Genomic DNA, 121,896 nt, shown 5'->3' on the forward strand with positions numbered 1-121,896 from the left:
AACAAGCAGGACCCCACAAGGGAGACCCCACACCCCATGGGCTCTGCACCACATCAGGATGCTCAGCCCATTGCAGGGGCCTAGGGACAGAGGGACCCATTCTTCCCTGAGAGCGGGATGGGGCCAGGATGGCTCTGCTGGGCTCTCAGGGAACCACAGAGGGAAGTTAGCACCCAGCCAGATTGCAGCCCCTTTCCTCCCAGGCTGGGAGTGATGTTGACCTTCCTGGCCCCACAAGGGACACAACCTGCCTCAGACCTTGGGAGTTATGGCCCCTTTTCCACTCCCACTCTGAGCCTTGGAAGCACCTGATGTTGGGGGTAGGAGCAGCGGAGCCGAGGCTCATGTGAGTGGAGAGTCCATGCACAAACACACCCAGCAGCATCCCCTCTCCAGGGCATGGGCATGGGCCACTGTCCCACTCACTAGCTGGGTGGCCTTATACAAGACACCACTGCCCTCAGTCTTCTGAAGTGTAAAGTAGGCTGGGCTCAGGTACAAGGCACTCAACCTACGTTGACTAGTGAAATTAGTGTTCTTATTGGTTATTGCTATTCCCTCAGAAGGAGGTGGTACTGTGATGCCCTTTGGAGGCCTCCCCCTCCCCACCCACCCTCCTCCTGGACTGTCTCCATAGCCCCACTCCTAGACCCCTCAGTCCGGCGCCAGCTCGCAGGGGTAGAGGTGGTTGGCATGGGCAGTGGCATAGGCATGGCTGAATTCCTAGAAGCGGGGTACACAGCCAAGCCAGGCCTCACCAAAATGGCTCCAGCCCATGAAGAGGAAAGTGCCAGGGTCAGGGCGGATACCACAGCGCAGCAGGGTGCGAATGGAGGCCTGTATCCGGCCCCCAAAGCCCCCCACCTAGAACAGGGGCAGTTTCTGGCAGAGGACACGGGCAGCTGCCACAGTGATAACAGGCTCCTGCAGCTCTGTGCTGTGGGCAATTCTGTGGATGGTCCCATGGTTCACCCCAGGGAGACACATTGGCCAGTGGCTGGCATATAGGGCAGAGGAAGCCCCAGGCTTCCCCTCCTCCCCCAACCGGCATGGCAGGGACTCTCCCAAAGTCGCTAGTGCACAAGGACAGGAGGAACTTGGTGTCACTACAGGGCTTGCAGACACCTGGCATGCAGGGGAGATGGTAAGTGTAGGCCCTGCCTTCTTCTGGACCACCCAAGGCCTCCCCTCATCAGCCAGAGGCAGGAGGGAGAGAGCAAAGTGACCAGACACCTGCTCAGGGCCATTAGACAGTTGGGGTCCCAGGGAGCACGTGTGTACAAACCCTGAAGACCCCCTGCATTTGGGATGATGCTTGCAGGCTCATGCATGCACCCCACACACATGCATACACGTGCCTGAGGGTTGTGCCCAGCACACCCCACCTGCATATGCAGTAACCCCTGTGGCCTCCCAGAGCTGCCTCCTGGGCCCAGAGACACCAGCCAGGGGGAAGGGGGCAGCAGGATGGTATAGTGGGCTCTGGAGTCTCTGGCAGGAGCCAGGAGGCAGAACAGAGACCCTCCACCCACTATGGGGTCAAGCTCTAAGCTCCAGGAAAGCAAAGAGCTAAGCCTGCTGCCCTGCAGGGAGGTGGGGCATCTCCATGGGGACCGGCTCACACTGGACTTTTGTTTTATTGGACTGGGGGAGGGGAGGGAGGTCGCCGCTGAGCCAGAAGAGGCCTGGACAGCTTTGGCGGGAGGTTTTGATCGCGTTCCCGTCATCCCCAGCCCCTTAGGGGCCAGGGACCTGGGCTGCTCCGCCAGGCCTCCCCCTTCCCCCCATCCTGCCCCCTGCAGGCTCTCTCGGATGGGTCATTGCCCGCCCCCCTCTGACTCGCTCTGGCGCTGCTCTAGCTGTGTGGCCTCTGAAAGCGCCTGTTTCTCCCTGTGTGGTGGGGACCGCAGGAATCTCCCACCCCGCGCGGTCGGGTGCGATTTCGCGGACTCCCACCCAGACCCGCACTCACCGTCCGCGCCCAGGCTGTGGGCCTGCGGGGGCAGCTCTGGGCGCGTCCTCGCGCAGCTCGAGGCGGAAGGAGGCCACGCGGCGTCTGACCACGCGGTGTGGAGGGGCCTGCAGGAAGAGGCCCCCAGCGCACGCACCGGCCCGGCTCCCGGGCCCTCAGCCCGCAGCAGCTCAGCGAGGACCCGCACGCCCGCGAAGGGGCTCACGGGCCGCCGGCGGGCGAGGCGGGGCGCGCGCCGCAGCCGGAGCCGCGCAGGGTGAGGCGCAGCGCTGCGGGCGGGCATAGCCACCCGATCCCGCCCCCGCACGGGCCGGGGCCGGCTCCCGCACGCCGCCCGGCTCCTCGGTCAGGCCGCTGAGGACGGACGCGCGGGACTGAGACGAGCGCCCCGCGCCCCCGCCCAGCGCAGCCCCTCCCGCAGCCACGCAGCTGCGTCCACTCTGTGCGGAAGGAAACTGAGGCCTGGAGGCCTCTGCACTCCGAAGGGAGGGCAGGGATTCATCGCGGGGAAGGAGCGCCCCCGCCCCAAACACAAAGGGGGGCTATGCCCTCCCGCAGGCCCCTCCTAGGAAGAGCACAGCCCCGGAGGGCTCCCCACGGGGGTCGCACCTGCCCCTCCAGCCGCAGCGGTGCTGCAAGAAGCCGGCGGGGCCGCAGCAGAGCCCGCAGAGCAGCGCAGGGGTCGGCGTGACGCGGGCACGGGGCGGCCGGAGCAGCCGGGGTCACCGGCCGCTGCCGAGCGCCCCCCCCCCCCCCCGCGCCCGCCCCATACACACAGCCCTACGCGCTTTGCCGCCAGGGCCCTGCGGGGGCCCGAGTTGCGGGAGGCGGGCGGCCGGTCTCCGCGCGGTCCTGGAACTTTCCGCCAATCACAACACACTCACGGGGACGAGAGAACAATCCCGCTGCCTGCGGCACAGGGGGAGTGGGCTCCTAGCTCTGCGAGCTCTGTGTCGCCCCCTCGAGGTTCCCCCGCCCCCGGGCTTTGTTCACGCCGTCGGGGTTGGCCTGCTCTCTTCTGAGCCCTTGCCAGGGTGGGGGTGGGTTTGGTGCCCACTGGAACCGGAGGAGGGCGAGGCTCATCACCGGCAGCCCTTTCCAAGATTGAGACCTGGGCTCTAAGCCCCCATCCGGACCCAACCTGGCCCAACCAACCTCAGGAGGCTGCAAATACCCAAGAGAGGTGCAGCCTGGTGCTTGGACTGCGGGCACCTATTGCAGGAGCCAAGAAGTAATCCTGAGCCACAGAATCAGGCCCCAGGAGGTCCTGACATGGGACCCTGAAATGAGGCCCACTCTTCAAAATGAAATGAGCTGAGTGGGGGCCTGGGGCACAGAGATTTCCCACAGCCAGGATTTCCCCTAAGGGGAGGGTCTGGGGGAGTTGCTGGCCAGTTGGGACTTGAGAGATTCCAGGCCTGGGCAACGGCCCTGATGTGGGGGCCAAGTGGACAGGGCTCTCAAAAGCCGGGACCCCCCCCCCCATCAGCTCAGAGAGGCCTTGAGGACATTATGCTCAGTGAAATAAAGCAGTCACAAAAGGACAAATACTGTATGGCTCCGCATCTGGGAAGCTCCTAATTCATAGAAACAAAGTAGAATGGTGGGAGCCAGGGCTTAGAGAAAGGGGGTGGGGAGTTAGTGCCTAACAGGGACAGAGTTTTAGTTTGGGAAGATGAAACATCCTGGAGATGGATGGTGGTGATGGCTCCATTACAAATATGAATGTACTTAAACACAACTGAACTGTACACCTAAAAATGCTTAAGATGGTTAAGTTTTATGTTATGTGTATTTTACATAATTAAAAATAAAAAGGGGTAGTCAGGGCATGGGGCTGGGCACTATAAGGCAGAAGAGGTGCTGTAGAAGGAAGGGAGAGGGCACCAAGTCAGCTTCTACGGCTCCCTTGCCAGGGCCATGGGTCCACTTAGGGCTGGTCCCTAAGGCATTGGCCAGTCCTGCCCAGGCCTCTGAGGCAGAGAGTGTGCTAGAGGTGCCCTCTGGTGGCAGTATGAAGAAACAGGCTCAGGCCCACCCCAGCCAGCCTAGGGCCCCTGACTCCCCACCCCAACCCTCCTCCCAGACAATGGGTCGGTATCTGTGGGTTCCGGGGAGGGGTTCCTGACAGGCAACCTAGTCCAGAAGGGGTACACACCTAGCCCTGAGCCTTATCTTCACCAGGCTTCCCCTGCCCCTGCTTCTGCCCCAGTCTCTTCTTTGGAGGGCCAGGTGATGATGTAACCCACAGACGACCTGGACAGGAGCCACCCGTCTCACAGCTCCTGGCCCCACCCGGGAAAGCATTTGGGTGTTGTTCGCCATGGGAGATCTGCTTCCCATGGGACTGGGAACCCAGAGGCATGTCTGGCCTTGATTGCCTGTGCGTGCAGGACCAAACTCACCGCAGGTGCTCAATAAACACCTGGAGAAGGAGTGTGCGCACCAATGAGTGAAAGAGTGAGTGAATGGATGAATGATATCCCAAACCTCAGGCAAATCCCCTGATATCTATGCTCAGTTTGGGGCCTCCTTTGCATCACCCAGCCCTGAATCTCCAAAAACGGTCTTTCTCCATTCCCAAGTAAAACCTAGGTCTTGGTAACAGGCTGGAGCTGATGCTGGGACAAGGAGCAGTGTCTGAGGTGAGCCCTGCCCCGAACAGTGCCTGGAAAAGATGGCACTGACCTCCAGCAGGGGAGGCAACCCCACAGGGTGAAGGGCACTGCCAAGAAGCCTGCAGTGCTAGGAACACAGGCAAGGAGCAAGGCAGGGTCTGGTCTGGTTGGGGGCTTGGGTGAGCAATACGAAAGCCAGAGAAGAGGATCCCAAGTCCAGGGAACAGAGGGCAAGGGTCCCAAGGCCAGGATAGAGCTCAAAGCAAACTAGGAACCAGGAAGGTGGCCAGTGGGAGGCAGGCAGGGCCAGCCCCAAGCCCATCAGCCAGGGGAGAGTTTGGGGACAGTGAACAGAGCCCTGTGGAAATGGTGAGGAAGCCCAGGGAGAGGGGTCAAGCTTTCCACTTGCCCAAGACCTCCCACCTGGGCTCCCACTTCTGCAAAAGCAGGGAAGAGGGAGAGATGTTGGCCTAGCAGAGGCCAGCCCTACCCATGTCACCAGCTGAACGTATGGCCACCCAGACCCCTGCAGCCAGAACCACCTGCACTCCTGGGGACAGCAGGGACAGTTTCCACAGCTGAGGGCCAGGGGGTACCAGGAGCCTGCCAGAACCTGAGCCACTCAGTGATGTGCTCTGATGGTGCCATGAACTCGGGCCCAGATCACCCCTGCCCAGCCTGAACTAGGGAGCCCCACAGGGTGCTGAACTGACCAGCCCTCCCAGAGACCCCATCAGGGATATGGTCATATCTGCTAACTCTTCCAAGCAGCCTGTGAAACCTCTGGCTCCCCTTCACCTGCACCCCACTTCCCCATCCCCACCTCAGACAGAACCTGGCCTTGCCATCTATGATGAGCCTGCACCTTGGGACATGAGGCAAGTTTCCTGTAGCTGGAATATTTTCCTTCCTTTGACAAGAAATACACACACACACACCTTGCATCTTCTCCAGGAGCCAAAAATGCAATTGCGACTGATTTGCAGCTGAGCTAAAAATAACTGCCAGATTCCAGCCAGGACTGGGAAAATATCCCATTGCTAGGAAACGACAGTTACCAGGAGACTGCCATTGCTAGGCGACAGGGTTGCCTTGGAGACAGCTAGGCCCTGAGTCATCCTCAGCCCTGGTTACTGCCCCCCCCTCCCCGCTTCTGATAGGTGGGGCCTGGGTCCCAGGAGGAGAGAAGGCAGGGAGTAGAAACTAGAAGGCAGCAGAGAGACCCACCACCTGCGGTTGTCCACCCATGGCCACCATGGCCACTCCAGGCTGAGAGGTTCTCATTCCTGTGGGTTTCCATTCTGGCTATAGAGTGTCAAGGACAACCAAACACACCCATGGCCTACCCGTCCTACAAGGACCCCTGCCTCTGGGTGAGACCTGAGGTAGTGAGGGGCACAGTGTCCATCTCATAGCTCCATAGCAGGAGGCTTCAGAGCCAGCTTAATCACTATCGGGCATGAGGCACTCACTGCCTATGCTCTGCTAGGACCTTCAGGGTAACCTCTGGGACCCCAGACCCATTTCCCAGGAGGGGAAGTACTTGCCTCAGGCCCCACTCAGGGAGGGAGTATTTGGTCTAGGCAGATGGCTTCAGGGCACACATACCACTCCAGAGCCCCCCAAGGAAAAGCCTGATGACCTCCTGTGAGGAGCCTCAAGGTGTTTCAGAGCCACTGCCCCAGGCCTTGAGAGCCACAAGGGGTGATCCCATTGTAGGCATCCCCATTCCCTGATGTGACAGTGGCTCTCTCTCTCTGAGCCCCAAGGTCTCAGGGCAGGATGTGCCCACAGCCTTTGGTCTTCAATCCCCTTAACTCCAGAGCTGGAATCCCCCAGCAGCCTGGACTGGGGACATTCCTTTGTGCCCAGGCATCAAGATAGGGGAGGGATGCTCCAGGTGAAAGGTGCTCCAGGTTAGGGGTGCACCAAGTGAGGTGAGGCTCTGGGTGAGGAGTACTCCAGGTGAGGTGATACTCCAGGTGAGGGACTTAGTACCCTCCTGGCCCTGGAGAAAGGCCAATGTAGCAGAAGCTCCAAGAATAAGGGGTAAGGCTGTGGGCTGGCAGTCCTGGAGTCTCAGGGCTTCGTAGGCTGCAGGGAAGAGCCCTGGGTGGATGGGGACCATATTTGCACTAAAAAGCAATCCCTCTGCACCATAGGGAGAACAGGTGGAGGGCAGCAGGGTTAGACCAGTGAGGAGGTAGGTGCCATCAGCCATGGAGGAGAGAGACACCTGGCACAGGGAGGGGTGACAGAGGTAGAGAGGCAAGCCGTCCACAGGTGTTCAGGAGGCAGGCCTTCCACAGCAGTATTTCATATCCCTCTAAGAAACTGCTCTTCACTGAGATTCTTCCAAGGCAGGCAGACTTCTCCCCTTTGAAGGCACAGCTTGCTCTCTGCCTGACTCCCTGACGCCTTCTGAGGGGCATGAGATGAAACCCTATCTGCCAGTAAGGACATCCACATTGGGGTCCACGCCAGCCTGAGCCTGTGCACACGGGGTGGAGGCTAAGCTGGAAGACCAGCCTGCCAGACTTGAACGCCGTAGGTGACTGGATGGGTTGGACAACTCTTTTTTTAGTCACTCAAAATGTCTTCACGCATCCCATCCTGCCCACGCCAAGCCTCCTCCTCCGATTCATGTCAGCACAGGGACAAGACTGAGTCTTCAGTCCCTGTCACACCAGAGAGGTGCCTTCACCCAAGCCAGTGTCCCACACACACCAAGAATAGCACCTGCCCTCAAACCAGCCAGGGTCCAGCCAGCCTGGCTCCTCCTCCTGCCGCCCCTTTCTTCACTAGGTCCTGCTTTCAGTCATAACGCTGCAAACACGAAACAGCAGCTGGCTTCATTTCTGTGAAGACACTCTCTCAGGGAGCCTCCCTCCCAGCCCTGAGGCTCTTTTCCTGACCAAAGACCCTACTCTGTTCTTGCCACACCTGGTCCCTCCACTGGCTCTGCTCCCAGGAGACTTCAGGATAGACGCTATTAGCCTTTGTCATCCTCCCGGACCCTGCTGGGAGGACTAGCATCTCCAGTGGCCCAGACAGCCCTCCACACCTACCTGCCACATCACACCTCCTCCACCCTCTCCCCCAACCTGGTCCCTACAAAGCAGCCACCATCCAGCTTCCAGTCTACTCCAGAGGGAACTTGCCAGGCTCCTTAAGACCTTAGAACCTTTGCAAACCTGTTCCTGGACCACGTCACCATCTCACCCTTGGAGTCTCAGCTCGAGCGCCATGTCCTCAGGAGCCCTGCCACCACCATCCTGGAGGGGTCACCATCACGTGGCCCTCTTCAACTTTCATTGCACTCAGATGGGTACTCTCTGAAATGATCTGTTGATCACTTGTTCCTGAGCCCTGAGGGGATGTGAGGAGCAGTCCTGGGCCAGACACCCAGCAGGTGCGCAGGAGATGTGAGGGCCTTGAAGGGGAACTGGCTGACAGCTCCGCCGAAGGTGCGAGAAGGGTGAGGGTGGGACCGTCCTTGCCCCCGCAGGTGGCAGGCAAGGCCTAGGACGCACGGGGCCGGCCCCGAGCCCCATAGGACCGACCAAGCTTCCTTGGGCTAACCGCCAGCGCCTAAGTCTACTTCGCACCGCAGGATTTGGGGTCCCCACCGCTCGGAGCAGGCACAGCTAGCTCCAGGCCCGCTCTCCGGCCTCGTGCCCTGCCCTCCCCCTCCTCCCCCCCTTGCCCTCCCCCTCCTCCCTCCCTTGCCCTCCTCTTGCCCTTCCCTCCGGTCCCCGCGCAGTCGCGCGCTCGGGGTTGTTATTGTGAGGGCGCCCGCGGCGAAGGTGGGGGCGGGGGGCGGGCCGGAACTGGCGCGTGCCCGTGGGCGCCGGGGCGGGAGCGCGCGGGGCCGCGGCGGGACGGGGCGGGGCCCGGCATCCTCGGCGCTCCTGCGCGGGCTCCCCAACCGGGATTGGCTCCCAGCGCCGGGAGCGCGCGAGCGCGCGGAGCGTAGGGCCGGGCGGGGGGGGGGGGGGCGCGCGCCGCTGGCGACCGCGGAGGCGCGTAGGGAGGAGGGGGGAGGAGGAGCGCGGGGAGGAGGGCGAGGGGAGGGAGAAGGCGCCCGCCTGGCTCCCTGCAAAGCGGCCTTATTTATCTGGGCACAGCCTCAGCCTCCCCGGTGGGAGGCTTGGGGCCGCCGATCCTCTCCCACCGGGGAGCCCCTCTCGGGGTGCGGCCGAGGTGGCCAGCCAGGCCGGGGCACCGGGCGCGGGGTGCGGCCGGGCCCTGCCGGCCAGGCCAGCACCTCCGCCGCCTTCCCGCTTCGCCGGCGCTTATGCCGGGCTCCCCATGACTGGAGGAAGCCCGGCCAGCAGCGTGGCATGAGCCAGGAGCCCGGGCCGAGGTAAGGTGTGTGCTCCCGGACAGGCTGCGGGGTGGGGGCTGGGGGGCAGGCTACGCCACCGAGGCGACCACAATGAGAGGGCGGGGAGGGGGCTTGAGACGGTGCCTCTGCCACCCCTGAGGGCTTATGTAACCGCAGCCCCTTCCCTGGCCTTGGCCGCTGGGCGTCCGGCCCTGTCAGGCCTTCCCACAGCCCCTTAGCCCAATGGAGGGCCTGATCGAGGCCCACTCTCCATGGCACCTGGACCAAGACTGTGGGTCGGTGCCACCTGACGATGTCCCCGTGGAAGCGGAGTTGCAGGCCCCCAGCTTGCCTGACTGGGTGAGGTTCTGGACAGCTGCTGAGCTCTGTGTACCAGGAGCCCCTTGGCCTCTGAGAGAGGTGTTAGATACAGTTACACTCCAGGTGGAGCCGTGTGGATGCCTAGCCTGAGGGCATGTCTGCCCCTGGACACCTTCTGCCCGTGTCTGTATGGACTGCCACAGTGAGAAAGGAGGAGACAGGAGGAGACTGGGCACATGCCTGGTTCTGGAGGAAGGGTCAGGTCTCTGCCAAAGCTGGAGAGCCTCAGAAGGGAAAATGGGTACCCTGAGACTTGCTGGGGAGGGGTCCTGCACGCCTGGAGTTCGAGTGGGTGGGGAGAATCAAACACCAATCACCCCAGAAGGAGAGAAGTCCTGGCTATTGGAGCTTTAGGGAGCCCACGGCCCAGTGGCCACTCCTCCAGCCCCTCCCTTTCTCTAAACAGGAAGCCTTCCCTCCATGGAGAGAGCAGATGGTGGATGCCACCTCACCTGCTCCTTCCATCAGGCCACTCCCCACACCCCACACCTCCTAGGGCCCAGTGACCAGATTCAGCTCAGGCCTCCCTGGTGCCAGGCAGGCACAGGGCTCCTTCTTCCACCAGACTCCTTTGAAGGCTGCTGGACAGCAGCCTGGGCGCAGTAGGCCTGATCTGGTTTGGGCCCTTGAAAAGTTTGGGGTCCCACAGGCCAGGGCAGAAGCCTGATGGAGACTCATTGATTCAGCAGGAGGTGGCCACAGGGCTGGGCCAGAGCTGTCTGGAGAGGAGAAAAAGTCATGTCCCAGTCATAAACACGGCCAGTGCAGGGCTAGTTGTGCAGGCCCGACAGGACCCCAGACTCCACTGCCCCCGTGCTTGCTGCCTCCACTATCTGGCTCCCTCCACCTCAACAACCACCCCTCACCTTGGGCCAAGCCTATGAGCACCTCTAATGCTGCAGAGGTTCATGGGACATTCACCACCCTCTGGCTCACACCCACTTCCTGGGCACTTGAGCGAGCCTTATCTCCCACTGATGAGAAGAAAACAAGTGAACCTGAGGTTGGGGGACCTGGAGCCCTCCAGACAGCTGGCCCAAGGCCCAGGAAGGCCTGCATTGGTGAAAGCCAGGGAGACATCTCACCCAGAGGCAGAAGAAGCTTCTTGGCTGGCCTACTCTGGTGTCTGTATTTTGTGATGTGTATCAGAGGCTGGCATGGGGAAGAGTGGAGGTGGCAGTGAAGGAAGGTCTGTGGGGTCAGTGGGTGGCTCAGAATCTTCCCTACCCGTGGACTAGAGGAGCTTCAACCAAAACAGCCAAAGAGGGTGGGCTTGGGCCACCTTCCCCCATTTGGCAGGAAAGAGGGGAGGAATCAAGGCAGCTGCCCAAAGCAGCAGGCACTAAACACCCCAGGCCTAGGCCCTGGGATGCTCAGGTCCTTCAGAGTAGAGGGGCTTAGATGAGGCCTGGAACCCAGTGTCCACTCCCCAAGGAACCCAGTCTCACATGGCTGAGCTGCCCAGAGCTGGCCAAAAGACTGTTGGAGCGTGAACTCCAGTCTCTCTTGAGGCCACGTGCTCCCTCCTCAGAGCCCCTGGTGCATGGGTGGGGCAGCCTGCACCCCAGAAGCATCTCCAAGCTGGGGGCGGAGGAGAGTGCTGCTGCTAGGACATGTGCAAAGTGGCAGGGATATGAATGTGCCTGAGTCACGGGGTTTGTCATGGAATGTGTCAGCCTGCACCATACCCCCAATCCCGAGCTGCTTTGGTTGTCACCCAGCCCCTGGCGTTACCACCACAGATCGATCTATGTGAGTTTTTCTGGCTACCCATACCCTGCCCAGCTTTGTGGCCCTCAGCAGGCAGGGAGAACTAGTCGGTGCAGGTTTTACTGGGGGCAGGCCTCTCAGTATCCAGGGCAGGCTGTGTCAGATGGGGGCATTAGAGATGGAGGAAGAGTCCTCTAAGGTGAGGGTCATGAGGGGTGGAGAATTTCCTGGGAATGAACAATCCAAAAGGACAGTGTCCCAGTGGTGGACATGCAGCTTGCAGCCTCTGGAAGGAGAGCAAGGGTGTGACAGGGACAATGGTGGGAGAGACCACAGGCCCAGGGTTCCAAGTTGGGAGGGCACAGATATGGAAGCAGAACAGGGAGAGGCCACAGGAGGTGTACCTGGCCAGTGACAGGCTGGTTGGGGGCCCTGGGTTGCCCTCTGAACCACTGTGCCTGGTGGGCTTGGGAGTCAGACAGATGGGGATCTTGGGGTCAAGTCCCAGCTTTGTGCAACTTCTAAAAATTTACTCTCTGAGCCCTGCTTTCCCCGCTATGGTTAAGCAGTGTGTGAAGGGCTCAGACCAGCAGTGAGGGGCATGGTGCTGGGAAGAGCAGGACCACTAGCTTCCCTCACTCCTGATGGTGCCTGTCCCCTTCTCCTTGAGTTTGGCCAGATTATGGGGGACAGGCATCCAGCTTCCTTAACCTTGAAGCTTCCAAGGGGAGTCTCAGCCAAAAAGGAGACATGAGTCATATTTTTCCCAAGGGTCTGAATAACTGCAAGGCCCACCCCAAGCCCCAGGGTTTTGGGGGTCTTCTCAGAGGCTGGCACCAACCCAACCCCAGTGGCCTTCCTCCTCTGTGGGCACTCACCTCTGTCACAACCAGGATTAATGAATTGAGTTGCAGCTCCCCCACCGACTGCCCTCCTCTTAACCTAACCCACCCTTCGTCAAGCCTCATGGGCTCCAGGCAGCCACACCCTTTCCTGCATGACCCTGCTAACTGGACTCCCATTCCTCATTTGTTTATTCATTCGGCAAGCAAGCACCGAAAGGCCCCTAAGCCATGGAGCCATCTGTCCTCAAGGAGCCCCCAGCCAAAGGGAGAGGCCAACAGGTAGACAGTGATGATAACCCAGCTGATGACTGAGACCCTGGAGATGCTTTCTCGGTGCTGGGGATCCCTCCAAGGGAGGCAGGGGTGGTGCTTACACCAAAGAGTGGAGGAGAAACAGCTTGCAGGGTTAAGGGGAACAGAGGCCTACTGAGTAAGCAGAGGACCAGCATGTGCCCAGGAAGAGATGGGGAGGTGTCAGGTGAGGCTGCAAAGTAGACTTCCTGGGTCTCAGTGCCTAGTGACGACCTATAAAAGAGCAGCTCCTTATGAAGCCCCAGCAGGGCTATCTGCAGACTGTCAGCTTGGAAGTCACAAAGTTCTAGAGTCCTCCCAGGAGTCCCCAGGACCCCACCATGCTCCTTAAGTCCACTCTGGCCACCATGCTTCACCATGAGCCTGCTGGGGAAACACAGGCTCTCCCAAGTAACATCCTGATCCAGTTCTGGCTCAGGCTGATGAGGACAAGATAACCAAAGTAGTGACCACCATCTCCCTCCTTTCCTTGGGGTGACCCCAGGAGCCTCAAGCCATGGGGACTTCCCCTGGAATTCTACTTCACACTGAGGAACAACCCACTAGGGCTGAGGCTAATAATAATACAAGTGTGGCCATCTTTTTGAAAAGCCTCTTTTCCCAGAATTAGCTTCTGTTATTTATCTCTATATGGGGAGACAGCCCCCAGCAGACTGGCAGCTGCCCCTACCCACTCCTGGTAGGAAACTCCAAGCCCCACTGGGTGCAGTCACAAGTACCAGGAAGGTAGGGGCTCTGTAACTCATCTGGCTGGGTTGATGGGGCTTGGGCCAGGCAAAGAGGCCCTTGTCCTAGCCCCCCAGAGACCTAACTGGCATGAAAACCCATCTCTGACCATGAACTCACCTTTCTCCCAAAGCCCTGACCCCTGGGCCAAAGTATGGCTCTTTCTAATTTTGAGCTACAGAGGGGGGGGTTCTCAGGCTGGGTCACTGAGGCTGGAGTGTGAGGAGCAGCTGGAACCCAGCAGGACCATGGACAAAGTTGAAAAGAAGCAGGGGCACCTCTGTAGGGAGGCAGCATCAATCCAGGACATGGGGGTAAGGGGTTGGGAGGGCTGACTGACAGGCAGGACAGTACCCTCTGGCCAGGGATGGGGGTGTGGGATGAGGGGCAGTTAGGCTTCAGGCACCCACCCACCCCTGGCTGCTGAGGATCATCCTAGACCTAGCCATTCCTTCCCAGATGCTCTCACCCAGGGGCAAGTTTGTTTTCACCAGCTTGGCCCTGAGGTCCCCGGGGTGGGGATGGGACTGTGGACCTCTGCCAATGTGAGCTCCAGTCGGGGACAGGAAGGGAGCCTCACAGTTGCCCGGGGTATCCACGTGCATCCCCCAACTCAGGCACTCCACGTGCACACCCCTGGCTGGGAGCATTTTCAACCTAAATCTGCTCTTGAGTTTTCTCCTCTGGTGCCGCCTCCGCCGCCTCCTTGGGATCTTAGACGAACCGGGCGGCGTCTTTCCATTCCCTTTCCTGCACCCCCTCCCCGCCTCCAGGGCCCCTCCCTGCTAAGCTGGGTTTGCGGGATCCATCCCCCTCACACCACCAGCCGCTGTCCGCGGTGCGGCGGCCGGGCATCGCCTCCGAGCACGCGCATAGCGGCTGCAGGGCGCTGTCCATGGTGCTGCGCGCCGAGGGCCGAGCCGGCCGCGCCTCATCCGTGGGAAGCAGCCAAGGCCGGGTGGGCGGCGCGCCCTGAGCGATGAAATCATGGAGCCCTGCTCCGGGGACACAGAAGGTATTCACGCTGGTGCTGCCTCTATGCACCCAGCAGCCCAAAGGAGGGAATTACCAGGACATCAGCTCCCTTGGATCGAGGAGTGGGGGCCACTTGTGGGCTTCATCCTCTAACTCCATGAAGCACTGCTGGCCACAATGGTCCCCTCCTCCTGTACTGACATTAAGAGCAGCCCTCATGTTAGATCACCTCCGCCACTGTGGGCAAACTGTAACTCTTTGGGGCCTCAGGTTCCCAATCTGATCCCCCAGAGCTGCTGTAAGGTTGAAATCCATGATTATCCCAGTGGGTAATCGGCAGATGTTATGGATGTCATGTATCAGCCTGTGTGAAGTTATGAGCTACCTGGTCATGAGCTACAGTAAGGGGCCAGCCAAGGTGTGGGAGCCTCTTCGGGGGAGGGAGGGCCCAGGGTGACTCCAGCCTAGAGGCCCATGGCTGCCAGGTGAGGAAGGCTTCTGGGCCCAAAGCTGGGTTGGCAGTCATGAGGGCCATGTGTCCCAGGTCTGTGCACCCTCTCCATACATGGAATGCTGGCAAGGGTTGTCCTGCCCAGGGCTTGAAAGCATTGGAGGCTGTGGTACTGGAAAGAGCAGGGTTGGACTGCCCACTTACCTCCCTTATTCCCAGTGGCTCCTGTCCCCTTCCACTTGAGCAATCCATGGGGTTCAGAAGCAATTTCCATGTCACATTCCCAGTGCTCATTGTAAGCCATTCACTGTGCTTAGCCCTTTGCACATGCTATCCATTGGCTGAGGTATTGTCACCTCCCAGGCTTCTAAGTGAAGGAGGCTTGGAGAAGGGAAAGCCTTGCCCAGGCCACAGTCTAGAGTATGTGACTATATGGGTGAACACAGTGTACAGCCTCCTCACTGGATGTCCGGTGTAGGGCAGGCAGGATATCTGGAATGTGGAGCAGAGGGTACCACTGCGAGAGCCCCGCTGCTCCTTCTCTCAAGGGCCATCTATGGCCTGTGCCCTTTGCCACCCATTCACAGACTTGGATGCTGAAGTAGGGGAGCCAGGGTGGTCTCAGCCCCAACCTGGAGGGAGCTCCCTTCACATAGCCTTTCATAGCCAGCTCTGGTTCAAGCCTCTGCTTCACCATGGGCTATGACCTTGTGCAAGCAATTTACACTGCCTCAGCGTGGTTTCCTCATCTGATCAATGGCTACAGTCACCACAGCATCATACTCAGTGAACTAGATGAAGGATTAAAGAGAGTATTATCTAGGGCTCACTGTGTTGGCATCACAGTAAATTCTGGGAAGACAACTGCCCTTTCTTTGGGTAGATTCTGAGCCACAGAACCTCCTGTAGCCACTGAGATTCTCAGAGGCTGGTGTGTGAATCTCAGAGTACTAGAACTACTCCAGCGAGCCATGCTGGCCCCCCGCAGTGGAGGGACCAGAGGCTGCCCTAATCCCCTTCCTCAGTTATGCAGCCCCTGAGCAGCGGAGGCAGGCCTGGCAGACACTGATGGTGAGCATTCAGAGTAGCAAAGGTGAAGGGAACAGCCACTGGCAAGCGTCTTGTCTCTCTCCACCTCTGTTCTCTCATTTGTAAAATGAGAACCATTGTACCTAGATGTTGAAAGCTCTGCAAGTGGGTGCAGGTTGAGCTTAGTACACACAATAGCCCTCAGGGACTGGCCCTGTCCTGTTGCTGCTCTGTCAAGGAGGGAGGCTTGCACTTAGATTCTTTCTGTTGAGTGATTCTAGGAGTGTTGCGGGAAGGGATGCCCAGGGACAGGAAGGGGCCCAGCTCTGCCCTGCCCTCCAAGAGAGAGCATGGAACTCACTCCTCACTCCGGGCCCCTATCTGCAGAGCGACGGAGGAAGATGTCCAGCCCCGGAGTCGACGGCGACCCCAAGCCCCCATGCTTGCCTCGAAATGGCCTGGTGAAGTTACCAGGCCAGCCCAACGGTCTGGGTGCAGCCAGTATCACCAAGGGCACACCCGCTGCCAGGAACCGCCCCTGCCAACCACTGCCCCCACCCACTCTTCCACCACCCAGCCTGGCTGCCCCGCTGCCCCGGGCTGCCCTGGCTGGGGGCCTGTGCCCCCCAGCAGGGATCCCCCTTGGTGGACCAGCCTCAGCCCCAGCACCTGGGCCCCCAGTGGAGCGGCCACCACTGGCCACAGATGAAAAAATCCTCAATGGCCTCTTCTGGTACTTCTCGGCCTGCGAGAAGTGTGTGCTGGCCCAGGTGTGCAAGGCCTGGCGACGTGTGCTCTACCAGCCAAAGTTCTGGGCGGGCCTCACACCTGTGCTGCACGCCAAGGAGCTCTACAACGTGCTGCCTGGTGGTGAGAAGGAGTTCGTGAACCTGCAGGGCTTTGCTGCTCGAGGCTTTGAAGGCTTCTGCCTAGTCGGAGTCTCAGACCTGGATATCTGTGAGTTCATCGATAACTACGCCCTGTCGAAGAAGGGCGTCAAGGCCATGAGCCTCAAGCGTTCCACCATCACTGATGCTGGCCTGGAGGTGTGTCCTGCTGCTGGCTGGCTGGCTCAGAAGGGACAGGGAGGGGGGCAGGGCCAGGCAGCAGCAACAGAGCAGGTGTGAGGGTGAGGAGAAGTAGGTGTGGGCCCAGAGGAAGCTCAGGCACACAAGAAGCAATGTAGCTGAGGGCTGAGCCAATGCCCTGAGGGGGATCATGTTTCTAGGATAGGGAAAAGCAGGACTAGTTACATAATTTGAGCAACCCAGTCCAAAATGAAAATGCAGGTCCAGTGTTTAAAGATGATTAAGAATTTCATGACAGCGACGAAAAAGCAGTTAAGTGTAAGGCCCTTCTGAGCCCAGGCCCTGCATGCCAGTAGGGAGGATTCTGGAGGTAATGGGGGGAGTGGGGCAAAGAGCAGAGGTGCAGGTGGCCCCTTCCCTGGTACCTGAACTCTAATCATCAAATGATTAACTCCAACTGCTCCAACAGGCCTGGGGCTCCCAGTTCCCCTGTACCCTGCCTTTTTTTTTTTATCATCACCCAAGGATATTTTTTCCATTGCTTTTTAGAGAGAGTGGAAGGGAGAGAGTAACATCAATGTGAGAGAGACACATCAATTGGTTGCCTCCCTCACCCACCCCCACCCAGGCCGGAGATTGAGCCTGCAACCAAGGTATGTACCAGAATCAAACTCAGGACCCTTCAGTCTGTGGGCCACTGCTTGAAACACTGAGCCAAACCGGCTAGGGCTGCCCTGCCTCTTTTAGTGTGGTTGAGGTGTAACAGACATACTATAAGAGCACAATTTTCCAAGAGCACAATTCCATGTATGTTAACACAAAGGGTTCCTTCTACCCATGCCCTGAGGGGAGGGACACACCTGGGGAACCTAGGTGAGTTTTAAGGTCACGCCTCCTGACTCAAACCTGCTGATCTACAGGTGATGCTGGAGCAGATGCAGGGTGTGGTCCGCCTTGAGCTCTCTGGCTGCAACGACTTCACTGAGGCAGGGCTGTGGTCCAGCCTGAGTGCGCGCATCACGTCACTGAGCGTGAGTGACTGCATCAATGTGGCAGATGACGCCATCGCAGCCATCTCGCAGCTGCTGCCCAACCTGGCTGAGCTGAGCTTGCAGGCCTACCATGTGACGGACACGGCCCTGGCCTACTTCACAGCACGCCAGGGCCACAGCACCCACACCCTGCGCCTGCTCTCCTGCTGGGAGATCACCAACCATGGTGTGGTCAATGTGGTGCACAGCCTGCCCAACCTCACTGCGCTCAGCCTCTCCGGCTGCTCTAAGGTCACTGATGACGGTGTAGAGCTCGTGGCTGAGAACCTGCGCAAGCTGCGCAGCCTCGACCTCTCTTGGTGCCCGCGCATCACTGACATGGCGCTGGAGTATGTGGCCTGCGACCTGCACCGCCTGGAGGAGCTGGTGCTGGACAGGTGTGTGCACCCCCCACCCCCGGGACGTGGAGGGGGGTGGGTCAGACGAGGCCAGCTGAACCGTTTCTGCAGGCAGCCTAGAGTAGTGAATAGGTCTGTAAATAGAGTGGGGCTGCAGCAAGGGTGGGGAGCAGGTTGAGGGGCAGGGCCCTCAAGACGCAGGCGTAGCGTGGGCGAGGTGGGGCTATGGAAAGGAAGGAACTACTATGAGTGGGGCAGGGAGTGAGTTCATGCCAGGGGAGTCCAGGAAAGGAGTAAGGGATAGGAGCTGAGGGGCAAGGAAAGATATTTTGAAGGCGAGTAGTCCCGCTCTGTTGCAACCACAGGTGTGTACGCATCACGGACACTGGCCTCAGCTATTTATCCACCATGTCGTCCCTCCGCAGCCTCTACCTGCGATGGTGCTGCCAGGTACCGGCCCTCCATGCCTCCGGAGACTGGGAAGTAGGCAGGGGAGGTGGGGTCTCGGGGATTGCCCCCGCCCAGACAGCCCTCTGATCTGCTCCCGGCCCACTCAGATCCTGTAAGGAAGTCTGGGATCCCTCCACACCCAGCGGCCGACGGAGCGTGCGGAGCCCCGGGGCCCTCAACGACATTCCCCAGCTGCCTCCTGGCTCCGTGGGGAGCTGAGAAACCCCCGTTTTGAACCCCGCTCCCTGCCCCTCCAGCAGCTCCAGGCCAGCGGCCTGACCCCAGGAGTGGGGCTCCTACCGGGCGCGAGCGGAAATAGTTAACTCGCTCCGCCCTCCCGCCCAGGTGCAGGACTTCGGGCTGAAGCACCTCCTGGCCATGAGGAGTTTGCGTCTCCTGTCTCTGGCAGGTGAGGCTACCCCCGACCGCCCTTCTGGACGGTGATCGCCGCGCCCCCACCCCACCCGACACACCCGCACGCCTTGGCCCAACTCCGCCAAGCCTGTGGGGTCCCTCGTGTGGGTCCACACCTGGGGCCGCCTCGCTGCGACCCCGCGATGCCCCGCAGGCTCTAGCCCCGCCCACCTCGGGCTGGCCCCGCCTCCCACGAATCGCCCCCTCCCCGGGCCCCGGCCACTCAGCCGCCACCCGGTGCCCCGCAGGATGCCCGCTGCTGACCACCACCGGGCTGTCGGGCCTGGTGCAGCTGCAGGAGCTGGAGGAGCTGGAGCTGACTAACTGCCCCGGGGCCACCCCCGAACTCTTCAAGTACTTCTCGCAGCACCTGCCCCGCTGCCTCGTCATCGAGTAGCGCGGGGTCTCCTCGCCCCCGTCGCGGGAACCCTCCGGGCTCTGGGCGGGGACCCGAGGGCGCCGCTCAGCCCCACTCTCCCCGCACCTCCTCGGCCGGCGGCGGAGGCGGAGCGGACGGAGGGAAAGCCCCGCCCTGCGGCCCCGCCGCTCCGCTCCTGGCCCCGCCCAGGCAGGGGAGGGGCGGGGGCGGGGCCCGCCCCACGCACGCACGCACGCTCGGGGATTTGTGCATGCCCCTCGTGCCCGCCCTGCACGCCCGCCCCCGCCCGCCGCAGCCACTTCCCATCAATAGCTCGCACGCCCGCTGGGGGGTGGGGGAGCAGGCCTGCTCCTGGGGGCGCTTTAAGCTCCTCAGCCGGCCGTCCTTACCGCCTTTCCCACCACACCCTGCTCTGTCTCTCGGCTGTCCCCCGTCTCGGGCAGGGCCCAGGGGGATTTAGGGGGACTGGGTCTCCCAGGACACAGGGGCCCAGAAGAGCCCCATGGGCTGCCTGCATCTTCCACCGCACCGCACCTGGAGTCCTCCAGGGGGTACGAGGGGAAACAGGCCGCCGCCTAAGCCATGGCCCGCCAAGGAGCCCAAGTCCCACCCACCCTTCCCCCACCCCATGCCAGCCTGACCCAAGCCACCTCCCCTCTTCTTTGGCACTGTGTGAGACAGTCCCCTGCTTGCCCCATTCCTACAAGTCCTTAGGCCCTGGCCAGACTGGGGCTGAATTAGGTTGGGAGAGGGGGCAGAATGGGTGACAGTGACCTTGGCACAATCAACATTAGCCCAGCCGGCTCCTGTCCATCTCAACCCAGAGGTAGTTGTACCTTGAGTGACCCCAAGCTGGAGCAATCCTCAGGCCCACAGGCCTTGGGAGCGGTCCTGGGTGGATTCTACACTGCAGCCCCTGTAGGCAGCTGGGCCCAGGCCCCTGGGCAGATCTCTAGCCAGTAGAAGCTGGAAAAGTGGGCCCCAATCAAGGCTCAGGGTCAGCAGCAGCCAGTGACCCTGATCTTCCAGTGGCCAGCACACCCTTAGCACCCAGAGGAGGGAGGGCTCCTTTCTAGCTGCCTCCCACCCCTCCCCAGCTTCCCAAACTTCTGCCTGCCCTAATGGTTTCTGACCATGTTCTGTCAGATCCCAAGATTTGGAAGTCGTAGGGGATGCTGGCACATCTTGGCAATTGCTGAGGAGGGGGCTGGGACCCCTTTCCAACCCAACCTTGAACCCCAGGAGATACAGTGCCCACACCTAATCTTGGGACATTCCCTGCCCCCATCTGGTTGGAACAGAGTAACCAGTTTCTAGAAAGAGAGAGGGCTCGAGAGAGAGAAAGAGTGAACCAATGAGAGATGCTATTGAAGCAGAGACACAGTTCAACAGCCCAAAGATCTCTCTGCCCCTGGAGTGCCCACAAGAGGCTCCTGGGCTGAAGTGGTCAGGAGCCAGTTTCTTCAGCTCCTTAGTAGGAGGTGGCAGCTGTCCATTTGTCCAAAGTATTAATGCAACTGAAGCTGTGATATTTCCAACGACTGTAGGAGGAAAAATTAAGGGGAGAGAGGAAAACAAAACCAACCAATCCCTGAAATCATTTTCTTATTGTACATAATGACCTCATTCTCCTGTATATGCGGAAGATATAACCTTATATTTGGTAAGTGTTTCTTGTGCTATTTTATCACGTGACCTGTTTATAAAAATATATATTAAAAAAGTTGTAAAAACCTGTGTCTGAGTTGTTTTTAGGTCATCAGACTATGGCAGGGGAGGTATATCTGCTCTGAGGGGCCTAAGTCTCTGGATTCTTGTGCACCTCTCAACTTACTAAACTTGTTGGTTCTTTCAACAAACATACAGGGGCTGAGTGTCATGGTGCCAGACTGAAAACCCAGTACTGACCAGCAGAGAAGGTCCCCAAGCTTTCCGCTTCAGGGGGAAGAGACAGGCACTGAATTCATTACACCTAATATTCCCTCCAAAATACCTGGGATCTAGCCCATCCTTTCAGAAGGGCAAAAATGAGCCCTGTTTCATGCACAGGGTAAATGGGGTCCTAAAAGATCATCATGCAGCAAGTACAGACCAGAACTCACACTGAGGGGAGAATGGGAGGCTCACAGAAGGTCATTTGAATAGGAGTGTGGTGACCAGGACAGCCGTAATCCCAGGCTGGTGGAGCTCACATTCGTATGCAATGGACAATAACCAGTAAACAAAGAAACGGGTTGTGACAAATGAAGGTGATAGTGATTGGAGAGGCCACGTTAGCTGAGGTGGCCAGAGAAGGCCTCTGAGAACGGGACACTTAAGCTGAATCCTCAAGGGTGGGGAGAAGCTCGTTCTGGAGAGGAGTGAGCCTAGCATGAGTGGCGGCAAGGCAGGAAAGAGCTTGGCAGGCTGGGAGAAAGAATGGAAGCAGCTGTGGCTGGAGGTACCCTGGGAGAGGAGGAGGCCAGGGGGTTGGGATTTATTCATGACGTGGTGGGGAGCTCTGGGGCGCCTTAGTCCGGAGAGTGGTTTGTGGCTGCTGTGCGGAGTTCAGATCACGGGGAACGGGCCCGGGAAATCCTTTAGGAAAACCTGCTCCTGGGGTTCAGGGGAAAATGAGGAAGGAGGAATTCGGGACTCGTTTAGGGATAATGCATAGACTTGTTCACGGACCATGGGGAAAAGATGAGCACTAGTAATAAATGCTGAGATAAAAAAGAAAAAGACCAACCACGAAGGGGGAACTAAGAGAGCCCCTCTACCTCAGTCCTAGACCAAACCTCCCGCCTCCACCGGTGCAGGTCCCTGATCCGGAACTTTTGTGAGGCGGGAGCCCGCTTCCCACGAGGAGCTGACATGAACGGGAGCACTTCCGACGAGGGGCGGGAAAGAGACGGGCTAGTTCCTGTGCGTCGCTTCCGGCCCGCCGGGCAGTTTTACTAAATGGTTCGGGCACTCGCGGAGGAAGAGGCTTCTTCAGTTCCTCTGGCTCTGTTCCCGCTGCCTCCGCTCCCCCACGCCACCGCAACCTCCAAGCTGCCGTCTCTTGCCTCCCGTCCCGCCAGACCCCTCAGGCTCCTTAAACAGCTCGGTCTTGAAGTCCCTCTGGGTCCCCCGCGCCTCTGCCTTCTCGGCCCCCTGTAGCCCTTCTGCTTCGTCCCGGAGGCCCCGGAGCCGACTGTGTGGATGGTGGTAACCACCTCACTTCTCTGTAGGGATTTACTGACTGAAAGTCCAGTGACCGCGTAGATCTGACTACTGAGGGGATGGAAAGGTGGCCTGGGCTGGGACTGACCAGGTAGGGTCCTTCCCACAAGTCAGACATGGGACTGACCAGCTTCAGAGCAGCTATGGCACCTTCTGAGCACCCAGCCAGGGTGGAACTTGCCTATCAGACTGACTAATGGTGGACTGCCCTGGATTGGCTAACCAAGACTGATTAGCCCAGGTCTAAGCAGTTTTGGGGGACCCAACTAGGGTGAAGGGTTTGAACAGACAGATCCCCTCCCCTTACGGTGACCAGGCCAGCCAGTTTCACTGACCTCCTGTCTCATCTCCACTACCTGTGCAGCCATGGAGAAGATGTCCCGTGTGACCACAGCCCTGAGTGGCAGTGCACTGACAGGCCATACTATGCATTGCCACCTGGATGCTCCAGCCAATGCCATCAGTGTGTGCCGTGATGCGGCCCAGGTGGTTGTGGCAGGCCGCAGCATCTTCAAGATCTATGCCATTGAGGAGGAGCAGTTTGTGGAGAAGCTGAACCTGCGTGTGGGCCGCAAGCCTTCGCTCAACCTGAGCTGTGCTGATGTTGTCTGGCACCAGATGGACGAGAACCTGCTGGCCACAGCGGCCACCAATGGTGTGGTAGTCACATGGAACTTGGGCCGGCCATCCCGCAACAAACAGGACCAGCTGTTCACAGAGCATAAGCGCACGGTGAATAAAGTCTGCTTCCACCCCTCTGAGGCCCACGTGCTGCTCAGTGGTTCCCAGGATGGCTTCATGAAGTGCTTCGACCTCCGAAGGAAGGACTCTGTCAGCACCTTCTCAGGTGAGACCCTCAGAGGTGGGTTGGGCAGGTGTGCATCTTTGCAGGTGGCTGACCTGTCCAGGCAGGTTAAGACATGCTGCATGGAGCCCTCGTCAGGTGGCTCAGTTGGTTAGAGTGTCTTCCGGAACACCAAAAGGTTGCAGGTTCAATTCCTGATCAGGGCACATACCTAGGTTGTGGGTTTGATCCCCCATAGGGCCTTGATTGGTGGTTCCAGATCCCAGGAGGCAACTGATTGGTGTTTCTCTCTCTCTTTCTCCCCATTCCTCTCTCTCTAAAATCAATAAAAACATGTCCTCGGGTGAGGATTAAAAGGGAAAAAAAAGAAGTCCTGCATATATCAAAGGCCTTCAGATATGCTCCCAGAGGGCTTCCTGGGGGAGGGGCCAGCTTAGCTGAGACTGAAGGAGTAGGTGGGGGTCAGAAGGGGAGGGACAGGGGCAGGCCAGTTTGAAGTATGAGGAGTAGCTGGAGTGTGGCTGCAGCATGGTGCACCTGAAAGGCCAGCAGGAGGGTAGGCTGGGTATTGGATGAGGGAGAGGGCAGAGCTTGAGCAGGCCCACAGTCAGCCTCTGGTTGAGCAGATGGTTGTTTTGCTGCCTCTTCCCTTGCCTCAGAGCTGCAGGCTGCCTCACTGCAGGAAGTCCACTGGGACCTGCAGGGCCATCAGCCAGGGATGCAGAGGAGGTGGGGTGCACTGCCTGGTCCCACCATGGTTCTATTCCTCGCAGGCCCAGCACCCTGACAGTGGTCTTGAGACAGTTCTCCCTTGTCCACCTAAATGAAACCAAGTGAAGCACAGGGCAGAGGCCTTGGAGAATTGAGGGTGGGGGTCTCTTAAGACAGACCCTGAGATACCTGCGCTGGGGTAAACTGGACACTGCCCTCAAAGGCGCTTGATGTGGCAGTTTATGGTGGTGGACATGGACCGTCAAAGCCTTCAGTTCTCTGGAGTTGTCCTGGAGCTACAGCTCAAGGTGAAGGGACTGGACAGAGGCTGGGGTACCCTCATCCGTGTCTCCTTGGACCTCCTTTGGGGGCCTTAGAACTCCTTGGGTAGTGTGGATAGGCACCCCAATGAGGCTCCTGTTCACCCAGTGCTCTGATACCTAGTCCTGAAGCTGGACCACAGCTTTGTATAAGGACTGACATCAGAGGAAGAATCCAGGGAAAAGCGAGGTCCAGTGATTTATGTCAGAAACCACCTGATGCCTGGTGTCCTGCTCCCCAGCCCAGGTGTCTGTGAGGCCTCTCCTCTTCCTGTCTACTCTAGGCAGGACTCCGAAGGTCCACAGCCACTCCAAGGGCTCCCTTCTTGGCCACTCTCCCTTCTGGAGTCCCCTGTGGGCTGCTCCCCTCGCCTTCTCCCTCCATTGATGTCCTACCCACAGGCCAGTCTGAGAGTGTGCGGGACGTCCAGTTCAGCATCCGGGACTATTTCACATTTGCCTCCACCTTTGAGAACGGCAATGTGCAGCTCTGGGACATTCGGCGGCCTGACCGTTGTGAGAGGATGTTCACAGCCCACAACGGGCCTGTCTTTTGCTGTGACTGGCACCCCGAGGACAGGTATAGGGCAGGCTGGGGGCAAGGGCAGCAGGGTGGGATGGGTGGCCCTCATGGAAGGGCTCTCTCACTGCCTCAAGTCCTGCGAGTCAGAGAGTGGGGAATCCTCCCACTCCAGGAGAGGAAACTGAGGGCTTCATGGGCCTTCCATAGGGGCTGGCTGGCCACAGGTGGGCGTGACAAGATGGTGAAGGTCTGGGATATGACCACGCAACGTGCCAAGGAGGTGCACTGTGTGCAAACCATTGCCTCAGTGGCCAGAGTCAAGTGGCGACCCGAGTGCCGCCACCACCTGGCTACATGCTCCATGATGGTGGACCACAACATCTACGTGTGGGATGTGCGCAGGCCCTTTGTACCAGCAGCCATGTTTGAGGAGCACCGCGACGTCACAACAGGCATTGCCTGGCGCCATCCTCATGACCCCTCCTTCCTGCTCTCTGGCTCCAAGGACAGCACACTGTGCCAGCACCTGTTCCGTGATGCTAGCCAGCCTGTTGAGCGTGCCAATCCCGAGGGCCTCTGCTATGGTCTCTTTGGGGACCTGGCCTTTGCCGCCAAGGAGAGCCTAGTGGCCACTGAGTCAGGGCGCAAACCTTATGCTGGTGATCGGCGCCACCCCATCTTCTTCAAGCGCAAGCTGGACCCTGCTGAGCCCTTCGCAGGGCTCGCCTCCAGTGCCCTCAGTGTCTTTGAAATGGAGCCTGGCAGTGGCAGCATGAGCTGGTTTGTGGATACCGCTGAGCGTTATGCCCTGGCTGGCCGGCCACTGGCTGAGCTCTGTGACCACAATTCAAAAGTGGCTCGGGAGCTTGGACGAAACCAGGTAGGTGGGGCTAGGCTGAGGGGGGCCCAGGGACCATGACCTTGGGGCAAGGTCAGGGGACTCCTCCAACTGCTGCACCCAGACCCTGCTGAATTCAGTCCACCAACCCTTGCCCGCCCCAATAACTGAGGGTCTCAGGACCCCAGAGCAGGGCAAATACCAGTGCCATCCTGGGGGTACAGTTTTGGGGAATCATGGGGCTTAAGCCCCATATTCTATCTCATTTTTGCTTCAGACTTCCTAAGGTGCCTGGCTCTGCAGAGGTCCACACTGCCTCTCATCATCTCCCTGGAACCCCAGGCTCATTTCCACGTTGGCCACCTCCTACATCTGCTTGCTTCTGTGCCCTGCAGGATGGGGGCTGGGATTTTTTTATCTTTACCATGGGCCTAGGTGTCCCTACCTGAGGTGGGCCAGGACATTGGGTCTCTGGGCAGCTGAATGCTGAGGGTTTGTAGCAAAGGAGGGGCCTGCATAGGCCACCAGGGACCCAGAACCCTGTGAGTGACTGGTGCCCACCCCTAGGTGGCGCAGACATGGACCATGCTACGGATCATCTACTGTAGCCCTGGCCTGGTGCCCACTACCAATCTCAACCACAGTGTGGGCAAGGGCAGCTCCTGTGGCCTGCCACTCATGAACAGGTAGATCCCTGGCAGCGGCTCTCTCAGAGGGTGGGACTGCTGGAGCCTACCCACCTATCAGCCCTCCCTGCCCCCAGTTTCAACCTGAAGGATATGGCCCAAGGACTAGGCAGTGAGACCCGGCTGGACCGCAGCAAGGGTGACACACGGAGCGACACGGTGCTGCTCGACTCTGCCACACTCGTCACCAATGAGGGTAGGCTGGAGGGCAGCACAGGACATTGCTGGGAGGGGGGCTGGGACATCCCAAAGCAAGCCAGCAGTGGAAATCCTTCCCTCCCTCCCTCCCTGGTGGGCAGATAACGAGGAGACGGAGGGCAGTGATGTGCCTGCTGACTACCTGCTGGGTGATGTAGAGGGCGAGGAAGATGAGTTGTACCTGCTGGATCCAGATCATGCACACAGTGAGTGGGGGCTGGGAGGGGCACAGTTGGGGGGCAGGGCCAGAGGCTCAAATCTTGCCTTCCCCGCCCCTGCCTCACAGCCGAGGAGCCTGAGTATGTGCTGCCCCAGGAGGCCTTCCCACTGCGCCATGAGATTGTGGACACACCACCGGGCCCTGAAAACCTACAGGACAAGGCTGACTCACCCCATGTGAGCGGCAGTGAGGCAGATGTGGCCTCACTGGCACCCATGGACTCCTCCTTCTCGCTCATCTCTGTCTCACACGCACTCTATGACAGTCGCCTGCCACCCGACTTCTTCAGCGCCCTGGTGTGTGATATGCTACGCTTTTATGCTGAGCAGGGCGATGTGCAGATGGCCGTATCTGTACTCATTGTGTTGGGTGACCGTGTGCGCAAGGACATCGATGAGCAGACCCAGGTTGGTGAGCAGGCTGGGGGAAGGGCCTCCCTGCACACCAGCATGCTGGGGTGAAACCCCTCAGTGTGCCCGTGACCCTTCTCCCCCTGCACCACCAGGAGCACTGGTACACATCCTACATCGACCTGCTGCAGCGTTTCTGTCTCTGGAACGTGTCCAACCAGGTGGTCAAGCTCAGCACCAGCCGCGCTATTAGCTGCCTCAACCAGGCCTCCACTACCCTGCACGTCAACTGTAGCCACTGCAAGCGGCCTATGAGCAGCCGTGGCTGGGTCTGCGACAGGTGCCACCGCTGCGCCAGCATGTGTGCAGTTTGCCACCACGTGGTCAAGGGTTTGTTCGTGTGGTGCCAGGGCTGCAGTCACGGGGGCCACCTGCAGCACATTATGAAGTGGCTGGAGGGCAGCTCCCACTGTCCTGCTGGCTGCGGCCATCTGTGCGAGTACTCCTAACCTGGGGGCGGGGGCTGGAGCTTGTGAATCAAATAAAGGAAATGGAGCCACAGTATGAGGCTGCCCTGTTCTCTCTCATTGGGCGACTCTGGTGGGCGGGTGGCAATGTCCCCATGTTAAGTGGCAGAAGTCCCTAGCAGCTCTGTCGTCTTCGATCTGCTTCCCGGAAGCTCCACCCCTTCTGGGGCGGGCCAAAGAAGGCCGCTTCCGGGAACTCTCCCTACGCCTGAGCTGTTGCCACAACGACGGAGCTCCCGTCGTGCTTCGCGGCGGGGGGTTCATGGCGCCGAGGTTGCATCTGTTGCTGCTTGTGCTCGGGACGCTGACGGCTCCCGCTAGGCCCAGTCCCGGAGAAGGGGGCGACGGAGGGTGGTGAGTGGCGCCGGGCGGCAGGGGAGGGGCGCAGTGCGGGGTGGTTCGGGTCGCTGACCGGCTTGCCCACAGGCAGCGGCGCGGCCCTGGGGCGCCGGTGGCCATAGCGGAAGAAGAGCACTGCACCGTGGAGCGCCGGGTCGACCTCAGTTACGCCGAGTTCATTCAGCAGTACGTGCGCCCTCCCATACTGCCACACCTCCCACGCCCGAAAACCTGTCCAGAAGCTCCGTCACCCTGGGTCGATGTTGTCACGTCGTTGTTTGCCTGCAGCGCACTGGGACCTCCAAAGGCCGCCTCCCCCTGAGCATCTCCTCCAGCGAATGGGAAGGGGAGGGGAGGGGAGGCATGGGTCAGACTCAACCGTGACTCTGCCCTTCCTTCCAGATACGCCTTCTCCAGACCTGTCATTCTGCAAGGGCTCACAGACAACTCAGTGAGTGCGGGCTCCCCTCCTGGCCATCTTTCGCCTGTGCGGGGCCGGAGCCCTTAAGTCCTTTCTCCACCCCCACCCCCCCTCCGCAGAGGTTCCGGGCTCTGTGCTCCCGCAAAAGGCTTCTGGCATCTTTTGGGGACAATGTGGTTCGGCTGAGCACTGCTAACACCTACTCCTACCAGAAAGGTGAGCTGCTCCGCCTCACAGCCCAGTCTGCTTGCTGGCATCCTGGAGGCAGCATCAACCAGTCCTGACCGATCCTTTCCTTACAGTGGACCTACTCTTCCAGGAGTATGTGGAGCAGCTGCTGCACCCCCAGAACCCCACCTCCCTGGGCAATGGTGAGCAGTTGGGCTGGCAGCAGCGGGTAGGGGAGGTGGCACTTGGGAGTGCCCAGGTCCCAGGATCCTTGCACCCTCCTGTGTTCTTTGCTGGCAGACACCCTGTACTTTTTTGGGGACAACAACTTCACTGAATGGGCATCACTTTTTCGGCATTACATTCCACCTCCATTTGGTCTACTGGGTACCACTCCTGCTTACAGCTTTGGGATTGCAGGTAGGTGCCTTATAGGACTAGGGGATCTGGGGAGTGAGTAGTGCAAACTGAGTTTGGTCACCAGCTGCTCATAACCCCATAGGAACTGGCTCTGGGGTGCCCTTCCACTGGCACGGGCCCGGGTTCTCAGAAGTGATCTACGGACGAAAGGTCAGCACAGGGTCATGACTGTGACTTGTGGCTCACTCACCACAACACAAAGAGTGACCTTGCTGCTCCCACCCGCAGCGCTGGTTCCTGTATCCCCCTGAGAAGACACCCGAGTTCCACCCCAATAAGACCACTCTGGCCTGGCTCCAGGACACCTACCCAGCCCTGACACCATCTACACGACCCTTGGAGTGTACAATCCAGGCTGGTGAGGTCAGTGCCTAGTAGGAAGGGGTCAGGCTTGGCTGGACTGAGGGCCCCCACTAATCCCTGTGCCCCACCCAATCCAGGTTCTTTATTTCCCTGACCGATGGTGGCATGCCACACTCAACCTCGACACCAGCGTTTTCATCTCTACCTTCCTCAGCTAGCCAGAACGGGCAGCTGGCGAGCCCAGTCGCACACCAGCACACATCCCTATACTGCTCACAGGTTTTATTACAAGGACAGTGGCAGCAGCAGCCTCAGCCCAAACCACCATAGCCTGCTGTTCCAGGCCCAGAAGGGGAAAGGGGGGATGGGGAGGGCTCATGGCCTACCAGCAGAACTGATAGGTGGGATGGGTATACCAGAGCAGAGATCCAGGGACACAAACTATATACAGGGGCTGGGGGCTACTCCCCAAGGCCCTCCTGGGCCAGGGTGCCAGGCAAGGTGAGGCGAGTGGCCCTCCCACTTGCTGTGCCTCAGTAGTCCTCCACCCAGCCATTCTCAGAGATGAATGCATCGATGACCTCTTTCATGGCCAGGTTGGGGATGAGCTGTTCCTGGGTCAGAGGGCTCCGGGTCACAGGGTCAAAGTGGCCCACACGCTGCAGTGACAACAGAGTCAGAAGATGTTTGGTGAGCTAGGGCCCTGCCCCCAGCACCCATGGGCCCTCACCTGCAGGTGCTCCTCAATGTCCTTACGGTCATAGGTGATGCCACTAGGTGTGATGCACGGCTCCCGCATCAGCTCAAAGCTGATTTTGCCACACAGGTAATCAGGGATGTCTCGCTTCTGCTTCACACAGGGTAAGGTTAGGAATCAGGAAGGGAACACTACTACAGCTCCTGCTACCCACAGGCCCTAGAGAGTAGCCAACTCACCTTTCTCTTCTCATCCACCTGGGAGAAGAGCTCATCCATGTCTGCTAAGTACTTGTCCTGCAAAGAACCAAGCAGCCATGCGTGGGCCAGACATCCCTTCTCCCTTCCCAGACACAGGCACACACAGACCCAACAGGAGCCAGGGGCACCCTCACATCACAAGCACGCAAACACAGGACCCACACATGGGCCGGGGCACCCTCACGTGCTTGGCCTCGATGCAGGCCTGCTGGGCCCGGATGTGACCATCATCCTCGTCACCCTCATGGTTCCGCTGACACTCTTCCAGCTCCCTGGGGGTTGACCAGGAGCTGGTCAGAGACAGGTCTGACCAGGAAAAGTCAGACTCCACCCCAACCTCAGGCTTGTTCAGGCCTTGTTCCCCTCTATCTCCTGTTCACCAGGGCTGGCTTTCAATAAACACTTGTGTTCATGACTTAAAGTGGTGACTTGTGGGGGCAGGGGGTGACAGAGTGGGTCCTAGAGTGTCCTCACAGCCCACCTCTCACGCTCAGCCACAATGAGTCGCGTGAGATAGGAGTGCAGCTCATTCTCCTGGTGGATGCGCCGCTCCTCGATGCTATTCCAGCGCTTCTTCTTGGCGATGCGCAAAGCACTGGGGATATCATCCCCAAAGTTAAGCCGCTGCTCCTTAGCCAGGTTGTAGGCTGGAGAAACAGAGGCTTCAGGTCACCCTCTAGCCAGTCCACCCGCCTGGCCGAGTACCCCCATAACCAGCCAGCCTGTAGGCCCACCTCGCTGCAGGTTGGCAATCGCCTCATCGTAGCTCTCCATCTCCAACTGGCATTGCCCCAGGAAAAAGTGTGCCTTCACAGACTGCCCATCCAGCTCCAGGGCGCGCCGGCAGTCAGCCAGCGCCTGCTCATGCTGCTGCATCTTCAGGTAGCACAGTGCCCGGTTGGTGTAATACACTGCCACCAAGGGATTCCGAGTCTGAGGACAGGGGGAGGCCAGTCAGCATGAGGGAGTGAACTCTGCCTGCTCCATGTCCCAGGGCCTGTCCTGGCTTGGGGTCCATGGTTGGAATAAAGACACTAGAGGTTTTACAGCTTCAAAGCCTTTGAGCCCCGAGGATGGGTGGAGGATGATGTCCTGGCTGAGGCCTGCCTGAGCCTTCTTGACTCCAGTAGGTTTTCTAAAAGTTAGTTTCTCAGACCTGTGGAGATCTCCAGCTTTGGACCTGGCTGGAGTCTCTGGGTCTGCCGGTCTCAAGTGCCCTGAAGCTCCCACCCGCCATAGTTCTCCAGCAACCAGCACAGGGTTCAAGAATCGTGAGGCCTTGGCATCTTGGGAACGAAATCGAGACCTCAGAGCCCAAGTGCCCCTCCCCCGTGGGAACCAAGACCTTCCTAAGGTCCGAAGGGGGCGGCCTGGCAGGTCCCACCCCCTCCCCTGGTCAGGATACCGGTCCCCTCTCCCGACGCGGGTGCACTCACGATGGCGCGGCCATAGCAGGCCGCCGCCTCCGGATACTTGCGGCCCACGAAGAGCCGGTTGCCCTGCTCCTTGAGTTCCTGCGCGCTCGGGCTCTTCTCCGGGCTTCCGCCAGCTGCGCCCAGCCGCGCGCCGCCCTCCTTCTCCTCCTTGCCCTTCATGGCGCCGCGCGGCACGGCCTGGGCTCTGCGCCCGGCTCCCCCAAGCCCGCAGCCCAAGCCCGCAGCCCGAGCCCACGAACCGCTCGGGCTCGGTCCGCCGATCCGCCACCGGAACTTCCGGCCGCGTGGGGCGGAGTGAGCGGGACGGACGCTGCGACTTGGAAGGGCGGGGCTGCGCGTGCGCTCGAAGTCCTGTGGGGGCGGGGCTGACGGACTCGAGGGCGGGGGCAACGCAAGTCGCGACGTCGGAAATGTGAGGCGCCCAGGTTTGCACCGGAGAGCTCCGCCCCTCGCGTTCAGGTGCTGTCCCTGCAGAAGTCGGCCCCGCCCACGCCCATCCGAGGCCCGGCCCGGCGCTCGAACTTCGCGGTCCCCCGCGGGCTGTGGGGCTGAGGGAACTCGAGCCTTCCGGCCGCCACCCTGGCGCGCCACGGGGAGGTGGTGGGGCCTCGAGCGGGTCCCCAGGGGCGACTTGAAGCCCTGGACCGATGGTAGAGCGGTGGGGGCATCGGTAGGCCGGGCAACCCCTTTACCCAGACTCCTGTCACCGCCCTTCCCCAGGTATCGAGAGCATTTGCCTGCGGTACTCCGCGGAGCAGGGAAGCATGTGACACGAGACGAGCTGGAGCGGCTGCTGGCATGGAAGCTGGCGGTGAGGGGCTTCCACGTGGGTGGTGGAACCTCAGCGGGCGGGCCCGCCTTCTGGTATTGAGCTTCCTCTCGGCGGCGACCCCTTGCGCCATGGGGCGGGGCTTCCTCCTGGGGGTGGGTCCTCGCGCTTTGGGCAGTTCCCCCCTGTCGCGGTCCACCACCAGTGAGCACTCCACCTAACCCAACTGTGCTGCAGAGGGGCCGGTTGCCTCTCTGCAGCAGCTGGTGACTCCCGGAGCTGGTGGTGCAGCGTTCGGCCACACAGGCCGCACATGCGCCACGGCCTCGGGTTAGTGGGGAGAGCTGGTCATACGGGCAGATCGCAGGCGGGACCAGTTAATGTCTTTATACTAACCGACAGTCACGTCCATGACACGGAGCGTCTTTGAGAATGGCAGCCCCCACTGAGGTGGTTCTGACCCTAGCGGGGTCTGAGTGCTGGCCCTTCCCTTCCCCCAGCAGTCTTGGCTGTTGGAGCTCCTAAGGTGGCAGCCTTCATGTCCCATGAGTCAGTGGCCACAGTACCTGGCTTGCCAGCCCTGCAGTATACTCTCGGGTACTACCAGCTGTAACGGGCCAGGTGCGGGAGCATGCCACAGCCCTGAGCTGAGGTAAGGGGACTGTTGGTGGGCTAGGAGAGCATCCAGGACTCCTGGTCAGGATGAAGTGTGTAGAGCTGCCCAGACTCCCTGTGCACCTCCCTAGGCAGTGCCTTAGGGTTGTAGACTCCTCATCATGTGGAAACAGCACTATGGACCTGGGCTGTGGAGTAGAAGCTATGCCCCATCCTGCTCCCTGACCTCAGCCCTAGTCCAGCCACCCTTGAGGATACCAGGCCGACCAAGACGTGCAGGATCCAGGCCAACTGAATTTGGCTGTGATCTGCTCACCTGCTGTGTGACTGTAGGAGCTCAATAAATGCTTGCTAAACTCACTCCTGACCATGAGGTCCACAGCCCTCCCCAAGCTCCCACCTCCCACACAGACATACCTCATACACGTGCAAAGGAGCAAGGGGGTGGGGGATCCAGGCTGCCCACATGGAGGGAAGAGCCCTCATAGTCTGCTCAGTGAGTCCGGGGGAGGCTAGACCAGCCCCCAGGGCCCCGGTACAGCTACCTGGTGCTGTGTAAAATATTTATTTATTCTCCAAAAAGGCTCAGACTGCAAGTCCTGCAGGGAGACTGAAGGATAGGCTCTCCTCTAGGGCCACCCTTGGGTCCTCCACCATCCAGCCTGGCCCAGCAGTCCTAACCCCCCCAGGCCTGGGAGGGAGGCCAGAGCTAGTGTAAGGCTTGGCCTGGACTCAACAGGCCACAGGGGCCACCTTCCCTCACGGGAGAAACAGCCTTGAGACATATATTCACAGAAGGTGGACATGCAGGCCACACCCTAGCCCATGTGGCCCCTAGGAGCCCCTCAGGGCGGTGGGGGGATGTGGGCACCCAGCAGGTCATAAGCGAAGATGTTCCAGAAGATGGCGAAGAGCAGGAAGGTGCCGTAGGCAAGCAGCACCACCCACCAGCCGCACTGGTCCCGAAGGCGCTCTTCATAGCTGCGGAGGATGGTCAGGCCCATGCTGACCCCCACCACTGCACCAGCCAGGTGTGCCATGAAGCTTGGCTGTGGGCCCGAGGCAGGCAGTGGTGGAGAGAAGCGCAGCCACACAGCCCGGCCCACCTCGGAGCTCACTGTAGAGAGAGTTGGCACATGGGAGGTTCCCTGGCCCTGGGCTCAGTTCCCCACCCCCTCCAGCACCCTTCATCGCTACTTACTGCACACCAGGGCCAACACCATTCTCAGCAGCTTGTAGGGACACCTCATCCCAGCCCAGTTCTAATGAGGCATGAGACAGGCCGTGAGGCAAGCCTTATGGGCCCCTCCCACACCCACCCAGGCTGTTTCATTACCATGACGACATTGGCCAGGTGTGCAGAGCACAGGGCGTAGACTCCGCCAGAGCCCCCCACCACAGGGGCCCGCATGTCAGTAATGGAGACAGTCAGGGAGCCTGTGTGAAGCAAGGGGACAGCTATGAGGGTGAGGCCTGCCAGTGAGGTGGCCAGGGGCTACATGCCTGCCTCACCTGCCAGCACGCCAGCCAGGTAGAGCAGGCTGATGCGGAGCAGGCCATGCACCATCTCCAGGGGCACCCCAATCATCAGCTGGAGGAGTGCGTTGAACCCCAGCTGTTCCAGCCTGGTCATGTAGGGGCAAATGGGTATGAGGAGTGCGATCAGTCATCAGACCCCCAGCCACTTTGAAGTTAGGGGTGCAAGAAGTGGGCCCTCACTTACCCAACGTGCATGAACATGTAGGTAAGGAAGCGCCAGGCTCGAGCTCGGTGCCCGGGGTGGTATACAAGAGGGCTCTTCATGTACTCTGGGTGGTAGGTCTGCAGCACCCATTTGTTGAGGCGGGCCCCGTAGCACAGGAACACGATGATCTAGGAGAGAAGGGCATTAGGACTGGGCCAGACCAGGGATGTGGGTGGTAGACAGGTGGGCAGGCTCACCTGGGCCAGAGTGACCGAGGCCATAAACACAGGGGGTGGGCAGCTTCGGTGCCGGTAGAAGTACCAGTGGCGGTCCACCTCTCGGGGCAAGATCTCGTAGGCCACGTAGCGAACAAACCGCTTATAGACACCCAGGCCTGGTTCGTCTAGCAGCCCATCCTGGGGCAGTGCCCGCTGTCCATTGGCGATGGCCCGCTTAAAGCTGCTTGAGCGCTTGCTGCTGATCTGGGGGAGCGGGGCCTAAGCATGGGACATCATACTACTCCCATGACCTCCATGCCCACCTGGTCTGTCCAGCTCCTCACAGGGTCTGAGGCCCTTGCCCCAGTGGGAAGGCAAGGAAAGAGGGGCCACCTGCCCACCCAACTCCAGCCAGGGCACTATGCTGGCCAAGGCCTGGGCCCCCACCCCTGCTGCCCACCCACTGTAGCACTGACCAGGTCCACCAGCTCCTGGTAGCAGACCTGGCCCCGATCGTTGCTCTGGGCCAGGGCCACCAGCATGTCCAGCTTGGCTGGATCCAGGGGTAGCTCATGGCTGTGCACCAAGCCCGTGAAGGTATCTGCACCGATGAAGCCTGTGTTCTCAGGGTCCAGCTGCTGGGGTGGGAGGTGGAGGAGGTGGCGCTGGCAGAGGCCTGAGGGCGGACCAGGCCCACAGACCAAAGGGCTGCACCAGGCCAGCTGGAAGAGGCAGTCTCCCAACACCCTAGGGCTAGATCCCTGTGCCCACATGGTCTCAGGAGCTGCCAGGGAACAGGTTCCTGAGTCCCAAGCCTCCAGGGGTCTCCCCACTTCATTTTGGCCCTGCCCATCCTGGAAGGGTAGGACTACGGTCTGAGGACAGTCACCCTCCCTCTTGCCCCTCCCCAGGAGCCCTGGTCTGGCTCGCCCTTCCCTGGGGTCTCAGGCAGCGGGCCAAGGTCGTGCCGGAGGGGGTTTGGGGAGTGGACTTGAGGGGGGGCTGGGCTGAGGCTCTGCGAGTTCCATTTCCCCAGCCCAACCCAACAGTGGAGAGCCGCGGTGGGGGTGATGCCGGCGCCCCTCTCCCCCAACGCACCTGCTCCTGGATAAGCTGCAACAGTGAGCTCCTGTCCATAGAGCCGGGCCGGGGGCCGGGGGCCGGGGTCGACGGCCGCGGCCGGGAGGGGCTGCTCTGCGGATGACTCCGCTCCGCCCCGGCCCCGTGCGCTCCGCCCGCTCCGCCTGGCGACGCGTCACCAAGCCGCCCGCCCCCGCCGCACGCGTGGCCGGAACACGCGCGTGCCCTGCACGCGGACGCGCTCTGGGATGGTGACGGCGGTCCAGCGCCCGGTCCCCTCGCCCGTTCGCTGAGGTTCCCCCAACCTCGCCCGCGCGCCCTGGCAGAGCTCTCTGCTTATGAGGCTGCGGCTGCTCCCCCTAAGATAGCAGCTGGGAAACTGAGCCACAGGCAGCAGCCAAGCCCCTCCTGCGCACGCCCCTTCTGGGTTGGGGCCTCAGCGCCCACACCACCTCCTAGGGGAAGCCTCCCCGGACCACCCCACCGCCTGTGAATCCCCAGGCCAGGGCTCCCGGAAAGCTCCTGCCTGTCAGACATGCTGGTCCATCCGCAGTTGTGCAGCAAAACGCAACCAGGGCCCCACCAATGGGCGCCGAGGCTAACGGCAATTAGCCAAGGCTGGAGGAGGCTCCTGCAGGCTCTTTCCACACCAACCCCAGCACACACCTTGGGCTGGAGGCCCCTGATGGCCCCTGCAGCCACAGGGGGGCGGGGAGGGGGGGAGGAAAACCCGAGGATATTGGGGCAGAGTCTGCAAAGGACAAAGCTGCAGCTGAGATAGGAAGGGGCCCTATTTCCTGGGGAGGGCAGGTAGACCCCTTCAACAACAAAGGTTACAGACTGGGGATGTTACCACAGTAAGCCCCTTAAAGGACCACTCAGAAACCCAATGCCATGGAGCCATCAATCCTGACAGCTTGGCCTCAGGATAGAGGCCCAACAAACAAGAACCACACCTCAGCAGCTGGGAGGGTAGCAGGACGGCGGAGTCTGACCCCAGGCCGTTGTGGGTCAGGCCTGAGCATCCCTGCAGGGTAGGTAGCTCCCCCCATTTCCTAGGAACAGCACTTCAGTGTGCTGGGAGAGACCCTGGTATGGAAGGGGGTGTATTGCACGGAATGACTAACGGCAGGTGGGGCACCTGTCTGGGTAACTAGGGTCTTCCATCCAGTCCCACCCTGGGCTGTCTCTGCTCTAGGTCCCAAAACACTGGCCAAGTACCTGGGACAGAAGGTATTGAAAAATAACAAGTACAGCCCCCTCTTCACCTTAGGCTGGGGTCTCTTGCTGTCCCCCACCTAGTGAGAGTGAGAAGCCTCTGGTCAGGGTGTGAGAACAGGGCAGCTCCCCACACCAGGAGGGCATTTTGGCACACCCAGTCCCACCTCAGAGTCCTAGATCTTCCCTACAGCTCAAGCAGGCTGCCAGGATGGAGGCTGAGGTTTGGAGAGGAGGTAGGCCCCTCAGGAAAGCATGCACCTCAATGTAGAGGCTCCCAGGCTGCAGGCCACAGCTGGACCTCACACGGGCCTGTGTGAGGTCTCAGGCCTGCAGGGGAGGTGTGAGAAGTCAGGAGTGAAGCTGCCAGTCCACACTGAGAAAAGGGACACAATTCAAGAAAAGCCACCTTCAGAAAGTTGGGTCCAAGATGGAAAAGACACTGAAGTTTAATCAGGAAAACAAGCCTCACATCTTCCATGAAGAGTGCAGCCCTGGACCAGTCTCCCAACAGTGGAGGGGGGGGACGGGACAGCACAATGGTCCCACCACTTTCTGCCCTAGCCCCCTTCCTTTGGCCCAAAGCTCTGCCCTCTGGTTCCCCTCATGCCCACTGGCTGCCCGGGACCAGGAAGGGGTGGAGCCCTGAAAATTCAGGTCTAGGATTACTGGCTTCCTCGCCAATACCCCATAGTCTCTCCAACACGATTCCCACAAAGGTGGGTGATGCTGGGCAGGACACAGGCTCGCAGGACCTGGGGGCCCACCCTTGGGGTTGGACAGTGGATATGCTGTCCTCAGAAGCGAAGTTTAGACAGAAGGAAGCTCCACCAAGTGGGTGGTCCAACACCAGCACCCTGGGGCCCTGAGATAAGACTGCAGGGCACAAAGGCCTCATCGGCTCTTCACCAGGACCCTGTAGAGTGAGAAGCTGAGGACAGCAGCAACAGCAGCCCCAACAGCCCCCAGTGTCACCCGGAGCCAGAAGGAGGTGGTGTGCAGCTCCCCATGGACCAGGTACCTGCAGAAGGAGCCAGATGGAGACACCCTTAGGGTACTGCCCAGATGCTTGCTGCTGTAACCCCCTTACCCCTCATCTCCTGGAAACTCAGAGCTCCACAGAGCTGCTACCTGTCAGTGTCCAGCACAGCAGAACTCCCAGACCACAGGGCAACTGGTGAGACCAGGCCCCAGAGGACGCTGCCAGGGCATCAGCACCTGACCAAGGACAACCCTGCAACCCTGACTGACTCCAGTCCTGACACCACAGCTGTTCCACTCTCCTGGCAACAGGGACCATCACTACCCCGGGACAGGGACAGGCCTCCAACCACAGGGGCTGTGGTGCTGGTACCCACGGGAAGGCGGCCATGGTAGCAAGCCGGGTGAAGACAGCTGTGCTGGGTTCTCCTGGGCCAGCGCAGGAAAATGGGATAGGGGCGGGCAGCCGGTGCCTGCGGCAGAACTCAGCTGGAGACAAGCCAGGCAGTGAGACACCTTCAGACAGGTCAGCCTTGGAGGAGACGAAGAGGCAGGGGGTCTGCCCATCCATGTAATGGCGCTGAGGGGAAAGGGGCCACATGAAGCACAGTCCCAGAGCAGGCAAGGTGAGGGTGCTGGGGGACCCCACCCATAGTCGTGCTGCCCACAGAACGCCAGGATAGATGGGGGCTTGCCTTGTAGACGCTGATGCAGAGGGCAAAGGACTGGGGATCACTGCCATCAAACATCAAGCAGGCGACATCACAGGCAGCATCAGGCATGGTGGACAGCAGGCTGTCTGCATCCACCTCACATAGCTGGACAGAGGGTGGCCTCAGGGAGAGGCAGGGAGCTCAATTCCCCAGGCCACATCGGGACAGCACTGCTCTGGGATCTACTGCAGGGATCCCCCTACCCCAACACTCACTATCAGGTACTTCTCCTGCCCGTTGACCTGCACTGTGTTGATGGCATAGATGGCAGGTATCTTGTGAAGCTCCCCGGTGTCCTGATGCTGAGAAGAAAAGTACCTGAAGCTTGCTGGCCCTGACGCTCGCCAAAGCCCCTACCCGAGGCCCCAGATGGGAGCTCACCCAGCACACGACGATGCTTACCCCTAGGCCACGGCCGAGGAAGGCCTGTAGGAAGGCAGACTTGCCCACTCCACGCGCCCCCACCACCTTGCACAGAAGGACATTCCTTTGTGTTTGTCCCTTCTCTTGATCCAGCCTCTTCTCACGGGTGACTGTGAGAGGATGCAAAGGACAAACGAGAGTGAGCGGCTGCCAGGGAGGTGCTGGGTCAGGCTGTTTTGAGGGCGGGCGCCCACCTGTGATGGCATGGGTCTGGGAGTCCTGCTTGCAGAGGGTGGGGTAGCCCAGGTAGCCAAGGTGCTCCAGACAGCGCCGGACATCCAGGTAAGTCACCAGGCTGGGGCATAAACGGGGGGAAGCAGCATCACGTTGGGGCAGCATTGTTTGGCGAGTGGGGGCAGTTGAGGGCTGCGCTTACGTCCACTGGCAGAGGTACCCATGCAAGGGCAGCCGGCCTGCTTCGGTTCGGACCTCTTGCAGGAGCTGAGGGCCCCAGGGGGGCGCTGGGAACACACTAAACAGGTCCTGCAGCTCTGCCAGCGAGAGGGCACCATCATGGTCCTGCAGGCAGAGAGACTGTGGTCACAGTGGCTAGGGACCAGGATAGGAAACCAGGACAGGCAGCCCAGCAGCGTGACAGTGCCCTCACCTGGTCATGCTTCTCAAACACCTTCTGCACAAACTGGTAGCCAAAGTGGTTGAGCTCTGTGCTGCAGCCAGGTGGCACGTGGAGCCTGTGGGGTTGCAATCCATTTCCCACCATGCTCAGCACACCTTCCATCTGTGCAGTAGTACCCTCCCTACAAGTCTGACTGAATCCCAGAGGTTCCTCCACCTCTCTCCATGACTGAGCACCAAAGCAGAGAAACAGCAATGTGGCTGTGGCCAGGGGCCACCTGCTTGGCATAAGTCCCAGTCTGCCTGCACACAGCAGGGCACATCCTACACAGACCATCCTCTGCCTGAGCAAGGGCTCCAACCCCACCCTGGCACCATCTGACATTGGGAGCCCCATCCACCACTCACGGAGGGAAGAGGTAGTCGGTAGACAGCTCGAGTGTGTCGCCATAGCCGAAGCGCCTTAGGATGGTCCACGTGGTCTCATGGCGGCCGCGCTGGATGAAAAGCATGTTCAGGAAGAGGAAGCCTGTTCAGAAAGGGGCAGAGTCGGTGGTACTGGGTATTACATGAGCCCCTCCTCACACAAGGACAGGCAGGGTGCCAGGCCTCACCATCCAGGGTCAGCCGGTCATCCCGCACGCCTCCTGCCACGTTTTTGCGCACCACCATCTTCACGTCCTCCAGGGCCTGTGGGGCCAGGGGATGCCCAAAACAGGATTTCTGCCTCCAAGAGAAAGTTGCTGTTAGTAAGCCAGCCGCCCTATTACTGCTCGGCCTGGTTATCAATGGCATGGAACCCGGTTGCAGCCCACAAAAGGTGGACACCACCAAGAGGTGGATGGGGGCCCCACCTGGAAAGCATTGAGCTCCTCATCACTGAGTGCCTGGTCCAGATCCTGGTCTGAGAGCCTGAAGATGCGTGTGAGGGCCTGGGTGCACGCGGGCCTCAGCTGTGGGGACAGCCAGCTCAGCATGTTCCCCCCACTCCCACCTGCTAGCCAACCCCACCCATGCCAGCTGCTCACCTGCTTGGTCTCAGGGTCATAGAGTGGAGCTGTGGGGTGCAGCACGGCCTTCTGTGCATAGTAGAACAGCTCTGAGATGTTCCTCAGGTTCTTGGCCGAGCACTGGGAGCCACCGGGACAGACTCAGAGAGGTGCCCGATGCTGGGAGACTCAAAGGTGCAGGCACAGGTGGTCAGCAGCCCCCACCCCAAGGAAATCTTCAATAAGACAGCTTGCCTGTCCTGAGGTCTCAGGCGACCAGCACACGAGTGCCTGCTGCAGGGCCCTGTCCCTGTCCCTCCTCTTCTCCACCCCAGTATCCCCAGCCTGCCCATGCTGTGCATGCCTACTTACCTCCACGCACGTCTCAATCTCAGGGAACTGGCTCATGATGGGCAGCACAGCCTCCATGGAGCTCCCTGGCCGCAGGTCCGACTTGTTGCCCACCAGGATGATGGGGACCCTGGGGAGAGGTCCACGGTCATTAGGGATGAGGGAGCTGGAGGAGACCAGCCCCCTGGGCCCTGTCCATTACCTGGGCCCCTTCTCGGTCCCTCCATTCACCAGTGGGATCCATTTGGTTCGGATCTGAAAGGCAAAGTCGGGCATGAGGTGAGGGGGCCGCCTAGCCCACTGCTCCCAGATGGAACTTGAGCCTAGCCAGAGAGAGATGGGGGGAAGTCAAGGCCCACTGAGAGCCAAAGTCACGGCCACTGGGAACAAGTGGAGAGTGTAGCTGACAGGTGTGGCTTCATCTGATCTTAGCAGTTTCCAAACACCCCCAAGGGACGTGGGGTCAGCAGCTCAGGGCAGCCCCTTCTGCAAGCCTAAGTGGGTGAGACTCATGGCTGTCCATGCTTTCTGCAGGGAGACAGGGTCACAGGGGGCTCCCTGGGGAAGTTGTGGGGTCTTGGCCACAAGCGCCCAGCACCCAGGGTGGCTCGGGGAGGCTCCCTGAAGCACTTATCAGAGATGGGGTTGCCCACGGGTGTGAGTCACCCCAGAGCGTGCAACAGCTGGGCATCCAGCTGGGGTGCAGAGAACAGAACAATGACCAAGCTGGGCATTCTCTCACTCACCTTCTCAATGGTGGCCTCCTCAGACACGTCGTACACCACACATACCACGTTTGCCTGTTGGGGAGAGCGTGTGGCACAGCATTACAGAGGATTCCTGTCCACACCAGCCTGGCACTCACAGGCAGGACAGGGCATGGCTCAGAGACCCAGGAAGCCATCCTTCACTGGTACTCCTCAGCCAGTGCTCCTTGGCTGTGTCACAGGGACTGGTGTTCTGCTGTGCAAACCTCAGACAAGCCCTTCTCTGCTCACTTCCAGGTCCCAGCACTGCAACTTTGGTCAGTGAGTCCCCTGAACGGCTCAGGGCAGACAAAGCCACCCCTGAAACTTGGCACCCCAACTCTGGCCTTAGTCCTTCACTCCTGTGTCACTGTGGGCAGAGAAGATGAGGAAAACAGCACAAGGGATAATGATGGCAAGAAGGCTGCTCCTCAGTAGCTGTGGCCTGAACCCTTACTTAGTGGCACCTCTAGAATACAGTAGGAGCTGCACAGGGCCAGGGCAAGGCTGCAGGGGGCAGCTTCCTACCAGGAGCTTGGGCCAGGCACATGTCCTGATAACAGGTGAACAGATGGCTGTGCACCCTGTAGCCCTGGTCACTGCACCATGGCCCAAAGGCCCAGAGTAGTGGATTATACTGGGGGGGGGGGGGGGGGCGCCAGGGCACAGAGCTGGTTAATGGGTCATTTTGAAGGATAATGAGATCTGTTCCCCAGTGTCCACTGGAAGAGTGAATGCTGGGTAGAGAGAGACATGAGGGTAGGAGGAAAGGATGGTCCCTTTTCTCCCCAACTCCCAGCAGAGTGCAGCACAGTAACCCCAGCAGCTTAGTACTGAGAGGTCATGGGAGAATTACGGAGGCCAAAGAAGCCCTAAGCACCTTAACCCAACCCCTGAGAGAGAGAAGCCCATTAGAACTAGGCGGCAGCCCACCCCCAGAACCTGAGCGCTGAACTCATCCCTCCCCGCTTTCCTGAGCCCTCAGATCACACTGTACCTTGTGAATCTCGTCCTGAAGCTCCTCCGCCGTCTGCTCAGCTTCTGGATGAGAGAAGAGAGAACGCTGCACACCTCCTGCCCGAAATGCGGCTCCTGGGAAGAACGCTGGGGTGGGGTTGGGTGAGGCGGCGGGCGGCTCTACCTGAGAAATCCACGATGTGAGTGGGCACCTTCTCTGGGGTGACGTCCGCGGGAATGGTGATCTCTTCTGCCCGGGGCGGGACCTGAAGCATACGGGCCGTGAGGGTGGCCCGGGGACGGAGGGAGATCCGCCCCGGGCCCTCAGTCCCCTCCTCTGCGCGACCACCGCAGGGGCGCTCAGCACCACCATCCTCACCTCTTCAGGGAACTCCTCACCCACCAGCGACAAGATCAGAGACGTCTTCCCCACCTGGGCTGCGCGGGGAGGCGCGGTCAGCGCTGCGGCCAAGGTCGCGGCGCCCCCATAGGACAGGCCCGCCCCGCCCGCCCCCGGCGCCTACCCTCGCCCAGCCCCTACCCCTGCCCCGGCGCCTACCCTCGCCCAGCAGCAAGATGCGAACGTCCCGCTTCATGGCAGGCGACGGGAGCTGCAGTCCAACCCAAGCCCTAGAGCCCACTCCGGCCGGGGCGCGATCGCGATGCTCTGCCCACGCTCCCCCCCAAGCCCGCACTTCCGGCCCCGCCCGCACGGCCGCACCAGCGAGCTCCGCGGGCCAGAGAGGCCGGGTTGCGCGGCAGCGCCACCGCGTGGGCGCGTCGGAAACTGCTGGCGCTGCGTCGGCCAGGGGGTGTGGCCAAGGCCTCAGGTGCAGCTCAGCCACAGCAGCTTCCGGCCCACTGCGGACCGGACAGTCCTTGCAGGTGGAAGGCCAGGGCCTCAGTTCTTGGCAGGGAGCAGGAGGGCTGGGATTTGGGCAGAGGCTGAGCTCAGGCCAGGCGGGAAAGCCAGGCCCAGGGCAGTGGGAGCCTGGAGTTACCAGCTGACAATGCCGAAATGTTAACAACCACGTTTATTTCAACTGTACAGAAAAGCACTCAGGTGCCAACAAGAACTTTACACATGTTCAGGGTCTTGATGATTTACACACAGAGTCCTGAGCCCATCCGGTGTGAAGGGGCCAAGCCTACCCAGCCATACTGGCTTAGCATGAGGTTCTTTCTGCCCAGGCCAGGTGCCCAGCATAGCACACCTGACCCCAAGGTCCCCAACAGGGCTCAGCAGTCTGTGACCTCCCACACCAAGATCTCACTGTGGGCTGCCGTGAAGAGCACACTGGCTGATGGGGCAAATCTACAGAGCTGTACCCAGTCGTCGTGGCCAGCAAAATCCTGCGCGGCCCCTGACACACAGTCCACCAGCCTCAGCACACGCTCTGCAGGCAAATGGTATGGGGTGGGCCCTGTGCCCATGTTTGCAGCTACAGGGCCCAGGGGTTCACCAACCCACCCTTGCTCTGTCTCTAGCTGGATGCTAGTGCAGCAAATCTGTGCTAAATGGCCTGTCTTCCATACCCATGACCAACTGTAGCTGAGACTGGGACAGCAGAGTCAAAGAAGTGCCCATCATTGTCAGAGTGTCTAACAACACAGGGCTTCTAAGGCCCCAAGCTGGGCTACTGAGTCCCTTTATTCAGTGCTGGATTCACTACCACATTTTAGAGATGAGGAACCCGGATGCAGATGTGAGGGGTATGTCTCAGTGTGAGGGTACTGGTGAGTCAGCCCCACTCAAGATAGAATGAGTCCACGCCCACCAGCACTCACCAGCGAAGCCGATGGCCATGAAGTGGGCCCTGGGGGACAGGCTCAGGGACACAGCAAAGAAAGGCAGCGGGATCTTCTTCACCACCTGTGGTCAGTGAGCATAAGGCAATGGGGCAGGGGTTCACATGGCCCAGGACCCTCCCCTCCCAGGGTCATAAGGGGTGTGCACATGCCTGCTTCTGGCAGAGGCTGTAGAAGACCACCTCTGGATGTGGGCCGAGGCCTGCACACACCAGCAGTGTCCTATCCCAGGGACAGAAGGCAGCAAGGGAAGGCGGAGAGTAGTCTGAAGTCTAAGAAAAGGCACAGCATGCTGTGGTGGGATGAGCAGGCACCATCCCCACCTGAGGTGCCACTAGGACCCTCACCTCCATGGGGGTGGGTGCCGGGAAGCTCAGCCAGTCCACAAGCTCACAGCAGTCTTGCAGCCAGTTGGAGGCCCAGATGCTAACCCGCTGGTCCCCGCTGGCGGCCAACCACAAGTCTGTGCCCTCCACCCTGAAGTCTCCATACTGGGGGGGTAAGGGAAGGTGAGTACCTCCTGCCCCACTCTTCCCAAGCCTCTTCTCTGCCAGCACCCCGCAGATGAGGCCCTGCTGGCCACTTCACCTCCTTGCTTGTGCTCTGGATGGTAGAGATGGGAGCACCCCAGTGGTCACTCAGTACACGGAAGGTCATCCCTGTGTGGAGGCGGCTCACAGCCACAAGCCCATCCTTGTCTCCAGAGAGGATGGTCTGACCTGGGCCAGGCAAGAGTAGCTCTGTTACCCTGTGAGCTCCCAGCCCAAAGGTGTGACCTGGGCCAGGCCGGGGCCATGCCATCACCCTGTGAGCACCCAGCCCCTCACCATCAGCAGAGAAGGTGATGGCCGTCAGTGCAGCCAGGTGTGGATGCATCTTGAGCTCCATTGAGATTCGGGAGATGTTGAAGACACGCAGTGTGCCATCACTATAACCTGCTGCCATGTGCTGCTGTTCTGGGCGCCCGCAGGATGAGGGGCTCCAAGCCAAGCAGAGGCAGCTCTGGGGAGCCCCAGTGGGGAAACATCAGCACTCCCCTGGGGGGTGAGATGGGGGCCCAACCCCAAGGCCGAGGACAGACGCTGAGGCTGAAGGAGGGATGCAGTTCCCAGAGCCCTTCAGTGGAGAGGCAGGGCCCCACCCCAAGCACACACCCCCAGCCCCTGGTGCCCTGAATACCTGGTTCAGCACCTGGAACTGGATCACCAGCTCCATGCTGGACAAGGACCACACCCTCACACTCCCATCGTCTCCACATGTGGCACAGTGCGACTCACTGGGACTGAAGACCACCTCATTCACCTGCAGGTAGCCAGCCAGCCCTCCTGAGGCCACGTGGCCCTCAGGCAAAGAGGACTTAGTGGGGCCCAGTCATTCCTATGGGAGCATGTCTCTCCTTCCCAGGCCTGCCTGGCCATGGCTACCTCCATGTGGAGTGAAGAAATCGTCCTGACCTCCCTCCCGAGTGCCCCACACAAGACCTGGGTGGAATTCAAATCACAAGGAGCCCATCTGCCATTGAACCTGACTAGCCTCTTGCTGGGACACCAGAGCAGTGTTCTGGAAGAACCTAAAACACGGGTATGGGACAACACATCCCTAGGACTGCAGACTAAAGGTCAAGGAAGCATGAAACACACTCTAGGCCATTCCAGGGGCCTCACCACCGGTGCTGGTAGTGTGGCTTTTCAGTGTGCATCAAGAGAGAAAGCAGGCATGTAATCACTGAGAATCAGGATTTCTGGTGTGGGGGGAAAGGGGATACAGACACCATACACCAGTGAGGTGAAATAAAATGGCCTAGTCCTGTACTTAAATTTCAAATGTAAGTATGAACTCATGATATATTTTATCTTTAAAAATAATAATTTAGTTCTGTCTGGCTGAGAAGTAATGGGCCTCTCTGGAGGGAGCTGCAGAGGGAGAACCTGGACACTTTGTCATTCCACATGAGAGGGAAGTCATCAATGGCCTTCAGCTTAGGTCAAGACTCAGGACTCAAATGCTCTTATGCTAATCGATGGACAAACACATGTTCTGTCTGTACCACAGAATAGTATTTGGCAATAAGTAGTGAAGCACTGACATATGCTACAGCGCAGATGAACCTTGAGAATGTGAAGCTCAGCGAGAGAAGCCAGATGGAAGGACCATAGGGCGTGTGATTCTGTTTATGTGGAAAGTCCACAACAGGCAAATCCAGTTAGTGGTTGTGAGGGAATGGGAGGTGAGTGCTTAGTGGGTATAGGGTTTCCTTCTGGGGTGATGAAAATGCTCTAAAATTGACCGTCATGATAGGTGTACAAGTCTGTGACTGTACTGAAAACCACCAACTTTGAGGGGCTGAGGTGTATGGCTTGTAAGCTATACCTCAATATAAAACAGTTGCCCTGGCTGGCATGGTTCAGCGGTGGGAGCATTGGCCTGACCACCAGAGGGTCTCCGGTTTGATTCCCAGTCAAGCGCCGTACCTGGGGTGCAGGTCCAATCCCAGCACCCGGGCAGGGCACATGTGGGAGGCACCCAATCAATGAGTCTGTCACATCAATGTCTCTCTCCCCCCTCCTTCCTCCCTTCCACTGTCTTTAAGAATCAATGAAAAAATATCCTTATTCCTCGGGTGAGGATTTAAAAAAAAACAGCTATTACCAAAAAACAGAAAAAGTATATAATCCTTACTCCTCTCAAACTTAATTTCTTTGTTGGCTACCATTATCTCCAAACAAATAAACACAGATTTAAAATAAAAAAGGAAAGAAAAAAGAACTCAGTAGCCAACTCAAAGACCTGTCACTGGCCAAAGCCGGGGCTCTGTGAGCAGTGACCAGGGGAGCCCCAGCCCACATGTACACCTACCAGCTCTCAAAGATTCAGGAAGTAAATACATTGGCCGCTGTTGGCGGAATCACCCCAAAGCTTGGAAACCTGGTCCACAAGGGAGAGAACCAGCTACCATGCGGCTCCTGTCCCAGCTCTGCCTCAGGAAACCCAACACTCATGAGGCCAGTTCTCTCTCTTGGAGGAACAGACTATCACCTCCAAGGTGACAGGTCACTCGGGTCAAGGGCAGCACTGACAGGCAAGCAGTTCCGGCGTGCTTCCTGGTGGGAGACCCAGCTCACCCAGGAGGAGCTGCGGGACCCACCTGCCCTGACCAGATTCTGACCGAGCCTCCAGATTCTCAGACCCCAGGGAGCACGGGAGCAGAAAGGCAGGTCCAGCCCTGAGTGTGGGAGGCTCGGGGAGAGATGACCTGAGCTCTTCGCCAAGTAAATTACAAGGCAATAAAAGCAAAAGAAGAAAGGGGAAGGACGGACAAAAGGCGAGGCCTGTGGTGCTCGCAGGGGTGGACACATGGACCAACACATGACGAGTGTGCAGTCCTAAGTGTGTGGAATCCTTATGCTAAAAACCTGAAGTGTTTACACATAAACCAATCCCACAGCTGGGCTTGACTCAGAATGACAACTGGGGGTGGGGGGAACAAAACACAAACAGAGGAGAGCGAATGTGGGGCTCACAGCCCAGCTTCTGTCCAGGGTGGAAAGCCCCTCGGGTATGTTTGACAGACAGCTGGTGGCCCAGTGGCCTCACCTTGCTCCTGTGGCCGCTGATGAGGCGGGTACTGGTGCCCTCAGCCCAGCTGACATACCAGAGCGTGCCTGCTGTGGTGCCCACCACGCCCATGTCCATGCTATCGTGGAAGACAGCGCTCACGACGGCCCCGTCCAGGGTCAGCTCGCGCTCCATGAACACGGAGCTAGACCTAGGGGGAAGCAGTGGGTCCCAAGAGTGGTGGCAGTAAAAGCTAGGGAGCCTGATGCTTCTGGAGTGCATTCATATTCTTGAGCTCTGGCCTCACCCAAGATGTCCCCATGTAAGGCAGGCCCAGCTGACAAGAGTGCTGGATTGCAGCCCCAGTCAAGGACACTGGCTTAATGCAGAGGCTCACCTGGCTCCTGAGCCCTTACGCCTCAGCTCTGGCACAGCTCCCACGGCCCATAGGCGCAGTCGCCTGGTGTTGCTGCCACTGACCAGCCGCGATCCTGAGCACACCAGCACTCCTACGAGGCAGGAGGTGGCATGAGCTGCTTCCCCAGATGCCCAGGACTCCAGACAGGGTCCTACTACCCCAGCACTGGGACTCCCAGGGAGAGGCAAGCCCCTAGCTAGGGGGGCCACAGGGACTCCTCAGGCACCCACCGATCTCACCGTCGTCTGCCTCCCAGGCCAGAAAGCAACGGCTGGCACTTGTGTCCCAGACACAGACCTGGCCATCATTGGAGCCACAGTACAGCAGGGGCTCAGCCCCATAACACAGAGACGTCAGCTCACCCGCCCCCACCGCCTTGGGGATGGGCTCTCGGTGCACCTGGAGGGACACAAGGGCAGTGTGGGTCAGTAATGTCCTTGGGCTCAGTCAGACCCCACCCTCCAAAACCACCTCTGAACCCTCACACCTGGAGGCTGATGTCGGCCCCACGCTGCTGCAGGAGCCACAAGGTGAGGGCGCCCTGGCCCACGCAGGCGAGCTCACAAGCATCCCAGGGGTTGAAGGCCAGGCCGTGTACCGGCTCTGGGAGGTGGGTGGAGGAAATGAGCTCATAGGTAGCCATGCTCCACAGGGCCAAGGTTCGGTCACCATAGTCCCCTGTGGAGATACATGGTGGTCACACCAGCTGCCCAGAGGTCCCAGGACAGGCAGGGGAATCCAGAAGCCACTGCCCTCTGCACCCCCCCGCGGCTGACCTAGTGTGATGAGGAGCCTGTCATCCAGTGAGAAAGCCAGAGCTTGGACAGCAGTGCAGTGGTGAGAAAGGAGCTGCCGGCAGGAACCCCCAGGCACATCCCAGATGCGGATCTGGCAGCAGGAGGCGGCACCACCACGTCCCGAGGCAGAGGCCAGAACCTGGTAGGGTGGGGTGGGGGGAAGTGGTTAGTGGGACGGGGCAGTCCAGGAGCCCATCCTGGCTCTGGGTAGATGGGAAGCCAGAAAAGCGTCTCCTGTGCTGCCCTGGAGGCCCTGCAGGATGCACACCACAACCCTGGACAGGGATGAGCACCTGGGCATCGTGACTGAGAGCCAGTGTAGAGATCTCCTCAGAGTGGCCAAGCCAGTGCTGCTGGGAGCCAGAGTGCAGGTCCTCCACTACTACCAGGCAGCCGCACGTGTAGGCAAAGAAGCCTGTAGGCAGGGAGAGAGCCCCAGAGCTGGTCGGCTATGGCCCTGTCATCTTCTCTGCCAGTTTTAACAGCCAAGGAAAGGGTCATGCTGAGCCCTTCTGGGAAAATGCTCAGAGGAGGCACGGGGAACATGGGCTGGAATAATAGGAAGTGTGACAGGGAAACGCCACCTCTTAGCCAAAACCAGCCTCCATGCCAGCGTTCGCTTGCCCTCCTGGGGTCTGGCATGGGGTGGACAGAGCTGGGCCCCACTCTGCATCTTGTGGGCTCGGAGCCAAGGGGCTATGGCCCCTACCTGTGTCTGGCCTCCAAATCACGTTGGCCCGCCCATTCCCGTTGTAGCCCACAACAGTCTTCAGGTGCAGCCACTCGCCCCCGGCAGGGGGGAAGGAAACATTCTGTGAGGAAGTGGTACTTATGTATGGCACAGCACCCAGCCACCACTCCCCTCTCCTCCACCCCTGCCACCTCTGGATGTGAACCATTAGGATTGGGCTTGGGATAGAGCTGTGGGAGGCACATGCTCCCACGATGAGACAAATGGCAGGAGCCTCAGGAGATGCATTCTCCTGGAATGGGAAAATGGCAAGAGCATGGGCCCAAAAGCCTACACATAGGAGGCCAACCAGGGATGGGAGCTGGGGGTACAGACAGGGAGGCAGGAGTCGAAGATGTAGGTGGTCCCTGGCATCTGGGGAGGCCAGGCACAGGCAGCAAGACCCAGGGGGCTCTTAGGGAAAGGACATTCGAGGAAGTGAGAGGGAGCCAGGACCAGTGGGTGGAGATAGTGGGCTTAGAAGGACACTGTCTGAGTGTTTGCATGACAAGCAAAGCACAAAAGGTACACTGAAATGGTACCTGTGAGGTGACTATAGACATGGCCTATACTGCTTGGGAGCAGCCCCAGGAAGACCTGGGGGAACCTGTGTATTAGAGAGAAGGAACATACCCAGAAACCACAGGGCTATGCCACCCTCACCCAAGTCTCTGGGTTGTCCACCTGTGGCAGAACTGTGAGGATCCCACCCCTGTACAACCTTGGCCATCAGGGAGGCCTTGTAGCGCGCTGTGAAGTGCTTATAGGAATCCGGGCGGGCACTGGGCTGGGTCCTGGCCCTCCTGGTGCTCCAGGCACCTGGCAGAAAGGAGAAAGGAGCCACAGGTCAAACCACCCACAACAGTGCAGAGACCCCTCTCTCACACAGTCACCTGGCCCTGGCTGGACAAGATAAATATCTAACCCAGAAGACACCCAGGATCCGAGGGTGCAGGTAAGCCATATCCTACCGCCCAGCCTAGCAGGGTCCTCAGGCTCATCCACTTGCCCTTTAAGTGACCAGGCCTCATCTCATGGTGCAAACCCCAATCTGGGGCCCATGGGTACCTGCATCTGGCCCTGGCCCAGGCCTAGTCATGAGTGTCCCTGCCTACCTTGCTTACTGGGCTGGCCATGGGGGTGGGGCAGCATGCTAAGGCCCCACGGGTCCCCTGCAGCCCCCCAGGCCCCGTCTCCAGCCCCACAGGCCTCCTTCTGCACCAGCATGGGTGGGCCTGAGGCCTGGAAGAGCCCCTGGGGGCTGTGGCTCTCCTCAGAGGGTCCTTCTTCATCTGACACGCAGAAAGTACCTGGGGAGGTTCATGGGCAGTGAAAGGGGGGCACAGAGTCCCCTGCATCCCTGCCCCTCCCCACAGGCCTGGAGCAGTACCCAAACATGCCAGACGGGAGCAGTATGAACATGGCTGCCCAGGTGATCCAGGGCCCCTGGCCTTACCATCACCGCCCTCTGAGGGCCCAGCACAGATGCTCAGCTGGGGTGGGGTCGCCTGGGATGGCACGGGCACCTGCCACCGAGGGAGCCCATTTGTCCCAGACACCGCATCCTCTGGCTGTCTTGCATTTGGGCCTGGGGATGGAAGAGTCTGGACTGTGCTTAGGGACTGAGGAAGGCAGAGCACAAAGGGGGAGGTATGCCTAGTCCCCCAGCCCTCATATACTGGGACCCTCAGGACAGGAAGTGGCACCATGCCACTCCTAATGACCTTCCATCATGGTGTGGCCACTCACCAGCCTCACAGGTTGGGGGGGGGCCGGGTGAGCCTAGGACGCTGCAGAGGCAACATGAAAGGGTGTCAGGTTGGGAGGGTGCAGCAGGAAGCTTGGCAGATACAGGTCAAGGGCACTTGCCTTCCTGGAGGCGACCTCTGAGGGGAAGCCAGGATATCCCAGAGGAAGATGGCATCACCCACGCTGAGGAGATGCTGCTGGTCAGGGGTGAAGGCCACAGCTTGCACGGGCTCTGAGTGGCCAATGTACACCTGGGGGTAGCACATATCACATACAGAGACTCCTGAGGCCTGGCTGGAGACCCTGCTGTCCTCCCATAACCAGGCCTGGCCAGACTGGCCACTAGGCAAGAGGTCCTCATGTGGTGTCAGGCCCTGCAGGTCATCTTCCATTCTCCCTCTTCCCCGCCTACCTGCACCCACCCACACCCATCTGCACCACACACCTGGCAGCTGGGGTCAGACTGCGTTAAGTAGTCCCACACCTTGATGGCACGGTCGGCAGCTGTCAGCAGGAAGCGGGCATCCCTGCTGAGAGCCAGGGAGGCGCAGGCCACAGGGTGGACACCACAAAGCTGCAAGAGAACATTCTTATGGAGAAGATCAGAGCACAAGTCCCCTCATCCAGGGAAACCTCTCTTCTCAAAAAATGTACCTCTCAGGAGTGGAAGGTGGCCCAGCACCTCCCCTCCTCAAGGCACTGGGGACACCAAGGTGGGAGCCAAGGGAAGGCCAAGCCACTCACTACGCCTGGACTCACCTCTCGGACCATGCGGCCGGATGTGGCATCTAGCACCACAACCTTGTTGGATGATGTGGACACCAGCAGGTGGCTAGGGGGTGCGGGACCAAAGCAGACAGCCACAGCTGAGTCCAGGCGGCTGCTGGCCAAGTCCAGGGCACTGACATCAATCCGCAGTAGCTGGGGAAAAGCAGCGAATAGCTGTCCGCCATAGCCTCTGGGCAGAGCAAAACTCAGGGGAGCCATGTGGCACCTAGCTGAGATACCCATGGGGTCTGCCAGGCTGGTGTAGCCCCGCCCACACTGGACACACAAAAGGTTCTGGCTGACTCACATCATCCAGTGAGGCTGCGTCCATGATGGTCACCATGTACTTAGAGGGACCCATGAAGGCCAGCAGGCGGCTATCCCCACTGACTGCCAGGGTGTTGAGACTTGGGCGGGCATCCCGGCACACCACATTAGCTGCCGGAATCACAGGGACAGATGGTCAGCTAGGTGGGGAGGGGATGGCCAGAGCAGGCACAAAACCTACCCACAACGGCAGGAACCAGCCCAAGGGCATGAGCATCAGAGTACCAAAACACCCAGGGCCCAGGGACTGCCAGGATATAGCTGGGGTTCTCCTGGGCCACGAGTGACCCCCAAGTGACCACTTGACCAACCATGGGGGAAACAGATACCCTTGGGTGAGCCAATCCTCTGCCAGCCTGGTGCTCAGGCTGTTCACCTCCTTCTGGGGTGGGGCAGAAACAGACCCTCATGGACCTTCTGTTTTGAGGGCTTGGTGTGTCTTAAAACCACACTTGCCCTGGGGGATCTAGGTAGTGAGGCCACAGAAGGCAGTTTACTGCTGTTGTGGACACTAGGTGAGGGCCTATCCCCACAGGAACCAGAGGAGGGGAAGGTTGAGAGCCTGGGGTGGGGCTGTGTTGAGGTGGAGGTAGGGGTGGTCCTAACCTGCAACACGCAGGACGCGGCAAGAAGTGGCAGCACAGTGGTACTGGGCCAGGGTGCCCTGAGAGCAGGCACTGAACAAGAGGCTGCCGTCGGGGCTGGTGACCAGGCCAGTGATGGCTCCTCGGTGACACCTGTCCAAACAGGAATGCCCGCTGCCTTGGCCCTGAGTTGGACCATCCCTGACCTCCCACAGTGGGCCTGGCCAAGTCCCCAAGGGGCAGCAGAGCACAGGAGCTTTCTGTAGATAGCCCTCTCCTACTCTGCCTGGCCACCCACATACCCCAAGGGATCCCACAAGTTTCCACCACAGGCATCTGTGGGGTCAGGGACCAGCTGAGCACCCACCTGTGTTCCACCAGGACCTTGGTGGCCTCCAGGCTGAAGGAACGGATGGCCCCACTGCTGAAGCCACAGAAGAAGACTGGTTGCGTAGGATGGAAGGCGACTGCACATGGGGCTTCCTCAGGTGACGTGAAGTCATAGAGCTGGAGGGTGGGGCCACGTGAGGGCAGGCAGGGTGGTAGCTGCCAGCTGGCCAAGAGAACCTGAGAGCTACTTTCTCTTCAGGTGGCCTGAACCTGAGGGTCCCCAACACAGGCCATAGGACAAAGTGTGCTGAAGGTCCTCCCTAGCCCTCCACCTGCCTGGGCCCTGCCTTCCCAGGCCTCAGCATGGCCTGTGGCAATCCAGTCTTCCCCTCCTGCCACACTCTACCTGTTGCAGGGTCGCCAGATCCCAGACTCGGACAGTGTGGTCCTGGGACACAGTGGCCAGCTGCCCTCGGTTGCACTCGATGGCGAGGGCCAGCACCAGGGCAGTGTGGGAGCGAACCAGCATGCTATACTCCCGGGACGGTATGTCCAGGAAGCCCAGGTGGCCCAAGGAGGTGGTGGACAGCACACGCAGGCCATTGGGGCTGAGGCGGACTGAGCTGATGGGGCCCTCATGCTCTGCAGGCAGGATGGGTGGATGACCTCCCAGGCAGAGGGGCCTGGCACCAGGGCAGGCTGGCCACATCCAGGTTGCACCTCCCTCCCAGCCACCCAGGACACAAACTTGTTTCCTTGCTGCCTAGAGCCCTGTCTTACTGTAGACAGGGACAGGCAGCTCCCCCATGGACACCCACTCCTGAGCTCTGTGATGGTGGACTCCCAGGGTCAGGACATAGCCCCTCAGAGTCCGGTGGCTGCCATCCAGCCCAGGGGTGGACCACAATGGTGAGGTGCTATCTTGTCCTTACCGGCCTCCAGGAGCACAGAGGAGAAGTCCAGGGGCCAGAGGCGCAGGTAGCCGTCCTCTGAGCCCACAGCACACTCAGCCTGGGAGACACTGAGGCTGCTGATGGCAATGCCAGGGCCTGGGGGACAGGCAGCGTCAGTAGAAGCATTAGGGTTGCTCCACCCACACAACAGGGTCTACCTACCCAAGCTGAAGGCCTGCTTCTGTGGGAGGGGGCTGCAAGGAGTCTGCGTGGGCAGGAGACGGCGAGCATGCCGCACAGCCATGCACTGGTGGTCGATCTCCAGGATGTGACCACTACGGCTGCAAACATAGCTGCCCAGGGAGGTAACAGGTGAGGGCTGAAGGGACAAAAGGAGCGGGACCTGGCTAGTTAGAGGAGGAGGGCAGTACTCACAGTGTTCGGCTGTCCTGGGCCTTCCCAAAGGCCAGGTCAGTGAACTCCAGTGTGTGATGCTCCCCCAGGTCCACAGGGCAGGAGCGCAGGCCCCCACCTCGAAGCCTCCACAGCCGCACACTGCCCCGCCCACACGATGCCATCCTGCAAGGGGGTGTGAGGGTGAGTGTCATCCAATCCCTGTACAGAGACGAGGCTGCTGTGGACAGGGGCCCTGAGCTAGGAAGGGGAGGCAGGCTCAGTAGTTCAGCCCCATCTAGGCCCATGCGCTACCAGGCCCCCATCCCAGCAATGCAGGTGGGCAGAAGGCCCAATTACCTGGTTTCGTTAAAAAAGGCAATCTCAAAAGCCTGGATGTCAACGTCGGTGCTTGCCTTTGCGAGAATGACAGCCTCACCGCCTTGGCCCACCTGGTCAGTGCCCCATGCCACCACCATCTGCAATAAGTCCCTGCTGAGCCCCTGCTGCACCAGCCTGCCCTGCTGGGCCTCCGCTCTTCTCTCCTTATGGGAGCTGGCCTGAGCACTTGGCTGGTGAGGGTGTGGAGAGGCAGCCCCCACTGCCCAGAGGGATCTACACTTGCTCAACCAGGCATCAGACATAAAACCCAGCTGCCCTATAATTCCAGAATATGCCACCAAAGTGAAGGGAGTTGTTTAAATATTGACTCCATCCACAAAGGGTGTAAAACATAAGATGCTCTGCAGAGTGCGGAAGGCAGGGGGCCAGGGGAAGGCCAGCAGGGGAATGTAGCTTCCTAAGTAATGTGGACACTGCCCTGCCTCCTCAGCCTGCCCTGTTACCATCTTCCCGTGGTGGTCCTTGCCAATGCAGCAGAGCAGTGTCCCACTATCAGAGAAGCTGTGAATGTGGAAGAGACAGTCAGTGTCACCAGGGCTGGCCCCCACCCACCTCAGAGGCCCTTCACCCACCTGAGGGAACAGACACTGTGGACAGGGCTCTGGAACAGGGACAGGCAACTCCTGGTTTGGAAGTCCCAGAGACGCAACATGCTGGGGGGTCGTGCCTGGGCTGAGGCCAGCAGAGAGTTGCTCCCATCCAATGCCAGGGCGGAGACCTGGGGATGTGGCAGGTTGAGGGAAGTTGTGCAGCCTGCAGGTGCCCTGGGCCAGGCAGTGCCCACTCCTGGGCTAGGCGGTACCCACCTTCTCTGTGTGACCAAGGAAGAAGCTCTGCTCCCGGGTGTCAATGTGCAAGACAACAATGACCGCGTGGCAGGGGTACACGACAGCAGTCCCATCTTTGGTCCACAGGGCCTATGCATGGGGGCCAGAGGCTAAGGTCACAAGCTGGCCAGCCTTGTCTCCCCACCCTAGTATACCCTCCCCCATGTAATGTGCAGAGGGGTCAACAGGATGCACACACCAAAAGAACAGAGAAAACTTACAGATATGTGAATACATGTGCATGCACACTCACACACACGCAGTTTTTTCTGAGCCCTGTTTGCAATACAAGAAACTTTCGAGTTCAAGCAATGAAAAACCAGACAGTCCATAAAGACTTGGAGCTTATGTCCAGGAGGAGCTCACAAGCCCAGAGCCTCGTCTCCCACTCTCCCCTACCCCACCCTACCCCACAAGGACCCACAGTCATGCCCACACCAGCCCCATGTGGCTGCATCAAAGTTTTAAAGGGCGAGAGTTCATGGGTCTCTGAAGCTCAAACACTCAGACCTACACTGACCCAGCCAGTGCTCATCAGAACAAAGGGAGGCCTGTGAGTGAAGGTCACTGAGGAAGCAGTGAGCCACAGTGCAGATGTGAGCAGGAATGGGCATCCACATAGCAACCTCAGGGGATATAGGGCCTTTCCACTGTCTCCTTCTAAGTATGTGACATTTATCTGACCAAACAAGAGCGTGGGACCCCTCACCCATTTGGTGCTGTGGCCCCCAAGGCCGATGACTCTCTTGAGCCTCAGGACAGGATCTGGCAGGAAGCTCTGAAACAGGCAAACTCACTATGAGACCCCAGAAGGCAAGACCCGGTCCAGCCAGGGCTGCCCAACTGGGCTGGTTCCTATGTCCCAAGAAGCTTAGTACTGGGTGGCTTCTGTTGGTTGCTCTGTGTCAGAAAGCTAGATTTCTGGCCACACTGCCAGACCCTCTAGTGACTCCAGCTGCTGCCCCTGAGGCACCTACAGACGACGTGGGGCTGGGAGTTAGAAGCTGGGCAACAGACCCTCCTTACTCTTTTTTGAAAGGAATTTTTGCCCAAAGCTGCTTCCTGCCTGCTCTGCTTTCTGCCAGGAAACTGGATGAGAAGGGACCCTCAGAGATCCATCTGCCCCATACATGGCTTGTGGTAGGCAAAGTTTCAACAGTCTCATACCTATACCCCATTAAGGCCCCACCCACCTCTACCCTCTACGACTTGGTTCACCCCTGCCTTCCTCAAGACACGCACTCACCTCATGCTTGGCCACATCCTCTGGGGCAGCAGGCACCACAGCCAAGTTACAAACAGACACCTGAAGGCCACTGCCAGCAGCATGCTTGTCAGTGGCCTTCACGTCAGCCAAGGGCTCTTGTCTATGGCCCCTGGGGCCACCCATGATGGAGACTTCTGAGCACTCACAAGACAGGCCATCCTCTGGAAGGAGCCCCAAGGGGGCCTGACAGGACTGTGGGGGGACAGTGTCCATCAGATCTTGGGGCTATCTATCCCTTAGCCCCATCTCTGATGGCACAGGCACTCACAGCTGTGGGACCAAGCATCTGAACCACAGGGGACACGCTGTCCTGTCTGGACTTGCTGAAGGCCACTGGGCGAGGGAGAAGCTGTGGCACATGCCTCGAGGAGACTGCAATGAAGGGCAGAACCCAGCGAGTATAGTGCAGAGGCCTGAGAAGGACATGGCCAAAGGCACCGGGCAGGGCAGCAGTGAGAGAAGCAATCTCGCCAGCTGCAGCCCACCACTGTACCCACGCCCCAGCACCCCTCCCAGCTCGAGAGTTTGAGGCACCCAGATACCTACATGCAGCCTCCCAAATGACTCTGGGACCTCGGGATGACCACCAGGCTAGCCCGGACTGCCGCAAGCACCACACCTCTGAGTTCACCACCCCAGGCAGTGCCAGGACCCCATCTCCCACCAAGCTCTGCATGCCCCACAGGCCCACCTGCCTTAGAAGGGGAAAAGGTCCTCTGAACTAGCCTGGGGGGCACTGCTGGGCTGCCACTTGGAAACCTTAGTGGGGTGGAGGGAGAATCAGCATAGAGGCCACCCTGCCCTCCCCTGCCAGCCTCCCTGGGACGGGCAGAACTGCTCACCGGATGTGGATGTAATGGTCGTGCCAGTTCTCCCCCTTTGGCACTGGGAATGACATTTCTCGAGGCATGGGAGTGATGGGCAGCTTTGCCCGCCGGGCCTCAGCAACAGTGACAGCTACAAAGAACAGAGTTGCTCCAGGTCCAGAGAAGCCCATCCAGCAAACTCTCTCAGCTCAGGCAAGATTCAGCACTAGGCCCTTGCAGAGTATCACCCGACCATCTGCCCAGCCACCACCTACCCCCATCAGTGTCAAGGGGCTCAAAGACAGCACGGCCAGGGCACCTTCATGAAGTGCCAAGGCCTCTCCTGGACAGAGAATCTGGGGGAGGGATGGAGCAGCCCACCTGTAGGCTGGGCACAGGGCATGGGGGGCAGCCCTCACCTGGGTCAAAGCACAGATCGCTGGTGTAGAGGCTTCGGACCAGCAGGCTAGCACACAGCCGAACACTCTTGAGATGGCTATAGCGACGGTTCAGGTATACAAGGAGGATGTCATGCAGGTCCAGCTGAAGGCAGGTCCAGCGGGCACCAGGGGGAGCCACACCTGCCAGATCTGCAGGAGGCAAACCAAGGTCAGCAGTGCCCATCCTCTCACCAGCCAGACCACAGTGCCTCTGTCCTTGGCCTGACCCATTCCCGTAGCCAGAACCATGTGCCCCCCACCCAGGCTGCCCCATTCCAGGCCACGAAGGAGCCTGACTGCACCTACCCCACCTGCCCCTGGGCCCAACTTCCCTGTGTGCCCTCAGGCTCCCGCTCCTGGACTGCCCCTGTCCTATTCATGCCCCATCTCTGTGTCACCTTTCCTGGATGTCCCAGCCTCACAAGTAAAGGGGAATTGAAGCCATGTGGCTGTAGACTTGAACTCCTTGAAGAGGCTGGAAAAGGACACACGGATGACCTGGCGGTCCTGTGGGGACAAAGGGTGGCAGTAAGGGGACGAGAGGGTGCACAAGGGGTGCAGAGCCCTCACCCCAGACCCCACTCCCAAGCTCAGCACCTCAGTGGACAAATCCAGGTGGATGACGAAGTGCTTGGTGGACAGGGGTCGGAAAAGCAAGTACAGGTAGCGTCCTGTCAGCCCCAGGGACTGGGTGCTGGTTTTGGGGAGCTGGATGTAATTGCTGGCAGAGACAGAGCCCCGAATACGATACACAGTGCACTTTAGGGTCTTGTCCTGGAGGAAGATATCGGAGTCAGTGTCCCCACCAGAGCCAGGGAGCACCAGGAGAGGCGCAGCCCTCAGGACGCTCGGGTGGTGGAGCTGTGTCCCAGGCAGAGAAGAGGACCCCACTCACCCTGCTGCCAGGTCTCCTGGCCCACTTACCATCACTGTGGCCACGTCGCCCTCCTTAGTGGACCGCTTCCACTCCTCCACCTTGAATTGTCTGAAGACGTTGAGGAATGGGTGCTGCCACACTGAGGGGACACGGAGGCGTGGGGACCTTCCCCAGGTGCCAGACCCAGGGAGGGGCGAGGGACTGGGTATGCACACTCCCCAGGAGTGACGGCAATCAGTGCGCGCGTACTGGGTTCGCGCCCATGATCGGGGCCAATCCGCCCGAGGACCTGCGATTGGCGCTGACGGAGCCAGGCCGCAGGCTCAGAGCGCAACCCGCCCGCCCCTGCCCGCCGCCCCCTCCCCGGACCCTGGACCCTGGACCCTGGACCCTGGACCCTGGACTGCTTGTTCCCCAGACCTCGGACCTCCACCCCGGGCCCGCGAGCCACAAGCCTACCTCGCGCCATGGTGCAGCCGCTCGCACTTCCCGCCTCCGCCGCAGCGCGCCCCACGCAGGGCACGCAGCGCGCCTAGCAACGGCCGCCTGGCAACGGCGTCACTTCCGCCCTCTGCAAGGCGAGGCCACGTGATCGCCCGGCCGCAGCCGCTTTAGCGGCGCCGGGTTTGTCTTTTGCAGTCTCTTGCGGGTCCCCAAGGCCCTGCCCAGCCTGCTCTAGCCACCCCTCCGCTTCGCACCCTGGGGCAGGCGCCTTCGTTCCCAGGTTCCTGCGGCCACGCTCAAGCCAGGACCCAGTCCTCTAGCACGACCAGCTAGGGGATCCAGGGAGGGTCCTGACTCATTCCGGGGGTCCATCTCTAAGTCTAGAATGAGACACCCCGCCAGGGGCGGTCCACACCCACTGACAGCCCAGCCCTTTGGAGGGGGCATGCACACCTGGGTACTCCATTGTAGGCGAGGTCACCTGCCCAACAAGCTATGCAGTGTTCCACAAGCCCCTAGGGTTGAGGAACCCCAGCTCTCACAGGCATCCCCTAGGGCTCCCCCAAAACCTGTGGGACACCTTCATCCACTGTCCCACACCAAGTCTGGGAGACAGGACCAGGGTTCCTGTGACCTGGCCCCAATCCTGGGACTCTGGGACCCCATCCCAGAGACAGTTACATAATATTTCTGGGTCACCAAGCTGGGCTCAGGCACTTGAGGACACCAAAAGGGAGAGGAAGGGGGAGTGGGTGTCAGGTGGGGCAGGGTGGGGTTCACAGACTTCCAAGGAAGATGAGCTGGCCTCAGCACCTCTGTCAGGACACAGGAGGGCAGCTAGGCAAGATACTGAGAGGACCCTGTCTACCCACCACACACCAAGTAAAGGCCACTCTGAAAAGGCAGCTTCTTGACTTTATTAGCCTGGAACTCTGCCATGCCAGTCCCAGGGGCTGGTCCCCAGGCACAGTGAGCAAGATTGAGGTCAGACAGGTTCAGTCCCTTGCCCCTGGCACAGCTGGGCCAAGGGGTCAGAAGGTACAAAAGTCCAAATGCTGGCACTTCAGGTGTGGCCGCTGTCCAGCCTGGCCCAGGGTGCCATGGTCCTCTCCTAGCAGAGGGTCTGCCACGGGGGCACAGCCAGGCCTGCACAGGCAGTGTTCCTTCCAAAGCAGCGGCTAGGAGCAGTTAGTGATTCTGGCCAGGAACTGCTGTGCCCACCACTCATCCAGGTCAATGGGCACGAAGTCTGTGGGCAGAAGAGAAGGCTAGGCAGTGATGTCACCTCCCAAACTGTCAGCATCTCTCTCCTCAAGCTGACCACAAGCCCCTCACCCAGACTCCAAATGTGGCAGGCAACTGTGAAGATGTGGCCCAGGTTCAAGACCCCTCTATCCCCTGGGGCTAGAACCTGGCAGGGCCCAGGTCACAATGAGGGGGAGCGGAGGGGACACCTGAGGGTGGGGGAGAGCTCACTCTGCAGTCTGGGGTTGGGGGTCCTCTCCACATACTGCACAGGCCTCGGACTGCTCTCACCGGCTGGGCCACCACCCAGCTGTTGCTCCACTTGCTGCCAGGCTGTAGGGAGAGGATAGTCAGGCTGAACCAGGCCCCTGGCACTCTGTCTCACCCCCAGGGCCTGGTGGCCACTCTGGACCACATCCCAGAAGTGGGAATGGGTAGCCTGCTGGACAGTCACAGGACAAACAGGCTGAGAGCCCAGGAAGAACCCAGCCCTCTGGCAGCTGCAAGGCAGGTTACAGTGGGGAAGAGGACCAGTGGCCCAGGCCGTACCCCTGGGTCTCCAAACTACCTTCGGACACAAAGCGGACATTCTCCTCGTGGGCCAGCGTGTAGGTCTCCTGGGTCACCTCGATGGATGGGGATGTGGTAGGGGGCCTCCGGCCATTCACTCGATTGAACACAAGCCTTGGCCCTGGACTGTGGGAAAGGTAGAAGAAGATTGGTGACTGTCCTGTACGTGCTGCCTAGCAGAGTTCCAGGAGCAGGCCAGGCCCAGCCTCAGCCCTTCCCTGAACCACAGCCTTCCTACAGCCAGTGCCCAAGGCCTCTCTCCTGCAGGCCTGAGACCCCAGCAGCTCAGCTCACACCTGCAGCCCCTGGCCCTGAGGCGCACCTGTGTCCCAGTTCCCCAGCAGGGCTCCATGCTCAAGGCACACAGGCAAGCCCCTCTGCCACCTGCCTCCCACCTCCCCTGGACTGGCCAGGCCTCCAAAAGTCCCAGTTCTGACTGGAGCTGTGACCAGGTCAGTCTGTCCCAACCCCACCTGCCAGGCATATTTCTTGGCCATCTTTTCCCCACAGAAGCTTCTCCATCTCACCAATGCCCCAGTGTGGGAAGAAGGACCCAAACAAGAGCCCAGTGGCCTCTGCTCCAGGCCCCATGGGGAGGAACCCCAAGGGATGGCACCCAGTATGGGGTAGGCCATTCTTCTTGGGGAGGGTGTGGCTGCAGCCCTGGCCCATCCCTGCAGGCCCCAGACAAGGGCAAGGCTCTTGCCCACAGGGGTGGGAATGCTGAATGAGGAGATGGCCCCTGGGTGCTAGAGCTCCGCCCAGTGGGCATGCTATGTCCAGGGGGCCACTGGGCCCATCCTGGCCAGCTGGACCCAGGACAGTGATGGGCCGTGGAGGGAGCAGGGCCGCACCTAAAGCAGGAGGTGGGAGCCGGGAGTCCTGGGCTGCACGTGCCACTCCGCCAGGCACTCGCCTGCTCGCCATCCTGGGCTCAGGTGCCCCACCGCTGCTCCGACTTCCTCCTCGGCCGAAAGGGGCACTAAAATAAAGAGGAGCGTCTTGAGGGGCACCGGTGCCACCAGCTCTAGGCTGCAGGGAATCTATAGAGAGGGGGCTCCTTCCCGTCTGAGCTGCACAACCAGAAGGCGTGACTTGGACAGCCCCTCACCTGTCACAAACACACACACACACACACACACACACACACGCTGCAACCTTCAGGAAAGTTTGCAGGCTGGACACTGAAGGAGGAGGGGAAAAAGGGGAATTGCAGCCCTGGGCTTCAAATCACAGGGACCAAGGTGGTGACTGGCACCTGCCTGCCCCTCCAGTCTGGCCATCCCCTGTCCTCTGTGGGCAGTTAGTGTGGTTACATAAAGTCAATATACAGGCCCTCTGGGGGAAAGGGCACGGGCTCCCATGTGCTCCTGTGGACGAAGGCCACCCTGTGCCTGCTCCCTGGGACACTGCCAACAGGCAAGCTCCAGCCCATAGCACTCAAGTCCCTGCTTAGCACAAACAGGGGCATCTTCTCACCTAATCCCTTCCAAGATTCCCAAGGTAGGCCACCCACCATTGTCAGCCCAGGAACCTGGGCTCCAGGGAAGTGACCTGTCCAAGGTCACAAGACATGAGTGGATAGCAGCACCAGGACTTAATTGCACATCTATCCGACCTGAAAGCCCACAGCTCAGTACAGGTCTCAAGCCCCCTCCCCCACCTGGCTGATTGTCTGTCTGCCCCTGGACCTCTGGTGGTCACATGCCCCCATTTTATCTTCTCCCCAACACTTGATATAGCCTCCATTGATCTGATTCTCTCTCCGGTCTGTATCTGGCTAGGAGGGGAAGCTTGTCAGAGGTACAGACCCATGTGGCCTGTTCACCACCATGGGCAGCACCCAGACCCATGACCAGCTAGAACCCAAGCTCGTCCACTTAGTGGGTCAGACACTTGAGCATCTGCAAAGCACCAGACCTGCTGGTGAATGCAACAGTGGCCCAGATTCTTACTCCCTCCTGGACAAGTGGGAGCGAGGGATGGGGAGTAGTAAAAAGGCTCTGCAGAGGAAAAAGCAAGGAAGGTGGGAGGAAGTCAGGGTGGAGCCATTTTGGAGAGTGGCCCTCTGAGAAGGTGCAGGAGTAGACGTGGGGGCTCTTCATGTGGAGGACAGCTAGCTGTCTGGCCTCCCAGTGGGGTCTGTTTAAGGCCACAGGGACTGGTAGGGGGCAGTTAAGAGGAGGGGGATGACCTAAGAGGGAAGGGGGACCAGCACAGCCAGCACATTCTCTTACTGCTCATCACTTCTCTGCACCCTGTGTGGGCGGCCCAGCTCCCCCAGGTCCAGCTTGTCAGCACCCTACTGGCCCAGGACCTGGCAGGCTGCATGTGCCCAGCTGGCTCAGAGCATGCTGAAGACGGAGGTGAGGCCTCCTGGGAGTTTTAAGGGCTCTGTACTATCTATCCCACATCCTTCCCCAGCACGGGGGACATGGAGAGGAAGGTGATGAGTTTCTCCAGGTAAGAGGGTAGGAAGCACCCTGGGCCATTCCAGCCCCAAGCTACCTGACTGGGTGACCAATGGTAGCTACACATCTATGCCTAATTTCCTCCCCTGGGAGATAGGGCAGCTGTGAATACCAAGGTCCAGGTGACAAGGCAGTGTCAGCACAGCCTGGGTCCCAGGGAGCAGCCAGGAAGGCCCCTCACTTCCCTCCCCCGGAGGCACCTGTGGCTGGCCTTGAACATTTTTCTCACTAGGATAGAGCCCCAAAGTGTCAACATGGCCCCAGCAGAAGACCCCTGGGAAGAACTCAGCCCAGAGGGTCCCACAGTATACCCCCATTTGAGGGCCTGTAACTGAGGGAGAGGGGCAGGCTTAGGGACAACCCCCACCCCTTCTTCACACACAAACACATACATACACCCCTGACCTCCTGGCCAACCTTGGAGGCTGTTTATCCTTAACCTGGGAAGTCCTCCTTGCCAGCACCCTCCTCCTCAGGCCCTCAGCACTGCTTCTGGGGGTCCTGAGTCTGCTGCCCCCACCCACAGGAGCCCTCAGCCTGTGTGGCCCTAGATCAAAAAGCCAAGGGCCAAGAAATGCATAGACTACCTGAAGCCAAGGCCAGGGCTTGAGCCAAGTAAAAGGTTAAGCTCTGGGGGAGGGGAATCTGACCTCCAGGTCATGGTAGTGTGGAGGCCAAAGTGTCCAGAATTGAGCCTCCTGTGGCTGGCCTCAGGCTCTTGGCACCAGCAAAAGTGCTGGTCAGAAAAAGTGAAAACTAGGCTCCAGAGAGTCCTGAGCATCTCCGGGGGCCTCCAGGGCCCAGCCAGGGTAGGGTGTTTGGGGTGAAGGGCAGAGGAGGGCAGTGGCATGGCAGGGCGAGAGGCAACCACGTGCACCTCTCCCCCAGCGAGCTCTGCAAGCATGGAACTGGCAGCTAGAGACAGGATCCTTGAGGGTCAGCGCACTGGGCCATCCTGCACCGCGGCGGAAACCGAAGCAGCTCGCCTTAAACCTCGGCCTCTGAAGCCCAAGGTCGCCTGGACATTGGATTCAGATGGCTGGAGCCCCTTCGACCTTGGAGCTGGTCGGCTTTCTTCTAGGGTCCCACAGGGCCGGGAGTGGGGGTGTCTAGCACATGGAGCCCAGCCCCCCCTCCCCGCCCCCAGCTAGGTGCCAGGCGCCCCAAAAGCACTGAGGTGGAACCAGAACTGCCCGCGCGGGCGGGGCGTGCGAGGGGAGGGCGGGATCGGCGCGCCCCGCCCCTCCGCGCCAGCCCACCCCGAGCACGTGGCTCGGTCTCCGCTAACCTTTCCCCAAGGTCACCCTCCCGGCCCCCCGGCGGCGGGCGGGGGAGGGGAGGGCCGGGTTCCGGCCCCGGCCGCACGCGTCTTACCTCAACAGGGGCCAGGGTCCCGGAGGCTGCGCCCGCGGGGGCGGCGGAGTGGGCGGCGCGGGCTGCCGGCATTTCAGGAGCTCGCCGAGCCTGCTCTCCACTTGCTGCTGCGTGGGCCCTGCAGGTAGAGGGAGGGCGCGTCAGCCGCCGCGGCGCCTGGACCTTGGGCAGGCCGGGCGCGCGGAGCCCTCCCCGGCCATGCCCGCCGCCCGCCTCTGCGCACCTGTGCGGCGCTGCGCGACCAGCTTGCTGGGCCCCTTGGTGATGGTGTACATGGTGCGGAGGGCCGCCCTGCGGGATGCTCGGACGCACGTCCTCGCCTCCCCGGCCCGCGGGCAGGTCCCGTGCCCTCCACCCGAGCTCGCGCCTGGCGGGTGTCGTGGGCGCGGTCCCTTTAACGGGCCGCCGGGCTCCGCGGGGTGGGGGCGGGCCCGCTACACGCCCCCGGCCCTTAAAGGGCCCGCGCAGCTCGGGCCGGCCCAAGGACTCGAGACGGAGGCGGGTGCTCGGGCTCTTTAGGAAATTGACGGGACCGGGCGCTGCAAGGCCAAGGCGGGGCGGACAAGAACGAGCGTCCAGCCCCATGTGGCTCTCAGCCAAGGCTGAGGTGGTGTGATGGCACCAGTCCACCGCGCTGCCCGGAGGCCAGGTGAGCCAAGGGGCCCCCAGACCGTGAGCGAGGCTCTCGCAGTGATGTGCAAGAAGCCGACGCCTGCCGTTGACAGGCGCTGGGGTGCTCTGTGTGTACCCTGGTGGCCTTATCCAGGGTGCCAGGGTGGGCCGGAACAGTAAGGGTTCCCTCTTGGGCTGGGTTTGGGGGCTGAGGGAGTCAGAGACAAGAATAGGTGGTAGGCCCCCTGGGTTTGGGCAGTTGACAGATGCCCTGGGAATCCTACTTCCACCCCAGGAGACAGCAGCAGTGCAATGGGTGCATTCTGCTCCGGGTCTCAGCCTCCAGTGCCCACGTGCACAGCCAGCTCCAGTGCGGGGAGCAGGGAGCCAGCATTTACCAATCGAGGAGACCTGTGGGGGATGGGATGTGGGGAGAGAGAAGGTGGGTGAGGTGCCCCAGCTTGCATGTGTCATCCTGAGGCAGGTTAAGAAGTTTAGGGGAATTCCTTGACAAGTGGAATAAGGGAAACAGGCAAAATAATTGAATAAGGCCAGATGATTTGAACAATTTATAGTCAGCTAATGAAACACAAGGTGTTGTTTTTCCTAACCAAGGACATTTAGGAGCAAATGGTTTGTTTACACATTCCAGACTGTCCGGGGATAGAACAGCCTCTTCTAGAACATTCCTGGTCCCTCTTCAATAGCATTCTTTAAAAATAAAACTAACCAGAAAATTACCTTGATTTCTCTATACATACATTTTGATGAATCAACATATTGAAGGCCACACCTGAAAAGCTAATGAATATTGTTGAGAACCTCCCCTGAGACCTGCCCCCCTCCCCATTCCAAGAAAAAAAAAAGACTCAAGACCAACGACACAAGGCCCTCTGCTAGAGCATGCCCATACCTTCCTTGTATCTTTGCTCTTGCTCCTAAACTCTAAGGGACCCCACGAGATCTTGCAACCAGGAGAGGAGTGGGTAGTGTCAGATCAACCCCAGCTTACCCCCTGAACCTGTCTCCAAGGCCCCCTTTTCTCTGACTTTCTCCTGTTGTTTCTTCTACCTTAAGCCTTTCCTTTGTTTCACTGTCCCCAGCTGACACCTGAGTAAATGGCTCTGGTGAGTCAGGACTGGATCACCCCTGATGTCTGAAGGGACCCCTTCCCAATTCCCGTTTGGCTGGCATGGAGTTGAGTCCCTTGTCTAAGTGGGGTAAATCCATCCCCAGGGGCAGCTGGTGAATGTACAGGTCATTGGTAATGCCACCCCCAGGGCACGGGGTAAACACATCCACAGGTTAAACGCGCTTTTTCTGTATTTCCCCTTCTGCACTTTTCTCTGCTCATACTATAAAGCCTGGTCATTTATTACACCAATTTTTTAAAAATGTTTTTATTGATTTTTTTAGAGAGGGAGGGAGATAGATAGAAACATTGACATCAACATCAATCTGCTGCCTCCTGCGGCCCCCCCCCCCCCGCTGGGGATCGAGCCCCCAAACTGCGCGTGCGCCCTGACCTGGAATCAAACTGGGACCTCCTGGTGCACAGGTCAACACAACGCTCAACCGCTGAGCCGCACCAGCTGGGCTGTTACACCATTTAACAACTTCATTCTCATCACGCCACAACTTCTGTCACCCGGCTTCTCTTTCTCCTGTTTAAACTACTTTGCGACAATACATATGCAATTCCTTGTCTTGGGATTAAAACTTTCTTTGTTTCTGCAGCTCATTCATGGCCTTTGAAGCTTTCATTGAGAGTTTCAACAAGTCTTCCTACTGGGTAATTAGAAATGTAAACAATACTAAGGTAATTGAAGGAGAAACTGAGTCTCTTTAAATACCCTAAATCCTCCTGGAGGCTGGGGAGTGGCTGTAGTCCTAGGATCAATAGGGGAATTAATGCCACCCCCAAATCCTGTGCAGGGTATGGGAACAGCTGGAGCAACTATCCCACTTCAATGTGAAGGAAAAAAACACACCTAGCATTAAAAACAAACAAACCTCAAGTGGCTACAGCCACCCCAGCCTGATCTCACCCTCTCCCCTCTGCTCCAGCCCCCTAAAGGTTGTCAAGAACACTAGATAATTAAACAGCTTTTGAGCACACTAAAGGAATGCAGTGATGACCAAGAATCCAAATGGGTAGTTTAAATTTGGTTAATGTCTTTTAAAATGATTAACATAAAATATAGGTTTGTTTTTGCCTGGGTTTACAAAAAGTTCATGTTATTTCTATTATATCTCTTAAAAATGTGCCCTGGCCAAGTGGCTCAGTTGGTTGGATTATCATCCCATACACCACAGGGTTGCTGGTTCAATCCCCGGTCAGGACACATGTGGCAGATTGATGTGTCTCTCCCTTCTCTCTAAGGATATTCTCCTGTAAGGATTTTAAAAATAAAAATAAAAGTAAGTGTTTTTGCCAATGGAAAAAACCTGTTTCTAAAAATTATGAAAGGCCCTGGCTGGGTGGCTCAGTTGGTTGGAGCATCGTTTGCAGGTTTGATTCCCAGTCAGGGCACATACCTAGGTTTCAGGTTCAGTCCCCAGTTAGGGCACACACAGGAGGCAACTTATTGATGTTTCTCTCTCACATTAATGTCTCTCCCCTCCCCCCCAGCTTCCTCTTTCTCTAAAATCAATCAATAAATATATATATATATAAATTATGAAATGTGTTCATATATTTGCCAATCTAAAGAATGCTAACTACTTTCTTTTAGTTGTCACTAAAAATTAAAATTTCTAAGAATTAAGAATTCTAATTAAATTGGGGAAACAATATGGTTTTGGTAATAAAAGATGTAGGTTATAGCAATATATTTTGAAGAAAATAGGGAGAAAGTAGGTTGTTCTAAAGTTGGTTATTTAAGAAAAGGCAAACTAAATGGGACTAGGAAAGCTGCAGAGGGATTGTGTAGAGGGAACACTGTGTCAGATACAACTGACATTATGGAACAAATTAATTCTTAGTAGTCAAAAGTACACAAATATCAACCCTGAGTCGGCCAAGGACCTCTGGGGATGCCTTTTATCCAGTAGGCAGCCCCAGACATCAGGAAAAAGTTACAAAAACTGGCCTTGGGACCCCAGACCCCCATTGAGCAACTGGTAGAGACAGCTTTCAGTGTTTTTAACAATGGAGACAGCCCAGAAAAAGAGCGAAAAGCCACCAGATGGAAACAAAAGGATCACTTATTAGCCTCAGCTTTAAGTCCTATGCCACCTCAGGGTCACCAAGCCCCAGGACTACAAGGGACATCAAAGAGGCAATGCTATTCCTGGGGACAAGAAGGACACATAAAGAAGGAGTGCCCACAACTGACTGAGGCTTGACTGCCTCTAAGACCATGTCCCCTTTGCAAGAGGGAAGGCCATTGGAAAAGTGAGTGTCCCAGGCTCCAAAGGGAACCCAGTGCCTCCAAACCAATGATGGCTGAAACACTGGAGAATTGATGGTGTCTGAGGCCTCCTACCACCCCCCCAACCATTTGACCATCACGCCAGGGGAGCCTTGGGTGACCCTTGACATGACAGGTAAGCCCATTACACTTCTATTAGACACGGGGCTGCTTGGTTTGCTGACTCACTCTCCAGGGCCTCTTTCTCCCAAAACCTGTTTGATCACTAGGGTAAATGGCATCCTCAACGCTACCATTTCACTCACCCCTGGGCTGCAGCCTCGGGAACCTCACTGTAGTCATGCCTTTCTTGTAGTTCTGGTGCCCCATTCCCTTATAGGGAGGAATATCTTGTCTGGGAACTACCATAACCCAAGGAGTATTAGCCACAGAAGACAGTGAACCCTCATTGTTATGCCTGATAGCCAATCTAACTTCTCACCCTGAACCACAAATTAATAATATCCCTCCTCTTCCAAGTCAACCCCAAGTTATGGGAAACTAGAACACTGGGCAGGGCAATAAATGTACCCCGTCAAGATATCTCTAAAACCAGGGGTACCCACCCTAACAAAAGATAATACACTCTAAAACTTGAGGCCATAAAAAAGGGTCAAACTGACAGGGGCAATTATAATTTCCAAAGATTGAGCACCTGAATTAATCTTAAATATAATTATATTACTTACATTGTAGCACACATATACGTAAGCAGGGATTTAAGGGTTTTTTTTCCTTAGGCTTCTTTCTCCTAGGCCTTTGCACCCTGCACTCCCCTTGATCCTAGACTGAAGCAATTAAGGAGGTGGCAGCTGTGAACAATGGGTTAAGAGATTACCCTATCAAGAGCAAGACGCATGGTCAGGCCGACCTCACAGTCAAGATATCACCTTATCGAGACACTGCCAGGTGACCAAGATCAAAAGAATGACTTCCAGGACTGCCCGTAGATGCATTCCATTCCCAGCCTCAGTTTACCCCATTTCCCTACATAACCCGATCCCTCAGGCCACTCATGTGCTCCCTCGTCTTGGTCGGCGGCCTGCTCAATAAGGTCGGCGGCCTTATAGGATTTGACCCGGCCTCCGCTGAACTGGACACAGCGACGCGCAGCCCGAGCCCACCGGGGTGTCCCGGTACCATATTTTGGCGACTCCGCCGGGACCCTGCTCTGAGCCCTAAGGTGAGCCCCTTTGGGGACTGCCGAAGGACTCGGGTGGCTGCCTGCACTTGGGAGACCTCGTGTGAGCGCCCGTGGAAACTCCCAGCAGCTGCCGAGTGACAACGCGGGGACCTTAAGCGCTTCCGAGCCTCCCAGCCGCCTGCCGTCTGGCTCTGCGGTCTGCGCCTGTTCCCATCCGACCTGTCCGTCCCGGGCACGGTAAGCCAGGCTGGCATACTTAAGGTGCCTGCTGTTTCCGTTTGTGCTGTCTGTGGGAAATGCACTGGCAACCCCACCCGCCAGCCCGCTGGGCCGCGTTCTGGTCCCCTTAGGCTTCTGTAACCCTGTAGGGGGGCATCTGTTGTCTGTTGTCCCCTATCTGGGGTGAGCTTGGCCAGCTCCTGGTCACAAGCGGCCTCTCTGGCTCCTTGCCTGGTCTCGCACCCCAGCCGGATCAGCTTAGGGGCCAGACGTGGCCCTGCGTGGTGCAGGCATTCGGCCTGGTGTGCTGTCTGGCTGTGCACCCGCAAGTGGTTGTCTGACTGTTGTATGTCGTGTCTATTGTGCACATTTGTAAATACCGTGTTGTATATTAGGGTAGTTTTGCCTTGTGTAACCTTGCCTGTAATCTTGCTTAAAATGTATTTAAAGATGGGAGCATATCCCACTTTGCCGGAGTCCCCAGCTGCTCCTGGTGGGCTGAGCCCAGGGAGGAGGGGGCTGCAGGAACTTGCTGCCCTGCTGTCCTCTAACGGCATCAGCGGGCTGACATGCTTAACTAGTAAGAGTTTTGTCTGTCTGTCTGCAGTGTGACTTTGGTTGTAGATGTTCTTTGCTTGCTCTTGTCTTTTTAGGGATTTAGTCTGCTCTTCCCATTTATGAACACTGGGAATCCTGTCTGCTGTGTGGGCTTTGCGCCGCTTAGACGGAAGGTCTTTTGCTGGGCTGGGTTCCTGTAAGATAAAGATCCTAAGGCTACTATCCCAGCCCCCCCTTTTGAGAGCACTCACTTATTTACTTTAGGAGTTGTTTTGTTTCTGTTTTAAAATATGATAAGATCTCTTCTTACGTACAAAATGTCACAGTATTATATTTTACTCAGAAAGGAAAATATGGAAAATAAATCTTTTTAAACCCCCCAAATTTTCTCCCAGAAGGGCCAGAGCTATCAAAATGCCCTCAGACAGGGGGCCACAGCCACTCTGTAAAGGAAGAAAAAAAGTATTTTCACTTTAAGGCCACCTGAGGCCTGGGAGTTACAAAATTTGCTAAGAAAATGCCTTGGGAAATAATAATTGGCTTTAAAATCTCAAGGTTGTTGAGACATAATAAATCAGATATAACTGAAGTGAAGGGTCTTTATAAGGCTTTTCAGTTATATGTTATACATATATATATATATATATATATATATATATATATATATATATGAATGAACAGTTTTCCAATGTCTTTGGTAACTTAAGACTGGAGTTTTGCTGGGTTAAATAATAAAAATTATTAAATATCTAGGTATTTTGAAATAACAGGATACTGAAATGTTAATCTGAGTTGCCTACTCTTGGCTTTTTACTACAGAGACTCAAAAGAACGGATTTGAGTCCGACTGGGTGTGGCTCAGCGGTTGAGAGTCGACCTAGGATCCAGGCGATCGGGGTTCGGTTCCCGGTCGGGGCACATGCCCAGGTTGCGGGCTGCAGCTGATCAGTGACTCATCGTTGATGTTTCTCTCTCTCTCTCCCTGTACTTTCCTTTCTCTGAAATCAATAAAGATATTTTTTTTAAAAAAGAATGGATTTGAACCTGTTAATGAATATGTCTTGCATTTTATTTGAAATATATCTTTTTTTAAAATGTGAGTGTATTGCTAACCTGAGGAATGTTAATTACATGTCACCTAAAAATTAAGGTTTCTAAGAGTTAGGAATTCTAACTAATTAGAAAGAAACTGTATGGTTTTGGTAAAAGAAGGCATGAGGCATGGAGATGCATTTTGAAGGGAAAAAGAAAGTACGTTGCTCTAAAGCTGGTTATTTCTGAATAGGTAAGAAGGTTGGTGAAAGTTGTAGAAAGTTTATAAAGAGAAATCTTAAAAGGGAATTACAGGTAATCTGAATAATAAATTTAATTAGATAAATGAATCTAAAATGAACTAATACAGAATTTTAATCCTTTCCAGCCTGTTAAAAGGGAAAAAGTCTTTCCTGTATTTGCCTCGGATGCAAAAGTTTTATAAATTATTAAAATGGTTATATATTATGTTATATTAATCAGGTATTTGATTACTTTAAAAAAAAAAAGCCATCTTCTTAATCATGGGAACTGAAGTTTTACTAGCCTGTTTGTATTTAACATCTCTTGTCACTTTGAATAAATAAACACTCTGCCCGGCCGGGCGGGGCTCAGCAGTTGAGCATCGACCTAGGATCCAGGAGATTGAGGTTCGATTCCCGGTCAGGGCACATGCCCGGATTGTGGGCTCGATCCCGAGTTGGGGGCGTGCAAGAGGCAACCGATCAATGATTCTCTCATCATTGATGATTCTCTCTCTCTCTCCCTTCCTCTCTGAAATCAATAAAGATATATTTTTTAAAATAAATACTCTAATACTGCTTCATAACAATAATAACATATGATCTTTTGGTCAAATAAGTTTGACAACCTTCCCAGGGTTTGAATTTTAAGAAACTTTTTTTCTTGACCCAGAATTGGCTTTAGGTCACACCAGTACGCCCTGGAATGCCTCAAGGACTTTGTGTTCTCTCCTTATGAAGGAAAAGCTTATACTTAAGGTACAAAGGAAGCTTTGTCAAGTAAAGAAATAATAACTATATTCTATTTATACATACATGTTATTAAAATAGGTGTAAAAATATCCAGGAGTCTATAAATTCTAACATACTTTCATTTATAACTCGAATTGTTATTCTGGAATATTGTGTTTTGCAGAAAGGACAGGATTCTATGTCAACTGTATTATAGTCAAATCCATAACTATGTCATTTTCTATTTCTTCTTGTTATATAGAGACAGTCACTGTTTTGTTGTGATGCATTTGCAGAAATGTCACATCTCCTGAGGGATCCATGGAAAGGACTCTGACTTATTTTAAATTATATTCTCTGAGAATGAATTTTCAGATCATCCCCTTTGAATTGGATGAGAATTATTAGGACGCTATAGAGTATCTGGATTTATAGAAGTATTGGCAAGAAAAATCAGGAGAAACAAAAATTGATTATGGGACTGAATGAACTGAAAATGATAGTTTTTGTAACTTTGTTAAAAGTAACTCTGATTCCTAACCTTTCTGTTTTTCAGACATAAGGAAACTTGTTTGTTTTCTTAAAGCAATTAGGTAAATTTTATTTTTCTCCCTGCCCGATCCCTCCAGAATTTGGCAATTTTTTTTTTTTTTTTAATATATCTTTATTGATTTCAGAGAGAGGAAAGGAGAGGGAGAGAAAAACATCAATGATGAGAGAGTTATTGATCGGCTGCCTCCTGCATGTCCCCGACTGGGGATGGAGCCCGCAACCCGGGCATGTGCCCTGACCGGGAATCGAACCCTGATCACCTGGATCCTAGGTTAATGCTCAACTGCTGAGCCAACGCCCAGCCGGGCTGGAAATTCTTAATGAGTGAATTGTGGCAATACGTTTCCTTGCATGAATTCAGTAATGTGGTTTTATTAACCAAGGCTTAGACTAGAATGTCATGCCTGAGAGAGACAGGCCTGGACTCTGGATATCACCAGAAAGCCTCAAGAAAACGATGGCTGACGCTGAAGCCAATAAGAGCCCCTTGGAGAAAGGCTGGTACCTTGTTTGGTTATATGGTTCAGGGCAGTTTTTCCAGGTAAGGGACAAAGGTTGCTTTCCTGGGAGATGGCTAGGAAAGAACCTCAAGACATTTTGGGGACCTCAAGAACTTGAGGAATTCACCCAAGTTTATAGGTATTGCAGACAAACCTGATGGCAGCTAGGTAGCTGGCTTCTTTGCCCTGAGGGGCTAATTAAAGTTCAATCATGAGATTCCAGCAAAGCAGATTTTAAAACGCCTATATGGTCAAGTGCTATTCTTATTGGGTTCATATAAACAATCAGGCCAAACTGAAAATGAATAATACAGTAAAGAGACTGGTCTTAATTCGGCTCTTTAATGAAATGAGGGTGATTTTAGGGGGAAAAATTATTTCAACAGGTAAATATTAGAACTGGAATTTTTTGTTTTGTTTTATTTTTCCTTCCACCAGACCATTTGTCATAATTCTTGTTGTTCTAGCTTTGCCCCAATAATACTAAAATTTATAACAGTTTGTCGCCACCAAGATACAAGCCCTACTCAGGGAAAACCACCTCTAACTACCACCGCCACCTCCTTCTGTGCTCAGGCCTCACTGTCCCTCTGACAGAGAGCAAGGATCTCTTGGCTCTGAAGGAAAACGTCACCCCCTTTCAGCAGGAAGTAGCTGTAAGAAGAGACTGCACCTCTCTTCTCTGAAATAATTCGGAGCAAAGATCCTTGAAGGGGTATAGCAGGCAGTCAGACAGACATGAGCAGAGTAAGGACAAGGGGCCAGGTACAGAAGGTCATCAGGGTAGAAAGCCCCAGATGCCTAGCAAGGGACGATTGTAGGGTAGGGTGGGACCTCCCCACCAGGAGGGCCTGTCCTAGCATATCCCTGGTCATGCTGTTTGGACTCCCTGACCTTTCCTCCGCAGAGATAACATCCAGGCCTCAGGAAAGGTTGAGAGCCAAAGCTATTCCAGGAGACTCATCTGCACTGGGTCTCCAGATGCTAGCAATCGCCCTGTTGTTGAAGGGGATCGCCCTATGCTTTCTATTAAAGTAGCAGGGGGTTCCATAAGAGAGTGTGCATACTTTACAGGGTGTCCAGGAAACTCTCTGTCTTTGAAAACTCAGCAGTAATTGAACTGTTCAAAAGAAAATTCCTCTCTGTCTTATGGAAATGGGCATGGTCGCCTCCCCACTGGTTGGTTCCTGCCCTGTGGTTTAACAGCATATCTTGTGTACCTATGAATAGTGCTGCAGGCTGGCACCATTGGACACTTGACTGTAATATTGTAATGTTGCCACAGAAGCCCCATCCTCAGCGAGTGTGCCGTGAGCTCACACTAGATGAGAACTGCGATGGTGAAGTACCTCTGTTTAGCCAGGCTAAATATCTCTCTATTTGTCACTCCAGCCACGGTAGGATGATTGAATGCTGAAGTAGCTAACGTGGCCTGTGCTATGGTAAAAGCTCTGAATGCTACCTCCCAAGCTACAGCGGCTATGGGTCAGGAACTAGGGCGAGTAAGAAGCCATCCTAGAAAATCGAGCTGCCACTGATTACCTATTACAGACACAATCAGAGGTGTGAGGATTTTAAGGGTATGTGCTGTTTCAATTTAACTGATAATTCTGAACTCAGAGCAAAAATTACAGAAAGTCAAAGATGCTCTTTCCCGTGTCACACAAAGGGAAGGCTTCTTTACTAAGGACTTTGCTGCTCACTCTTGGCTACCCAGCTGCGCTGGCATAAAGGAAGCCTTCCTCATGTTCTGTTCTTTATTATGATTTGTCTAATATCTTGGTGTATTCAGTGTATGCCTCTCTTTTCTAGCGCGTGTCAATTCATAAGACCTAGAGGAGGTCATCGCCATGCTGCAGAAGCGGAGATGTGCCACTGATAGCAATAGGACGGATTTAAGACCAAGATTTACGATAGTGTAAGGTTGATAGATACCAACTAATTTACCTAATCAGAGGGGGAAATGATAGGGACATTTACAATTTCCAAAGATTGAGCACCTGAATTAATCTGAAATATAATTATAAATATATTACTTATAAAATTATAGAACAACCTCTCCTTGAAAACTATTTCACGCACAGGCCCCTCGGGCCCAGCCAGTCTCCATGCAGCACCCCTCTCCTCCCAGCACAAAAGCCAGATGGAGAATACTGGTCTGTGCAGGACCCAAGAGCAGTGAATGAGGCTGTAATTCTGGCACATCCTAGAGCTTCAAACCCCTACACTATCTTAAATCCCAGGAGAAGCCAAATATTTTACTGTATTAGATTTAAAGGATGCCTTTTTCTGCACCGCCCCCTTCATCCTGATGCCCAGTACTTGTTTGCATTTGAATGGACTAGCCCCCAAACTAGGAAAACTTGCTAATATACATGGACTGTGTTCCCTCAGGTTTTAGGGACAGTCCCATTTTTTTGGAAATGCTTTAGCCAAAGAATTAAGAGAATTCCAATTGGCCAACAGGACCCTCCTATAATATGTTGATAACTTACTAATTTCTAGTATTAACAAGACTCATATTAAAAACTCCATTCTGGTATTACACTTCCTCACAGATAGAGGATATAAAGTCTCTCCCCAAAAGGCCTAAATAACCTCCCAGCAGGTCCAATACCTAGGGTACTTAATTACCCCAGGAGCCTGGACCCTGTCAGCCCAAACAAAACAGGCCACACTGGTTCTCAGGGTCCCACAAAGTAAACGACAGCTTCAAGGATTTTTAGGAATAACTGGCTTCTGCTGCCAGTGGATACCAGGTTTGGGGCTAATTGCTAAACCTCTATATGAGGCTTAAAAGGGAGACGACAGCCTATGGACTCGACCCCTGAATGCCACCACACCTTTCAGGAGTTAAAAGTCAAACTGAGCAATGCACCGCTTTAGGGCTGAGAGATAAGGAATAGCACTTGGAGTTCTCAGCCAGAAACTAGGCTGACTCCAAGGCCAGGAGCTTACTTTTCAAAACAATTAGATCCTGTAGCAGTCAGCTGGCCACACTGTTAACCAGCTGAAGCTGCTCTTAGTAGGAGAGGCCAATAAACTTTCGCTAGGGCTGCCACTAGAACAGGGGTCTGGCCTCAACCAGGAGGGACTCAAAATTCAATAAATCTAGCAGCTTTTTTCATAGCTAATTTTTAAGTTGGTAATTTTGTGTGGCCCGCAAATCATGTTATAATTATCCAAATGGCAGCCCTTGGCAGAAAAAAAGTTCCCCACCCCTGCACCAGCAGTACAAACCCCCCATCGAGTACAAGCTGTGTGAGAAATAAAGGACCAGCAATAGCTCACGGCGGGAAGGCTAAGTAAATATCAGGCTCTCCTCCTGGACTCTCCTGAATTAACCCTGAAGGCTTGTCGAACTCGATCCTGCCACCCTTCTCCCAATAAACGGAAATGGAGGTTACACACCAATACACAGAAACAATTAAGCAACTATATTCAAGCAGGCCTGACTTAAAAGGTGAACCTTTACTTAATCCTGAAGCAGGACAGTTTGCAGATGGCAGCAGTTTTATACAAGGTGGGGTCAGCCCTCAGGAAACAATAGAGACAAAACCCCTGCCCCCTACTACTTTCGCCCAAAAGGCTGAACTTGTAGCACTCACTAAGGCCTTACAATGAGGGAAAAACCTCCAAGTTAATATCTATAATGACTCAAAGTATGGGTTTCTAATATTACATGCCCATGCTGCTATTTGGAAGGAAATAGGACTTTAAAAAAAAAGGATTTTGAGAGAGGAAGGGAAAGAGAGAGAGAAACATGGCTGTCAGAGTGGAACATCCATCAGCTGCCTCCTGCACGCCCCCTACCGGGGATCGAGCCTGCAACCCTGACAGGGAATCTAACCAGCAGCCTTCTGGTGCACAGGATGACACCCAACCAACGGAGCCACACTGGCCAGGGCAAGGAAAAAGGACTTTTAACAGCAAAAAACTCCCCCATAAAACACCATAAAAATTTTTTAGAACTCCTGATAATTGGAACACTCCCCCAAGTAGCAGCAGTAATACACTGCCGGGGCCATCAAAAGAGGAACATAGATATAATCAAAGGCAATACAGTGGCAGGTCCGGCAGCTAAGATAGTGGCACAGTCTTCATAAATCACCCTGGGGGCAGCTCTGTTCCCCAGCCTCAGCAACTAGAAGGCCCCTCTTACACCATGGAGGAGGTCTCTTAGGCCTTACAGAATGGATTCTCTAGAAAGTCACAGCAGGCTGGATATCAAATAATAATAAACTCTTATTACCTCAAGCCTTAAAATGGAAATACATCAAAATGCTCCACAATGACACCCACTTGGGGAGACATGCTCTTACCACCCTTGTCTCCCAGCTGTTTGTGACACAAGGGCTTCATAAAACTGTCAAGGAAGGGACCCAAGGGCGGGTGCTCTGCTCCAAAAAATCACCCCCAGAATCACCTCCCTCCTCCTCCCCTCCTGACCCCAGTACAACACCCAGGCACATACTCTGGGGAAGACTGGCAAATTGATTTCACTCAGATGTCTCCAAAAGCTAGATTTAAATATTTGCTAGTATTTGTAGACACCTTCACCAGATGGACTGAGGCCTTTCCTGCCAGAACAGGAACAGCTACTGAGGTGGCCAAGTACCTCCTAAAAGAAACCTTACCTAGTTGGACTACCAGGAAGTTTACAAGGCGGCAGTGGACCCTCTTTTGTAGCCAAGATTACACAACAGCTGGCTCAGATTTTGGGAATCAACTATCACGCTCATTATGAAGACCTCAATCCTCAGGTAAGGTAGACAGAGCTTACCAAACCCTAAAAAGCACTCTCGCCAAGCTATGCCAAGAAACCTCAGAGGTGTGGGTGTCTATGTTACCCATAGGCCTCACGAGAATGAGAGCTGCACCTAAAGAAAAATTACAAGTGAGCCCCTTTGAACTCACCTATGGCAGCCCCTTTCTCAGATCAGACCTACTAATCAACGAGGAAATCCTCCAGCCGCTGTCTTACACTGTTAATCTAGGACAGGTACAAAAAGCATTACAGGGATATGGAAACAAAATTCTCTGTGCACTTATAAAGACTACCAACACAAGCAAGTTAAACCAGGAGACATGATCTATTTAAAAACCTGGGGAGACAACTGTCCTGAGTCCCAACTACAACCTAAATAGAAGGGCCCTCATCAGGCCCCACTAAGCATCCCAACTGCGGTAAAGCTCGCAGGGATACCCAGCTGGGTTCACTTATCTTGAACTAAACCTGTTTCTTGTGAGTCCTCACAGGAACCACAACCTAAGACCTGCTCTTGTGAACCCATCAAGGACCTCAAGCTCCTCTTCGAGAAACAAGAACCTGTTACAGATAAGCAATATAATGGCTAAGCCTTAATATGATTTTCTTTCTCGTATTTCTAACACTCTTTCTACTAGCCTGTCATATGCTCAGCCTCCTCCCCCAGGAAAGGAATTTTTCTGTCCCGGTTGGATTTAACCCTTAGCAGATCAAGTCCCAGATCCTCCACTCTACTAACCTCCTTGTGAAATCTGTCACCTCTAGGATACAACAATCCCATGTCAAGATGATGACACTTTGGGGATTCCAGACTATCCCTACTTTAGAAGAATCAGCCAGTAGCCTCTCTGATCTAGTCTCAGACCCCATTCCCTTGTCCCCCTTAGATCAGGCAGGGGGGGATTTCCATACTCTAGACAGGCAGGGACTGTGACCACTATCAGCAGGAAGCAGTCACTGAAAATGGATCCCGCTCCCTCATCAACCCTAAAAGATTTTTAGGGATGGAAGTCGGGGGGGGGGGGGAGGCAGGATAGTAAGAAGCTAGGGAGAGTCCTTGATAAGTGGGATAAGCAACAATGATTTGCACATTCCAGACTGTCCTGGAACAGAACTGCCTTGGGCCCAGTCCCTCCTCAATAATATTTTTTCCATTGCTTTTCAGACAGTGTGGAAGGGAGAGAGAGACACATTGATGTGAGAGACATCAATTGATTGCCTCCCACACTCCGAGCAGGGTGGGGATTGAACCTGCAACTGAGATACATGCCCATGGACACGGACATTGGTGTAGGGAGGGCTTGGGGGTGGGATGGATGTGGGGTGGAGGGGGACATCTGTAATGGTCTCAACAATAAAGATAAAGAAACATTAAAAAAATTAAAATAAAATAAATAAATAAAACTAACCACCAGGCTGTGTGGCTCAGCGGTTGAGCTGACCTATGATCCAGGAGATCAAGGTTCAATTCCCGGTCAGGGAACATGCCCAGGTTTCGGGCTCTGTCCCCAGTAGGGGGCAGGCAGGAGGCAGCTGATCAATGACTCTCATTGATGCTTCTTTCCCTCCCCCTCCCTTCCTTTCTCTGAAATCAATAAAAACATATTTTATTTAAAAAGAATGTAAGTCAATTCCTTTAAAAAAAAAAAAAATAGAAAATAAAACTAATCAGCTGTAGGGTATGTGGGGGGAGGGCTCAAAATAAAGAAATAAAATAAAAATAACCAAACATCTATTTTTAAAATTATTTAGTTAATTAAAACTAACCAGAAAATTGCCCTGGCCTCTCTATACACACATTTTGATGGCTTAACGTATTGAAGGACACACCTGAAAAGCTAATGAATATTCTGTTGAGACCCCCTCTGAGACATCCCCCAGGATGCCAAGAAAGAAAAAAAGACTCAAGACAAAGACACAAACATGCTCTCACTAGAGCTCACCCACGCCTGGAATCCTTGCTGTTTTTCTCCTAAACTTTCAGGGGCCCCATGAGACTTGCGGGGGGGCGGGGAGCAGAGGGTAGCGTCCAACTGTCCAAGCTAACCTTCTGCACCTGCCTCCAAGGCCCCCTTTTCTCTGCCTTTCTCCTGTTGCTTCTTCTGCCTTAAGCCCGTCTTTTGTTTCACTGCCTCCAGCTTTAATAAACTTAATAGCAAAATCACCTGGAATCATCTTGTGAAATCTTTCTTCACAAAGCCAAGAACCCACATCTACAGGCGGCCCGAGGCAGACCCGCGTCAGCCTGGTCCCCTTTCTGGTAAACATCCCCACACCCCCCTTCAGAGCAGAGTGGCCTGAAGCCTCCCATCCAGGCAGGGCTGAGAGGCCAGGGCAGACACTAAGCAGAGGGGAGAGGAGTGAGTTATGTAGAGGGGAACGGACCAGCAGGAGGAACCCCTCACCCCACCTGTTCTGTGCTGAGCCCTCCCAGGCCACCCCATGTGCCTGTGTAGGGTGACCACGCCTGCTCAGGGACCCTCAAGGAAGCTTGCATCCCAGGGGTGGTTGGGCTATCTTTCCCCTCATGTGCCCTTCACACACAGCTCTTTAGCTCTGCACCCTGTCCTAAGCAAGGCTCCAGGTCAAATGCCCTCCTCCCAGCTGCTTCCTCAGGCTGGGCTAGGCCTGCAATCCGGAGAAGCAAGAGGGGGGGCTGGGCCCCAAGGCAAGAACATGTCCAGTGAGTCCAGGATTCCCTTTCCACCCCTGCGGTGCCTATCCCTCCCCCCAGCAGCATCAAGGCCAGCGTGTTCCTGCATCATCTGTGCTGGCTGTTCTGGCCTTTCCGGTGGCCTCGAGCATGCTGCTCACTCACACTCTGGGGAGTCACCACAGGGTGAGGCATCTGAGGGGTGCCTGTGTCCTGAGGATTTGTGTTCCCAGCAGAGGCAGCAAGGCCCTGGAGTACATCCTCACCGCCCAACCTCGAAGCTGACACAAGCTCTCTGAGAGCTCCTCCTCCACCCCCAGGCTGGCCTGGATGAGGGGAACCACAAGACCCATTAACAGGCAGACAGGCCCTGCCTTTGCTTAAGCCCTCTAGTGACCAAGGCCCCAAGGCTGTAATGTCCTGGCCCTGCCCATAGGACTCATCTGAGGTCAAGGGTTGGGTCTAGAACCCTGAGAAGGGCCCTGGGGGGACCAACTGGAATGGTCCTGACAAGTGGGAGTGGAGGGGGCGCAGGTCAAGCAGGGGGCTGGAGGGGTGTGAGGGTGAGAGCCCAGCAGTCTCCAAGAGACCCTGAGCCAAGGGACCAAGGGGAGCTGAGGAAGAGAGAAGGCCAGGTTGTAGGGGGCACCTGCTGGGGGGGGGAGGGGCAGGCCTCCCCCAGAGGGATCATACCAGCCTCACTGCTCCCAGGACCCAACTATGAGCACAAAGCTCACCCCAGCTTGGGGACAAAGGCTGGCATCCAAGAGGCATGAAGCAAGTCAGGTTAAAGAAAAGCTCAGGGCTGTGAAATGGAAAAGAACGCTGAGGTTAGCTGAGGTCACAGTGCAGAACGCCAGCGAGTGTTCCCGGAGGGGCAAGGCCCGTCTACTGAGTGGGACTTTGCGGACCAGCCAACCGCCCACCACTCACTTCCCTGCACATCTGACCAGACCCACACGCCCTGGCCCTTGGTCCCACCCTGCGCGACCCCTGGCGGGCAATCCCAGGCTAAAGTCTGGGTCAGAGTCTGAGTGCCATCGGTTAGGGGGGGTCTCAACCGTGAAACATTGCTCAGCAAAGGAGATAAGCTAGTCTTGACTGTAGGGAACCGGCCCTCAGCCGGCGAAAAAGGCAGCCTCTAAGACAGGGGCCCCAAGCTGACAACTGGGGAAGCACCCTGGATACAAACAGGCCTCCGATTTGATTCAGGGATCACCGATCCCGCACAACGCCCGCAGACCCCGGGCTAGCGCTGGTCATCTCGGGGTCACAAACGAGCCGGGAGCATCACAGAGCCCGCCCAGTTCCCGCAGGCTGGAGCCGCCCCGCCCACCTGAAGCTCCGCCCCGCCAGAAGCTCCGCCCACCTGAAGCTCCGCCCCAATAGGAGCCCAACCCCCGGTCCCCGCCAGCTTCCGCTCCGGAAAGCCCGCGGTTGAACCCATGGTTTCCACAGCGCAGGCCCCAGTCCAGGCGGTGCACAAACCCCAGCCCCTCGTCCCCGCTCTTTCCCCTCGAGCGTTGGGCGCCCAAGCGACACTGCCAGACCTCCCACCGCCGCGGCCCCCGTTCGGCCGGCGTTCCTACCCTCGCTGCCGGCTGCGGCGCGTTTGGCCCGGCCTCTCCCAGGGGCCGCGGGGGCGGCGCAGCACGGCCATTGTGATGTTTCTGGGAGCGGGGAGGTTGCGTCACAAACTCCTAGGTCTCGCGAGCCCGCTGTACGTAAGCGGGCGCCGCTGGTGTAGTGGTATCATGCAAGATTCCCATTCTTGCGACCCGGGTTCGATTCCCGGGCGGCGCACTTGTTCTTTTTAGTTTTCACCATCTCAAAAAACTGACAGAAGAAATTTCTAGACCAAAGAAAACCAGAAGCATGGGGTAGCCATTCATTCCGGTGCAGCACGAACGAGACAGTTTCAGAGTCACAAGCACTTTGAAAATGTTAGGACAGCCATGGCGACAGGGCGCTGAGCTGAGAAGCTCCTACACACCGGCCACCCAAACTCTGCGCCCGGTGCCCCGCAGGGGGTGCCGCTCCCGATGCGCCCGCAGATGATGCGGGCCCCTTAAACCGCTGCGCGTGTCCTCCTGGGAACTGTAGTCCGTGGGAGCGGACTTCGCGACTGCCGGGCTATTAACTCCCCCGGGGCCTCCCAGCGGCAGTACTACCGCTCCTGGCGGACTCGCTGCGGGGTCGTGATGCTGATGGCAGCCGCCGCCGAGCGGAACAAGGAGCCCATCCTGCGCGTTCTGCGGCAGTACGTGGACCCTGCCCAGCGCGGCATCCGCGTGCTTGAAGTGGCCTCAGGCTCCGGCCAGCACGCGGCCCACTTCGCGCAGGCCTTCCCCCTCGCCGAGTGGCAGCCTTCTGACGTGGACCAGCGCTGCCTGGACAGGTGTGGGGGAAGGCGGGACCCCGGGTGGTGAAAGTGGGCCCCGTCCCGCCACCCCGGCTCCGCGCGCCACCGTGACCACTGTGAGCAGGGCTGCAGGGGGACCCGGAAACAGGGGCACGGGCCACCTCCACCCACCGGCTGCCCTCCGACAGCATCTCGGCCACCACTCAAGCCCAGGGGCTGTCCAACGTGAAGGCCCCGCTGTACCTGGACGTGACGTGGGATTGGGAGCAATGGGGCGGGATCCTGCCGCACTCGCTGGACCTGCTGCTCTGCATCAACATGATCCACATCAGCCCCCTGAACTGCACTGAGGTCTGTGGCAGCGTGGGTGAGCCGCCCAAGGGCCAGCTACCGCGCCATGGGGCACCCTTACCCCTGCATTAGAAGGGAGCAGGGTGCCAGGTTTGCCCCATTTCATAGAGCACTGAGGCCCGGGGGAGGTCAGGTTGAGTCTCCAGACCCCAGCGCAGGGCTCTTTTGGAGGGAAAGTTCCTCACTGCCATCCTGCTTCCCCCATCTCTAGGGGCTCTTCAAAGCAGCAGGACACCTGCTCAAACCCAAGGCACTGCTCATCACCTACGGGGTGAGTGCTCCTGCTTGAGATGGAACTCCCCTGGCCCTATGATCCCAGCCAGCCTCAGCTGTGCCCTCCTTTCTAGATTCCCTCCCTCCTTTCTCAGTATTTTCATTTGCCCTCTCCCCCACTACCTGTCACCATTGAAACAGGCCCAGATTTCCCCCTCTCAGTCTCCCTGTACCCCCTAGGCTCATGGGAGCAGGGGGAGGTGCGTCCTTTACGTCCTCTGGGGGCTGGCCTGCAAGTCTTCCCAGTGGCTGACTGGGGAATGGCTGACCCTGGGGTGTGGGCAGAGCTGTGTCCCTCTGTCTCCACAGCCCTACGCTGTCAATGGGAAGATCTCTCCCCAGAGTAATGTGGACTTTGACCTGACCCTCAGATGCAGGTTAGAGCTGGGGGGTGGGGGGGCGCCTGGCTGGGGGGCCTGGCTGGGAAGGCACGTGAGCTGGGTGACCCCCAACTCTACCTCTTTCCCCCGCTGCAGGAACCCAGAGTGGGGGCTGCGGGACACAGCATTCTTGAAGGACCTGGGCCAGGCCAGCGGCCTGCTCCTGGAGAAAATGGTAGGTGGGAAGGGCTGGGTGGCTGGGTGGCCTCCTTGGGCAGCTTCTCTAGCCAAAGCATCTCTCCCAGGTGGATATGCCAGCCAACAACAAATGCCTGATTTTCCGGAAAGAGTAACCCCTCCTGCATGCATATGTCCCCAGTGAGGCCTCTTCTGGGACAAACCCAGACAACCAGCCCCTGCCCTGGACCAGGCCATGCAGACTGGCCCTGCCCATTCTGGGGGCTCTTGATCAGTGGCCACAGGGCTGCTGAGAGCCTGGGAATAAAGTGCTATTTCCTGATGTCCTGTTGCTGGTGTCTACTACGCCTCTTCCTGGGAGCACCCCTTGTGGTGCTGGGTGTGCAGGCTGTCTCTCCAAGGGTTCCATTACTGGGGGCAGGAGGGGTCTCACCTGTGGGGTCAGGGCTTGGGGAGGTACTAGACCCTGCTGTTCCACTTGGGCAGTAGAAAAGGAAGGGAGAGGACCCACGGACTGCTGAGGCAGAACTGAACTGGCTGCATGGCCCTCTTGCCACCAGAGGTGGCACTCACCTCCAGGCCTGGTCCCCGCTTGTGCTCCCTAGTGACCTTGGACTAGAGCCAATGCCCCAGCGTGGTGGCAGGACCCCAGCTGGATTACAGGCTGGATGGGGGAAGGGTGGTAACCCTGGGAGGCTCAGCACCAGCAGGCCACAATGTCCCTCCTTGGAAACGCTTTTATTTGGGGGAGCTGGGAGGACTGGAAGGCAGGGGAAGGCAGAGCTCCAGGCAGGTTGGTCTAGTCCTGGAAGCGGTTGAGCAGCTCGCAGGCCCTCTTCTCTAGCAGCTCTGAGATCTTCTTGACGCGCTTCTCGCTGGCGATGCGGACATAGCTGCCAGCGTCCAGGACAGCCACACCATCTCGCACTTCACCCATAATGACCAGTGGGCCATCACCTGCTGTCACATTGGGGCAGGGGCAGGCCCAGTCCATGCCACTCAGTGTCACCTCCAGGTACTTGGTGCCCAGGAACCTGAGGCCCATCTTGTCGTCCTTGAGCACATCGTCTAGAGCCACACGGGCGATGCTGCCACCACCCGCCTCAGACTCCTCTAGCACTTCCGTGAGTCTCCCTACAATGGCAAAGTCACTGCGACATAGGCTTAGCGCGAGCTTGCTCCTGAGGCGGCAGGCCCGGCAGGGTGGCATGCGTGGCACAGGGCAGGCATCCTCACAACTCTCTTGGCTCTCAAAGTTGTTGCTGTTGCCTTCACAGCCACCATACATGAAGGGGTGACACTGCTGCAGCAGTGGGCTATAGGCCCAGCGTGGCTCCCAGCCCTGGCAGGGACCCTGCACGGCTGGCAGCACACAGTTATCCCCGGGTCCGCGGGCACAGGCTTGTTGGCACTCTTCATAGGTCTCAAAGCCCTGGGTGCCTCCATCACAGCTGCCAACATGGAAGGTCATGCAACCACCCCGCTGTGGGTCAAAGTGCCAGAGGACATGGCTAGAGAGGGAGCTGGCACAGGTCTGCGCATTGGGCAGGCACTCAGCAGGGGCGCTGGGGGCCCTGTCCCTGGTTGGATCCCGCTGGATCACAGAGAGTGGGAAGTCAGCCCGCAGCAGGCCAGCAGTGTTGCGTGCAGTGCAGGTGTAGAGGCCAGCGTCCTCAGGCTGAGCATTGTAAAGCACCAGCTGCCCAATGCTGGTGACCACCACATTGCCGTACATCTGGTCAGGCCGCATGATCAGGTTCTCCCGCTGCTCACTCTGCTTTTCCCAGGTCACAGCGGGTGGCGGGCGCCCACTGACATCACAGTGGAGGCTGGCGGTGCCCCCCACATACACCACCTGTGGGAAAGGGCTGCTGTAGAGGGCAGGTGGCACTGGGGTGTCCCCAGGCGTTGGGCGGGCTGTGGTCTCGGGTGGCCCTGGGCTGCTGGGTGGCCAGGTAAGGATGTGTTTGCAGGGTACGACGTGCAGGCGGAGGCCACGCAGGCAGGCCTCTGCATCCATGTAGCAGCGATTATAGTAGGTGAGGCCATCTGAGGCACAGGTAAAGCTGGGTTCCTTTTCACAGCGGTCACGGCAGCGGCACACAGGTTGCCCGTCCCAGATGTCACAGTCAGAGCCCTGCTGTGGGCATGAGAAACCCTCGCAGGAGGCCACCAGTGCAGGCGTGGCCAGGCCACCATCTGGGAATCGGGCAGCCACACAGCTCTGCAGCCCACACACATTCGTGCAGCACTTCTCAGTGGCCAAGCAGTCCTGGGGGGTGAGGAGCAGCTTAGCAGATGACCAGACTCTCCCAGCCCACCCAGGGCTCTGGCTTTGCAGGCATGGTGTGCCCCTACTGTATCTCCCCGAGCCTGTTTCCCCTCTGGGAAGCCAAGCAGGTTTGCACAAATTTGCTTTCCAAACAGTGCAATTTCAGCTGCCTCACTGACCAATCCTTTGTCATCTTACTGAATTCTCAGAGCCCCCACCCCCCAATGCAGGTTTAATTATTATTCCCATAGTACAGATGAAGAAACTGAGGCCCAGGGAAGATGGGCAGCATGCTCAAGGCCACTTCAGGGGATGCATGGCCAGGCTGCAAAGGTGGGGCATCGGAATGTGACCCCTGCCGGTCTACTTGGCTGGTCCTGAGAACAACTGGTCCCACGGTGGGGGTGGGCAAGTTTGGGGAGTGATGAGGGTAAAGGTGGGGTGTCCCTTGAGACCCTCATATGGGACATAGCCTAAAACCCCTGCAAGATGTGGGAGAAGAAAAAGAGGTGGACTCCAAGGGCTCAGGGCAGGGGTGGGGTCTTCCCGCTGGCCACCCTAGTTCCCTGGGATCCCCACCAGGGTGGGTGGGTGGGGATGGTGCCCACACTCACCTGGTCCCCGATGCACTCGCGCTCACAGGTACTCTGGGCGTCCACCCACAGGTTGGGGCTGAGCTGGTTGGGGCACACGCCTGGGTGGCTTCTGGGCCCCTGCAGCAGGCTGGCCCCCGAGGTCAGCCCAACCATGAGGAGTAGAGGTAGGAGCAGCCTCTGGGCTGACATGGGGACCACAGGCCCAGGGGCTGGGGGTGTGTGGCTGCCAGCCCTTCAGGCCCTGCTTTGCCCTGATCCCTTCAGGCATCCACCCTTCTAGGCCTATGGTCAGCGTCCCTGACCTTGGGCCCCTGGCCGATCCTCCGGGCTCCCCTTTGGCCCCCAAGGTCTGAGCCCACAGCAGATGCTTCCTCTCAACACCCCTGTGCAAAGGGCTGGATGGGTTGGTGTTCCAGATCTATCTCAGCTCTGGGGAGACTCCTTCACAGCCTGGCCCCTCTGTGGTCAACACAGGGCAGGGGGCGTGGTGGGGGAAGGGCTGGGGAGGGGCTGAGGCCCAAGAGCAAGGAGACACTGGCCACCAGTTACTGAGGGGCGGAGAAGGGCCGGCTCTGGCCAGAGTGAGGAGGGGAGGGGACACTGTAACCCGAGGCCCTTCTCCCTCCAGGCCCTGGGCTCAGGGGATCAAAGCAGCCTCATAGACCCTCCCAGCCTGGATTCAAGACCCGGAAGGAGGGGGAAGGGAGATCAAACACAGGGGCCGCCAGAATCTGCCCTTCCAAACCCTTCCCTGGGGTCTGGGGCCCCAGGAGCATCTGCTTTGAGACTGGATGGAAAACGTCCCGTGACCCTGTGTCTGACCTTCTGACCCAGGAGGTAGGGTAATAAGAGCCTGGTCTGGTCAGAATGAGACCAAGACATCCCAGGTGCTGAGGAAGCCACTGATCTGCCTTGAGAGGGGGGCCTCAGGTATGGGGGGCCACTGGGCCCAGAACCCTCCCACAAAGCTGCAGTCTGAGGAGCAGTCCCTGAATGTGGGGGTAATGTTCCATGTGATGGTCCTTGGGGCTGGAGTGAGTCTCAGGGGATGGCCCACCTCAGGGATCCACTGCATCCCTGGCTCCATGCTCACTGCCCTCCAGCAGCAGTGAACTCAGTGGTTATGCCCTGCCAAAGCCCTTAGCGAGGGTTCAGTTTCCCAGGTTCAGGATCCCAGGCTCCAGCGGGGCAGCGGGGAGCAGGTGGTCCAGCTAGCCATCTGCTTCACTACCGCACAGGCAGGGACAGCTGGGGAGGGCTGCCTGCCTAGCCCATTAAGAAACACAGCTTGCCCTGTAACCAAGGAGGCTGATGCAGCCACATGCAGCCCTAGTGGCCAGGATGTATACCAGTCACTGACACTAGTCATGGGGGATGGAGAGATCAACAATAGCCCTAGACCCAGACCCATTGTGTGGAAGCGCAGAGCTACCCCACCACATCACACCTCTAACCCACCAGTAAATTAAAACCAGAGACTTTAATTCACATAAAATGTAGCCTGGAGATCAGAGCTGAATTACATTTACTGTACAAAGAAACAAAAACCGTCCAAAATGAGCACAGGAATGGTGCAAGTGTCAGCAGCAAAGGGTAGTGTTTATGTGGTGAATGCAGGGCTGTCCACACCCTCACAATAAAGTTCATGTTATTTGGTTCAAAGTACAAAGAAAGGGGCTCTGTTGGCAGGACAGGACAGGCAGGGCCTCCTCTGCCTAACCCTGTTGGTGGTCAGGCCTTGGCCAGGGTCCCCAGGCACCTCTGCTAACAAGGGCCACAGAACCCTGCCCAACTTGCCTCCCAGAACAGCAGACATAGGGCTCCCTCCCACAGGGGACACCCACCACAGAGGAGTCCCAGGGGGTCTCAGGTCCAGGGAGAGCCCAGCAGGAGGTAGAGTGGAGCACCAGTGTGACTGGTGGCCATGTTGCCAGCCAGGCAGGTGGGAGGAGGAAAGGCCTCCAGCTCAGGGCTGGCTGCCAGGGCATGGAAGAGGTCCACTGCTATGACTGTGCCAGGTGGCATCCCTAAAAACTGGGTCAGATGGTTCTGGTGATACGTGACCTCAAAGAGGGGTGATGCCGGGCAAGGAGCTGCTATGGGGTGATACCCAAGGTCAGGGAATAGAAGCTGGCGAGAGTGGAGTCCAGACGCCCAGAGGCGAGTGTGCAACAACTCAGTCCAAACCTGCAGAGCGCCTGGTAGCCCCTTGAGTATTTATCACCTACAGACAACTCTGCACCTTCACAGAGATGCTGAGCCCATCTCACGTAGCAATGTATGTAAAAGTGACCAAAGGTGCCTCCACGCAGGGAGGGATGTGGGGTGTACCCCACTTCTTTTCTCTTAGAAATATCGACACTCTGCTTGGAGTCTATGGCTCCACGACACATAGGAACATCACCTCACTGTGTCAACTGCTGGGCCGAAACCTGCACCACTGCCCAGTACTGTGTGGTAGGCATACTAGCCACCATGCTCAGAAAGGCCAGCACGGGTAGTAGGGTCCAAGACTGCTGCCTAGACTCCGTGTGTCCCCACTGGCCCCTGCATAGCCCACACCCCATGTGAAGTGCTTTGCCTCCAGTCCCACCCTCTTCAATGTCCCAAAGGTCATCCCCATAAGCAGATGTGAGCTCACCCCATGGCTGCATTAAGGCTTCCCTGTTGGCCCTTTAAAAAGGTATAAAAATGGTGAAATGTCTTCTATATAAATAAGAAAGTGAGCCAGGCCCCGCAGGACCCCAGGACAGTTCCCTCAAGGTGGGACCAGGGACAGCATGTGGGGACTTGGGCTTGTTTCAAGCGCAGCCTCTGCTGTCCTACAGGGCTTGTCTGGCTGAGACCAACTGCCTACTAGGTGTGCCCCACGCTCCCAGGAGGGGTCATGTGGCCAAAGTTTTCCCTGCACATGGCGCCGCCCCAGCGCCTAGAAGGAGCTTCCCCAAGCCTGAAACCTCACTCCCGGAGCGTGTCCAGATGGGCAGTGCCTGCCTCCCCTGCTAGGAGATCTTGCAGTTGCTCCTGGAACAGTTCTGGGGAGGGCTCTGGGGGGGGCGGATGGACTTAGACCTCTTGAGGCTGTTGCCCTTGCTGCCGCCACCCCCTGCCCCACTGGCCAGCGAATAGGAGCGTCCGTGCATCATGACGGCATTCATGCCATTGGCCATCGAGAAGGACTTGAGGTGGCTCTTGATGGTGACGGGCAATGGGAGCTTGTCGATGAGGTGCACGGGAGTGCAGGAGACGATGGCGCGACAGCAGAGGTCTTGCAGGCTGAACACTGTGGGGGTGGTCAGAGAGGGGGAGTCAGACAACAGGGGTCAAACCATGAGGGAAGGGGATCAGTGGCAGGGGAGGTATCAGATGGGAGGATCAGACTATGGTGGGGGTCAGGCCATGGAGAGGGTCAGACCATGGGGAGAGTTGTTAGATGATGGGGGCATTCAGACTAGAGGGAAAGGAAGTGAGGTGCTGAGAGATCTTGGAGCCTGAGGACCCAAGGGTGGGGGGACACTGAGGGACAAGCTATCATCTAGCCAGATGAGCACAAGTGACGCTCAGTAGGGGATGGAAGTTTCCAAACCAGGACCCTGGATGCTCTACTATTCTACTTGGTGCCGGGCACCACCAGGTGAAGCCCCTACATGGCACCCTGATCCTGCTTTCTCCCTACAGCTGCATACTGAGAAGTGTCCTTGGGGACCCCACTTCTGAGGGCTTAGCCAGCTCTGCCCCCAGCACCTCGCAGAAGACTGAAGCTTCTGGGAACACTAGCTAGCTACCTCTGGCAGCTCTGAGGGGACATGGCTTGAGCAGCCCGAGGGACAGGGAAGTACACAGTGATTAGAAGCCGTTCCCCTGCTTTCTCTGGGACAAGTCAGGGTCCATGCCACCCCCCAGCATGAGGGCATCATTGGAATGTAACACACAGTCCCCTCCTATAACTCTGGGATCCCCAAACAAAGCACACGCAGGTAGCAAGTTGGTTCAGTTGCGGCACATTGTGGAAGTTCTACAACTAGGGAGCCCAGACACCTGGGCAGGACCATGGCCTCTGAAGGGTCACTTGTCCACTGCCCTCAACACTCAAGTCTCAGGCCCTGGTGGCCCCACTGGCCCCACCTCACCTCGGTTGGGCCTCCAGATCTTCTCCATGCCATGCCGCATGAGCACAATACGGGACAGTTCAGTGAAGGACTCGGTGACATTGAAGTTGCACAACGGGCTGACCTCAAAGAAGGTCATGCAGTTCTTTTCTGCGTAAGCGCGAGCCTGCTCCGTTGGGACTTGCCGCTTGAAGGCCAGGTGCAGCCGGTTCCCAACCAGGATCCGGGGGACCCCAGGTGCATGCTTGCGCGGGGAGGGAGGGGAGGCAGAGGACTCAGTACAGGTATGAATGTGGGATGTCCCCCCCTCTTGACTGTCCCCATCCCAATTCTATGATGAGGTGGGGCTCAGATGTGTGAGCCATGGCCCCTTGAGGCATGAGACCCCGGCCTTCAAGTGCCATGGTGATCAGTGCAAGAAAGGATACTCAGAGCTGGGGCCACAGGAGAGGCAGCTAACGGGGGCCACAGTGGGAAATGGGAGCACACATGCCCTGGGGAGGGGCGACCATGGAAGGGGTGTCCTTAGGTGCACACCTACCTCATCAATCTCCTTGATCCACCGGTCAATGCCATCAAAGGACCAGCGGTTGGTGATGTCATATACCAGGAGGATCCCCTGAAAGGAAGACAAGGGTGTCACAAGGCAGAGGGGTCGGCCAGATGGAGGCCTCTTGCTCTGGCAGAGTCTTGGCGTGGACATGTAGCTTTCCTCCTAGCACAGGCAGAGCAGGGACACTTGGTACAGCCTCATGGCAGTGTGGAAAACACACTGTGAAACATCCTGTCATATTTAAGAGGGGTCTCTGGTATTGGGCACTGTGTCTCCTCACCGTGGCTAGGCCCATGTGGACCTGGACACCCTCATGTGGGATGGCAGCAATGTCATCAATGGTCAAGGATCTCATAAGCTCAATGTTGCCCTCTCCCTCCCCTTGGGGACTTGGCTGGGGCAGAAATGACATTTTCTCAACTTCTTTTCTCCAAGCACATAATAAGCACTATCCTGTGACTGTTTAAAAGTCACGGGAGCTAGCCCAGCCGGGCATGGCTCAGCGGTTGAGCATCAACCTAGAATCTAGGAGATCGGGGTTCAATTCCCAGTCAGGGCACATGCCTGGGTTGTGGGCTCAATCCCCAGTGCAAGGCGTGGAGGCAGCCAATCAATGACTCTCTCTCAACATTGATGTTTCTCTCTCTCCCTTCCTCTCTCTGAAATCAATAAAGATATATTTAAAAAAAAAAAAAAAGGTCACAGGAGCTGAATAGGTACATGCAGATCAACAGTTTGGGATAGACCCTGTGGACAATCCTGGCAGGCAGGTGTGGATGGTGTCCCTGACACTCTAACAGTGCACTCTGCCTTGGAGCTCCAGAGGAGCTGAGCAAAGGTGTTTCTGAGTTTTCCAGCCCAAACTTGCAGAGCAGGGCATCGGTTGCTCCAGCAGCGCCATCAGCCAGCAGAGAGTTTGCTATGGGACTTCCCTGTCACATCCCTTAGAGACCTATTACTCAGAGCTCAGCTCTGGGCTGTCTCCATCTGCCCTGAATGTCTCAGCAGTGACCTGTCACAGGCCTCAGGAAAGTGACTCTAGAGTGCCCCCAGATCCCCACCGTACCCATCTGGCTCTATATTTCACTCTGAAGCTGGCTCACACCCTCCTTGTCCCACTGTGTCCTCATTCAGCCTACATCTCCAACACACACACAGGCAGGAAAAAAAGCGCAGCTGAGATAGAAGGCAAAGGATGTCTCTATCTCAAAATGAGTGATTTTAAAGCCTTTCTCCTTAAAAATGTCCTTCGAATTTTGGAAGACTTAAATGTAGCCCCTAGGTCTTGTTAAGAGGAATGCAGAAATTACTTTAACGCCTACTCTGGACAGAAAGCCTGATACAGAACAAGCAGAGCTGCCTGCCTCCCCAGGAGGAAGGGCTATGACTAGAAGAAAAGACCCCCTTGAGCCCACTTGAAACAGCAGAAATTTGATGGGAACAGAGAGTAAAACTGGAAGGAAACCACAGGGTAGCAGGATTGAGTCCTGTCGCCTGGGGCACAGGGAACAAAGCCCTCTGGTCTGAGATCAGATGGGATGTGTCATCAACTTTCCAAATGCCCTCTTAAGAATTCACTGAGGATGTGTCCGAAGACCAGCCCTCACAGATGTTCATCACAGCATGAAACAAACTGCATGTGCGGCTGGGGCTGCCAGTAAGTTGAGGTGCAGACATGCCTCACAGATGATAAAAGTAACAGCAGTACACCTCAAAGCATACGTGCTGATCCTGGGCAGGTGCACAACAGACGGTCTGGTGAGAAGCACGGATCCCAAACATTACATACTGTGTGGTGTCTTTTCTTTTGTTATCCTCACCTAGAGCTATTCTTTCCATGGATTTTTAGAGTGTGGAAGGGAGGGAGGGAGGAGAGAGAGGGAGAAACATCAATATGAGAGAGAGACACTGACTGGCTGCCTCCTGCACATGCCCCAACCAGGGCCTGCAACCCAGGTATGGGCCCTTGACCAGAATCAAACCTGTGACTGACGCTCTGCCACACTAGCCGGGACAGTATGATATTTTAAAACAGAAATATAGCCCTAGCTGGTCTGGCTCAGTGGTTACAGTGTCAGCCTACAGACTGGAGGGTCCCGGGTTCCATTCCAGCCAAGGGTATGTACCCTGGCCCTGATTGGGGTTTGTATGGGAGGCAACCAATTGATGTTCTTTGAAAAACACAAGGCAACCTGGCCGGGCATGGCTCAGTGGTTGAGTGTCGACCTAGGATCCAGGCGATCGGGGTTCGATTCCCAGTCAGGGCACATGCCCGGGTTGCGGGCTGCAGCCGATCAATGACTCTCTCATCATTGATGTTTCTCTCTCTCTCTCTCTCCCCCTCCTTTCCTGTCTCTGAAGTCAATAAAGATATATTTAAAAAATAAATAAATAAAATAAAAATAAAAATAAAAATAAAATAAAAAACCCACAAGGCAGCCGGGCCGGTGTGGCTCAGTGTTTGAGTGTCCACCCATGATCTGGAGGTCAAGGTTTGATTCCTGGTCCGGGCACATGTCTGGATTGCAGGCTTGATACCAGTAAAGGGAGTGCAGGAGGCGGCTGAGTGATGATGATTTTCATCAATGTTTCTATCTCTCCCTTTCCTTTCCTTTCTTTGAAATCAATAAAAACATATTTTAAAAAAACACGAGGCATACTCCCACCCCAGAGGAGCCTTGCACTGGCTGTTACCTCTGCCTAAAACACTCTTCCAATCCAGATTGGATATCTCTTTCTCCTCCATCACATTTTCGCTCAAATGTGCCTGGCATGTCATAGGGGTGGAATGAACATTTGTCGAATGACAGACTGTTAAACCTAGAATACTCCATTTGAAGATCCTGGGACAGGCTTCTCCTACTTTCAGCTATTAGAAGAAAACCTGATTTATAGTCACATGATATTATATACTTCTCAAAGCATTTTTAGCTACACAATTCCATTAAAGTAGTACAACTGCCTTGGACATAGCAATGACAGGGAACAATATCCGAAAGTCAACAACATGGAGGTTCACCACTGGGTGAAACCACCTTCCGGAGCTGCACAGTGAGCTAGTGGGATTGGAATCCAAAGGGTATGGCACTTATTTTAAGATACTTGCCCCTATGCTCCAAATAAGCAGTTAAAGGTATATTTTTTAAAAATTCAATTTTGCCCTAGCCGGTGTGCTCAGTGGTTAGAGCATTGGCCCACACACCAAAGGGTCACAGGTTCAATTCCTGGTCAAGAGCACGTACCTGGGTTGAAGGTTCAATCCCCAACCTTGGACAGGGCACAAGCGGGAGGCAACCAATTAATGTGTCTCTCTCACGTCAATGTTTCTCTCTCTATCCGCCTCCCACCCTCCCTTCCACTCTATCTCTAAAAAAAAAGGAAAAAATATCAGGTGAGAATTAACAACAAAAAAATTAAATTCAATTTTAGCATGTGCAATGTATTTGTATGATAGAGCTCCCAAGGAACACAGGCTGCACATGGAAGCCTCTGTCCCACCCCACAAGTACTTAGGCTCTGCCCAGAAGTAAGTGACTCACTGAAAGTGAGGGGCAACTGTCAAATGGTCCCCGACCCATATGCCCACCCACCCAACTGGTGACTAGAAGCACACTGGTGTCCTAATCAGCGCTAGCTGAAAAGTGTGTACCCCAAACCACTGTCGATGTAAAACCCCTTTTTGTGTGAACAAATTGATCTCTCTCTATCCAGAAGGAGACCAGCGCTTGGCCTAGCTCTTCCAACTAATTAGTTGAGGGCTTGGCCCAAACCCTCAACTAATCAGGATGTCTCACCTCCCCACCCCACCCTACCTCCAGCTCTCTCAGCATACTGAGCCCAGGGGACCTGCTTTCTTCAGCAGCAGACACTGGCCTCCCAGGGCCTTGAGTGGCCACCTCAGAATTCAGCATCAGAAAACAAGGGCCATGTGTCTAGGAGGTCGGGAACAGAAAGGTTATTTTTCATGGTAAGAACCACAAGACAGTCCTGTTGCAGAACTGGTGACAGCAGGCAGGGGTCGGTGGTAGCTTTTGTAACCTGGGCCCCTGAGGGAACTGCAAGGTCTCTCCAGTCTTAACCAAGGGTGAGAAAGTGACTGGAAATATAAAACTTGACTGGGAAAGAAGGTTCTGCTACTCAGCGTATCATCAGGGGCCATAGAGAGCAGCAAAATCAGGCGGTGCTCACTCTGGATACTGCCTTCACGTCTGTGCTGCCACCATCAGGCAGGCTGGAAATGGGACAGAGCAGCGCAATGCCACTGAGATAAGAGCACCAGAGGGCAGCCTCGAGCTCGGAGCCCTCTGGCCCAAGATGTGTGACTGGCTCCTTCAGCACAGAATTGACAAGAACCTCAAGAAATAAAGCAAGAACAAGAACACACACACTACCAACTGGACTAGAAGCTTTGGAGAGAACTCGAAGGTGATGACTCAGTGTTAGCTTCCCCAAAACACCGTATAATTTGGCAATTGCCCAAGCTTGTTAGGTGTCCTCAATTAGCTGAACAGAAACGACTTCTGCCCTCTGTTCCACGTTCGTACCCAGAGTACATACAACAGCTGAGTCCTCCTAGGTTTGATCTCAGTGCCTTCTCGATGTTTCCCAATTGCCCTTCTTTATCATAACCCAAGAACTACCCCTTTATCTCTTCATTTTCTTTTTAATTTCAAAAGTAGTATGTGTTTACTGTGGAACAATTAGGAGGTATTCAAAAGCAAAGGGAGACAACAGCACTCAGTCACACTGTCATTCGTGGCAACCAGCACTGCCACTCGGAGCACAGCTTTTTCCTCTTCTTGTATGTATAAAGTCACACATGCAGTTATTCTTAAAAAAAAAAAAAAAAAAAAAAAGGGACCCATGGGACATGCTCATCAGAAGGGCACTAGGTGCTACAGGCAGTTCTCACTACTTGATCTCACCTCTGGAGATGTGGGGTGCTGACAAACGTCCCCAAGTTGTGATCCACACCCTGAATATTTAGAATCAGTTGCTTCAGGTAGAACTGCTAGGTGAAGTTCCACTCCTGCAGGCCCCCAGTGCCGGCACATACTGGGAGACCATCAAGCTAGGGCTCCAAGTGCCATCACCCACACCTCTGCAGGTGCGCCTAGGAAAAGAGCTGCCAAGCCCAGCCTGGAGGGTCCTCAGCCCCCCCATTCAAGCAGAGAAGGCTATATTCAGTGTCTCCCTGCCTCCCACCAGGTCTGAGAAGCCCCTATTGAGGAAGGCTTTGGAGGAAGTGTAAGTTGTCCCTAACACCACCCAAGCAGATTCAGGAAGACCCCTGCCACAGACTTCTCTCCCTCTTGGCCTCCTCAGGCCCCACGCAGCAGAAAGATCAGCAGGAGTGCAGAGTGCCAAGGTAGCTGCACATGTCACCAATTTTGACAAAGCTAAAAGGACATCCCATGTGGCTCCACATGAGCCCAAGCCAGAGTAAGGGGGTGAGTACAGACCCACCTGGAGTTTGTGCCCCACACAGTGAGAGGCCCCAAAAATGTGCCCAAGTGCCCCCTCTCATACAAGTGTGTGCTGCTCCTGGCAGAGGACCCTGCCTGGTGTGTAGAGCAGAGCTGGGAAGGCCTGAACTTGGGGGTCTCCTCGGCAATTCCAGGAGTCTGGATGGGGGGACGGGGTCATGGCCTGCTCTGCATTACAGACAGGACTGATCAGACTCCTCACATTGACACAGCAGTGACAACCTATAGCAACTACTTCTCCCTTCTCCTTGAAGCCTCAAATCATACACTGATCTGTGCAGCATGCACGCAGGCTCGTGAGCCCTGAGGACACAGGGAGGTGCAAGAGAGCCCTCGCATGCTCCGCTAAGGTGTCCTCACATGTCACCCTAGAATGCCCCTGTACAGCTCCCAGCGTGCCATCCCACCCCCTGCACACCCACCCAAACTTGGGTATATGTCCATGGCAGCCCCTGGATAGCCCCCATTTCCTGTTCTTTGCTATTGCCCTGCCTCTATGAACAGCCCCTCTCACAGTGGCTCCAATAATCAGTCCTCACAGTCCTTATTAGGAATTCAGCCTAGCCTGCTCTGGGGGCCTCCAGGCCTGTGATGGACCTGGCTACCCCAGCACACACATGGAGGTCCTGGGTGATGGGGATGTCATTTTTGGTTCCTAGTGAACCAGGCGACCAAGTAGCATCTCCACAGTACAGGGTCCTAGCACAGGCCACAGGAGCCAGTGGAAGTACAGAGCAGGAACACAAAGCGGGAACACGGGGGACCTGGTGCCCTCTGACAGCTGAGGCTCCTTGCTCAGAGGGCAGTCTAGTGAAAGCCTGATGTCCCAACATTAAAACTTCTTAGACAGCCCGGCCGGGCGTGGCTTAGCGGTTGAATATTGACCTGGGATCCAGGTGATTGGGGTTCGATTCCTGGTCAGGGCACATGCCCGGTTGCAGGCTTGATCAATGACCCTCTCATCATTGATGTTTCTATCTCTCTCTCTCCTTCTCCTTTCCTTTCTCTGAAATCAATAAAGATATATTTAAAAATAAATAAATAAATAAATAAAACTTCTTAGCCCAGCCGGGCGTGGCTCAGCAGTTGAGCGTTGACCTAGGATCCAGGTGATAGGGGTTCAATTCCCAGTCAGGGCAAATACCTGGCTTGCAGGCTCGATCCCCAGTCGGGGGCATGCAGGAGGCAGTCAATCAATGACTCTCTCATCACTGATATTTCTATCTCTCTCTCTCCCTCTCCTTTCCTCTCTCTGAAATCAATAAAGATATATTTTGAAAAAACAAAAAACACAACTTCTTAGACAACCTGGACAGTGTGGCTCAGTGGTTGAGCATCAACCTACGAACCAGGAGGTCATAGTTCGATCCCCAGTCGGGGCACATGCCCAGGTTGTGGGCTCAATCCCTAGTGGAGGTTGTGCAGGAGGCAGGCAATCAATGACTCTCTCATCATTGATGTTTTTAGGTCTCTTTCCCTCTCCCTTCCTGTCTCTGAAATCAATAAAAACATATTTAAAAAACAAAACAAAAACTTCTTAGACTCACACACATGGGGTCTGACAGAACAGAAACATGACTTGGAGAGCAGCACCGGCAGTGTTGCTGGTCTTACCTGTGCGCCCCTGGAGTAGGACCTGAAGATGGTGCAGAACCTGCCCTGGCCCGACGTGTCCCTGAAACACAGGGAGAGTCAGTGGGATTCGGCCTGTGATCCCTAAAAGGTGCTCTCCCTCCCCCTCCACAGGCCAACTCTGTGGGCCTGAGTGCCCCAGGAGACACCCTGCCAGGCTGGAGAATTCCAAACTTCAAGGTTCTGGAAAATGCTCCTTAATGTGTAGCCCAGTAAAGGGCAAGGGAAGGGGGGCCGTGACTACTGTGGAAATGAGTCTTTATGGGCAAAGACAGCTGGGCTCTATCAGAACAAGCAGCCCTGGACCTTTTGGTTTCTGCACCACAGAGTAAAATCCATTCCATGTTTACACAGGATCTCTTTAAACAGCTATTCCACGTAAAATGTTAATAGGACTCCTTCCTTCCTGTTCCTTTAAGGATTCTTGACTTTCTTCATTTAGCTACCAAGGCTCCAGCAATAGCTCTGAAGTGCTGTAGCCCCCCCCCCCACCCCCAGGCACCACAATCCCACACAGCCTGACTCACCAGAGCTCCAGCTTGACCCGCCGTCCGTCCAGCAGGATGGTAGTTGTCTTGTAGTCTATCCCTGCAAGGAAGCAAAGGGCAGCTGAAGGCAATGCCTGGAAAGGAGCCTGCCAGGATCCGCCTAGCCAGGGCTCAGTCTCTATAGCCCAGCAGAGCCAGGTGCAGGGGCACGCTATCCCCAGCTGAAGCCTTCTTGTGGCTCCAGCCCAGGGACCCAGGCAGGCTAAGTACCACAGCACTGGGCAAAGGGAGGATGGCACAGAAGTAGAGTCCAGCAGGCCCCAGAAGGATGGCTCATCTTCAACTGACCCACTTTGTGTGGATCTCAAGTCAAGAAATTTCTGAGTTCTTGGGTTCCCCATAGCTCCCAGGTACTGACAATTGGAGTGTGCCTAGAACATTACTAAGGGTAAAGTAATTTCTAAAATGCTATTTCTCTGGAGAGCTCTCTGCAGAACCTATGCAATGCTATGTCTTTAGTTTTTAATATTTTTATACTTTTATGGGAAAAAGTCAGTCCAAGAGAAGTTGGTAGGATCAGGGACGGTGCTAGACATCTTACCTTACATATAAGACCTTCAACTGGTTTATGGACCAACCAGAAACTTCCTAAAGGCTCAGTATTTCTTCCCCACTTCTTACGCCTTAAAAAGTCGAAGAGGGCTTGGAAATGAGCATTTAAACATAGATGTCTCTCTCACACAATGTGTGCGTGCGTATGTGCAAGCTGATCTCAGAGCACCTGCACCCAGCACCCTCCTGGTACCTCAGGTATCGGTGCCTCTTCTCCCACTGTACTTCTGCCTGGCCAACTCCTAACTGCAAGTCAAAAACCTGGCTCCCATGCACCAAATGAGACTCAGCAAAAGGAAAATGCAAACCATGAAATGGGAGAAAATATTTGAAAATCACATATCCGACAAGGGACTGCTATCCAGAATATATAAAGAAATCCTACAATTCAACAACTACAACAACAACAAAATTAAAATTGGGCAAAAGACTTAAATAGACATTTCTCCAAAGAAGATATACAAATGACCACAAACACAAGAAAAGATGCTCAATACCCCTGATCATCAGAAAAATGCAATCAAATCACAGTGAGAGATCACCTTACATCATTAGATGGTTATTATCAAGAAAAACAGGAAATGACAAAGGTTGGTGAGGATGTGGAGAAATCGGAATCCTTGTGCACTGCAAGTGGGAATGTAAAATGATGCAGTCACTATGGAAAACAGTATGGTAATTCCTCAAAGCATTAAACACAGAATTACCATATGATTCAGAAATTCCACTTCTGGGTTAATACTCAAAAGAAATGAAAGCAGGGAACCGAGCAGGTATGCACTTGCACACCCATGTTCACAGCAGTGTTATTCACAATAGTCCAAGGTGGAAACAATCCCAGTGTTCATCAGGACATCAATCCAAGTGATGACAGGACTAACAAAATGGTCTATACTTACAGTGGGATACGGTTCAGCCTTAAAGGGATGAAATTCTGACACATGCTACAACATGTATGAACCTTGAGGACATTATGCTCAGGGAAATAAGCCAGTCACAGAAGAATAAATACTGTATGTCTCCACTTCTATGGGGACCCTAGAGTGGTGAGTTTCATAGAGACAGAAAGTAGATTAGAGGTTACCAGGGGCTTGGGGAAGGGGCTCCAGAGTCAGTATTTAATGAAGACAGAGTTTCTGTTTGGGTAGATGGAAAAGTTGTGGAGATGGATGGTGGTGACGGTTACACAACAGTGTAAATGTACTTAAGCCTCTGACCTATACACCTAAAAATAATTAAAATAGTAAATTTCATGTTACATGTATTTTACAATATTTTTTAAAAGTGAGAGGACTCCCTTGCATATATTCTCATGTGAAAGAACTATTCTTCTGGAAGAAACAAAACTCATGTCTGTCTCCACCATACCTCCTCTGCATTTGCCCTTCCCCCAGCTTCCATCTGCTGATAACCAGCTTCTTTGAGTGGACGCTCCTGGAATTCTGTCAAACAGGAAGCACAGATTTGGCCCAGGACTCGCCTCCTCTCGGTTCTGTCTCCACAACTTCTGTGAGGGCAATTTCCAGGAAGACTGGATGTGAATGCCCATCCTCTAGGCAACATCAGATCTGCCTCCATGTGGCAGATCAGCCCCGCAGGCTCAGGACTCAGGGACTAGACACTGCTCTGCTCCCCTCCCCCAGGCCAGCCCCCTGAAAGGAACGGCCTGTGGCCAAGCCACCCAAAGGTGGCGCTGTGGCCCAATGGGAGGAGACAGGGTACAGAGAGATGGCACCCATGCTCCATACCCTCTGGGCTCCCTCCCATATCCAGAATCATGAGTGTTGTGCACCCTGGGCACCTTGCTGACCCATCTGCCTGAGTTCCACCTAGGACAACAGGACATTAATTTTGGTCTATGTCAGAAAGGACACCCCATCCCTGCTCTCCAGCAGCTTTGCTCAATGCTCTGCCAAACACAAACATGGGACCCATGGGGACAGGCACTAAGAATTGGGAACTGGTAACAAGGAGGGGCTGCTGTCCTCCCAACACCCCCTCCTGACTCCTACCGCTGGGTCAGAGGGCTCACCAGAGAACAAGATTCTCAGGGGACACTGCAGAGGAGAAGCTGGAGTTCAGTTTGATGGCTGAGCAATGTCACCACTGAAGTGATTTAGACTCACAGTGACTGTACTCTCTGGAGCCCCCTGGTGCCATCCCTGGCCTCTAGGGAAAGGTAGCCCCCATACCTGGCGCCAGCATGAGCACCCCCAGGAAGGCTAAGCAACTGTCTGAGAGAAGTGGGCAGCGGGTCCCTACAGCGGAGAGCAGGGTCCAGTTGAGAGGTGAGGACTGCCCCGGGAGCCAAGAGGTCAAACCCGGATGGGGGGAGATGGCATGCATGGAAAACCCCTCAACTGACACACTCACTGGGATATCCAAAAATTCAAATTCAAACATATTCCTCATGCTTACTCTGCCCCTCACCCTACCATGTCCCAAATCTGGATAAAAACTTAAGAGTGTGCTTTATAAATTCATAGACAATATAGACATAGCAAGTCCAAAGAAAGAGGCAAGTAGAAAGGCAGAACCTCCCTACTGTAAACAAAGTTGGGTGCCAACCAAACTTCACTATGAATGAGCTCTGACAATTCTTTAGTCTGAAGATTTATTGCTGAAGAATTTCAATCACTCACTTTGAAAAAATGATGACCAGAGGATTCAACCAAAACATTTACTATCGCCCTGGCCAGAGTGGCTTTTGATTAAGCACCCTCCCATGCACCAAGAGGTCGCGGGTTCAATTCCTGGTCAGGCACATACCCGAGTTGTGAGCTTGGTCCCCAGTAGGGAGCGTGCAGGAGGCAGCCGATCAATGTTGATTTTCTTCTATTGATGTTTCTATGTCTCTATTCCTCTCCCTCTCTCTCTAAAATCAATAAAACATTTTAAAAAACAAATAAAATGTCTTTTCTATTGTTTCAACAGGTTTCTGAAGAGAGTGGCAACTCACCTGACACAAATAAGTACTTTCTAAATTTCTATTACAGAGCAGGCATTGTTCCAGGAGCTAACGGACTCATGCTGCCCAGATGCTCTGCGCATGTTTTGCAAGGCTGCCACCTTGCAAATCACAGGTGACAGGGTTTTGTCTGTTTAGAAATTTACCAAGAGTTGTTCACCATTTTAAAAGAGAAGTCTCATCACCCATAGTGACACCTCCACCAGGTACATTTTTACCGTCACCTTCTCAGCATCTAGTACAACTGTACCCAAGCATTGACCTATTGAAATACAAGTGATCTTGTGACACTTCGCACCCCTTTCTTTCTCCATTATATTACAGATATGAGTACTGTGCACATTTCTGTTTTAGCTCTGAGTGTAAGTAGAACAGATACCTATGAACTTCATTCCTTTTCAGAACAGTAAAGTAGATGCTGCAAAGCAATGGTCCAGAGGGACGTGCCTAGGCTCAGCATGGCACATGCTAGCGACATCCCCACACCATGTCTCTACATCACTGGTCTTGTGTCCCAGTGATGTCCCTCATGACCCTACTGTCCCTTGACAACAACAAAGGCAGGGAGGAGCACAAAGCAGCTCACTGGCACCAGAAAAATGCCGAAGGAGGCTGGAGTCGCAGGAACATTATAATTACCTGTCTGCTGCCATCCTTCGAAGAGGTATTTCAAAGTACAAATTCAGAGAAAGGAGGTGGAGGAGGAAGGAGGAATGGAACAAAAATGATCATTAAAGTCTCAACTTTCTGAAATGTCACTTTATTTTCCGACAGTTGCCCACGACCTGGTGATTTGAGTTCACTAGGGCACCCCCTCCTGCCCGCTGAGAGCCACTTCATCAGAAGCTGTAAGCAGTTATGGGGACGCAAAGGAGGAAGGCTGAGGGCTGGGTGGCACTGATCAACAGGCCATCAGCTCTGTCTTCACTTGCCTTCCCATACTCCAGAGTGGAACATCTGCCACCTGAGTGCGGCATCCATGGCGATGTGGATTGACAGTCAAGGACAATCTGGTACACAAACCACTCTTCTTGGGCCAGCTAATCTGCACAGCAGCCACTCTGTTGGTCGAAGTCAAGGCACAGTGTTCCATCAGGAGTCAAAGGACAGAGCAGGCTGGAAGTTACAATTTCCTCCTTCACGTCCCTTCCTTTAGAGGTTCACAGTGCTCGCGCATCTGTTAGTACTGACCCAGGACAGCAGGCCCCCAGGAAAGCCCACCTTCACTATAGCCCTAGGAAATTATGAGGTAATCAGAGCAAGGGAACACACACACATGAACAAGAACCAAAAATGCTCAGCTGTCTGCTTAGATCCACCCTCTCAGCTTTGTTTTGGTTGTATAAATCAAGATTGTTAGATGTTTTTAAGTTCAATTTTCCACTGTTCAGAGGGAGCAGGGGCTGGTCAGAATGAGGACTGCTATTCACAACCCAGCAGTCCTTCAGGTGAGGGCACTTCCCACACACCTGCCCAGATTCCACATAGACCAACTGGAGGGAGCGGGCAAGGAGGGATGTCACCTGCCCAGACAACATGTTCATGACCACCTGCTTTCTGTCAGAGGTTCCTGTCTTTTGTGGAGGAAATGGTGACCCTAAGTGTGTAATCATTCAGCTACTTTCCAACATAATTAAAAGCCACAGGGAGACTTTTAAAAAATTTATAACAATGAACAAAAAATGAGTAAGAAAAGACTGGATTTAAGAATGAAATAGAAAATACTAACCAATGTTTTCCTTTGCAGTATTTAAATGGAACACCAGAAACTAAAATGCTGGCCAGTGTCTGAGGGAAAGAAAACCATTCCCAGCAGTTTCTCTCCATTGTGCAGTTTCAGGATGGGGCTGGAAGCATCCCTGGGCAGTGTGGACCATGAACATCAAGCCCTCACATAGAGGCAGGTAACCCAGCTGAACCTAGGTCACACAGTGATTTCAGGGAAGGCTCTAGGGCAGTATGGCCCCTCCCCACTGGCAGAAGATGCTGCTGTGTTGAAAGCCCAGGTTGATGATGGTCTTCTACACAGTTGCCAGATCTCACCTCCTAGGAAGCATGGTCCCAGCCAGGATGTTTGAATGAAGTGCATTCCTATGTTTTCAACATTATACCAACTCGTAGCATGAGAGTGCCACCCCCAAACCCAAGACAGGTAGCTGCTGTTTCTTAGTGTTACTCCTTAGGTAGGGAAAATAAGCTCCCAAAGGCAGACAAAATGTCAGGAATGTCAGGTCCTCTAGGAACCAGCAGCTTTCCATGACACAGGTAGACATGTGGAAGTGCCCTGGGATTCACCAGCCATCCAGGTAGTCCTCTTGGACATGCACGCAACCAGAGACACTTGACCAGCCTTTCACTCTTACTCTCCCAAGGGTAAGGCCACAGTACATGTCCATACCAAGGAAATGCACCTTGCACCACAGAGTGTGCTTGGGGACAAAAAAGGGTAATTCCACATGTCCTAGTGGGCATGTGACTTGGTGCAGCCCCATGGAGGCAATACTAAGCAGTGTGGCAGGCACTCTCAGGTGGTCGCAGGACCCTGTCTCCTGGCATTCATGCCTCTGGGTACACCCCTCCCCTTGAGAATGGTGGGAGCTGATACTGGCTTCTGACCCTGAGAAGGGCCAAGTAATAGATGTCCCCTCTGATCACATTACACGAGACTTCTGCAGGCAGATTCTCTCCCTTGCTGGCTCTATGAACAAGCCGCTCTATGGAGAGGCCCATGTGGTCAGGAACAGAGGGTTGACTGGTGCTGCCAACAACCATGTGAGTATAGAAGGGATTCTGCCCCAGCCCACACCTGACTGCAGCCTGTGAGAAACCCTGAGACACCGTGAGGACCCAGCTAAACCATGCCCAGATTTCTGACCCCCCAAAAAACTATGTGCTAATAGTGGGTGCTATTTTCTTTAAACAGGTGGGCCCTGATGTCTAAAGTCCCTTCCAGCTGGATTCTGAGTTTATTTATTTATTTATTCTCACCCAAGGATATTTTTTCCATTGCTTTTCAGAGAGAGTGGAAGAGAGAGAGAGAGAAACATCAATGAGAGAGAGAGACACACACACATCAACTGGTTGCCTTCCGCACTCGCCCTGACTGGGGCAGGGATCTAGCCTGCAACTGAGGCACATGGTGCCCTTGGCCGGAATCAAACCTGGGACTCTTCAGTCCTCAGGCTGACACTCTAACCACTGAGCAAAACTGGCTAGGGCAAGTGGATGCTATTTTAAGATGCTCAGTTTGTGATAATTTCTTGGGATGCTATAACGGAGTATTACAGACTGGGGAACTTACAAAAACAACAGAAAGGTATTTCTCACAGTTATGGAGGCTATAAGTCTAAGACCAAGGTACCAGTAAAGTTGGTGTCTAGTTAGAGCCTGCTTCCTGGTTCACAGACAGTCGACCTCTTGCTGTGTCCCCCACATGGCAGAAGGGGCAAGGGAACTCTGTGGAGTCCTTTATAAGGCACTATTCAATTCATGAGGGTCCACCCTCAAGACCTAGTCACTTCCCCAAGACCCCACTTCCTAATATCATTGCCTTGGGGGTTAGGTTTCTACATATGAATTGGGAGGGAGGGGTAGGGAAACACAAACATTCAGTCCATAGCAATAAATTAATATCAATTATTGCAAACATATACTCCTTTGAGGAGCCACTGTACTTATAAAACTCTATCAAAACAACAGATCTTTTTATAAAGGTGTGGTAACAGAGTAACGGCATGGAGATGCCCACATCCTAATGCCTGGAACCTGTGAACATGCTTCCTACAGGGCCAAGGGACTTTGCAGATGTGATTTGGGTCATGGGCCTTGAGAAGCAAAAGGATCCTGAGTTATCCCAGTGGGCCCAATGTCATCACTTGAGTCCTTAAAGGTGGGGACCCTTTCCTGGATGAGTCAGGGAGAGGAGATGGAAGGAGGAGAGAGGAAGGAGGAGAGAGGAAAGAGAAACTCAAAGCCTGGGAGGGAGCTTGGCCTCAGTTTGAAGACAGAGGAAGGGGGACACAGGTGAAGACTGTGGACAATCTCTAGAAGCTGGCAAAGCCCTCATTTTACAGCTAGCAAAGAAAAGGGACCTTGGTCCTATAACACAAAGAACTGAATTCTGCCAACTACTCAATGAGCAAGGAAAGAGACCCCCCCCCAGAGCCTGCAGAAAGGAACACAGCCCATCCACACCTGACTGCTGACTTATGACCTAGATATAAAACTGTAAGATAATGTTACAGCAGTAACAAAAAAGAAATACCCAGGTATAAAAGTAACTAAAGGCTATTTATACAAACTTAAAAAAATCCATCCACTGTGGAATGGTTAAATAACAGAAGGTGATCCACAAAATGGAGGTAATATATATGGCTGTTATAAAGAAACAGGCATGTCCTGAGCAGTGATAAGAGCATCAACCTACGAACTGAAAGGTCCTGGGTTTGATTCGATTCTGGCCAAGGGCAGGTACCTCAGTTGCAGGCTCGATCCCTGGTCCTGGTCGGTACTCGTGCAGGAGGCAACCAATTGATGGGTCTCTCTCACATCAATGTTTCCCTCTCTCTCTCTTTCTAAAAAGCAATGGAAAAATATCCAGGGTGAGGAGGGAGGGAGGGAGGGAGGGAGGGAGGGAGGGAGGGAGGGAGGGAGGGAGGGAGGGAGGGAGGGAGGGAGGGAGGGAGGGAGGGAGGGAGCTGCTGAAATGAAAGCAGAATGTGGAGCAAACAGAAATTTTACATCCCCTGATGGGATAGAAATTGTTCAACTGCGTTGGAAAATTGGTGTTATCCACTACGGCTGATTCATATGCATACCCCACAGCCCAGCAGTCCCACTCCACAGTATCCCTGACAGAAATGCATGCATATATGCACCCAAAACATGTACAGGCAGACTTAGTTTTACTGCTCTACACAAGTGCGCATTAAAAAAAAAAATGTTTTTATTGATTTCAGAGAGAGGGAGAGATAGAAACATTGATGAGAGAGAAACCGATAGGCTGCCTCCTGTATGCCCCCCACTGGGGATCAAGCCCACAACCTGGGCATGTGCCCTGACCAGGAATCGAAACAGCGACCTCCTGGTACATGAGACAATGCTCAACCAACTGAGCCACACCGTCTGGGACACAAGTGTGCATTTTTTTTACAAACTGAAGGCAAGACCCTATACCAACAAAAAGATTACAACTCGCTTTACTGAGGTGATCTGGAACGAAACCTACAATATATCCAAGGTGTGCCTGTATGAGAATTTTCATGGCACTATTCAGAATAAGCAAACACGAAGACTATCCCAAAGCCCCCCTGCAGAAGAACAAACACATGGCAGTACTCACAGTGAAACCTGCACAATACAAAGGAGCGAGCTACAACTATACAGATAGCATGTCTGAATCTCACAAAAACTGGAGAAACGAAGCCAGAGACATAAGAGCACATAGAAAAACTCGAAAAATGTAAACTAGTCTATAACATAAAGGTCAGCAGTTGCCAGGTCTGGGGGCAGAGGGGGTTGGTACGCAAAAAGGGAAGGACTGAGTGTGGCCATGGTTTCTCAAGCGTGCATGCCTGTCAACACTCATTAAACTGCACACTTTTGGTGCATAAATTATACCTTAATAAAGTTGATCAAAAGAAAGGCCGACAATATCAAACACTGACCAAAGTGTACAGCGTAGAACTCTCACACGTTGCTGGTGGGAACTCAAAATGATAGAGTGACTTTAGGACACAGTTTGGCAAGTTCTTATAAGTTAAGCAGACACACAAGGACTTGTGCATTGCGAATGTCCTTCATGCCACTGAGTCATACACTTAGAAGTGGCCAACATGATAAATATGTGTATTTTACCACAAAAAATTTTTTTTAAATGTCTAAAGGATTTGTACAACAATGTTCATAGCAGCATTACTCGCAATAGCCAAAGTCAGTAAATAACCAAAACTGTATCAATAAATAGATAAACAAGTTGAGGTATATTCATGCAAAGGAATGCTATTTGGGAACCAAAAAAATGAACATGAATGAATTTCACATACATTATGCTGAGTGAATAAACCAAAGATAAGGAAGACCATATTGTATGATTCAATTTACAGGAAGCGCTGGAGAGACAAAAGTACCCTAGAGTGATGGGAAGCAGACCACTGGGGGCTGGGGCTAGAGGACTGACCTCCACAGGGCAGGAGAGAACTTTCAGGAGCGATGGAAATGTTCTAGGTCTCAATTAGAGCAATAGTTATATAGATATACACTTGTCAAACTCCAACTTAAATGTATACCTTAAACTTTACTGTATGTAAATTATATGTCAATAAAATTTATTTTTTTAAAAAGTATCGACCTGCTCAGAGTTTAGATTAGTAGTCCTTTTGACTACAAGGGGCCTGAATTACCCTACAAGATAGGTCTGAATACAGATCAGAGTCTGAATACATTCTGGGAACAAGGATGACTGTGGGTACCTTGTGCCTGCCCTTCTACAGCCAGGTCTACCACCACAGGCGCACGTACAGGCCTGTCACTAGGGAGAGAAGAAAGTGGGCTGCCTGGTGAAGGAAGAAAAGAAAGCAGAAGTTACCTAATAAGTTTCAAAATGCCTTTGTGTCTACACTGGCATGCTGGGTTTCTGGAGAAACACTAGGGCAGTTTGTGAACTGGTTTCCTGTGAAGGAAGAGCTTTTCTTCAATGTCTTAAAAGCCACACAAGACCCAAACCAAACCAAAGCCTTCTGCTATCCATAAAAAAACAAGCATATCCGCACACAAAACCAGGTGAAGTACAGGACATTAAAAAAATTTAATCGTAACCCCAAAACAGAGATAGCCACCGTTAATGTTTTCATGTATTTCACTCCTTGACTCTCTCTCATTTGACACCCCTTGATATACTATGTAATTAGGCATACTTTTCCCCCCACTTAAGATACCAGAGATTTCCCCATATCACTGAATATTCATTAAACATGCCTCCAAACAGCATTTTTAAAGGCTGTATAATAATCTCACCCTATGAATATACCATATTTCCACTGTTGGACCCTTAAGCTGTTTCAGGTTTTTTGTTTCCATTTAAAAAAAACCAAACAAGTACAAAACCTTGATTTTTCTTTTCTTTTTTTGGTTAACATTTCAAACATGTATAACCAATGAACGTGACCTAGGTTTTTACTGGTGTTCACTTCAGAAACTTGAATCCACAGATACAAGCAGTACATAACCGGAAAGGTACAAGCAAACAGGTTATACACTCAAATTTCTGTTCACAAGGGTCAAATGTGCAGGTATATGGGTTAGAAGTGTGCGTCTAGATTATAGCCAAACTGTTTTTAAAATACAAAAATGTAAAATCACATCTTGAAACTATGAAGAGATGGTCTGCACACTTCAACAATCAAATGCTACGAAGCCTTGATTTTTCTCCAGGGTGTCCCTTATTCCCAGGACAGATTACTAATTACCAGATCAGAAGGGAAGACTTCCTAAGGCTCTGCATACACGCTGTGGAGTCCACACACATGCCTCTGCGCACTTTTAGTGCTGAGTGTTATCTGACTCGCTTGTGACAGACTGACAAGTGAGTGTTTCATCCTATTTACTTTTCTTTTTTTAAAAAAAATATATCTTTATTGATTTCAGAGAGAGGAAAGGAGAGGGAGAGAGAGTGATAGAAACATCAATGATGAGAAAGTTACTGATCGAGCCTGCAACCCGGGCATGTGCCCTGACTGGGAATCGAACCCCGATCGCCTGGATCCTAGGTTGATGCTCAACTGCTGAGCCACACCCGGCTGGGCTCCTATTTACTTTTAAAATTAAACATCTTTCCATTACAGCAATTTTCAACTGGTGTGCTGCAAGAATTTTTAAAACATGCGATACCTGACCATTTAGTCAGGGGCACTGACCTCTTTTCCCTTAGATGGTCAAATAAAAAAAATGACAAGAGCCAAAACAACAATAACCATTCGGTATAAATGAATCAAAATTATACCTTTTTTTTTTTGGTCAGATGGGCAAAAAATATATTTTTTGGTGTGCCATAGATTTTAGTAATTAGTTTATGTGTCATGATATGTAAACTGTTGAAAATCGCTATTTCATTACACTCTCCTCTCTGTGACTCTGTGTGTCCCTGGCCAAGTGACTTAAAATATGGAAAATACTTCCACTGATGACACTGTCACCAAGTTCTTCCCATCCATCAGGGGGCCTGGTCACTGCTGATCTGGACCAAATCAAGTCACTGCCAACCCCAGTAATGGAGAGAGCTGTGTACAAACATGAGTGTGAGCGTGAACCCAGGCCCGTCGACTCCTGTGGGAGATGTGTCACAGGCCAGAGCAGCAGCTTCTGCAGGCTGAGAGGACTCTATCTGCCGCACTATTTCTGAGATCTGTGCCCAGGATAGGCCTCTCCCCTGCCCACACTGTGTCTTTAAGAAAACCAGGCTCAGCTCCTAAAGCCTTCCATCAGTTTAAGGACAGCCAACACTGGATCAGGAAAGAGAGAGAACCAAACAACAAAAATCAATACAAAATTATTAGGTAAATAGGAGACTTTCTGAACAAGTGCTAAGTGGTGCATGAGTAACAGCTGCACTGCCCAAAGGTTTTGGGGCGGATACCAACAATGCTACAAGGGCAGGATGGACAGTAATCGCTGCTGCCAAGTTAGAGCTCCCAACTCCTCTGCAGTGACTCTTGGACCTAAACACAGAACCTCAGCATCCTGTTAGATGTCACCATGTTCCTTCAGTCACTCAAGGCTGTACAAGGCAACTAAGTCCCAATAATGTCACTTAAGCTGTTACCCATCCCTGCCAGCAGAGACCTGAGTAGCAGGCATTCATCCTACCTGGGCCCAGATGACAGACAACTGCTGCCTGGGAAGGTCCAGGCTGGCAACAATTCACCTTACAACCCCAAGAACTGCCAGAAGGAACACAGGCCCACCTTAGCCACAATGTTGCCACCCAACCTAGGAACCACCTGGTGGCTTCCTAGGCTCACAAACACACGTTTATCACCCGGCTGAGATTCCTGTCTAGGGTTAACATTAATTAACTTGCCCAGAGATTTGGCACCTGGCTGTCCACACATTGACACTTTTCAAAATCTGTGAAGTGCGTGCCTTTCCAGCACTTGGGCCTTCTTCCATTCTCTGTTCTTCCTCAAAGATGCTGTAGTGGGGTACTCCCTCTCTTGGGATGCTGGCCTCCTGACACCATGCCCTTTGCACTTCTTGTTTAGACCACCCCTCACCTGCCCTCCCCCTTCACGATCCTGAAGACCTGTCTTTCCTAGCACCCTCCACCCTGGGTGAATCACTTCCCTCCTGTGAGTCTAGCCAAAGTGCCATACCCCTCTGCAACATCAACACCTAGCACCTTCATGGGCCAAAGCTTGTCTGGTCATGACCACTATCCTGCTCACGTCCTTGGGTCTTCACCTCCTCCATCAGTGCCGAGTTTACCTATCCCCCATCCTACCTCTACCCTCCGAAGGGCACATGTCCACAGTCAATGACATACTCAATATTCCCATCTTGGAAGAAGACAATCACACACTGTGAACATCAGAGTTTGCCTGTCACTAACTGGCTCTATTTTACACAAGTGCAATCATAACCAGGAAACCTCAGTTACCACCTCAAAGTTCAAGTTCACTTTATTCATTTGTTTTACCCTCATTTCCCATCCTAATGATGACCCCACACACCTAGTGTTGGCTCAGCCCTTCTCCTGGTCTCTGATGCCTGTGTTCACAGTCCCAACATCCTGCTCCTTAGGGCCCAGGATGCTAAATTCTGTCCCACAAGCCATTTCCCTGTCCTTTCCCCATTCATTCTGCAGCTTGCTCCAAGCCAGCGTGGAAGACACTGAGACCTTCCCCCACTTTCTCCAAATACCCAATAAAGGATGCCCTGACTAAAGTGGCCTCAGGCCCCACAACACCCCATCAAGAGGCATGCCATCCCCACTAGGTGTTGCCCATTACCCAGGCCTAGCTACAACTCCATCCCTTCTCCTCCTCCTCCTCACCCAGGCCCCAGACCAGGTAAGTGGCCAGCTTCTCAGGGACCAACAATTTCACACCTTGCCAACTGCAATTCATACAGGACAGGAGGCAAAAGTGCCTATAAGACCCTCTCACCTTCCTCCCCACTTCCTGTAACGCATTTCTATTTAGTTCATCATCCAAGCCACAGAACACTCTTTCTAATGGGAATGATGACATTACATGTACACAGCAAACACAGAGGTGTCACTGCAACCACACAACCTTGAAAGAGGGACCAGGCTCTGCACAGCAGTGCATCTTCATCTGCCTGTTATCTGCTTAGTTTACAGAAAGTGCTAAAGATTGGGGGAAAACTTAGCATTTGAAAATATTCTACCTACTCAACTGCTTTCTGAATATTTAGGAAAGGCCACGCCAGTCCAAGTTACAAATCAGCCCTGTTAGCATAATCTGAAGCCGATAAGGTATCCCCCCCTACACACACACACCAGGCCTAGGGGCAGGTTGATCTTTATACCACATACAGCAGGTCCGTGCCTCTGGCAAAGGAGTAGACAGGCACAGATGGGTCTATGTGTGGTCCTTTGTGGCCTTCTGGAAACCCGTGGTTTGCCACCCCAGTTGGCGGCTGACCTGGAAGCTCTCGGGGGTCTGCTGCTCTGTTGGATGCAGCAGGACAGGAGCAGTGTAGTGAAGGGAACAAATGGGCCTCAGTGACTGCTCCTAGGCTCAAGAACAAAGGGAGAAGGCAGCCCCAGGACCAGGGACAGAGGTGCCAAGAGAAGGAAAGAGGAGTTCAGTTTGGGATGCACTGAGAACATGTGAGCCAAATGCATAGGGAAGCACTAAAAAGGAGGGTGTGGTCAGCCAAGAGAGGAGCCAGGCCCAGGTTCAGGATGGAGGTGAGAGCAAGGGTACAAGAGCACCTTGGGAGAAGAGGGTCACTTCCTCCAATCAAAGTGCCAGACTCCTGAAGAAGGGAGTCAGCTAGTATACAGGAAGACAGGGGTGCCAGGCCCCATGTTGCCCTACAGCTGCAGGCTCTCAGCCTGTCAGCCTTGGCTCCTCATTTGTAAAATGGGATGATGGTAGTACCCCCATCACAGGATGCAGTGAAGACTAGATAAGGAATGGTGCCAAGGGGCTCAGCCCCAGGCCTAGCACGTATCACACTCAGGCCAACACCCACCTCAGAACCTGGCATCTGAGAGAGAGAAGGCAAACCCCAATAAATTACCAGAAAACGGGCAAAAGCCAGACATGAGCACCCAACCATGTAAAGAGGGAGAGAGGGAGTAGGAGGGGATGTGTGGTGACAATCAGAATGGGGATGCTGCACACAGGTTGCTCCTTCATTTAGAACACACATCTAGTTAGTGCCTCTTGTGTGCAGGTCTCATGCTAGTGTTGAGGACAAAGTAACAGATGAGATACCAGGGGTGTGCAAGCCAGAAGCACACCCTGACTCAGGAAACCGGTAGAAACTTGCGGCCAGGTAGAAGCGACATTTGGAACTGTCCAATGAAAAGCCATGGAGCTGGGGGACATGAGGAACTCAAGCCTGGAAGCTAGGTTGCTTACATCGGCCATAGCTCACACCCTGGCTCTGGGAGAATGCAAGCATACAGCATCTCCCCGCCACAGGCACAGCACTAACACAGAAATAACGAGCAGGCCCAAATATTAGTGGCAGACCTCAGCACTTGCCCGACTCTGTCCGTACCTGTCACACTTGTCTCACTCCTCCTGTTCATTGGACTTCCTTCCTCCTTCTCTGTGTGCCCTGGCCTCAAAGGACGCGAGCATCCTGTACACTCAGCAGCTCCCATCAACAGATCCCCAGACAAGCAGACTGGGAGAGATGAAATTATGCCTACTTTAGAGTCTTCCAAGACATGGGTATGGGAAGATTTGTGAGTCAAGGTGCAGAGGGCACAACTGTTTTAATCAGGACCTTCACCAACCTCCGTAAAACAGGATGGGCTGTGCACCAGGGTGCACCCAGCACACTGCCTCGGGGACCCACAGCCCTGGAGCAGTCAGATCTGGCAGTGCACTTGGGAGTAGAAGCTGCTCATAGAACGTTCTACCTTCTTCCTGCCAGCTTCCACAACCAAGACTCCTTGCCACTTATGCTCTGGAGTCTATTTCCCCAGAAGGTGGCCTGGTGGAACCTCTATGCAAAGTGTTCTGCTCTGTCCAAGGAGAGCAAAGACTCTCCTCTAAAATCACTGCTGTATATTAAGAAAAAAGCAAGGCCCCTGCTTTTCCAATTCTATGGAAACCTATAAACACAGGGCATATTAGCATCACCAGACTCCCAAGAGCCACTGTGGGCTCCTGCATGGGTCAGCACATTGGCACATATGGCTCATTACTAGTTCAGGTGCCAGAGCTAGAAAAAGCCGTTTTGATGACTCACCTGTTTATGAAGCTGGGGAGAGCAACGTGCACTCACATACATGTCTGAGGAACAAGCTAGACAAGACTTCAATGTGGGTAAGTCATCTAGGTGGCCCAAGGAAAGGGGTTTGGTTACACGCCTGTCACTGGTGGGGACCTCCCTGCCATGGATCATCTGCTCCTAGACAGAAGAACTATGAAAGTTGAGGCCAAAAACAAGAAGCCTAAAAACATGCTGAGGGCTTTTAACAACAAAGGCTAAAATACAGGTATATCCTTTGTAAGAAGATCGGAAAAAACAAACAAACTCCTGAATATTAATAACTTTTTCAAAGAAAAAATTTCCATGATGCTAAATCCTGAGAACCAGTTGCTCCAGAGTTTCCAAAACCCCCAACAACCCCCCTTAGGAAGCCTTTGGGGGAGCAGAAAGACGTACGCTCAGGTCCACCAACTTCACCCTGATAAAAGAACAATGGGCCCTGGGGTCAGTGAGCTGATGCCCTGACAGCAAAGACCCACTCCTCACGTTGCACACGTCTTCACCTCAAGGACCCCTAGAAACAGGGGCCAGCCACTCTGCCTTCTCCGCTTAATGCCATGGGGGACCACAGTAACCTGTGAGTGTGCCCTGGCCCTAAGAGCACGTGGAATCTTTCTAAGAGCAGGCTTTCTTCTCTATTTCTGGCAGATGGCCCTCTACTGGACCAAATGTCTCCGCTATCTCAGGCAGGTCTCCACATTTTATTCAGTCAGCATGTCATAGGAAGTGTGGTAATGCACTGCAATTTGACAGAGGGGACAGATGGCAGTTCCTATCTCTCCAGCTAGTGGCTGTGTTCCCTGAATGCTCACTGCACCAGGCTGGAGTACCTGACGAGGCTAAGCTGACCTTCAGAAGTGCTAATCAATGGCCCAAGAAAATACTGCTGCCCCTAACGAAGTCCAAACCCTCTCACACTTTTCTCATACACCATCAGCAGCCCAGGAGCAGGGCTCCAGGAAGCAATACTACCACTGGAAAAGCAACTCAACCACCCACTGTCTGAGTCAGGAGGGGCCCTCTGACAGTAGTTGCCAAGTGTCCATTAAAGTGACAGAGACTGGTGAAGGGGCCTGCTAAAGCCTCAACAAAGACTCTCCCTCTCACAGCCCTGGTGGGCCTCACACGGTTCCTCACTCACCTCAAAACAAACCCAGAGTTCCTCCTTTCTTGCCCTTCCAGATGTCTCCTCTAAGAGAAGGCTGAGAGCACGTGCTTCAGGTGGCACAGTGTGAATATGGCACAGCTGCCCACTGCTGAAGCTGTTACAGCAGGAAGGGCATCCAGCAAGTCCAGGTAATCCAATCTTGACAACTCCTAAATTGAAAGGGTCGGAAAAGCTGTGTCCACACTCTCAGCTGCCCACAGGCAAGCAATTTAGCAAAGAGCAAATGATCAGAGCAGTCAGACAGGACTGACAAGAGCCCAAGAAACAAAGCAACACAGGGTGTGGAGAGCAAGAACTTGAAGTAAAATTAGACAAGACAGAACTTCCAGAAGCACAAAAGGTCCTTGGAGGAACTGGATGATGACACACTATAAGCAGAGTCCTTGGTTCCCCTAAGGAAACACCATGTGTGGACTGAGACAAAGCCCCCATCGCAGAGAAGGATTGGCCACACTGCTTCTTGGCCCAGATAACTTTGTTTTTTACATTAAACATGTAAATTAACCTCAGACAAGAGGTAGTGATGTATGTTTTAGCCATGCAACCAGAAAATTTTGAAAGAAAACTTAATAATACCATGAATGGGGAGGTTTTTCCAGCAGGTGTTGATTCCCTGAGCACTGAGTAAACACTTCACGGGAAAAGCCTGCCTTTAAGTGGCACCCCCCTACCCCTGCCACATCTGTGCACACATGCCACAGGATTGTGAGAAAACCCTGGCCATACCTGGCATACCTTGTCACAGGTTCTCCACCTGGACCCCACAGAACCCTGGCCACCATGAGACCTCCACCAATGGATGCTCCCCCATTCAGGTAGGTCCTTCCTCCAGCTCCTGAACGACATTTTCTTCACACACCTCCCAGGTCACTTGTCACCCAGCAGCCACCAAGCGGTTCCGGATGAAAGCCCTCCTCCAGAAGGCTCACAGCAAAATCTCAGCCTCCCACTAACCTGTCAGCCTCTAAAAAGGCCTCAAGCTGATACTTAAAGTGCCAAGCTGATTGTAAGCTCAGGATCCAGCTGCTTTCTCCCTGCCTCGGGCCTCCATTAGAGTTGAAAATGGTGAGAAAGCAAACAGATTGCAAATTGCCACAGGCCTGCTCCCTGCCAGACAGTGTTAGGCTTTAACCACAGTGAAGAGATGAAGAAAGGCAAGGCGCTGATCCTTGGCTCCTAATTGCAGTCTAACCGGGTAGGGCAAATGGCTGGCTGGCGCAGTTCTCATTACAGACCCGACGTGACAGGAGGTGGCAGATCAGGTCCTCCGGGGGAGGCGCTTCCCAGGCCAGCTAACTGTGGGGGCTGCGTGGTGCTCACGCCTCCTCCAAGCAGCACTGGGCCCAGCAGGGCAAGCCTGCCGCTGAGTGCCCTGGGCCCTTCCCGGCAGGGGGCGGGGAGCGGCTCCCTGAGGGCAGGCCAGCGGCGGGGTCTCCTTACCGTTGCTGTAGGCGTACGGGGATTCGGCCGCGCCGTCCTGCAGGCTCTCCAGGATCTCGCCCTTGCCCACATCGCTGTCGCCCACCAGTAGGAACTTGAGCAGGTAGTCGTAGCTTTTGACCGGGCTGCCCTGCGTGCCCATCCTCGCTCACGCGCGCGCAGGCCGCGCCCGCATGCCCACGGCGCCTGCCGTGGGAGCACGGCGGGGAGGAGGCCTTCGACAGATCTGCGGGAACCGGGTGTGGGTGAGCCGGGGCCGGCGAGGCCCGGTCCGTGAGGGCCAGGCCGCCCCCGACTGCCTCACCGACCGCCCGGGACGAAGAGCCCAGGAGCACCAGCGGCCCGCACCTGCTCCGCCGCCCTCCTCACCTCAGCGATGCCGCCGCCCCGCCGCTTCCCGCACCGCGCTGCGCAGCCCCACCCCGCCCCGCCCCCGACCACGCGCCGCCATTGGCCGCCAGCTGCCCGCCCGCCCATATCCATTGGCGCGCGCGCACGTCCTTCACATCCGCCCACACCGTTTCCCACACAGCACAGCAAAGCCTCCGGTCACCCCGCCTCATCCCCGCCCCATCCCGCCCCCCTGCGATGACCATTGGCTGTCCACCACCCCTTTCCTGATATCATTGCTCTCTGTGCACGTCCGTCACGGCTGCCCGACCCCCTCCCGTTCCCCACAGTGTTGCGAAGATTCCAGCCGCCCGGCCCGGTCGCTGTTGCCATTGGCCACTCGCCTCCCCGCTTTCCCAGAACCACTGGTCTACCTGCACGTCAGTCAGCACCACTACAGCGCCCGAGCATCCCGGACCACCTTCAACCCCGCCCACTGCCGCCACCAAACCTCACCTCACCTGTCCCGCCCCTTCCCGTCGCCATTGGCCACCGCCGCCGATCCTCCCAGAGCCACTGGACCACCAGCACGTCGATCACGGCCCTCTAAGCCCACCTCCTGCTTCCCACCCCTTCTCTACACGCTCACCAATCAGATGCTTGGAACTCCAGGTTGTTTGCATACGCCCCCTTCCTTCCCGTCGACGGGAGCTGGGTCGTGACGGTCTGCGGGGCGGGGTGACGCGGTTGGGTCCGGGAGGACTAAACCCCCTAGTAAGCTGAGGCCCGCTGCTTCCCCAGAGACCCCAAGAGTGGGGTGGCCCCCTTGAATTGCGCTCGCGGAAGCCGCCCTCCCTTGGGGGGCGTGACCCGGGAGCGGCGGAGCAAAGGTGGCCAATCAGCGCTGGGGACCCCGGAGGGGTAGACTTCCGCTGCCCGAGGGGGCGGGCCGAGGGGGGCGGTGGCTATGCCCCGGCAGTGGCTGCGGCCGCTTGGAGCAGGTTCTGCAAGCAACCGGAGGGTGCAGCCCCGGGCTGCCCTTCGCAACGCCGTAGGTCACAGCGCGTGGCTGTGAAGGCCTAACGTTCTAGAACCTCGGCGGGTGACCTTGTGGGCGGGTGACTCTTCAGCCGTCAGAGATGATGGCAGCACAGGCTCCAGGGGCCGAGTGACAGGGCTCTGCCCCCACGTACCCGCAGCTGAGCCCGCGTCAGCCCAGGTGAGAGGATTCAGGAGGGCCCAGGACGCGGGTCAGGATGTGGGGCTCTGAGGCTTGACCACAGAGGACTCCAGGAGGAAGTGACTTTGGGGTTGTTATACAGGATGGATGGGTTATTTTTCGTAATGGGCAAAGAAGTATGAGAAGCCTGTGAACATGTGTGAAGATGTGAAGTTTCACTCTGCGAAATGGAAATTAAAGTAAAACAATACCCTTTTCACCCACCAGATTGGCAACATCGTTTGTGGGCCAGGATATGGGAAACAGCACTCAGGGAGGGAGGTTGGACGGGCTAATTCCCTTCCAGAAGTGTTCAGAAAGGAGCTCAAAGAATTTCACTGCAGCATTGTAGTGATGGTGAAAGTCAGGAAACTGACAGGGAGCTAAATTAACCAGGTGAGTAACACACGGTACAGACAGCACCTACATGAGAAGAAAGCAAATAACAGTACAGTACATCCAGTGTAATTCCAACATTTATGCTTAATAAAACCTAATAAATCATTTTATCCTAGATTTACATATAGAGAAACAGGATGTTTGTGTAGGATTAAGTCTGGAAGGATACTCAACAAAGGGACAGCATCATTTCCTCTGGGGTGACTTTTTCTTCATTGATGACATTTTTTTTAATCCTCACCAGAGAATATGTTTTTATTGATTTTTAGAGAGGAAAGGACAGAGAGAGAAAGAGAAACATCATTGTGAGAGAGAGGCATCCCATATGTGCCCAGATCAGAGATCCAACCCACAGCCCTTTAGTGTACAGGACGATGCTCCAACCAAGCCAC

General features: G+C 55.5%; 12 protein-coding genes, 1 long non-coding RNA gene, 1 other non-coding gene and 1 pseudogene across 24 annotated transcripts; 7 read left to right on the forward strand and 8 right to left on the reverse strand.

Moving 5' to 3' along the window:
- Nucleotides 1–625: 625 nt before the first annotated feature.
- METRN (meteorin, glial cell differentiation regulator) lies at nt 626–7,596 on the reverse strand. The gene is given in 9 exon segments (XM_087815222.1): nt 626–972; nt 1,067–1,125; nt 1,973–2,016; nt 2,018–2,089; nt 2,091–2,114; nt 2,116–2,203; nt 2,206–2,280; nt 2,283–2,514; nt 7,534–7,596. Coding segments are annotated over 9 exon segments (975 nt in total). The 3' UTR covers nt 626–654.
- Nucleotides 7,597–8,783: 1,187 nt separating this feature from the next.
- On the forward strand, nt 8,784–19,124 carry FBXL16 (F-box and leucine rich repeat protein 16). 3 transcript variants are annotated; one of them, XM_016208107.2, is made up of 7 exons: nt 8,784–8,956; nt 9,137–9,277; nt 15,734–16,392; nt 17,295–17,803; nt 18,130–18,214; nt 18,560–18,623; nt 18,877–19,124. In XM_016208107.2, exons 3-7 carry the CDS (start codon nt 15,748–15,750, stop codon nt 19,023–19,025), a joined length of 1,452 nt encoding a protein of 483 aa, XP_016063593.1. In that variant the 5' UTR covers nt 8,784–8,956; nt 9,137–9,277; nt 15,734–15,747; the 3' UTR covers nt 19,026–19,124. The 3 variants fall into 3 exon arrangements, with proteins under 3 accessions (XP_016063593.1, XP_016063594.1, XP_016063595.1); XM_016208109.2 differs by having other exon boundaries at nt 8,948–8,961; XM_016208108.2 differs by lacking the exon at nt 9,137–9,277.
- A 2,849-nt stretch (nt 19,125–21,973) lies between these two features.
- Nucleotides 21,974–27,500, forward strand: WDR24 (WD repeat domain 24). Of its 2 annotated transcripts, none has more exons than XM_016220694.2 (9): nt 21,974–22,196; nt 22,576–23,058; nt 24,450–24,627; nt 24,778–25,450; nt 25,976–26,094; nt 26,172–26,290; nt 26,394–26,498; nt 26,579–26,919; nt 27,018–27,500. In XM_016220694.2, the coding sequence occupies exons 2-9, from the start codon at nt 22,578–22,580 to the stop codon at nt 27,369–27,371; spliced, it is 2,370 nt and encodes a 789-aa protein (XP_016076180.1). In that variant the 5' UTR covers nt 21,974–22,196; nt 22,576–22,577; the 3' UTR covers nt 27,372–27,500. The 2 variants fall into 2 exon arrangements, with proteins under 2 accessions (XP_016076180.1, XP_016076181.1); XM_016220695.2 differs by having other exon boundaries at nt 21,974–22,193.
- A 66-nt stretch (nt 27,501–27,566) lies between these two features.
- JMJD8 (jumonji domain containing 8) lies at nt 27,567–30,412 on the forward strand. Its single transcript, XM_016220696.2, has 9 exons — nt 27,567–27,743; nt 27,816–27,914; nt 28,131–28,179; nt 28,269–28,365; nt 28,452–28,520; nt 28,618–28,737; nt 28,820–28,887; nt 28,966–29,100; nt 29,178–30,412. Exons 1-9 carry the CDS (start codon nt 27,652–27,654, stop codon nt 29,256–29,258), a joined length of 810 nt encoding a protein of 269 aa, XP_016076182.1. The 5' UTR covers nt 27,567–27,651; the 3' UTR covers nt 29,259–30,412.
- Nucleotides 29,308–31,940, reverse strand: STUB1 (STIP1 homology and U-box containing protein 1). Of its 2 annotated transcripts, none has more exons than XM_016220692.2 (7): nt 31,434–31,937; nt 30,732–30,930; nt 30,479–30,644; nt 30,182–30,269; nt 29,977–30,033; nt 29,771–29,887; nt 29,308–29,699 (listed from the first exon to the last, which is right to left on the reverse strand). In XM_016220692.2, the coding sequence occupies exons 1-7, from the start codon at nt 31,590–31,592 to the stop codon at nt 29,574–29,576; spliced, it is 912 nt and encodes a 303-aa protein (XP_016076178.1). In that variant the 5' UTR covers nt 31,593–31,937; the 3' UTR covers nt 29,308–29,573. The 2 variants fall into 2 exon arrangements, with proteins under 2 accessions (XP_016076178.1, XP_016076179.1); XM_016220693.2 differs by having other exon boundaries at nt 29,584–29,699; nt 29,797–29,887; nt 31,434–31,940.
- LOC148093573 (uncharacterized) lies at nt 31,591–33,177 on the forward strand (annotated as a pseudogene).
- On the reverse strand, nt 32,345–35,872 carry RHBDL1 (rhomboid like 1). The gene is made up of 8 exons (XM_016220686.2): nt 35,818–35,872; nt 35,196–35,357; nt 34,759–34,983; nt 34,541–34,689; nt 34,330–34,442; nt 34,154–34,254; nt 34,019–34,079; nt 32,345–33,934 (listed from the first exon to the last, which is right to left on the reverse strand). The coding sequence occupies exons 1-8, from the start codon at nt 35,854–35,856 to the stop codon at nt 33,663–33,665; spliced, it is 1,122 nt and encodes a 373-aa protein (XP_016076172.1). The 5' UTR covers nt 35,857–35,872; the 3' UTR covers nt 32,345–33,662.
- Nucleotides 35,873–37,822: 1,950 nt separating this feature from the next.
- RHOT2 (ras homolog family member T2) lies at nt 37,823–43,442 on the reverse strand. Of its 4 annotated transcripts, XM_087815751.1 has the most exons (19): nt 43,313–43,441; nt 43,133–43,191; nt 42,938–43,019; nt 42,794–42,837; nt 41,797–41,850; nt 41,253–41,305; nt 41,072–41,180; nt 40,739–40,840; nt 40,565–40,663; nt 40,325–40,433; nt 40,119–40,239; nt 39,742–39,826; nt 39,511–39,653; nt 39,329–39,429; nt 39,114–39,244; nt 38,927–39,013; nt 38,694–38,816; nt 38,376–38,578; nt 37,823–38,038 (listed from the first exon to the last, which is right to left on the reverse strand). In XM_087815751.1, the coding sequence occupies exons 1-19, from the start codon at nt 43,347–43,349 to the stop codon at nt 37,912–37,914; spliced, it is 1,869 nt and encodes a 622-aa protein (XP_087671877.1). In that variant the 5' UTR covers nt 43,350–43,441; the 3' UTR covers nt 37,823–37,911. The 4 variants fall into 4 exon arrangements, with proteins under 4 accessions (XP_087671877.1, XP_087671876.1, XP_087671875.1 ...); XM_087815750.1 differs by having other exon boundaries at nt 39,114–39,429; nt 43,313–43,442; XM_087815749.1 differs by lacking the exon at nt 37,823–38,038 and having other exon boundaries at nt 38,060–38,578; nt 43,313–43,442.
- Nucleotides 43,443–43,772: 330 nt separating this feature from the next.
- On the reverse strand, nt 43,773–60,194 carry WDR90 (WD repeat domain 90). The gene is made up of 42 exons (XM_016220697.2): nt 60,185–60,194; nt 59,773–59,864; nt 59,446–59,622; nt 59,247–59,355; nt 58,828–58,998; nt 58,445–58,559; nt 58,294–58,361; nt 57,871–57,974; nt 57,582–57,794; nt 57,045–57,113; nt 56,315–56,425; nt 56,081–56,226; nt 55,952–56,009; nt 55,467–55,585; nt 55,149–55,292; nt 54,936–55,066; nt 54,753–54,869; nt 54,227–54,462; nt 53,858–53,997; nt 53,513–53,643; nt 52,887–53,017; nt 52,571–52,732; nt 52,257–52,385; nt 51,932–52,062; nt 51,812–51,852; nt 51,519–51,650; nt 51,178–51,372; nt 50,784–50,881; nt 50,042–50,144; nt 49,626–49,747; nt 49,312–49,471; nt 49,023–49,213; nt 48,766–48,934; nt 48,515–48,626; nt 48,157–48,328; nt 45,742–45,864; nt 45,390–45,564; nt 45,151–45,281; nt 44,910–45,053; nt 44,715–44,834; nt 44,542–44,626; nt 43,773–44,150 (listed from the first exon to the last, which is right to left on the reverse strand). The coding sequence occupies exons 1-42, from the start codon at nt 60,192–60,194 to the stop codon at nt 43,993–43,995; spliced, it is 5,445 nt and encodes a 1,814-aa protein (XP_016076183.2). The 3' UTR covers nt 43,773–43,992.
- An 883-nt stretch (nt 60,195–61,077) lies between these two features.
- Nucleotides 61,078–66,169, reverse strand: MCRIP2 (MAPK regulated corepressor interacting protein 2). Of its 2 annotated transcripts, XM_087815139.1 has the most exons (5): nt 66,053–66,169; nt 65,830–65,947; nt 61,983–62,110; nt 61,646–61,747; nt 61,078–61,418 (listed from the first exon to the last, which is right to left on the reverse strand). In XM_087815139.1, exons 1-5 carry the CDS (start codon nt 66,102–66,104, stop codon nt 61,348–61,350), a joined length of 471 nt encoding a protein of 156 aa, XP_087671265.1. In that variant the 5' UTR covers nt 66,105–66,169; the 3' UTR covers nt 61,078–61,347. The 2 variants fall into 2 exon arrangements, with proteins under 2 accessions (XP_087671265.1, XP_087671266.1); XM_087815140.1 differs by lacking the exon at nt 61,646–61,747.
- A 3,835-nt stretch (nt 66,170–70,004) lies between these two features.
- Nucleotides 70,005–72,808, forward strand: LOC107543231 (uncharacterized). The gene is made up of 3 exons (XR_001603786.2): nt 70,005–71,037; nt 71,126–71,235; nt 72,595–72,808. It is a non-coding gene; the product is annotated as an uncharacterized LOC107543231 (long non-coding RNA).
- Nucleotides 72,809–83,986: 11,178 nt separating this feature from the next.
- On the forward strand, nt 83,987–84,057 carry TRNAG-CCC (transfer RNA glycine (anticodon CCC)). Its single transcript has one exon. It is a non-coding gene; the product is annotated as a tRNA-Gly (tRNA).
- Nucleotides 84,058–84,344: 287 nt separating this feature from the next.
- Nucleotides 84,345–86,080, forward strand: METTL26 (methyltransferase like 26). 2 transcript variants are annotated; one of them, XM_016220687.2, is made up of 6 exons: nt 84,347–84,652; nt 84,805–84,967; nt 85,179–85,238; nt 85,550–85,617; nt 85,717–85,795; nt 85,866–86,080. In XM_016220687.2, exons 1-6 carry the CDS (start codon nt 84,456–84,458, stop codon nt 85,911–85,913), a joined length of 615 nt encoding a protein of 204 aa, XP_016076173.2. In that variant the 5' UTR covers nt 84,347–84,455; the 3' UTR covers nt 85,914–86,080. The 2 variants fall into 2 exon arrangements, with proteins under 2 accessions (XP_016076174.1, XP_016076173.2); XM_016220688.2 differs by lacking the exons at nt 85,179–85,238; nt 85,550–85,617 and having other exon boundaries at nt 84,345–84,652.
- A 477-nt stretch (nt 86,081–86,557) lies between these two features.
- On the reverse strand, nt 86,558–88,921 carry WFIKKN1 (WAP, follistatin/kazal, immunoglobulin, kunitz and netrin domain containing 1). The gene is made up of 2 exons (XM_016220689.2): nt 88,645–88,921; nt 86,558–88,030 (listed from the first exon to the last, which is right to left on the reverse strand). The coding sequence occupies exons 1-2, from the start codon at nt 88,813–88,815 to the stop codon at nt 86,558–86,560; spliced, it is 1,644 nt and encodes a 547-aa protein (XP_016076175.1). The 5' UTR covers nt 88,816–88,921.
- A 1,166-nt stretch (nt 88,922–90,087) lies between these two features.
- On the reverse strand, nt 90,088–120,576 carry RAB40C (RAB40C, member RAS oncogene family). Of its 2 annotated transcripts, XM_016220699.2 has the most exons (7): nt 120,536–120,576; nt 119,557–119,782; nt 100,934–100,994; nt 100,389–100,449; nt 93,277–93,354; nt 92,757–92,979; nt 90,088–91,909 (listed from the first exon to the last, which is right to left on the reverse strand). In XM_016220699.2, exons 2-7 carry the CDS (start codon nt 119,696–119,698, stop codon nt 91,629–91,631), a joined length of 846 nt encoding a protein of 281 aa, XP_016076185.1. In that variant the 5' UTR covers nt 119,699–119,782; nt 120,536–120,576; the 3' UTR covers nt 90,088–91,628. The 2 variants fall into 2 exon arrangements, with proteins under 2 accessions (XP_016076185.1, XP_087671268.1); XM_087815142.1 differs by lacking the exon at nt 120,536–120,576 and having other exon boundaries at nt 119,557–119,900.
- Nucleotides 120,577–121,896: the final 1,320 nt, after the last annotated feature.

Source organism: Miniopterus natalensis, chromosome 3, assembly GCF_054644295.1.
Source record: "Miniopterus natalensis isolate mMinNat1 chromosome 3, mMinNat1.hap1, whole genome shotgun sequence".
Taxonomy (NCBI): Eukaryota; Metazoa; Chordata; class Mammalia; order Chiroptera; family Miniopteridae; genus Miniopterus; species Miniopterus natalensis.

Excerpts from the sequence above, each read along its gene's own strand:
- RAB40C (XM_016220699.2), bottom strand. The coding sequence starts at position 119,698 with ATGGGCACGCAGGGCAGCCCGGTCAAAAGCTACGACTACCTGCTCAAG. Across the intron at positions 100,450-100,933 it reads CGGGTCAAGCTGGAGCTCTG|GGACACGTCGGGCCAGGGCA; the intron begins GTGAGTCAGGCT and ends CCTGTGTTTCAG. Across the intron at positions 92,980-93,276 it reads GGATCAAGGAGATTGATGAG|CATGCACCTGGGGTCCCCCG; the intron begins GTAGGTGTGCAC and ends TCCCCGCGCAAG.
- MCRIP2 (XM_087815139.1), bottom strand. The coding sequence starts at position 66,104 with ATGTACACCATCACCAAGGGGCCCAGCAAGCTGGTCGCGCAGCGCCGC. Across the intron at positions 65,948-66,052 it reads GGTCGCGCAGCGCCGCACAG|GGCCCACGCAGCAGCAAGTG; the intron begins GTGCGCAGAGGC and ends CTCTACCTGCAG. Across the intron at positions 61,419-61,645 it reads CCCCAACCCCAGACTGCAGA|ACTTCGTGCCCATTGACCTG; the intron begins GTGAGCTCTCCC and ends TTCTGCCCACAG.
- WFIKKN1 (XM_016220689.2), bottom strand. The coding sequence starts at position 88,815 with ATGTCAGCCCAGAGGCTGCTCCTACCTCTACTCCTCATGGTTGGGCTG. Across the intron at positions 88,031-88,644 it reads GCGAGTGCATCGGGGACCAG|GACTGCTTGGCCACTGAGAA; the intron begins GTGAGTGTGGGC and ends CTCACCCCCCAG.
- STUB1 (XM_016220692.2), bottom strand. The coding sequence starts at position 31,592 with ATGAAGGGCAAGGAGGAGAAGGAGGGCGGCGCGCGGCTGGGCGCAGCT. Across the intron at positions 30,931-31,433 it reads CCTGCTATGGCCGCGCCATC|ACTCGGAATCCCTTGGTGGC; the intron begins GTGAGTGCACCC and ends CCCTGTCCTCAG. Across the intron at positions 29,888-29,976 it reads AGGTGGATGAGAAGAGAAAG|AAGCGAGACATCCCTGATTA; the intron begins GTGAGTTGGCTA and ends TGTGTGAAGCAG.
- WDR90 (XM_016220697.2), bottom strand. Across the intron at positions 51,373-51,518 it reads GCCCTCAGAGGGCGGTGATG|GTACTTTCTGCGTGTCAGAT; the intron begins GTAAGGCCAGGG and ends GAACCTCCCCAG. Across the intron at positions 45,865-48,156 it reads TCAGCGGCCACAGGAGCAAG|GTGAATGAGGTGGTCTTCAG; the intron begins GTGAGGCCACTG and ends GGCTACCTGCAG.
- RHBDL1 (XM_016220686.2), bottom strand. The coding sequence starts at position 35,856 with ATGGACAGGAGCTCACTGTTGCAGCTTATCCAGGAGCAG. Across the intron at positions 34,690-34,758 it reads CCTCGGTCACTCTGGCCCAG|ATCATCGTGTTCCTGTGCTA; the intron begins GTGAGCCTGCCC and ends CTTCTCTCCTAG. Across the intron at positions 34,443-34,540 it reads TACATGTTCATGCACGTTGG|GCTGGAACAGCTGGGGTTCA; the intron begins GTAAGTGAGGGC and ends CTACATGACCAG.
- RHOT2 (XM_087815749.1), bottom strand. The coding sequence starts at position 43,349 with ATGAAGCGGGACGTTCGCATCTTGCTGCTGGGCGAGG. Across the intron at positions 43,192-43,312 it reads CATCTTGCTGCTGGGCGAGG|CCCAGGTGGGGAAGACGTCT; the intron begins GTAGGCGCCGGG and ends CTCCCCGCGCAG. Across the intron at positions 41,851-42,793 it reads TTCAGGACGAGATTCACAAG|GCAAACGTGGTATGTGTGGT; the intron begins GTACAGTGTGAT and ends TCTCCCCAACAG.
- WDR24 (XM_016220694.2), top strand. The coding sequence starts at position 22,578 with ATGGAGAAGATGTCCCGTGTGACCACAGCCCTGAGTGGCAGTGCACTG. Across the intron at positions 24,628-24,777 it reads GACTGGCACCCCGAGGACAG|GGGCTGGCTGGCCACAGGTG; the intron begins GTATAGGGCAGG and ends GGCCTTCCATAG. Across the intron at positions 26,095-26,171 it reads GGCCTGCCACTCATGAACAG|TTTCAACCTGAAGGATATGG; the intron begins GTAGATCCCTGG and ends CCCTGCCCCCAG.
- FBXL16 (XM_016208107.2), top strand. The coding sequence starts at position 15,748 with ATGTCCAGCCCCGGAGTCGACGGCGACCCCAAGCCCCCATGCTTGCCT. Across the intron at positions 16,393-17,294 it reads TCACTGATGCTGGCCTGGAG|GTGATGCTGGAGCAGATGCA; the intron begins GTGTGTCCTGCT and ends GCTGATCTACAG. Across the intron at positions 18,215-18,559 it reads ACCTGCGATGGTGCTGCCAG|GTGCAGGACTTCGGGCTGAA; the intron begins GTACCGGCCCTC and ends CCTCCCGCCCAG.
- JMJD8 (XM_016220696.2), top strand. The coding sequence starts at position 27,652 with ATGGCGCCGAGGTTGCATCTGTTGCTGCTTGTGCTCGGGACGCTGACG. Across the intron at positions 27,744-27,815 it reads GAAGGGGGCGACGGAGGGTG|GCAGCGGCGCGGCCCTGGGG; the intron begins GTGAGTGGCGCC and ends GCTTGCCCACAG. Across the intron at positions 29,101-29,177 it reads GTACAATCCAGGCTGGTGAG|GTTCTTTATTTCCCTGACCG; the intron begins GTCAGTGCCTAG and ends CACCCAATCCAG.
- METTL26 (XM_016220687.2), top strand. The coding sequence starts at position 84,456 with ATGCTGATGGCAGCCGCCGCCGAGCGGAACAAGGAGCCCATCCTGCGC. Across the intron at positions 84,968-85,178 it reads GCCCCCTGAACTGCACTGAG|GGGCTCTTCAAAGCAGCAGG; the intron begins GTCTGTGGCAGC and ends CCCCATCTCTAG. Across the intron at positions 85,618-85,716 it reads GACCTGACCCTCAGATGCAG|GAACCCAGAGTGGGGGCTGC; the intron begins GTTAGAGCTGGG and ends CCCCCGCTGCAG.